Source organism: Daucus carota, chromosome 1 (assembly GCF_001625215.2).
Source record: "Daucus carota subsp. sativus chromosome 1, DH1 v3.0, whole genome shotgun sequence".
In the NCBI taxonomy this organism is placed as follows: domain Eukaryota; kingdom Viridiplantae; phylum Streptophyta; class Magnoliopsida; order Apiales; family Apiaceae; genus Daucus; species Daucus carota.
The window spans coordinates 21,402,158-21,546,336 of record NC_030381.2 but is presented as its reverse complement, the minus strand read 5'-3'; the positions used below and the strand labels follow the sequence as shown (position 1 = coordinate 21,546,336).

General features: G+C 34.5%; 8 protein-coding genes across 12 annotated transcripts; 5 read left to right on the top strand and 3 right to left on the bottom strand.

Moving 5' to 3' along the window:
* Window positions 1–15,587: 15,587 nt before the first annotated feature.
* Window positions 15,588–18,968, top strand: LOC108211581 (putative pentatricopeptide repeat-containing protein At3g15130). Of its 3 annotated transcripts, none has more exons than XM_064093006.1 (2): window positions 15,588–15,786; window positions 16,065–18,968. In XM_064093006.1, exon 2 carries the CDS (start codon window positions 16,513–16,515, stop codon window positions 18,295–18,297), a length of 1,785 nt encoding a protein of 594 aa, XP_063949076.1. In that variant the 5' UTR covers window positions 15,588–15,786; window positions 16,065–16,512; the 3' UTR covers window positions 18,298–18,968. The 3 variants fall into 3 exon arrangements, with proteins under 3 accessions (XP_063949076.1, XP_063949075.1, XP_017238711.1); XM_064093005.1 differs by having other exon boundaries at window positions 15,588–15,848; XM_017383222.2 differs by having other exon boundaries at window positions 15,588–16,526; window positions 16,635–18,968.
* A 19,298-nt stretch (window positions 18,969–38,266) lies between these two features.
* Window positions 38,267–51,729, top strand: LOC108204881 (phosphoglycerate mutase-like protein 1). Of its 2 annotated transcripts, XM_064093002.1 has the most exons (11): window positions 38,294–38,427; window positions 38,978–39,045; window positions 39,183–39,290; window positions 39,395–39,474; window positions 40,029–40,409; window positions 40,538–40,700; window positions 45,422–45,496; window positions 45,618–45,706; window positions 48,227–48,346; window positions 51,247–51,291; window positions 51,401–51,729. In XM_064093002.1, coding segments are annotated over exons 5-11 (570 nt in total). In that variant the 5' UTR covers window positions 38,294–38,427; window positions 38,978–39,045; window positions 39,183–39,290; window positions 39,395–39,474; window positions 40,029–40,407; the 3' UTR covers window positions 51,477–51,729. The 2 variants fall into 2 exon arrangements, with proteins under 2 accessions (XP_017230026.1, XP_063949072.1); XM_017374537.2 differs by lacking the exon at window positions 40,029–40,409 and having other exon boundaries at window positions 38,267–38,427.
* Window positions 51,730–56,736: 5,007 nt separating this feature from the next.
* On the bottom strand, window positions 56,737–57,606 carry LOC108219085 (uncharacterized). Its single transcript, XM_017392350.1, has one exon. The coding sequence runs from the start codon at window positions 57,604–57,606 to the stop codon at window positions 56,737–56,739; it is 870 nt and encodes a 289-aa protein (XP_017247839.1).
* Window positions 57,607–82,197: 24,591 nt separating this feature from the next.
* Window positions 82,198–100,877, top strand: LOC108204910 (phosphatidylserine decarboxylase proenzyme 2). 2 transcript variants are annotated; one of them, XM_017374592.2, is made up of 21 exons: window positions 82,199–82,487; window positions 82,561–82,640; window positions 82,776–82,800; window positions 86,840–86,899; window positions 87,884–87,952; window positions 88,467–88,559; window positions 88,640–88,690; window positions 89,273–89,356; window positions 90,959–91,050; window positions 92,596–92,751; window positions 92,847–92,931; window positions 94,282–94,393; window positions 95,590–95,690; window positions 96,261–96,308; window positions 96,996–97,142; window positions 98,208–98,303; window positions 98,405–98,479; window positions 98,584–98,676; window positions 99,647–99,733; window positions 99,832–99,882; window positions 100,519–100,877. In XM_017374592.2, exons 1-21 carry the CDS (start codon window positions 82,296–82,298, stop codon window positions 100,669–100,671), a joined length of 1,950 nt encoding a protein of 649 aa, XP_017230081.1. In that variant the 5' UTR covers window positions 82,199–82,295; the 3' UTR covers window positions 100,672–100,877. The 2 variants fall into 2 exon arrangements, with proteins under 2 accessions (XP_063949067.1, XP_017230081.1); XM_064092997.1 differs by lacking the exon at window positions 87,884–87,952 and having other exon boundaries at window positions 82,198–82,487.
* Window positions 100,878–110,002: 9,125 nt separating this feature from the next.
* On the top strand, window positions 110,003–112,531 carry LOC108205527 (WD-40 repeat-containing protein MSI1). The gene is made up of 6 exons (XM_017375520.2): window positions 110,003–110,412; window positions 110,583–110,909; window positions 111,142–111,294; window positions 111,576–111,700; window positions 111,821–111,916; window positions 112,073–112,531. Exons 1-6 carry the CDS (start codon window positions 110,056–110,058, stop codon window positions 112,305–112,307), a joined length of 1,293 nt encoding a protein of 430 aa, XP_017231009.1. The 5' UTR covers window positions 110,003–110,055; the 3' UTR covers window positions 112,308–112,531.
* A 682-nt stretch (window positions 112,532–113,213) lies between these two features.
* LOC108193944 (uncharacterized) lies at window positions 113,214–116,049 on the bottom strand. Its single transcript, XM_017360804.2, has 3 exons — window positions 115,898–116,049; window positions 115,713–115,832; window positions 113,214–113,500 (listed from the first exon to the last, which is right to left on the bottom strand). Exons 1-3 carry the CDS (start codon window positions 115,931–115,933, stop codon window positions 113,321–113,323), a joined length of 336 nt encoding a protein of 111 aa, XP_017216293.1. The 5' UTR covers window positions 115,934–116,049; the 3' UTR covers window positions 113,214–113,320.
* A 1,184-nt stretch (window positions 116,050–117,233) lies between these two features.
* LOC108204254 (nuclear pore complex protein GP210) lies at window positions 117,234–125,602 on the bottom strand. The gene is made up of 3 exons (XM_017373605.2): window positions 125,215–125,602; window positions 124,657–124,922; window positions 117,234–122,816 (listed from the first exon to the last, which is right to left on the bottom strand). Exons 1-3 carry the CDS (start codon window positions 125,415–125,417, stop codon window positions 117,406–117,408), a joined length of 5,880 nt encoding a protein of 1,959 aa, XP_017229094.1. The 5' UTR covers window positions 125,418–125,602; the 3' UTR covers window positions 117,234–117,405.
* Window positions 125,603–129,455: 3,853 nt separating this feature from the next.
* LOC108195928 (uncharacterized) lies at window positions 129,456–133,147 on the top strand. The gene is made up of 16 exons (XM_017362949.2): window positions 129,456–129,566; window positions 129,648–129,760; window positions 129,833–129,941; window positions 130,031–130,095; window positions 130,390–130,428; window positions 130,510–130,606; window positions 130,725–130,812; window positions 130,964–131,027; window positions 131,106–131,182; window positions 131,291–131,372; window positions 131,827–131,906; window positions 132,026–132,110; window positions 132,190–132,258; window positions 132,338–132,405; window positions 132,513–132,561; window positions 132,712–133,147. Exons 1-16 carry the CDS (start codon window positions 129,500–129,502, stop codon window positions 133,081–133,083), a joined length of 1,524 nt encoding a protein of 507 aa, XP_017218438.1. The 5' UTR covers window positions 129,456–129,499; the 3' UTR covers window positions 133,084–133,147.
* The last annotated feature ends 11,032 nt before the right edge of the window (window positions 133,148–144,179 follow it).

The window sequence follows — 144,179 nt, the reverse complement described above, 5'->3', positions numbered from 1 at the left end:
TCAGAGTTGTTGTCAGTGTTTGCCATCAGAGCATAATTGACTTCTTCTTCTGAATCAGATGTATCTGTCCAGTTTCCCTTCTTGGTGATAAAGGCTTTTTCCTTTTCTTTCTTGGCTTTCTTGCATTCAGATGCAAAGTGACCCTTTTCACCACAGTTGAAACAGGTATACTTGTCAGCTTTTCCAGCTTTCCCTTCCTTGCTCTCATTCTTCCTAAAGTTCTTCTTATCATAAACTCTGTCAGAGTTTCTGTCTTTCCTTGAAAAACTTTTGCCTTTGTTGAACTTTTTGTAGGCCAACTTCTTGAAGCTTTTCACCATCAATGCTGCTAACTGCATCATCTCATCATCACTTTCTTCAGAGTCTGAGGGAACATCAGAGTTTGAGTCATCAGAGTTTGATGACTCAATGTCAGACTTTGTGACATGAGCTTTTCCTTTGCTCTTAGCAGCTTCCTCTTGAACTTTCAGAGCCACAGACTTTGATTTTCCTCCATTACGTTTGCTCCTCTGCTCCATCTCAAGTTCATGAGTCTTCAGTCTTCCATAAACATCATCAAGAGACATTTCTCCAAGATCAAGATTGTCTCTTATTGTAGTGACTTTCAAATCCCATTTTTCAGGAAGAGCCAGAAGGAATTTGAGGTTTGAGTCTTCAAGATCATATTCCTTGTTCACCAGAGATAAGTCATTCAACAGTTTGACAAATCTGTCATACAGATCTGTCAAGGACTCACCAGATTTTGAGTCAAAGTGCTCATACTCCTGTGTAAGGATTGTTTTTCTGTTTTTCTTTATGGCCTGAGTTCCCTGACATCTGGTTTCCAGAGCATCCCAGATTTGTTTAGCAGTTTTGCACCCAATCACCCTATTAGACATTGCATTATCAAGGGCACTGTGCAGAAGGTGTTTCACCTTAGAGTCTTTACCAATTGACAAGATGTCCTCAGGGGTATAATCTTTCTTTTCTTTTGGAACCATCTTCTGAGGTTCATCTGCAAGCCCAACAGAGAGCTTGGTGGGCATATGTGGTCCATCATAGATCCTGTCAAGGTATTCTGGATCAACAGAGTCTAGGAATATGATCATTCTCTCTTTCCAGACTGGATATTCAGATGCCTTAAGGATTGGAACTCTAAAAGATGAAGCTTGTGATTTTTCAGACATGATTGTGATTAAGATCTCACTGTAGTTATCTTAACAGAGCTGGCTCTGATACCACTTGTTAGGTCCTATGAACTCACTATATAAGTTACTATAGTGAACACAATCAATAAAGCAGAATGACAATATAAGAGATTGAAAGCAGTAAACTCTTATTCACAAAGCTTGAATGGTTACAAAAACTCTCTCAGTGATTTATATTTTATCACTAAGAGCTGCTAGGGTTCTTAACAATGTACTCGATAACTCAACTCATATAGAGTAACCCTATTCTGTGTTTATATAGACACAGTTACAAAATCAATCTCTGATTTGATATCCTATAAATCAGCTATGTATTCTATCAATCAAAGATTGCTACCGTTTTCTGTTTAGTTTCCATAGTCAGCAAATCACTCCTCCGCTTCTATCCTTCCTTGAAGTATATCCGCTTCTGAGCTCTTTCCACGTGTAAACTCTGACGAGTCTTGACTATGTAAACTCTGATCAGACTTTATCAAACTCTGGTCAGACTTTATTAAACTCTGATCAGCTTCCAGCTTAAACTCTGATCACTCCTGTTCTAAAACAAACTTTAAGAACATTAGTAATCATCAATTATATCTAACATAAAATATATTAAATTATAATATATTTATAATGAATCAATAAAATAAAGATTATTTTTTAATTTTGATTATATTATAAAGGTTAATTTATTTTTAATAAAATATTTAGTATAATACATATATTTATTATTTATTATTTATATATATATATATATATATATAAATAATCGGGGTCGGGGATCGGGGTGGGGAGACACCAATCCCCGACCCCGCCCCGATCGCCGAGTTTTTTATAAAACTTTCTCCGATCCCCACCCCGCCCCCGAAAAATTTCCCGAATCCCCGACCCGAACGGGGCGGAGATCGGGTCGGGATCGAGTGGGGCGGGGTGAATGCCCATCCCTATCTGGGAACCTGTTTAGGTTTATGTGTGAGGAGATCATCTCAATAGCCCCTGAGATGAATAAAATAGGTTATTTATGGAGCTCCACTCCACATGATCAACTTGGATGTCCACGGCTTTTGCCGGAAGGCATGAGGTTCGCAGCAACATTTTCTTGCGGTAGAAAGAAGCTGTCAGCAAACTTCTGCTAGAAGAAGAAATCAAATTCCTGATCTTTAGGAACACGGTTCTAGAGTTATTCTACCACATATCTATTGTTGATTTGAGGATAAAAATAAAGAATTAATGATATACTTGAAGACTAGAGAGGATGGGTTCATCAAGAGGATTTCGAGGTTCACAGTTCTCCTTTCACAGGGACTCTAGAAGCTCCACAAACACTATGAAATTAGTGTTTGGATGAGAGTTATCTACTGGAGACCTGTTATTTGAATATACAAAATCTTGAGAAAACTATATATAATTGAACGACACATGAGAGTAATAGATATGAATGGTGATGTATAGACGTACATCAAGATATTATAGAATGTTAGGTAGTCCAAACCTTTTTTTAAAGTTATTTTTCCAAATATAGTTCATAATTTATAATTGGTTTCATTTATATTTATAATAAATTAATAAGAATTCTTCCTTACACACAAACCATCTAACTAAAATTAAAATCAGCCATCTATGCATAAAAAAAATTGAACACAGAATTTTATAAAAAAATTAGAATAGAATTATGAGAATCTAGGGTATCTCGTGGACAGGGGCGGACCTCAGTTCAGGCTTAGGGCAGGTTTTAGCCGGATACTTCAACAACTTATCAAAAAATTATTACGGGCCTTTTGGTTTAGACTTGGGAAACTGAATGAAGTCCGGAAAGGAAATGAGAAGAATCAAAAGGAATGATGCTGAATTGTTTTACCTTGTTTGGTTTTGATCCATGAAGGGGATAAAATTCGTATGATTAATCTTATATTCAATTTTTTAATATTATATGATTTCAAAAGATTCAAATATATTTACATTTGTAACAAAATAAATTTATTTACATTCGAATAAATTAATATAATTTATTATTTAATAATAATAGTTTTTTAAAATTAATTGAAAAGTGGAATTGTATCACAATTATATTTAATTAAAATTATTTTTAATTTAAAAAATAATTAATATGATAATCTTTTGTTTTAATTATTTAAGAGATGATTTATAACTGAAAATAAATAAAAAGTGAGGTACGGAAAACCAAATATCAGGATGGGGAATGTTTGTGAGCAATACTGGGTAACTCATTTACTAAGATGGGACAAAGAGAATGATGATTTTTACAAAACAAACACATATAAAGACGACGAATAAGACTGATTCTCATTCTCATTCCAAGTTACCCCTCACCAAACATTCCCTTCCTAATGTTGGATCACATAGGGAGCCCAGCCCTGGTCAAATTCGTTCTTTGATCAGTATTGATCCTAACTTTTTTTTGACTAATAACGGTCTAGATTAGAGAAAACGCGGTTGCCTAGGCTATAAAATCATACGTCAATTTACATATTACTATGTTCCACTTAAATTACTAGTTCTATCCCTCTAACTCTCACCAATTTTAAAATGTAATCCTGTTTAAATTTATAAATGAAAGTTTATTAATATTTTGCAGATTACTTTTACATTAAAAAACAAAGTTTTATAGAATAAATTAAATATTTTATTCATATACTATGATATCATAAATAAATTTTATTTAGTTTCAAGTGTAATTATAAAGCCTTTATATGCTTCAATTTGCTCTTATGCGTATTATTTTATTATGCGTACTGAAGATTCTGTTTACTTACAAGTATTAATTCAGTTTTGAAAGATATGTTTTAACTAAATATTGCTGTAAAGGATAATTTTTTTAATATTATTTTTTTCGGAAATAAATTTCTGAAAGAAAGTACCCGCAAAAATAAGAAACGTGTGATAATTATATACTTATAATTGCAAAAGCTATCCCATTTAATAGCGAGGATGTCATTTTACATACATTAATTAATTAATTTTTTTGAGTTTTTTTCCACCTTTTATAGATCAAATACATGTAAAAAGTTTGACTTTGGGAATTAGCATTTAGCGGTCATATGTTAGCGAATTGAATTAGATGTTAGCAGGAGACAATGGACGATTGTATTCAGTGTACAGTGTACAGGCATTCTGAATATTAAATGGAAAAATAAACTTTGTTATGTGAAACATCACTAATTTCACAAGAATCTCGGATAATAAATCTAATAGACTTTCACTAACAGAACTTCTCTATAGTTTAAATGATCTCTGCAAAAAATTTAATGAACTTACAATCCTTGGCCACTAATTACAATCAAGAACAGGATAGCTATCAAATTACATAGAGTTGCCCACTTCAACAAGAGTTCCCCTCACACCATTAGAAGGTTAATATCCATGCAAAAAAATAAACCAAAAAGGCTACTCATTAAAAGGATTATAGAATCGCATAAACTAGCTTTATTGTTCCTTGTGTATGGACTTATTTTCCACGACAACAACCCTTTTACGTAACCACTCACTAATGTCTCTTTTTATTCATAGCGATTGATGTGAGTCATCCTTTACAAACACTAAACATCCTGGGATGGAGAGATGAGAATGTAAGGCCTCATGATCTTGCTTTATCGGATGTGCACATACGAGTGATGAATGGCTTGGAACTTCTCACCTGCATTCATAAATATTATAATATTCCAATAAATATTATAATATTCCAAATGCCTGTAAGTTTTTCTAAGTCACTTTTTTCTATTTTTTGTTTTTTATTTGAAAAAAGACTTTGATTAACTTACCGACAACAGAAATAATATAATCTTTATTGACGTAGCTAAAGAGTTTCAAGCCATTTATGATTGGGATACGCACATCCGATAAAATCAAATCATAGGATCTTTCGTTCTCATCTTTCTGCCCGAGTATGCTTAGTACCTATAAAGGATGACTCATATCAATCACTATATTTATAGCAAAAACAAACATTAGTGAGTGCTTATGTAAAAAAGTTATTGTTAGGGAAAAAATTTCTATATACACATGTTATAAAGTTACTTTATTGTTCCTTGTGTATAGACTTTTTTCCTTGAAAAAAACTCTTTTACGTAAGCACTCACTATGTTTATTTTTGCTATAAAAATAGTAATTGATATGAGGCATACTTTACACGCGCTAAGCCTACTAGAGCAGAAAGATGAGAACGAAATGCCTCGCGATCTTGTTTTATCGGATGTGCATATCCCAGAGATGGATGGCTTGGAAATCCTCAGTTGCGTTAACAAATATTATAACATTTTAGTTGTCTGTTAGTTTGCGAAGCCTTTTGTTATTAAAAAAATAAATCACGGAGATTTCATAAAACTTACAGACAATGGAGACGTCGACTTGATATTTCTAAGCACTTTCTTCATTATTTCCTGTGAAAATATGACATAAGTTATTCCATTAATATATATATATATAAGAACAAATTGAAATTGTTATGTGAAATTTGTAGTGAATTTTTTTAGGGACAAGTTAACGACCTTATAAATAAAATATGATATTTGCTTTTCGGGATGCAAATTATAACAAATCAGGTAAATTATTTATTGATGCATAATCGAGTTATCAATAATCTTCAAATGGAATTATATTAAATTTAAAACTTGATATAAACAACTATAATTTCTTCGATTGAATTGGATCCCCAAAATTTTGGTTTATACAAAACAAATGATACGAGAAACACCTGAATCAATTAAAAACTTAAAACCAAATCAAGCATTACCACAGAAATGCGTCTCTTTCTCTCTCTCCCTCTGTGTAATCTTCATCTGGATTGCATTCAAATCTCTATCTAATTTGCACCCAGAAAACACACCTGTACAAAAAAAATATTAATTTAGGGAAAACATAAATACATACATGTTTGATCCAATTCGAAAGAAAATTATATTCATCAAATCATCACTACTTAGTGTATATTGAATAAGTTTAGATTACAACAAACGTATTCACGTAAAATAATAATGATGATCATACAAGCGATTAAAGAGTTCAGATCAATAATAAAAGGCAGAAGGGAGAGAAAAGAGAGATAATAAGAACATATGAGGAATGATGTCGGCGGCGTTACAAATAATATATATATATATATATATATATATATATATATATATATATATATATATTAACACACAATATCTCGACATAGGGTTCCATGAGTTTGATTATACACTTAAAATTACTATAGTACCCCTATATTATGTCATTATATTGGTTATTTTATATTAAATTAACATTTACTTTTTGTATTTACCTTATTTTTACATAATTTAAAGTAAATAAAAAGTGTACAATGACATAAGATGGATATTAAGAACCTTGTAGACTCTCAATAAATTATTTTTTAAGAAATTTTAACATTAAAATTTTCAATTTTAATGTATTAAATTAAAAACCCAATTATTTGATATTGAAATACTGAATAAAATGCCCTTTTACTTATTATAAAATAATTATAATTTTTCAATTTTTGTTTTATTATATTATTAAAATTAAAATTATATAGTTTGCTTACATGATAAAAGGTTATACATAAATAGTTTGTATGTGTTTCTCCCCAAATTTACTAAGTAATGGGTTTTGAGTTGGTTATGAAGCTGTTTTGTGTCAATATAATTCTTGTTTGGAGAGTTATTTGGCCTCTCTGGGAAAGCTTTTTCCCCCAAATTTAAAGATTTGTTTTTTTCCCAAAAATGCATATTTTAAAGATTTTTTTAGATATAAATATTAAGGAGATGTTTTATATTAGTTATTTAGAAGAAAAAAATAAGGGCTTATTTCATAAAAAAATAGAGTTGTATGTAGTTTTCTCCAAAACTAAGTCTTTATATCTAAAAAATAAGTGTACCCAAATGACCACATTACAAGTTCAATAAGGAGGTTGTTGATTGACACGGTGAGAGTTATGGTGTGGTGACTATCCAGGAGGCTCCTAATTATATGATTTTGGAAGCTCATTAGTGGAGCTCTATGAAGACAGCTCAGAGGTACGAAACTTTTGGATAATTACACGGAAGTTTCTAATGTTCTGGGAATAGGGATGGGCACGGGGGCACTTCGGGGGCGGGAAGTGCTATCCCCGACCCCGATCCCCGAATTCAATACCTATTCCCAGAATATTAAAAACCTCTGTGTAATTATAATTTATAATTGGTTTCATTTATATTGATAATAAATTAATAAGAATTCTTCTTTACACACAACCATCTAATTAAAATTAAAATCAGTCATCCATGCATAAAAAAAATTGAACACAAAATTTCATAAATAATTTAGAATAGAATTCTGAGAATCTAGGGTATCTCGTGGACAGGGGCGGACCTCATTTCAGGCTAGGGCGGGTTTTAGCCGGATACTTCAACAACTTATCAAAAAATTATTACGCGCCTTTTGGTTCAGACTTGGGAAACTAAATGAACTCCGGAAAGGAAATGAGAGGAAACAAAAGAAATGATGCTGAATTGTTTTACCTGTTTGGTTTTGATCCATAAAAGGAATAAAATTTGTATGATTAATCTTATATTCAATTTTGTAATATTATATAATTTCAAAAGAGTCAAATATATTTACATTTGTAACAAAATGAATTTATTTACATTCTAATAAATGAAAATAATTTATTATTCCACAAAAATACTTTTTTAAAATTAATTGACATGTGAATTGTATCACAATTATATTTAATTAAAAATTATTTTTAATTTAAAAAATAATAAATATGATAATATTTTATTTTAATTATTTAAGAGATGAATTATAACTCAAAATAAATAAAAAATGAGGTACGGAAAATCAACTATCAGGATCAGGAGTGTTTGTGAGCAATACTGGGTAAATCATTTACTAAGATGGGGCAAAGAGAATGATGATTTTTACAAAACAAACACTTTATAAAGAAGAAAATTCATACGCCAATTTACATATTACTATGTTCCACTTAAATTACTAATTCTATCCGTCTAACTTTCACCAATTTTAAAATGTAATCCTGTTTAAATTTATAAATTAAAGTTTATTAATATTTTGCAGATTACTTTTACATTAAAAAACAAAGTTTTGGATAATAGATTAAATATTTTATTCATATACTATGATATCATAAATATATTTTATATAGTTTTGTTGTCGAGTATTTTGAGAGTATCGTTCGCAGGTAAGGACTAATATCAAAACCAATTTCAAGTCTTTCATCTCTTGCAATTCAGAAGTATGGAGAAGAATTTGGTGGGTTTTATCTATCAACTAATTAATATAATAAATCAATAAATTTAATAAATATGAGAGAAAACAACCCAAGAATTAGAGTTCTTCAATGGCTACCATGAATGTCTAATTTATGTCTCTTGATTGCTAAAAACAATCTTTCTAATATTTATAAACTCCTCTCCCAAGGTAAATTATAATGCCTACAATTATCCCCTAAAAGCCACTCCCATGGTCAATCAAAATACAATTATAAACTGTTAAGAACCAAGGATTTTAAGTCTCACAATTCTCATATCAATCTCCCGATCTAATACTCAAATTGTGTCCATCATATCATGTACTAGAATTATAACTCCTCTCCCGATTCGTTATAACTCCTAGAGATTCAATTAAAAGTCAGCTACTCTTTTAATTGTATAAAGCGCTCAATGATAGATTAACAAATCAAGAGAAAACACAATCCAACTAAACAAACATAATAAGTCAAAGAATACTACCTTAAACTAATATCCTAAAACATATAAGAGAACATATAAGAGTTTTCTTAATTTACAATAAAATAAAATAATATCCTAAAACTAGTTGGATTCTGATGCTGAAATTCGTAGGCTGCTGTTCAGGCCTGATTCTGGGCTGATCCAGTTGGATTTTGATAACTAGACAACCTTAAACTTGTAGAAAATTCCAATATCTTCGCGTGGGCTGTTGAATCGCTCAATTCTGACGTCCGGAACTCAAGTTATGCCCAAACAAGATTTGCTTTGCAGTCTATTCATAAAATCCGAATTTTCATCTGATTAAGCCCAAATAAACTTGATTTAATTCAACTTTAGGAATATTTGTTTTCCTGCCGTTAAACACTGAAAATCAATTAGTGATAACCCGATTATTTACAAAATACTAAAATTATGCCAATAAAATCATATAAAAACATATATAAATATATGTTCTGTCAAGTTTCAAGTGTAATTATAAAGCCTTTATATGCTTCAATTTGCTCTTATGCGTATTATTTTATTATGCGTATTGAAGATTCTGTTTACTTACAAGGATTAATTCAGTTTTGAAAGATATGTTTTAACTAAATATTGTTATAAAGATAATTTTTTTAATAATATTTTTTTTTTCGGAAATAAATTTCTGAAAGAAAGTACCCGCAAAAATAATAAACGTGTGATAATTATATACTTATAATTGCAAAAATTATCCCATTTAATAACGAGGATGTCATTTTACATACATTAATTAATTTATTTTTTTGACTTTTTTTCACCTTTTAAAGATCAAATACATGTAAAAAGTGTGACCTTGGGAATTAGCATTTAGCGGTCAGATGTTAGCGAATTGTATTAGATGATTTGATTAGCCGATTGAAATAGATGTTTTGACTAGCGGATTGAATTAGCGGTTTTTTCTAAAACTATTGGTAAATAACCGTTTGATTAGCTTTTTGTGACGCGTACCAAAACCTCTGCCCAAAAAAACTCCTCAAATTAGCTTTTTGAAATTTAGCTTTTTGAGCCAAAATTCTATTTCAATCCTATAACTAGCAAACACTAGCATTAGCGAATTAAAATGGTCGAACCTCTAATTTACCTCAAACTTTTAATTTACCCTAAACTTCTAATTTTACTCCAAACGTCTAACTTCCTAACATGCTCTATATTTTTTATAATATTGATTCGATCAATAGGTTAAATTTCTGAAAATACCACTAAAAAATTATGGTTTTTGTTATGAAATGAAATGATGGATGACTTTTGGCTTTTAGTTTTCTCCCATGACCTTTGGCTTTTAGTTTTCTTCCATTAATACATGAAATTCTTGGCTTTTCATTTGTACTCCAAGACCTATATAAAGGCACTTGTATGTATTGAGAAGGAGCAAGAAATGCATAGATATTATCACATTCTTTCCTCTTTAGCCTTATAAAATACTTCTCTTATATCATATACACCTCTCTTGTATTATATACATAACACGTTATCAGCACGACTCGCTATTCTGTTTTGTTTCTATGTTATGGAGTAATCAACGAGCACTTATTTGATACAAAGAGTGAGTTATACTTTTGGATGTTAAACATTACTTTGTGTAAAGAATTTTCTCGAAGTAAGGAATCTTAAACTTACAAGAATGTAAGATTTTAAGGTACGCCTCCTTTCACCATTCTTTTCATTTCATAGTATTATTCTTAACATCTATATTTGAGTTATGTTAATTTTGCATTTCACCAAAAAAAAATATCCTAAATTTGTTGTGCATCAGAATTAAGAGATTTAAGATATTTGGGATAGTCCATCATCTTACAACTTTAATTGGCTAATATTTTCAATATTATGTATGTAAGTTTGTGAATTCATCCACATGTACATATTCATGGTATGACTTCGAAAATCGGTATTCTAATCTGTTTTCTATCTAGTTCAAGTAACATATATTTGCTTAATCTTGATATGTTTTTGTCTCTCTTTATATTTGTTATTATTGATTGATTGGATATTAACATGTCAAATTGTTCAGTTGGATATGGTTAATATCTTTCTTGTTATATTTTTTTTTTTAGTGATCATGCTATATATTTTTGATTCACATTTTTGGATGATCATACGTGTAATTTTACATAAACCATGGTGAGTCATTTCTTTTACTCTTAAAATATATTCTTAATTATTCATATGATGATTCTCACTTATGTTCTCTTTCTCGTAAAATACATTATATTAATTTTAATAGATAGGATATAAGAAACTTGGATTGTATATTTTTGATCAAAATGAATCCAAAATTATTAGCCGTGAGAGATTCTTCAACCCAAAAGTGGCACCTAGTGATCAATAAATAGTAAGTTGTCATAATTTTTTAAAAGTCATGAGTCATATGTGCTCCTCTCTAATCCAAAAAAAAAAAAAAAATCTCAAGTCATTTTCTACTTTTATATGAGTTTACACTGGTACTAAGTTTAATTAGTGGCATAACTAATGTTTGTATGAGAAAGACGAATGTTATCTATCATTTTTGTCTATGTAATGTATGTGCGATCTTATATGTAGTCCTTGTTAATGTATCCTCGATTAATATATGATACAAAGGATCTTACATGTTCACATTTAGTCATTCATTTATAAGAACACTACATTTTTTTTTTCTTTTTCTTTCTTCCAGACAATGCAAAACATCATGTATTATGATTTTAATTTGATGACTTATGTGTGTGCATACACTATTTTACTTATATCTATTTATCTTGCTCACACATTAGAGTGTATTACATATACATGCTCCTAATAAGTGGTATTGTAATCTTTATATGATATTCTTGGTATATGATAGAGTTTCAATATCACTATGTGCCTTTAAACTTGTAGTTTATTTCAAATTAGCATTGGTAATGTGTTTCTTACCACTTAGGTTAAATGATTTTGTTATAATCGACAATTACAGGTTAATGATGTTTTTTGGAATAATAGTTAATGATCGCAACCAGAAGTTGCACGATATAACAACTAGAAGTTGTCCCTCTATAATGAAATTCTTTTATTTTATTATCACATTGACGCTCTTTAATTTTGTGAAATTTTCAAAGAATATTGATCATATTTTTTCATAAAAATGACATTGAGCGATGTTTATAGAATAAATATTATGTGTTTGAGCACTTGATTACATTCTAGAAGAATGATATAATATTCAAATTATGAGTTTATCCTAAGTGATATAATATCCCTGAAGGATGGTTCTAAATAAAGAATAATATAATATTTAGATATAATAGATTTTAATTGAATAAATAAATATCATATCGTGTCCCACAGATATAGTATTATAAAATTGATGAAATATTTGGGTTTTTAAATTCATGAGTTGATATCGTGACTAAATGTGGTAAACTAAATTTGAGTTATTGATGAAAGGATTATGAATTACAACAAATGATATCGTACCATAATGTTACAGTATTGGAAAATCAGAGGATATCAACCATGATAGTAGTAATGGTCATGACATTACAAATACTTTAAGTCATATTCTTATTATGTGTATAACAAATATTTCTCTCGATTGATATAAAGATGACTAGTATCAATACTTCACATTTAAAATGAGTCATCCTAAGGGGAGAATTATATAGGATGCCTCATTATATTTTTTCAAAATATAAGACTTGGGAAAAGAAAGAATAAAGCTCCGGAAGAGCGACATAAAGGCTCCTGAAGAGCATGTATGAGGCTCTTGAAGAGCATGTATATTTTTATCTACTCTCTCAAGTACATTTTACTCTAGAAGAGCAAGGATGCTCTCCCGAGCGGATTGAAGAATGAAATTTATATAATTTATCGCATGGAGATATCAAGGGCCTTTAACTATTGAATTTCATTCAGTGCACTAAAAGCAACTTGGAGAAAGATTCTCCACTTGTTTATAATGAGCATAATTGAAATTGATTTCGAAGTAAACCAGAAGTTTGCTTATAAGTTTACAGTTTGGCCTGACTAGCTAAGCCATCTTAATTTAATAAAGGTGTGAATAGTAATTGATATTTTATATGGACTTTTGTTGAAGAATCTGTAGATTCTTCTTATCAGTGGTACATATATGTTATTTGCTTATAAGGCAAAATTGATCACCAACAAAGATATAGTTGTGATTTTCATCTTTGAGAATGAATTGATGAAGATATGACATGAGTTATAAATCTCCCTTTATTGAACAGTGAGATATTTTATGAAAAATATGATTGTATACGAAGTTATTACCAACTTGCATCCTGAACTATGCAAGATTCGTTATTTGGAATATGTTTATAATGTTTGTCCAATGAGTATTATCTCGTCCATAAAAATTAATGAGTATTTTGTATCACATATTTATCGATTCGCATCATATAAATCAATTTTCATAATTTCTCCCAATTATAAAAAAATCATTTGGTCATCACAGATTTTCCACCATGTTAGTAAGAGGATTCCTCAATTGGATATATATTACATATGTGTGTATTTGGAATCATCAATATATATTTGTTATGACTTGATTTAATGAGTTTGTTTTCCCAAGATCAGGGGGAGAATATAAATAGCGGGTGAACATAGATATATAAGATTGAATTATCATTGCCTCATCTTGATCCTCGAAATAAAGAATATGAACTAGAAGTTCATAAGAAAAGATGACCATAAATAGTGATTATGTCACAAACACCGGCTACATATGCTCCTATGATATTAACGTCGCAGAAGGACAACCTTAAGATACTACTATGTCTAAAGAACGCCTGAAGCGTGATAGGAAAGTTGGTTCCATATATATCTTATACAAAAAAAAGGGTGAAAACGAGCAATAATTGATGATGGCTAGATTGAGAAATCAATAATTTTTGAAGGATCTCCGGAAGAGATTATAGACATGACATTTAAGGATCTCTGAAAGAGATTACAGACATGACAAATTAGAGAAAATAAAAGTGATGAAAAATATTGAGATCTCGATATATTATGTCTTGTCCAGAATAAAGTGGAACCATAAATCAAATCGACGTCGATGATATGTATAGAACTTGAGGTTATTGATAATAATGAGGATCATGAAGCAGATTGGCCAATAAAGGATATAATTGAGGCAATTATAAGGAAAAATTATTTGGACCAGTAGTCCTCTCACGCCTGAAGTTGTGAAAGTAGTACACCCTACGAATCATTATCTCTTAAAAATAGAGAAATTTTCGAAACTGCAGTTCACACACCCAAAGGTGTCAAGTCAGTGGGATATGAATGATTATTTGTGTGAAAAATGAAATTATAGAAATGTAAAGCTCAAATAATTGTATGATAACCTTGTGTTGGTTATGAAGAGTAATAGTATTTATGGTGGAAATGATTATTTGATTGCGAAATAGTCCCGCAATATGAGAAGGTTCAGTTTAAGTTTTATACGACCCACTTGACATAATCATCCTAGAAGGATCTTAACTGCCAGAAGCAGTATAACAAACTCTCGAGAACTATACCCTCTCAAATAGAAAAGGGATTTGGACCAGCAGTCCAACACAAAAATATTTTGACAAATAAATGTTATCATTATATATCAAATTATAGGTGACAACTCATAAAGTCTCTGGCCAGAGCTGATGGAAACTAGAATTTGTTTCTAGTTTACATTGAATTGAGTTGTACCTCATAATCAAAATACATTTCTTGGTGTACATATTGAAAGAAGGATTACTCCCGGATGAATGATATATTGTTATATGTGGATCCCAGAAGGATTATAAGTACCAATAGTACACTCACTTTTATGAACAGTTAGAAAAATTCTCGGTCCTGACGTAGCGTACTTAAGTAAAGTAAAATATGTTTTATCAATTATATATGTCTTGACATAATTATAAGTATGTCTTATCTAAACATGTGTGAATTATGAAGTTACATAAATATAATTTTATTCGATCTCCACTAACCTATCTCATAAGGGTTTTGAGTTAATTTTGCAGGAGCAAAGTGCTTATTTCAATTGACAACGAGAGATCCGAAATTGAATATTTATATAAAGAATATTGGAGATTTTTGTTATGAAATAAATTGTTGCACGCAAATTTTAATGAGGCAACATCATGTGCAAGGAAGAATACATTAAAGGTGACATGATGAAACATATAAACCTGCCCGGAGAGCAATCAATGATTGTCAAATTCATATACAGTATATGGGAATCCAACAGTTTGTTCACAAAGATATTTCCTACCATTCATTTTGAGAAATTGGTACACCAGATCGAGATGCATAGACTTTAAGAGATTAGCTGATTTTTGTCATATCGTGATGAAGGGGAGACATAAATGATATACTTTTCTTTTGTATAACTCATGTACTCTTTTTCCTTCACTAGGGTTTTTCTCACTGGGTTTTTTCTAGGAAGGTTTTAATGAGGCATGATGTTGATACAAGTCATCCAAAGGGGGAGTGTTATGAAATAAAATGATGGATGACTTTTGACTTTTAGTTTTCTCCCATGACCGTTGGCTTTTAGTTTTCTTCCATTAATACATGAAATTCTTGGCTTTTCATTTGTACCCCAAGACCTATACAGAAGCACTTGTATGTATTGAGAAGGAACAAGAAATGCATAGATATTATCACATTCTCTCCTCTTTAGCTTTATAAAATACTTCTCTAATCCTTGTGTTTAATCCTTGTGTTTTGTTTGGTTTTTGATGTTTTTGGCGATTTTTCGTGTTACATGTGAGACGCTTCGTTCGCTTCGCATACGACGAGGCAACTTGATCGATAGCATAGCGGTGGTGGCCGATGGTGGCGGTGACGACGATTTCAGAACCGGATCCGGTTTCAGAAAGGAAAGCGCGCTAATTATGCCTTAATTGAGGGCGGTAATCGTGCATGGTTAATTGCGCCTCTTTATTGAGGACGTAAATTTTGCCTCAATTATTGAGTGCGTAAATTGTGCCTCTTCATTGAGGGCGTTAATTGGGCCTTATTTAAGGGCGTTAATTGTGTCTTAATTAAGGATATTAATATTTTATTATTATGCCTTAATTAAGAGCTTAATTGTCTCAATCATGAGTTATCATGATTGTGGGAATATTTTGATGTAATTTGTTAAATATATCGACTTATATTTCTTCTTGTTTTCTTGTTTTATTTTCAGGATTATTGGAAGAAGACCGGTTTTCTTTTCGGACATTAAAGTTTTATTGTCTAAATTTCCCCGGTCATCTTGCATGTCCGACGGTTAGATAATAAGCTTTCTTGAATGAAAGAATTATCACGGTGAATTGCCGATTCTCGTTGAGATTTATTCTCATTTTCAAAAAAAAAAAAAAAAAAAAAAAAATACTTCTCTAATATCATATGCAGTACACCTCTCTTGTGTTATATACATAACAGTTTTAGGATTGTTACTGGTCAACAATATAAATTCTAGCCCCGGTGAAGAAAAAGTTCTGGATCCGCCCGTCGTAGACTTTGAGTTTTGACATCGATCATGAAGTGACGAGGCTCGAGGATTTAAGATATATATTGATATATATGGTAGCCCTTTGGACGGTTGAATCGGATAAAATACTGTCAAGTAATTGTGTGTGCGCGATACCCAGATGTGGATACAAAGGTACTTGCATTTTAATCTCTGCAAGTTGCCACACCCAACAAATTTGTCTCATTTCATATATTACGCACACTTGTCCAGTTGCGTTAACAGTAACTTTTATGATTATAGCGGCGGGGATGAAGAATTGAAATACTCTAATTTATTACGAAAATGCACTGCATGTTCGAGCTTAATCCATGGCAGAGCAGTCCATGGGAAGTTCGTTAAACTTGCCATCCACTCATCTTCACTGTATCTCCACAATTTTCTACTCAATATGTATGTCAAATGCGGAGACCTTAAAAACGGGGTTCAGCTGTTTGATGAAATGCCCCACAGAAATGTTGTGTCATGGACGGCTGTTATCGCTGCTTTTGTACAACATGGTAGACCCATCGAAGCTCTTTTCTTCTTTTCTCGGATGCATCACACTGGAACAGCTAGGCCTAATGGCTTCACCTTTGTTAGTGTTCTTCAAGCATGTTCTTTCTCTAATACCTTGATGCCTGCATACCAAGTTTATGGCTTCATCCTCAAGGTTGGTTTGGAGTCGAATATTTACTTGGTCAATGCTTTTTTGACTGCATTATTGCGCCATAATCAGTTTTCTGAAGCTTTGTATGTTTTCGACAATTGTTTAAATAGGGATATAGTATCATGGAACGCCATGATGGCTGGTTATCTGCAGTATTCCTTTGCAGATGTTCCGGGCTTTTGGTGTAAGATGATTCGGGAAGGGGTGATGCCTGATAATTATACATTTGCTAGTCTTCTCACTGCTTTGTCTGCTCTTACTGATCTCACTTTGGGATTGCAAGTTCATGCGCGGCTTGCTAAGTCTGGTCATGGAAATGAGATGTGTGTAGGCAATTCCTTGGTCGATATGTACTTGAAAAACCAAAAATTGGCTGATGGTTGGAAAGCTTTTGAAGAAATGCCTTGTAGAGATGTGCATACTTGGACTCAAGTGGCAGCTGGGTGTTTAAATTGTGGTGAACCTAGAGAAGCACTAGAGGTTGTCAAAGAGATGAGGGAGATGGGAGTGAAACCGAACAAGTTTACTCTTGTTACTGCACTTAATGCATGTGCTAATTTAGCTTCTTTAGATGATGGAAATAGATTTCATGGGTTGAAAATTAAGCTTGGTGATGAAGTTGACGTGTGTGTGGATAATGCTCTGTTGGACATGTATGCAAAATGTGGATTAATGGATAGTGCATTAAGTGTATTTCGATCGATGAAAGACAGGACAGTTGTTTCATGGACGACAATGATAATGGGGTATGCACAAAATGGGCATGCAAGAAAAGCTTTAGATATCTTCAGTGAGATGAGGGTGGAAGGTCCAGAACCTAATTATATTACATTCATATGTGTACTATATGCATGTAGCCTAGGAGGATACATTGATGAAGCTTGGAGGCATATTTCTTCCATGAATGACGACTACGGAATCTCACCTGGAGAAGATCACTATGCATGCATGGTAAATCTCTTAGGCCTGGCTGGGCGTACGAAAGAAGCTGAGGCCTTAATCCTCCAAATGCCATCCAAACCAGGAGTACTAGTTTGGCAGACTTTACTCGGCGCTTGTCGGCTTCATGGGGATATTGACACTGCAACTCGTGCAGCAAAGCATGCTTTAAATCTAGACAGACATGCCCCTTCAACTTATGTATTGTTAAGCAACACGTTCGCTGATACGAGCAATTGGAATGCCGTAGGGACGCTGAGAGAATTGATGGGAAGTAGGGATGTGAAGAAGATGTATGGCTCTAGCTGGATTAGCTAAATGGTGGTAAAAACAAAATGAAAACCACTTGAGTTAAATCCTAGGGATCAAATATCTATTGATCTATGAGTTTGTGTAAAACTACATGGGAAGGTCGCAGTTTCAAAGAGCAATACCAGAAGTCAGTTGTGTAGTCACTTCTTACAGAGTTAAGGGCTCACCCATACTTTATCATCTCGAAAGATTTAAAGTATGAACTGGTTTTCCTTTCTCATCTTGTAGGCATGGCTTCTGATGATTGTAGTGCTATTCCGGTGGGTGCATAAAGTGCTTATGTTAAGGTGATTTGCACGTTCAACAGGAACTTGTTGCAGTAAAGGGGAGATTACACTTTGAGGAGCGGGAACGGGGGGTAATCTTATTTGGGATGGCAAGTATATTTATGTTCTACAAGCTAAATTTTTGATTCACATTGCAATTTTAAACTGTATTTTTGAACTTGCTTGTTACATCTGTTAGGCAGTGAATTTATTTACCTATTAATCTAATTTGGATACAGAGCAGAAATTATCTCAATCAGTATGAGCTCAAAAAAACATATTGCATCTGTCCGTGTCCATGTAGGTGTAACCAGTAGAAGTAGGAAATGTGGACATTATTTTGTGATTTGGACTTTAATAAATGTTCTCAAATTCTTCTTTAAGGTAAATTTTAGTATCTCTTTTTCATAACTTTGTTAATAGTTATATTACACAGCGGTGTTGTAAAAAGCGCGAGTTGGACTTATTCGGAGATTAATCAGATGAGTAATAAAATTACCGGATTTTAATTAATTTAGCAAGCTACGGAATAACATAGTATTTAGTGAATGATTGGGATTAATCACCGACCGGAGTTTATATTACATTGTAATAATAAAATAATGATTACTCAGTGAATAAATAGGATTAATCACTTATTTTTAGAAGTAAAAAAGGATATAGTAAGCAATTACAATAAACGGGTCACTTGAGGATTAATTAGTGATTTTTAGAAGTAAAAAAAAAATATAGTGAGCAATTACAATAATCGGGTTACTTGATTTCTAGTATAGTACCGGTAGATGCTATCACACCATCACCCGTAGAATCATACTTAATTTGTAATATCCGGGATTTCGACATGTATATATTTATGTCAGTATGCGAATATTTTGTGAATATTATGTGAATTAATTGTGGATTATATGTTAAGTGACTTGCTGTATGATTGTCTATGCATGTTATGACTTGTTAAATCATAATTTTTATATGATCAGATTAAAATATGGAGAATTTAGGCACTCATTTGGCAAATTATGGATTACTATATGATTTGATATTTGATTTAAGGATTTAATTAAGTATATTATAAATATTATTATTAAATTGATTTTAAACCCGCTTACTCGATAATTAAACCCCGGGGGGGCTTCCGGGAAAATTTCGCTGGTTTGTTATTTGAGACATTCTGAACCACTTTCGTGTTTTAACTTTTATAATCTGGTGTACGGATTTACGTGAAAGAGTTTCGGAACGATTTTATGAATATTTTATTATTATCGATAAACGTGTACGCCGGATATTTCTAACCCCAAATTATTTTGACTAAAGCATTATATTTCTCGTACTTCGTGCCATACAAAGCTCGGAGCCCCATACGTTTCTCGTAATGCGTGTATTTGATAATTATCTTTAAAAGTTGGTCCCGAACGGATCAGTTTTATTAATACTTAATGATTAAGAAGTGTATTTTATGTCCGGTATGATCCAAATGGGGGCCAGTTATTCGTAATTATAAATAGGATAATTATTAGTTCATTTTTCATAATTATCATTTCAATACACGAGAATCGAGAGAAACTAGTTATTCGTTCTTCGCGTTCTTGAAGTTCAATCGAAGTTTTGAAGGCGTTATCGGACTCAGAATCAAGCATACAAGTAGTCCAGACGAAGGTATCGAGGAGTAGAATCCATATCAAGTCTCAAAAACAGGTAGAGATTCACGGTTAGAAAGTAATTTAAGTTTGAAGATTCGAACTAATTAGGGTTAAATTAGGGCTTTTTGATTTTGATGTGTTTTATGTGATTTGATGCTTCCATGTTGTAGATAATCTTCTCCTGATCATTTTGGTATATCATATGCATGATTTGGAGCTCAATAACATGCTCAAAATTAAGGTTAATCTTCGAATTTCAATTTTAGGGTTCTTGGACGCGATGAATGTTTTCAATTCAAATTGGGCGTTTCTTATTTACTGAATATGAGTTGATTTTGAAGCCATAAGCTTGTTCAGGAGGTCGAGTAGAGTCATATTGTGTGGTTAATTGTCGTGTGGGCTACCGTTTTAAGCCTCACCGGACTCTGGAAGGTAACTCGCCGCCGGCGAGCTTTATCTTCAATTTCCGGCCAGCACAGCCATCTATGGGTGGTTCTGATCATACAAACGGCTTCCTGGTCGCGTGAATCTCTTATCTGCACTTTCTGGTGACCGTTCGAGGCCCAGAACGCCGCCTCCGGCGATTTAAGGGTGGCCGGCGGCATAACTGCAGTTAGGTCACCCATCTTTTGAAGGTGGTGAAGTGGCTGCACTGTAGTTTCGTTTCTAGCACTTCAAACCTTAAAGTTTCAAAACCTTGCAGTTTAAACCCTGAGGTTTCAAAAACTTTTAAAAACAGTTTTATTTAATTTATTTTAATTTCGAAAATCATTTATTTATTTTCAAAAATAGTTTTTAATTATTTCTTTATTCAAAAACAAATCTAATTTAATTTATTAATTAACTTTAATTAGTAATTAATTATTATAATTAGTCAATTAATTTAAATATTAATTGATTAATTGTTTTAATTATTTATTAATTGATTTTAATTGATTTATTAATTAGATTTAATTGTTTGAAATGTTTTAAAAATCCAGAAAAATAGTTTCAAGCTTTAGAAAATTATTCTAAAATATGTTGAAGGTTTGTTAATCGATTTCAAGTGATTTCGAACCTTATTTCGAGTATTTGGACTTGTTTATTCAATTATAACTTGATTCTTTTACCCGTTTTTATTCCGAAAAATGTTTGAAAATTCATAACAAATGCCAGAAAAATCATTTTAACCCCAACCCTTTTCTGAAAAGCTATTTCATTGATTCTCTTATGTGTTAGGTGCTATATGTTACTTGATTGAGATGTGAAATGCTTATGTGAACGTTATATGACTGTTTTAATCGTATCTTTTGAACCATAAGTCGGATTTAAGTGAAACGAAGGGTAGATAGAAGCTTGTTTCGATTATGAAACAAATAGAATGATATAAGATTGAGTATTGATAGATGAATATGGTGATTGTCAGAGAAGGACAGGCTTAGAAAAGGAAAGCAGGTAGTGTTGGAGTGATTCTGTTTAGTGAAAGCTATAGAGAGAAGTAAAGCTTCTGAATAAGGCAAGTGCTCTATTCTCAACTTGTACTTCTGCAAACTTCTTGAGTTACTGTTCTGCATATAATGTCGTTGTTCTGGATAGATTTGAAAGTACATCTGTTGATATATTGTGCTATTGATCCTGATTATTGATAAACCTTATTCAACCCTCTTGACACCTGAATTACAAGCTGAACCTTGACTTTGATTTCAATTGAACTTGTACCTATTTCTTTGAGACTTGGAAACACAGATCATTTGCTTTGATATCCTGCCATCCTTGCATGATCAAACAGTACTCTTTTGGAACAATGTCTATATGTTACAATACTTCACCAAATTATACAATGTCTTACCAAATACCTATATTACTCTTTTGAAGAATGTTCACACATATACACCCTAACACTTGAAATTCCTACAAGTTAAACATATTTGAAACCTCAAGCTATTCTCACTGACATTGCTCTCTATACAAAACCTCAGATTAGCTTCACTGTATACTTGATCTTCCTTTCAACCTCAAGACATTCTTCAAACATATTGTGAGGATACTTGAACCCATTTCTGAATTGTCCTTTGATCCTGATATGTATTGCCCCACTAATTATCATGGTTCTGATTTGTCGATTATGATTCTGTTTTGGTAATATTACTTCTGTTCCAATGGTATTGATTCTGATTTGTTAAGATATTGTTGATTTCATTATATTGTTAAAGAATTGGATGGTTTTATAAATGTGGACCAGATTCGTGGTCAGACCAGATTCGTGGTCATTAGGCCAATGTGTGCCTTGGATCCAGTGATAGAGCTTGGTATGTACCTAGCTCGGGGTTAGTGCGTGACTGATCAGCAGCCTAACCTTGGTTTTTAATAAAAATATGAATATCCAATTCTAATCACTGCTTTAAAAGAGATTTGATATCCTGATTCATTCTTATTGATAATTGTTGAACTTCAGTTTATGGTTTATATTGCTTGCTGAGCTGTAAGCTCACTCTTGCGATTCCTTATGTTCTTTTCCAGTGAAGAAAGAGACTACGGTTAGCGAGGACCCACAGGCTAGCCATCAAGCTAAGGTATCAGGATGAGTGTTGTGAAGCCTTGCTAGGAGTTGCTGATAGTATAAACTTTTGAGTATCGTTGTGTGTAAGCACTACGTTTTACGTTTGTAAGTTGTAAGATGATAATCGGGATTCGAGGTATTGTAATATAACTTAAGTTGTGGCTTGTTTCATACTATAACCTGAAGCGATCCGTGGATGTTTAGGGTCAATGCATATATTATTATTGTTTACAGGTTTATATTGTTGTGTGACCCCCAAGTCTATGACCCGGATTTGGAGGGCGTCACAGGTTGGTATCAGAGCTACAGGTTATGAGTCAATGAAACAAGCCTAGATTGTCGGGTTTGGGTAGAGGGATTAAGATTAGAAATGAGTGATAGGTAGATAGAACGTCGAGAGGTAAGTAATGGTGACTAACAGGTATTCTTATTATCAGAGATTCTTATGTACGTATTATCTCATGACTTTCAGATATTCACGATGTCAGACCCTATCATTCTTCCCAGAGATATACCCTCGACCTCTCATGCCAGGCCTCTCATACGTGGACCCCCACCCAGTACATCTAGTTCCACCCGAGGTTCTTCTATCCATACTTCTTTTCGTGATGCACCTCACCCTGTTCCGTATCATGAGTTTGAGGCGATGAGGATGGATTGTCGGTACTTACTCGGGCAGATCAGAGAGTTAGAGCGTGTTATACAGATGATGGATCCTAGTAGAGCTGAGCGGGAGCTGAGGCAGAAGATTGTTGATGTTAGGATGACGGCGATAGCGAAGTTTACTGCAGTGAGTGAGGGTCAGGGCGACCTAGCAGACTGGGCTATATGGATCATGGGAGAGTTGGACAAGCTCGGAGGTCCTACTTTTCCTTGGAATTAGACGGTAGTAGTTATAGAGTGGAGGTACCATGTATATTAGTGTGTAGTGTGTAGTGTGTGGTGGTAGTGTAGTGTCAGCCGATTTTGACTTGATATAGACTAAGATGGGCTGACCAGTGTGTAGGTTGCTGTTGTGTTTTACTTTTGACAAGCGCTTGCGCTGATGTACCTTCAACTTTTCATATATATATCAGAACTTTTCCTTTTCATACTGTCCCTTACTTTATTGCACCCGTCTTACTTACTTTACATATCACACTTGTTTTACATACTGCCCTTCATATAAACCCTGTGATATCATTATACCCTGTTTCTTTCACTATTGCTCTGTTCTGTGAAGAAGCATGCGATTTATTTAATTCAATGATCAAAAATGTTTTCAAAAAGAAATATTCTGTTTTCTAAAAACAATTGTTAAAAGTTTTGAAGGTTAAATAAATTGCTTGTTTCTTTACAGAGCTATGCCTCCTAGAAGACAAACCCGTGCAACCAACCCTGATGACAACGACAATAACAACAATCCAGAACCTACAATGGCCCAGATTCTTCAGATCTTGGCCCAACAGACTGCCAACCTGACTCAGCAGCAGGAAAGGCAGGCTAATCCCCAGGTTACTTTCAAAAACTTTCAGTCTGTTAATCCCCCAGAGTTAAGGGTTCAGCGGACCCTATTGAGGCTAGGATATGGTTGAAGGAAATTGAGAAGGCATTTATGTTGGTTAAAGTGAAAGATGAGCAGAAGACTGAGTTTGCTAGTTATTATTTGAAAGAGGAGGTCACCTATTGGTGGGAGTCTGTGAGAGCAATGGAAGGGACAAAGGATGTTACTTGGGATAGGTTTAAGGAGTTGTTTTTGGAGAAATACTTTCCTCAATTTCTCCAGGATCGAATGGAGTTACAGTTTTTAGAATTGAAGCAAGGGGATATGTCAGTGGCTGAGTATGAGAAAAAGTTTGCTGAGTTGGCTAGGTTTGTTCCAACCTATGTAGATACTGATAGGAAAAGAGCTAAGAGATTCCAACAGGGGTTAAAAGCATGGATCAGGGGAAAACTAGCCATATTGGAATTAGATACTTATGCAGCTGTAGTTCAGAAAGCAATGATAGCGGAAACGGAAAGCGAAATGTCTCAGAAAGAGAAAGAGGGAAGGAAGCGTAAGCCAGAGCACCACGAGGGACAGTTTCAGCAGGGAAGGTTTCAGAACTTTAATAATCCGAAGAAAGGGAAGTTTCAGCAGGGGAGAAATCCCACTTTTAAGAAGCCAGATGTAGGTGGTAGTGGACAAGGTAACCGTTCAGCTATTGGAAATCAACCAAGGCCTCCACTGCCGGAGTGCCAGATATGTGGAAAGAAACACGGGGGAATCTGTAATAGATTGAATGTAGTGTGTTATAAGTGTAATCAGAAAGGACACTATGCTAGGGAATGTCAGAACCCACCAACACGGACCCCAATGATTCGAGATCAACCAGCAAGGAACCAACCCAATAGGACTCCAGCAGCTGGAATAACATGTTTTAGGTGTGGAAAACCAGGACATATGGTGAAGGATTGCAAGGTACCACCTCCAGTTAACCCTACACTTAGAATTATGGGATCCACTCCAGTAGTCCCAGAAGTTCCCAAAGCCAGAACCTACAACATGACTATGAGGGATGCAGTTCAGGATGCAGATGTGGTGGCAGGTACGCTTACTGTGAATTCTTTATGTGCTAAGGTTTTGATTGATTCTGGAGCTACTAGATCGTTTATTTCTGAAGGTTTTGTGCCTAAGTTGAATTGTCCTATAGAATTGCTTAATGAGGTTATGAATATAGAGTTGGCTAATCAGGAACGTGTCCCTGTTAGCCAAGTTTATAGGAATTGTGAAGTTGAGATCTTAGGAAATAAGTTTTGTGCCGACTTGATACCTTTCAAGTTGGGGGAGTTTGATGTTATTTTAGGGATGGATTGGTTATCGAAGCATAATGCACAGATAGATTGTCGTAGTAAAAAGGTGATGTTAAAAACACCGAATGAGAAGACGATAGTATTTCGAGGGCAGAAACAGGTAAAGAAGTTTTTGACTATGATTCAAACGAAGAGATTGTTGCGTCAAGGTTGTGAAGCTTATATAGCATATGTAACCGATCAGAGTCAAGAACTTGTGAAGCTTGAGGATATTCCTGTAGTAAACAAGTTTCCAGATGTATTTCCAGATGAGTTACCCGGATTACCTCCAGATAGAGAAATTGAATTTGCAATAGATTTAGCACCTGGAACCGAACCAGTATCTAAAGCCCCATATAGGATGGCACCGGTAGAAATGAAGGAATTGGCAACCCAGTTACAAGATTTGTTAGAGAAGGGAGTGATTAGACCCAGTGTATCCCCGTGGGGAGCACCGGTGTGGTTTGTGAAGAAGAAGGATGGTAGTATGCGGTTGTGTATTGATTATCGGGAACTTAATAAGTTAACTATTAAGAATAGATATCCATTACCCCGTATAGATGATTTATTTGATCAATTGAAGGGAGCGAGATGTTTTTCGAAGATTGATTTAAGATCGGGATACCATCAGCTAAAGATTAAACAAGAAGATATACCTAAAACAGCTTTTAGAACCCGATATGGCCACTATGAGTTCTTAGTGATGGCCTTTGGATTAACCAATGCCCCCGCAGCTTTTATGAATTTAATGAATAGAGTCTTTAAACCATCTTTGGATAAATTTGTGATTGTATTCATAGATGATATTTTGATTTATTCCAAAACCACTGAGGATCATGCAACCCACTTAAGGATGGCTTTAGAGACCTTGAGAAGAGAGAAGTTGTATGCTAAGTTTTCAAAGTGTGAATTCTGGTTACAAGAGGTTCAATTTCTAGGTCATATAGTCAGTAAAGAAGGAATAAAAGTAGATCCCTCCAAGATTGAGGCAATTATGAATTGGGAAAGGCCAAGGACACCAACAGAAGTTAGAAGTTTCATGGGTTTGGCAGGTTATTATAGAAGATTTGTTCAAGATTTTTCAAGGATTGCTGTACCAATGACGAGGCTTACCCGGAAAGAAGAAAAGTTTGTGTGGACTGAAAAGTGTGAAGAAAGTTTCCAGGAATTGAAGAAAAGGTTAATATCAGCCCCAGTATTATCACTTCCAGATGAACAGGGAAATTTTGTAATTTATAGTGACGCTTCTCATAAGGGATTGGGTTGTGTGTTGATGCAACATGACAAAGTCATTGCTTATGCATCCAGACAACTCAAACCCCATGAGCAGAAGTATCCTACACATGATTTAGAACTAGCAGCCATAGTGTTTGTATTGAAGATTTGGAGACATTATTTATATGGAGAAAAGTGTGAAATCTACACTGATCATAAGAGTCTGAAGTATATCTTTACACAGAAAGAGCTTAATATGAGGCAGAGAAGGTGGTTAGAATTGATAAAGGATTATGATTGCACCATCAATTATCACCCTGGAAAGGCAAATGTAGTGGCAGATGCTTTGAGCAGGAAAGAAAGACTGAATGTGTTGACGTTACCCAAGGAAATATATAAAGAATTCGAAAAGCTGGAAATAGAAGTTAGAGTGAGTGAACCCTCAGAAGCTGGATTATATACAATGATTTTTCAACCAGAGTTACTAGAAAAGATAAGGAAATGTCAAGAGACTGTATTGGAACAGGATGTTAATAATTTAGTTGGGGAAGAGCTTTGTACCCAGAAAGATGATCAGGGTATTCTAAGATTTTCTTCTAGAATATGGATTCCACCAGTACAGGAGTTGAAAGATGAAGTTTTAAGTGAAGCACATAGTTCCGCTTATTCAATTCACCCCGGGAGCACTAGGATGTATAGAGATTTGAAGGAGAATTATTGGTGGCCCGATATGAAGAAAGAGATTGCAGAGTGGGTAAATAAATGTTATACGTGTCAAAGAGTGAAGGCAGAACACCAGCGACCGAGTGGATTGTTACAACCCCTAGAAATTCCAGAATGGAAATGGGAGCATATTGCGATGGATTTTATAGTTGGATTACCTAGAACGAGGGCAAATCACGATGCCATATGGGTTATTGTAGATAGACTAACTAAGTCAGCTCATTTCCTTCCCATTAACGAAAGATTCTCATTAGACAAGTTAGTCCATATGTATCTAAAGGAGATCGTCGTTCGTCACGGAGTTCCAGTCTCCATTGTATCCGATCGAGATCCACGATTCAATTCGAGATTCTGGAAGAGCTTTCAGGAATGCTTGGGCACCAGATTGAATATGAGCACTGCTTATCATCCACAAACTGATGGTCAGAGCGAAAGAACTATTCAAACGATCGAGGATATGTTACGTGTTTGTGCCATCGATTTTAAAGGCAATTGGGACGGACATCTACCGTTAGTGGAATTCTCATACAACAACAGTTATCATGCAAGTATTGGAATGCCTCCTTATGAAGCTCTTTATGGACGTAAATGTCGCTCACCCGTATGCTGGGATGAAGTAGGAGAACGCAAACTACTTGGGCCAGAACTAGTTCAGCAGACGAAGGAAGTTATTGAAACCATTCAAAAGAGACTGATTGCAGCACAGAATCGTCAGAGAAAGTACGCGGATCAAGCCAGGAAGGATATGGAATTTGAAGAAGGAGAACCTGTATTACTGAAGATTTCGCCATGGAAAGGACTATCCCGAATTGGCCAGAAAGGAAAGCTAAGTCCCAGATACGTCGGACCATTCGAGATCTTGAGGCGCGTTGGTAAAGTGGCTTATGAATTAGCGTTACCCCCCACATATGGAGCATATTCATAACGTCTTTCATGTGTCAATGCTTAAGAAGTACCATCCAGATTCTAGGCATGTGATAGAATACGAGCCAGTAGAACTTCAGGCAGATTTATCTTATGTGGAGAATCCAATAGAGATTCTAGATAGGAAAGAGAAAGTGTTAAGGAATAAAGTGGTGAAAATAGTGAGAGTATTGTGGAGAAACCCAAAAGTTGAAGAGTCAACTTGGGAGTTGGAAAGTGATATGTGTGAGAAATATCCTCACTTGTTTTCTTAGCAGATTCTGAGGACAGAATCCTTTTAAGGGGGGAAGGATGTAATATCCGGGATTTCGACATGTATATATTTATGTCAGTATGCGAATATTTTGTGAATATTATGTGAATTAATTGTGGATTATATGTTAAGTGACTTGCTGTATGATTGTCTATGCATGTTATGACTTGTTAAATCATAATTTTTATATGATCAGATTAAAATATGGAGAATTTAGGCACTCATTTGGCAAATTATGGATTACTATATGATTTGATATTTGATTTAAGGATTTAATTAAGTATATTATAAATATTATTATTAAATTGATTTTAAACCCGCTTACTCGATAATTAAACCCCGGGGGGGCTTCCGGGAAAATTTCGCTGGTTTGTTATTTGAGACATTCTGAACCACTTTCGTGTTTTAACTTTTATAATCTGGTGTACGGATTTACGTGAAAGAGTTTCGGAACGATTTTATGAATATTTTATTATTATCGATAAACGTGTACGCCGGATATTTCTAACCCCAAATTATTTTGACTAAAGCATTATATTTCTCGTACTTCGTGCCATACAAAGCTCGGAGCCCCATACGTTTCTCGTAATGCGTGTATTTGATAATTATCTTTAAAAGTTGGTCCCGAACGGATCAGTTTTATTAATACTTAATGATTAAGAAGTGTATTTTATGTCCGGTATGATCCAAATGGGGGCCAGTTATTCGTAATTATAAATAGGATAATTATTAGTTCATTTTTCATAATTATCATTTCAATACACGAGAATCGAGAGAAACTAGTTATTCGTTCTTCGCGTTCTTGAAGTTCAATCGAAGTTTTGAAGGCGTTATCGGACTCAGAATCAAGCATACAAGTAGTCCAGACGAAGGTATCGAGGAGTAGAATCCATATCAAGTCTCAAAAACAGGTAGAGATTCACGGTTAGAAAGTAATTTAAGTTTGAAGATTCGAACTAATTAGGGTTAAATTAGGGCTTTTTGATTTTGATGTGTTTTATGTGATTTGATGCTTCCATGTTGTAGATAATCTTCTCCTGATCATTTTGGTATATCATATGCATGATTTGGAGCTCAATAACATGCTCAAAATTAAGGTTAATCTTCGAATTTCAATTTTAGGGTTCTTGGACGCGATGAATGTTTTCAATTCAAATTGGGCGTTTCTTATTTACTGAATATGAGTTGATTTTGAAGCCATAAGCTTGTTCAGGAGGTCGAGTAGAGTCATATTGTGTGGTTAATTGTCGTGTGGGCTACCGTTTTAAGCCTCACCGGACTCTGGAAGGTAACTCGCCGCCGGCGAGCTTTATCTTCAATTTCCGGCCAGCACAGCCATCTATGGGTGGTTCTGATCATACAAACGGCTTCCTGGTCGCGTGAATCTCTTATCTGCACTTTCTGGTGACCGTTCGAGGCCCAGAACGCCGCCTCCGGCGATTTAAGGGTGGCCGGCGGCATAACTGCAGTTAGGTCACCCATCTTTTGAAGGTGGTGAAGTGGCTGCACTGTAGTTTCGTTTCTAGCACTTCAAACCTTAAAGTTTCAAAACCTTGCAGTTTAAACCCTGAGGTTTCAAAAACTTTTAAAAACAGTTTTATTTAATTTATTTTAATTTCGAAAATCATTTATTTATTTTCAAAAATAGTTTTTAATTATTTCTTTATTCAAAAACAAATCTAATTTAATTTATTAATTAACTTTAATTAGTAATTAATTATTATAATTAGTCAATTAATTTAAATATTAATTGATTAATTGTTTTAATTATTTATTAATTGATTTTAATTGATTTATTAATTAGATTTAATTGTTTGAAATGTTTTAAAAATCCAGAAAAATAGTTTCAAGCTTTAGAAAATTATTCTAAAATATGTTGAAGGTTTGTTAATCGATTTCAAGTGATTTCGAACCTTATTTCGAGTATTTGGACTTGTTTATTCAATTATAACTTGATTCTTTTACCCGTTTTTATTCCGAAAAATGTTTGAAAATTCATAACAAATGCCAGAAAAATCATTTTAACCCCAACCCTTTTCTGAAAAGCTATTTCATTGATTCTCTTATGTGTTAGGTGCTATATGTTACTTGATTGAGATGTGAAATGCTTATGTGAACGTTATATGACTGTTTTAATCGTATCTTTTGAACCATAAGTCGGATTTAAGTGAAACGAAGGGTAGATAGAAGCTTGTTTCGATTATGAAACAAATAGAATGATATAAGATTGAGTATTGATAGATGAATATGGTGATTGTCAGAGAAGGACAGGCTTAGAAAAGGAAAGCAGGTAGTGTTGGAGTGATTCTGTTTAGTGAAAGCTATAGAGAGAAGTAAAGCTTCTGAATAAGGCAAGTGCTCTATTCTCAACTTGTACTTCTGCAAACTTCTTGAGTTACTGTTCTGCATATAATGTCGTTGTTCTGGATAGATTTGAAAGTACATCTGTTGATATATTGTGCTATTGATCCTGATTATTGATAAACCTTATTCAACCCTCTTGACACCTGAATTACAAGCTGAACCTTGACTTTGATTTCAATTGAACTTGTACCTATTTCTTTGAGACTTGGAAACACAGATCATTTGCTTTGATATCCTGCCATCCTTGCATGATCAAACAGTACTCTTTTGGAACAATGTCTATATGTTACAATACTTCACCAAATTATACAATGTCTTACCAAATACCTATATTACTCTTTTGAAGAATGTTCACACATATACACCCTAACACTTGAAATTCCTACAAGTTAAACATATTTGAAACCTCAAGCTATTCTCACTGACATTGCTCTCTATACAAAACCTCAGATTAGCTTCACTGTATACTTGATCTTCCTTTCAACCTCAAGACATTCTTCAAACATATTGTGAGGATACTTGAACCCATTTCTGAATTGTCCTTTGATCCTGATATGTATTGCCCCACTAATTATCATGGTTCTGATTTGTCGATTATGATTCTGTTTTGGTAATATTACTTCTGTTCCAATGGTATTGATTCTGATTTGTTAAGATATTGTTGATTTCATTATATTGTTAAAGAATTGGATGGTTTTATAAATGTGGACCAGATTCGTGGTCAGACCAGATTCGTGGTCATTAGGCCAATGTGTGCCTTGGATCCAGTGATAGAGCTTGGTATGTACCTAGCTCGGGGTTAGTGCGTGACTGATCAGCAGCCTAACCTTGGTTTTTAATAAAAATATGAATATCCAATTCTAATCACTGCTTTAAAAGAGATTTGATATCCTGATTCATTCTTATTGATAATTGTTGAACTTCAGTTTATGGTTTATATTGCTTGCTGAGCTGTAAGCTCACTCTTGCGATTCCTTATGTTCTTTTCCAGTGAAGAAAGAGACTACGGTTAGCGAGGACCCACAGGCTAGCCATCAAGCTAAGGTATCAGGATGAGTGTTGTGAAGCCTTGCTAGGAGTTGCTGATAGTATAAACTTTTGAGTATCGTTGTGTGTAAGCACTACGTTTTACGTTTGTAAGTTGTAAGATGATAATCGGGATTCGAGGTATTGTAATATAACTTAAGTTGTGGCTTGTTTCATACTATAACCTGAAGCGATCCGTGGATGTTTAGGGTCAATGCATATATTATTATTGTTTACAGGTTTATATTGTTGTGTGACCCCCAAGTCTATGACCCGGATTTGGAGGGCGTCACATAATTTGATGGAATTGTTTGATATGAAAGGAGATCTTCTATGATATGTAAAATAAAGTATGTCAAAACCAATCACTATTGTTTGATAAGTTCAATTTCAATCAAGCACATTAGGGTTCGTTTGGTTAGACTGACAGTACAGGTTAGAATGAAAAATCGGGTCGAGATGTTATAGGGTTGAGGTATCATTTTTAATATCATGTGTTTGATTAAGTGCTGGAATGAGCATATCTAATTTAAATATTTTTAAGTGATTGATTATAATTAATTTAAAAATATTCTTAAAATAAATTTTTTTATATATCTTCGAGTCATCAACTTCATTTGGTACTAATAATTTAAATTTAATGACATAAATAAAAATAAAAAATAAGACAAACAAAGTTGATTCCTCAAATCTATGTTTCATACTCACCTCTTCCCTTCCGTTGGGTATGAAAATCTAATACCTTGTAGGTTTGAGGTATGGGTTTGAAGGAAAAAAAAATCCAACCAAATACCAGGTATGGGTTTTGAATAAATAAAATCATACCTGATACCAGAAAGGCGCGAACCAAATGACCCCTATGAGATTTTTATATTGTTTATATTAAATCAGTTGGGATAAAATTAAGATAAAGATTTATGAATATTGTATAATTTTAGTAATTGTTTGTTTGGATAATGTTATACTCTCCTTTCTTAAATGTTTTATTTTATTTGTCTTTTTTATTGTTTAATTGATCAAATTTTGGCCAAATATTGTACATAAAATATAAATAGAGATCTAGTATAATTTCTGTGACTATAAAGTACATTTTATCTACTTAAAGATGTATTTTTTAAATCTTTTAAATTATAAAAGGTTAAAGAATAAATAGTAGTCCAAATTCGGTCAATTTGACCAAAAAAAATCAAATTGGACAAAAAATTCAGCACAATGTGGCTTACTCTTTTCATCTAACTCATTTCTTTACGGTTTTTTTTAACTGAATGACACATATTTTAAAGTGAATATAAAATATAATTCATAATTTTTAAAAATAATTCCAAATAAAAATTTAAATATCAAATTTTTATTCCGAAAAAAAAATCAAAATAGTTTGTGATACTATACAACGATATTAGAATGCGTTTCAAATCCTTAGTTCCAAGTGTAAACAATCAAATGAATTGAAGCCGTATCAGTTATTAATAATGAATTAAAAAAATAAATCTTTTAGTTTCAAAACAAATAAAAATAAATGTGTTAAATATCATTTGAACGATCAAATAGACCATTATTAAAGAAAATTATGAAAAAATGAATTTTTTATAAAAGTATGTCTTACCACTTTGAATTTTACATCAACGGATATTCCCAATGATACTGGTGTGACTCGATTAAAATCTTTTCATGCGTGTCAAATGTAGTAAAAGTAAGAGTATCGTTCAGCACTAGAGATTAAGGGCTCATTTAACTTATATTTTGTTATAGAAAATAATTGGATTTTGTTTTTAATAGTCTGATGATTAACTAAGAATTAAAACAAGCAAATTTATTTGTAAACAAGTAGAGAAATATGTTGGAAAGTACGAAAGTCCGTCACTTAATCCATTAAACAACTTCTAATTGAGCTGTATCTGAATGAATTGCTAAGTGTAAAGGCCTTGACAAAGGACTAAGAAACTTCCAGAAAGGTTGGAATTTCACTACTCCTATCAAACAAAAATTGCATGGCCACTTGAAAGAATCTTGGATCAGGACTACAATGCTCTCAAGACGGTGTACATGAAGCTGGACAACAGGACCTCATATTCACAAGGAGTCAAAAGTGAAATTCTCAAAAAGATTGAAGATATAAGAAAGAAATGGAATGAACCTTCTGATCTCCCTTTGAGGTTGTCTCTTCCTAATACTGGTAGATGCATTCATAATCATCCCTCAAGATTAATGACTTTCAGAGATGATCAAGGTATCAAGAGATTTTTCAGACTGAAAGATCATGCAAGAAATGTAGATGTGGATATCTTGAGGGCTATGCAGAAAAAGCTTGATACCAAGATCACAGAAAAAGCCAAATTCATTGAAGATCTAGAGAGGGTGATAAACAAGAAACTGGCCAGACAAAAGAAAAACCAACCATGAAAATCTGCTCAGTCTAGAGGAGCAAAAATCCAGTCATTGTAAAACTCTTATCTTTCAGTAATTAAAATTTCCTTCTTAATGCAAAGATATTTGTTTTCTCTTTTATGTGATTTGTAATCATCAAGCACCTCAAATTTATATCTGAAATTTCTACAAATATAAATAGGGGGAGATTGTTAGGAATATGTGATGCTTGATGATACAAAATGTTTTTGTTCATACTTAGAATAAAATTGCATGTAGCTAATCAATTGATAGCATGCTAAGGCAGTATCGATTGATCAGATAAACCCATCAACGGATGATGAGGTGCTGTAACAAAGCTGGAGTATCTTAACAATTGATGTAATGTTATGAATACTTCTAGATTAGCAGTTGATCTATCAATGGATGTGTAGATAGGGTGACATAATTGTAAATATGTGAAGTCATGTAATCTATCCAAGTGAAGTGAAGATCGATCGCTATTTTTGAAGTATCAATGGCTAATTTAAGGGAGCTTATCAATCGCTGCATCAACACCATCAATCTATAATTCAAGGAAGACTGTCAATCGCTCATTCTGAACCACTTATCAATTGATAGTTCAAGAATATTATCAATCGATAATATTAGCAATTGACAATCAGCAATTGACAGCTACAAGTCAAGTAAAGGACAAAGAGCACATGGGTTGATGTGACAGATGCTGCACCAGCTTTGGAAGCTAAACCAAAAGCAGTTTAGTCAAATATTGAGAACCTCGAAGCCTACCATTTCTGGCAAAGCAACAAGAATTTTAAGCTGCCAAATGCTGTATCAAGTCCAAGAAATTCTATATTTGTATTAGCTAGAAATTGAGTTGGAAAATACTTTTACAAACTAGTTTTGTTTGTAGTAGTATATATTCACTTTGCAATTTACATTTCAAAGTATCAAAACACCAAGAACTGAAGAGCAAAGCACTAGAGAAAGTTAGCAAGAAATTGTAAGCTTTTGATCTTCATTCTTCTGTAAGCAGCCAAGTATTTTTACTTGGAAGGTTCTTAATATAAAAATCTCTCAGGTGGATCAAACAATCCACCTGAAATTTTTAAGATCCTTGTTCTTTAAATTTCTGTTTTAGTTTCCATGTTTTCTTGTAGTTTGAATATAATCTGTTGTGCAGGAATTTATTGAAATTTTTGTAGATTGTATTCAACCCCCCCTTCTACAATCTAACTTATTGTTTGCATTGTCTAAATAACAATAACTTTAAATCTCGTTGTTAGGTTTTAATAGATACTCGTAGAGAGCTTGTTACGATCACATAGAGATAAATTCTGTTATTCATATAACTCCATGACCGCGTAGACATGCTAAAACGAATTACACACGAATACTTAATTAGATTTCTGAAAATTAAATTGGTATAGACATATGTTAGTTTATTTATAGGAATTATATCATAGAGATTTCGAGAGAAACTTGTGACCATTGAATTCTAACTAGTAAATTGTAATTTGCTACAACATATCGTGACTCTTTTATCGATATTCTTGTGTTAGGGGAAAGTAATTATCCTGACTTATCTTCTCATATTTGAAACTCGTTAATCTCTTGCTATTATAATTGTAGTTGGTTAATTTAGTCTTTATTATAATACAGTTTAGTATAAAAAACCATCAAACAATTATGTGTTCGATAACCAAAGTGTCGGAATTTTAATTACGATTAATACATATAAATATTCCTTGAGGAATGATATCTAGTATTTATTACTATATTGCTTGTTTGCGATTGTGTACACTTGCACATCTAGATTTTACCGCAACACACACACATATTACAAACTAAGTTTAGATTAATGTGTGTGTAGTAATATGCATGGCACTAAGTCATTCACCACAAGGATGGTGTAAAATTATGAGAACACAAATCACATATTTATAGGCTTTGAACAAAGTCACCATAGTTAAACAATTGATCTCAAGATTCTCCAATATGCTATATGTATAAATGCATTGTGTAATTAGTTTATTTTTTAAGACAAAGCGACTATATAGGCACTTGGCGCCCTAAATTGCTACCAAGGCGTCAATTGCACCTATTCAGGGCGCCAACATCATAGACGCCACTTACCCATATAGGGGGTTTAACAGCTGCATTATGTCCTTTCAGACGCTACCAACTCCCTTACTCTCCACAACAGGCAACATACATAAATAATAGGAGCGCAACAGGGTGGAAGCGCGACTTGCATATATAGTCCTAGGAGCTTAACCAAGATAAGACGCGACTTAGCTAGGCCGTCATTTAGAGCATCAAGTGGCGCTCATACATTAAGCACAAGGAGCGGGAAACACGCGCTAGTTCCCGGCTGTCTTACAATATATTTCAGTGTTAATATATGGATACACAGCGTCACATGCTTTTAGAATATATGGCAAAGTGATATTATAATTGCTTTAACCTTTGCTTCTTTTTACGTGGTTTAAATTAATTATAGTATTTTACATAATCATTGACAAATATATATAACCAGGGACGTATTCAGGAATTCAAAGTCATGGGGGCAAAGATTAAAGCAGGGGAGTTCGTTTCGTTTGTAAAAAGAGATTAAAGCGAAGAGGGCATGAGCAATGTTTGATCTTTCTGATTCGTATGCTGTCTGTTACTATTACTTTTGGTGTATCTCACTGTGGAAGAGCTGGGTTGAGCTTTAGAGCTTTACTTAAAAAAAATGTAGGATCCAGGAGTCGAACTGTGGCTATCTCCAAAATAAATTGCTGTTCCAACCATGGGGGCAAGACAATAACTAGGAAAATATTTATAATACAACGTACTTATACTAGAAATTCTACTGGAGGCAAGTGCCTCAACTGCCCAGTGTAAATACGTCGCTGTATATAACTAATATTTGGCTAAATATATGAATTTATAGATTTATATTGAAATGATGTGTAAGACATTTATATTTCTATAAATTATTAGTTATTCATATCGTTAACATTACAACTTATGTGATATATATATTATGTTTTATTAAATAATATAATAGAATATGGAACTAGAATATGAATCTTGAGTTATAACTGAAATATCGGAAAGTTTATCAAAATAACATTTTTATGAAAGTTAACAAAATTCATAATTACATATAAGAAATAAAATAATTAAAATATTTTGTACAAAAGATAATATACCCAACATTTAAATAAGTATTGAATGATAAAAAATAAAATGACAAACTTATTTATCTAATTTAATAATTTAATGAGCACGGTGGATATCCAAAGAGTTTATATTTTGTGGTCTCGGGTCTCATCTATACTATACTATAATAAGCCAACATGGGTATAATTTGTAGTCGTACAAAATTTTGGTATGGTCATGTCCGTTATAACTAGAAGTCTCTAGAGTCCAACATGTAGAGTTCTCTTGTCTTACATCATTAAACAGTTTTATAAAGTTTAAATTACAAACACATGTGATGTACTACAAGATAAACACTCCATCATTATTTTTTCAAATATAATTTATATTTAGTTAAAAAATAAAAAAGATTTTATTATTTATACTAATAATTACAATACAAAAAAATATTGTTAAAGCTAAATTTATAAGAGTGAATATAATTGAATAAAACTTCAATTCATCAATATTAAAACACTAATAAAATGACATTTCAATTTAAATTATATATAATAAATTCAAAATTATATAGTCGCCCGTGCTTGCACGGGTTTAAGGCTAGTATTTGTTAAAAATGGAAAAATAGTTAAATGGAAAACCGTATAATCGAAGGGAGGAGACTGTGGGGTAGTGTATAATTTAATCGTACATGTATAGAAAAAGGGGGTAATGTAATGACTGGTGTGGCTAGTGCTACTGGTATCACATCAAGCTCAGCTAGTAGAAGAAGCAGCAGCTGCAGCTTCATCCCAAATCAAAACATATTATCCCAACCCCATCCTCCTTCTCTCTTGCCCATTCCATTCCGCCTCTTTCGTCCGCTAGGTTTCTTTTTCAACTCTATTTCTCTTTATTGTATTCATCTTTAATCGTTTTGACCACTTTATTGCTTATGCGAAAGTAATTGTGTTTTGTTAGTTATAATTAAATCTATTATCATAGTTGATGTTAATTGCCTTGGATGTAGAAGATTGTTTGGGGACTACATCTATTTGTAATTTGATTTCATAGCTTTACTAATTTGTAATCACAATCTATTATCGTAGTTGATGTTAGTTGTCTTGTTTTGGGACTTGATTATGTGTAATCCAGTTAGTGAAATGCCAGGAACCCCGAATGCTTAGTTGTCGACAATTGATTAAATATTTCCTACTTTATTTACTCCAGCACAGCTAGTAGTTTACTCTTATTATGTCACGATTACAAATGTGGATATCTATATATTTATAAATCTTGTTTTTCATTTAGATCATGACTTCACCGTATTACTATTACTAAGAACACCTATCACTACATTTTGGCAGCACTGGATGATATAACACAATCTCAAAACAAGTAACCAAGAATGACAAACTTGTAATTTGTTTTACTGCAGTTGCAAGAATGGATGGGTGTGGAGGTTCAACCTTGTTCCCGTTGCACCGCTGTAAAACGATACATCTGGTTCGTGTTTCATTTAATTTCAGTTATTATATTGAGATACCTGTTGTCTTAGGTGCTTGATGGTGACTATCTAAGCTCGACAATGCTCCCTGTTCATGAAAATTGCCAACATTTAATGTGTTGCATCCTGAATTCAGGTCAGGCATGCACAAGGCATTCACAATGTAGAAGGAGATAAGAACTATAAAGCATATATGTCGCCTGAATATTATGATGCGCACCTTACACAACTAGGTTGGCAGCAGGTCAGAAATTACTAATGTATAAGTTTGTATGTGGTTCAATAAAAATTTCAATCATCAAGCAAGTATTGTGTTGCCATGTTCTTGAACGCGTGCCATCGTAGCAGGTAGATAACTTGCGTAAACATGTTCATGCATGTGAGCTGCTCAAGAAGGTTGAATTGGTCATAACTTCTCCGTTGTTAAGGTAATTGTGCTGGTATTCTTTAATTTACTTCTAATTCTTCTTACTGACAGGTTCTCACGTTATACCCACCAATATCATTGCTCCTTTGCTGAATTTTAATTTTCGGACCTTGTTGTGAGGGGACACCTTTTATTAGCTTTACTTGACATATGTCGATTTATATTTATAACTAAGGTCCGTTTCCCGTTTCGGGTTACCATTAATCTGATTAGGCATCTTCCCTTGATCATTTGCTTAACAAAAAGGGGTGGTTGTTTCATCGGATATTTTTGCAGAAAGTATACATCTGTTTCCAAGGTGTCTAATAATATGCCAACTAATCTGTTCTCTGGTTGTATTATAAGCATTCATAGAAAGTTGACCAGATCCATTCATAGCATAATTAAATCATGTATGACCTTTACGTAATGCTAGTCATAAACCATTATTAGATCCAAGTTTAATCCTGCATAATGGTATTGACTTCAGTAATAGGAATACGTATGTTATCTTACTCTCATGTTTTCCCCTTGTCATTAAAGTACTTCTAACCAGCTGGTTGATATATGTTTCAGGGTCGATTGCATAGTTATTATCCATCTCAAAAAATACAGGACTCAATTTGTCCATAATTAGTGGGACATCAAATGATAGGGCACCAAAAGAATTCCGCTGGAATGCACGGGATGTTTAGATGAGATCAATTTGTTGATAAGGCATCCTTTAATTTTTACATTTAACTGTCTGGTTTATCGAGTATAGATTATCAGGTCTCAATTTTGACAGTTACAATTCAACCTTGGAGGCAGCATACATGTTGCACTTAACATCAATTGCACTATGAGAAGAGCTTTAGCATTTGCTATGTGGAATAATTCGTATAGTGAACATTTTAGATGAAGATGATAGTGATGTACGATGTAAAAAATACGAGACCCGGTTTCTTATATATTAATGTACGAATTGTATCTGATCTTCTGATACACATTGTTTGTTTGTTGATGCTGTTATTCATATCATTATGCTGTTTTTTTTTCATTTTAAAATAAACATCTCAGTTTGAGTTGGATTACCAAAATACCAGGACTATGCAAACAGCTGTTGGAGTATTTGGTGGAGAGGGTTACACAGATAGGATGGATGTGATACCTCTTATGGCAGCTAATGCAGGAAATAGTAACCGTCCTGCAATTTCAAGTTTGAACTGTCCACCTATTATTGCAGTAGAACTTTGCCGTGAACATTTGGTAAGTGTAATTTTGCTGTGCATCCATATCTCTAATATGTTGATTCGTGAGTTTGTCTAGTGTATGTAGTATCAGAATTTCTATAATTCCAATGTGCCAGAGTCGAGGAAACCTATAAAGTTGAATTGATAATATGTTCAACTGTGGGCAACATTAAAACCTTACTATCCATAAAATTTTCACAATACCTGAAAAGATGTAGGGAATCAAGTCACTAATTAAAGCTTCTGCAGGAAGCAATGTGCATGAAAGCTAGAAATTTGATAGTATAAAGAGTTGGAAATCTTTGGGCGGTATATAATCTTCCGTGTATTGGTGTTAGGCCTTGTGACAGTCTCTTGAACAGCTCAAAGCATAAAAGTCCAAAATTCATGCAGCTTCAATCCATAAATATGTATATATATATATATAGGCAAGTTCTCAAATACAAACTAAGTTAGTGTACAAACTACAAACCTTAATCTCAGCCATTGGATGAATCTAATCCAATGACCCCCTAGAAGTCATCACGCATCAATTAATATACACCCTCCAACACATGATCCACGGAATCCCCTCCATTTTTAGTTTGAATTTTCCCGTCAATAGGTGAACTTTTTTTTGAAATCCGACTTCACTGTATTTTTCTTCATCTCCCAGCAATCAATTTCCATACATATGTGCTATATTTCGAAGTGATTTAGAATTTTTTTAATTTTAATTTGTAGTTTGTACTCTAAAAAGGTTTGTACTAGAGTAAGACCATATGTATAAAAGTTCAATAGAGACCACTTTTCCATCGGAGATCGTGGAGACCATGCATGTTCAGTGTGGAAAACATTATAAAATATATTATCTTGTAAGACATATGTTAGGAACATCACTATTTCATTAAATATCTTGATAAATATGTAAGTTTTGCAAGCAAATATTGCAAAATATATTGTTCTGCTTTGCAACTTACAAAATATGTTCTACTCATAGAGCATACATGATTTTTAATGAAATAGTGATATTTAGATAATATATTTAGTGAAAGAATACATTTCGCAATATTCTAATAAAAAACTCATATGGTCTCCAATGAAAAACGTTCTCCATAGAACTTTTGTCACATATATATATGTATGTATATAGGGGGCTTCTCAGTGGGTAACCAGTATAATTAGTAACTGAGTAACTTTCAATCTCAGCCTTTAGATTATTATATACACATAACTTATGTGTTACGCGTGGTACAGGATCTCACCAAATGATAGTTATCCTTTGTCATACGTGCACACACAACATTTATAACTGCTTTTTATACGTGCCAGAAGTGTTTTTCCTACTAATTGTGTTCTATTTTAGGTTTCATAATTTTTTCTAGTGTTCTGTAAATTTTATATTATTTAGTTTACAATTTATTTTATATATGTACTATATTTTATGTTATGTATTTTGTGTATTTTTTATTCCAATGTTATTATGTATTTTATAAATAGGTTATACATACAAAAATTGATATTAATTAAAAATTATGTGAATTTTTTTTGTAAATCTAAACTCGAAAATTTGTTTAAAGAATTTCTTTTCAGTGTTACGTATTTTTTATAAAAATATGTGTACTGTATTTTAATGTTATGTATGTTGTATAAAAATATGTGAACTGTATTTTAATGTCACGTATGTTGTATAAAAATATGTTTATTATATTTTAATGTTATGTACCATGTATAAGAATATATGTATTGTATTGTGTATTTTAAATATGTGTACTGTATTTTAATGTTATGTATGTTGTATAAAAATATGTGTACTGTATTTTAATATCACGTATGTTGTATAAAAATATGTTTATTATATTTTAATGTTATGTGCCATGTATAAGAATATATGTATTGTATTGTGTATTTTAAATGTGTACTGTATTTTAAATATGTGTACTGTATTTTAATGTTATGTATGTTGTATAAAAATATGTGTACTGTATTTTAATGGGGTTAATTATCAAGTTGGTCACTGAAGTGGGCTTAATGTATCAAGTTGGTCACTAAACTCAAGACGGTATCAAGATGGTCACTAAAGTCACCATAAATATCAAACAAGTACCTTGAAATATTAGTTCAAGTAGTAAAAATATTATTTATAAAGTTTTACACATTATTTTTAAATGCTACCACAACCAACTAAAATGTTATGACTTCTAGTATTTAAAATAATATATTTATATTTTATCAAGTTTATTTATTATTTATATTTTATTATATAGTTATTTTATTTGTTTTAATTAAAAATAAATAATAAATAAACTTGATAAAATCTAAATATATTATCATAAATATTAGAAGTCATAACTTTTTACTTGGTTTTGATAACATTCAAAAATAATGTGTAAAACTTTGTAAATAATTATTTTTACTACTTGAACTTATATTTCATGATACTTGTTTGATATTTATGCCCACTTTAGTTACCATCTTGATACCGTTTTGAGTTCAGTGACCAATTTGATACATTAAACCCACTTCAGTGACCAACTAGATAATTAACCCTATTTTAATGTTATGTATTTTGTTTATATTTTTCTCACATGTTCAGTATTTTATTTATTTAATAATTAAAAAAAAATACACACAAACTGAATATACTGAATTGAAAGTGCAAATGCAACATAAAGCCATAAAAATAAACTATCAAAAAATTATGAACATCAAAATAAAAAAAATCAGAATATAGAATTTTGTAAAAAAATGCCGCATAAAAATATTTGAATATATTTTTTTGAGTACTTAAATAATAGAGAAGAAAAATAAAAGTAGAATACTTTTAATTCATAAAAAATATTATAAACTGAAACATAAGAATAGAAGTATTTTTTAATAAAATGAATGTGCCTAATGAAGTACATGGATAGATACACAGTATTTGTGAAGTAAAATATAGACGTGGGGAGAATTATGATGGCCCACGTGTTTAACAGTTTTATTGGATACATCTGAGGTACAGTGTAAAAAATTCGATGGTGCGGCTGAACTTGAGTTACCCAGTTACCCAGATTAATAAGTTCCTCATTGAACCATCCCCTATGTATATATGTGCATATGTACATATATATATGTATGCGTATATGTATATGTATGTGTATGTGTGTGTGTGTCTAGCACAAATTACAATAGAGGCAAAATCATGTGCCTCGAGACACGTCTTTCTTCCGAATTAGCTTGTCAGGGTCGAATCTAAGGCACGACAGTGCTGACATCCATCACCGAAACTCACTCGCAGTTATATTCGTGGTATCCTTGGTGCCACTGCATCAGTCCAGACATGTCTCCTCCATTCAAAGGTCAATATTTTCTTGTTTCACCCCGAAACCTTAATTCTTAGCCACACCCCGGTACATATATCGTTGGCCAGACACCCATACATATATTAATGCATTTTTTTCTAGTGCCAAATGAAAAATGATAGTCTATGAAATATATCCCAAAATAGAAATTCCAAAAGCATGTGATACAGTCTAAAATCTAAATTCATAAATACTTGCACAAGTCTATATAAAGAGTTGGTCAGAACCGGAGAGAAAACCAGCCCTGTGTCCGTTAGACATGTGTCAGCCTCTGTTGGCTGGTCAGGTTTCGGACCCGCATGACAGTGCTAACATCCCTCAATGTACCTGAAGCTGGCGCTCCCCAGCAGACGTTGGCATCGGTCCCAGGCGCTATACTGCCGGACCCTTGTGGTTGTGACACATGGTTATTCATGTCCCACCCCAAAATCCTAATCCCCAGCCTATAAATAGACCAGTGAATAGAATATTGTAGGATGCACAATTAATTACACACCTGTACATATATTGATATATTGGATAGTGATCTTTACGCATCATTGATATCATCTACATAAGCCTAAACACTGATTCTCACACTCGAGGTGCTGCAATGCTTTCACCCCTGGAGGCATTCTTTCGTAAGAACCCAACAAGTAACCACACAAGTGTAGTGAGATATGGAGAAGATCGAGAGCCCATCAGATCCAGGCGTTACCATTTGGTGCTAGGTGCAAGGAGATTTGAACCTCGAGCTACCTTCTTGGCACAGGCCATAGGGTTCATCTACACCAGAAAAATCCTTTCTATACCTGGAAAGGGTCCCTTTGCTTAGCCAGCTTACCAAAGCCATATCATATCACTTTCTACTTAGATTCTTGTGCATGTATTCTTGTAGATTCTTACCAACAATTATCAAGTCGCTCTTCTGCCCTCAATATACTACTGTTACTCACAACATATTCTGTACCTCTGTTTTATTCCTTCCTTCCCTTGCATAGCTAGCTCCCTAACAGATTATCATATTTCTGTCTTGCCCTTGCACCTCTTTCTTGAATATATAAATTGTACCAGTGGCTTAGGCTGATTTACTACAGCTATTCGAACTAGTAATTAGTAAATCTAGAAACCCTTGCCTAACATTTGTAAATCCGAAGTGGAACTGCTTGCCTTTAGTTATACAAGAATAATATTGGCCAACTTTGTCACATGTGAGGCGTCCTGGGAGTAACTTTTACGTGTAGATCATCCGTAAATTGCATTTTGCTGGAAAAGTTCTAAGTCTCAGCCTTTCACAAACAATTACAGGGCCCATCTTCTCTCTCTCTCTCTCTCTCTCTCAATTGTATAGCATTAATTAGATTCCTTGTTAGAAAATTTTATGCCATTTACATTTTGAAGCTTGCAATATTTTCTAACACGCAGCTGGTTTTAGGGAGTTCATCCTTGTGACAAAAGACGAAGCGTCAGTGAATATCAATACCTCTTCCCGGCAATTGATTTTTCGTTGGCAAGTATCTAGTTATATCATAATTCAAAGTTGTAGTAAGAACCATTTTCTTCATGGATGAAGGGTTGATGCCAAGTTTATTATGCATGTGACGGTTATTTACTGTTTGGGATAAATTCAGATAGAATCTGATGAGGATTTGTTATGGAAGGCTAATATTAGAGAGACACAACAAGAACTTGCAGAAAGGGGAAGGCAATTTTTTAACTGGTAAGTATACCTTTCTACTTCTTTTTATTTTTTAGAGAATTACTAGTTTATTACGACAGAGATAGAAGCTTCTTTAGGCTCTATTTTGTGTACCCGTGTGTGTTTAATTTTTAAACTTTTTGGTATATTCTATGGGTGTCGTTAGGCTTCAATCTTTTGGGTAGGATTCTTCTCTTCACTTTTGGATAAAGGAAATGGTTTAGTAGGCGGTTTCCAATTTATGGTCCCTCTGTACGAAGGGTTAGGCATGTAGTAATGGACTATATGACTTGTCTATATTGGTTTAAACGCATCTGTCTATCTATCTATCTGTTTGTTTCCGAGTTTATATACTCTATACAAAGTTTTTTATTGGTAACCATAGTTAAACATGCTTGTGCTAGAGCCATAAGTTACCCATGAAACCCATTAAAAATTAATAAAATTTATTAATGTATATATTGTAACTGTTGTAACTATATTTTTCAATCATGTAATAAACTTGTGCTAATACACAAGTAATATTTATTTCTTAATATTTGCGGTTGACCATTCACCCAACCCCTCATTGGCTCATGCATCCGAAAAGGAAGGGTTCCATTCTTATGTTTTAATACCCTTTAACCAAACAAAAGAAGAGTTCAACCTTTTCCGTATCTTTTCCCCAACCCTTCACTGTATAATAGATGAAGGTCGTCATTATCCTTTTCTTTCTTGGCATGAAAACACAAGTAATTAAGATTGTTTCAGACCATGGTAAACTCCGTTGCAAACATTTTCATGAAACTTATTAAATTGTATTTTGCAAACATTTCATAAACATAATTTGTATTTTGCGAAATTTTCAACATCAAACAACGAACAATTTTATGAAAGTTGGCACTTGTGTTCATCATATTTGGAGGTTAGAACTCATTTTACTGAGGAAAAGCAGTTATGAACTTATTATGGTTTTACCTTACTCATTTTAAATGTGTTCAGCTGCCAGCTTAATGAGTGAATTGATATCAATATGACAATCAAAATGTTCTCTCCTATGCCAAAAAGTAGTCTTCCACTGGAAAGCATAAATAACGGAAAACAAAAAATTATTTAATGACTGATAATAACCAATGATTTATGTGTTTATTGTTGCTGGAATTATAGTTAAAAGATAAAATACAAAACGAAGTACGTCATAAGTAAAAACCAAAGTGCGGTTGAAAAAAGGGAAAGGGAAACAATTAGCCTCATACCCTTTGTTGGTGTTTGCTTGATAAAAACTATCATTCTCTTTCCCTCTTTTTGGTTTTAGGTTTACCTAACATCCCTCATAATCCATTCTCCACCACCCACTCGGCACTAGGTATTTCTTTCCCTTTTTTGATTCTTTTATCATTTTCATTTATAATTTATTTTAGAAATCATTAAAAATTAAAAGTAAAAGTAATATGTAAGTATTTTTAAAAATCAAAAATAATTTTAATTTAGTTTTTTTAATTAAATATAATATTGATATAATTTATAAGCCAAGATTTTTAAAAAATTAATGACATTTTTAAATTATAATTTGTATTAAATTATGAAAATATAAATAAACTATATTATCATAAACATAAATATATTTGCTTCTTTTGATATTATTTAAAATCTGAAAAATCAAATATAGAGATAATCATATTATTTTTCTTTCCGTTTCAAGGTCAAAACCAAACAGGTAATACAATTTAGCATCATTCATCTCCTTTCTCTTCGTTTCTCTTTCTGAATTCCATTCCGTTTTCCTGAGTTGAATCAAACGACCCTTTAGTATTGCTCTAGGACAAAAGAGTTGTGTAGCTAACAATACTACACTTGTTATTGTTTTTCATATTTAGTGAAGAAACATAAATACTAATGACATTAAGTTGTGTTCTAAAAATTTTACTCGGTAGACTCAAAATCGGTATGTTCAACTTTGTGTTCATCAAAATTAATGGCCACATTAAATTGTGTTCATCACTGAGCCATCTTTTTCTGGAATATTCTAAAAATTTTATTACAAGTGGTATGTTCTATTCTGTGTTAATTAAAATTTACAGCCATGAAATAGTAGAAAGTCATATCTGGTCAAGATCAAGCCTCTTTTCTCTAACCACAGTAAAAAGTGCTTATAGTTTCCTGCTCAATGCATTTAAGTGGCAGTTTCTGTTTAGGACATTGGGCTAATTAAGAACAAAGCACAAGTGCAGAGCTTAACTGGGGTTTGGAATTAGAATTGGGCTAAAGCTAGCTTTTGATAAATATGCTCGGACTAGTACCAAGCTGTGATAATAAAATCTGTTATAATATGTCCAACCACTCCAGACTCCAGAGCATGCACTTGTGATTTTAACAACATAACATTAATATACGGAATAAACTTAGTGGATTCCTCTTGTCGGCCTATCGAATACAAAGACTACTGTACAAAAAGAGAGATAAATATATAGCTTACATTCTTTTTAAAGTGGATTCCGATGTCTATATTCGTTTAAAAGTTTTACAAGATCAGTTTAACAAATGTTTATCTTATGTACACAGGTTATGGACTCGGAAAGAGAAGGAGATTGCAATTGTTACACACAGCGGATTCTTGTTTCATACACTCAAAGAGTTTGGCAACGACTGTAATCCTTCGATGAGAAAAGAAATATGCAAACAGTAAGGACTTGCTTGGCTTTCCCTAAATTTGTTTACTTGTTAAAGGGTTATTTTTAGTTAAAAATTGTACCTTTTGTGCTTAGAAGTTATTATATGCTTGCATAGTTAAGTTAGTTAAGTTTGATAACATATAAAATTTACGTTATGAACAGTATTAGCAAAAACATTCAAAAAAAGGAGAGTTTAATTTGATGAAAGGAAATGATAAAAAGTGCTGAAGATTGCCTGTTGCCAGCAACTCTGATATTTGTGAAGTCAAAGTGCAAACTTACGGAATAAGTTCCACTACACTATCCAACTTTCTGAAATTAAAATTACAAGTCTCGAAGCTCATTAAGTTTATAACTAACAAACGAATTAGATTGAACTTACTTCCTCCATCCCACCTGTTTGTACATGAATTGAGGGAGGACATGGGCTTCTCAATGGGTCGGGGAAAGTGGGGACCCCAGACGAATGGGGTAAACCCGCCATAATAAAATGGTGAATCATGCGGTGATTGAAAATTAATTCTTTTCCCCGTATATATGTCGGGCGGGTATGGTATTTACGTGACCCCGGGGGAGAGAACCTGTCGTGCCCCGATGTAATCTATACTATATTACTAAAGTTAAACATGCAAAAGTTTGTTTGTTTGAAGTTCGATACACTACATTAGACACGTTTGATCATTTAATTAAATTGATTAGGACCGTTAGATTGAATTTTCTATATTATAAATCACTCGTGTGCGTGTGTATAGGCCACCATTTCATGGAGGTTCTTCTTATATGGATTTTCTTGATACAACATTATAAATTTTATTATGTAATACATATAAAATGTGATTCTAATATAGAATACCACAACTATATATATTATAAATAATTTAAAACTTAAAACTTGAACAAAAATGTTGATTTGTGAAATTGGTTATGGAGTAGAATAATTCTGGATAGTTATTATTCTGTTGTAAAATCATGTTGGAATATTGCATAATTTTTAATGTTTTCTAAATAAAAAAATTGTATAATTTTGATTCACTAATTACAATTTGTAATTATATTTTATAAAAGATATAAAAAGTATATGTATGATGTATATATTTATAGTGGTGTATTACGGAACTTGGGTATGCTATATAGTGCTATCATATATATGTATGTATGTATGTGTATATATATAATATATGTATATGTATATGTAATATCTAAAAAATTTCTACGGAGACCGTGTTTCATCAGAGATTGTGGAGACCATGCAAATTTTTTGACTAAAATATTGAGAAATGTACTCCTTCACCAAATATATATATTTCACCAATTATATTTATATGGAGATCACTATGTCACTGAAAATCATAAAAATCATGTATGTTCAATGACTAAAACATATATTGTAACTTGTAAACCATGTTTTGCAGAACAATATGTTTTGCAATATATTGCTTGTAAGACTTGCATAATTTTCAAGATATCTAATGAAATAGTGATCATTTTAGCATATGTTTTATAAAATAATATATTTTATGATGTTTTCCATGCAGAATATACATGATCACGCAAAATATACATGGTCTCCATAGTCTCCGGTGAATTATGGTCTTCATAAAGCTCAACTCGTATATAAGGAATGCATTTCATATAAAACACTACTGCATAAAAAAAAATAAAGAACGCCGTCATAAAACCTCATTTTTCATCAAATTAATTTGTTAAAACTAGAATCACTAAATTTAAGAACAATCATAACATATCAAAAAATCTAACATTGAATTTCTTTTAGATTTTAAAACTCAAATGTTACTGGATCATGTATAGAATCGGAAATATAATCTTATATACGTTTTTGAGTTGTTAATTCCATCTTTCTATTATTATTATTTGTATTATAAGGTTCATTGTGTTAAAATTAGAATCTAACTCAAATTTTTTGACTAGATTCTATAGTTGATTTTATAGTGTTCTTTTATTGTTTTTTTTTAAGAGTGTTCTTTATAGAGCATAAATGTGTGTGTGTGTGTGTAATATATTCATATTGTGTGTTCATAATATAATATAATTCATGTATCTGTTATACTATATTTTAACAATTATTATTTGAGAAGATCATATGTTATTCATATAGATTGAATCCCGTAACAATATTATATGATTATAAATTTTCAATTATTTAATAGATATTGGGTATGACATTTTTTAATGTTTTTTACTAATACTATATAATATTAGATACTTTCAAATCACATTAGAAATCATAATACGATAATAGTTCCCATTTTCGCAAATATTATGTAGTATATTTAATAATTTATTATTTTATAAAAATAAATGTTTATCATATGTGGCGGGACAGGGAGTTAACAGTCCCAAGGGGGCTAGGGATGGGGATCAGGAATAAATCTCCTTTGGAAATGGGATGGATATGGGGAAAATTTATTATACAATATGGAGCGGCCCGAACCCGCCCCAGTAAAAAGGAAAAGAAGAGTGAAACAGATATGTGCAAGTTGTGAAAATTGACAATGAACATTTTGCTATCTTAGATTTTATAACCACAACCAAGCAGCCAAATAGTTGCGAAACCTTTAGCAAAGCAAACAAAGTTACTTTTGAAATTCATCTCTATCTGCACACATCATTTTATATTGTGCGGTCAACTACATCTTTGAACCGCTTGTTTCAACCATTTCAACCTGTAAAATACAGATTCCACCCAAATTTGAAGTTTGAAACTATTAAAACTCAATATATGTTGGTCAGTTGCTTGCCCTTTTAAGCACTTAATTTTGTGAAGCAATTTCAGTTTAAGTCGTAAAATTATTAACTAGCAATATGCTATCTACTGTCGAGGGAAATGATGCAGTGTTATTGCGAAAAAGTTTTGCACAATATTTTAAACTTCTACAATATTTTGAACAGTTTTGCAAACTGTGAACTTCGTTCTTTGGTGCTGGTGGACAACAGGTGAACTTTTTACGTTTCTGAATCTTTTGACCATATACATTCATTGTCTGGTTGCTTGTAGATTTTTTCTTTTTGCCTAGATGAGTATCCCCTTTTTTATGTTTCACAGCATGATTGGATCAGATTCTTCCACAACTAATTATCCAGGAAAAATTCCTCCTGGGCCAGACGCCAGTGATGTTTGACTGAGTATGTCAAAAAGATGGAACCAACTTCGTGATTTGTATTATGCAATTACGTTGTTTGCACATGGTTACGGTCCCTATTCATGAGTTCATGCTCAGAGAAATCTGAAAGATTACAATCTTTGTTTCTCTGTATTTTTACAACTCAGATCAGTTACCCTGTATGGATTAATATCATAATGTGTGTTGTGAGACATAAGATTTCTAACAGGCATTGATTATTATAAATTTGTCAGCTTCTGTTCCGTGCTCCTATATTTCCTATGAAATCACTGTTCGGATATTGTGGATTAAGATGGTTGGCACAAAGATGGATACATATGCAAGATAATGTTTCGGAACAAATTTTATAATTTACAAAATGGACAAATATTTTTGAAATTCTGTTTATTTGGATAACAACTTTGTAAAAAATATGAAATTGTTATGAATTCTATCATCGGCTATGACTATTAATGTTAATATAACTAGAGTTAAGTTATATGGAGTACATGAAAACATTGGAGTATTGGAGTACAAATCATAATTTTTTAGTTTGATCCTATATAATATCTTTGATTATCCAAATTTTGATATAATCTATCATTTATAAGTTGTGTTGCACATAATTGTCAATTAATCATTAATATCTTTCAACTTTAACAAGTATTAAGATTATTGTTCTGCTTATTAGTTATATTACAGAACATAGAGTCCTATGATTTATAAAAGTAATTATTCTACCATTTGATCACGATGTTTATGTTGTATAACATAATGTGCAGGTTGTCAAATATTTACAAATATTATTGGACAAAAAAATTGAAATTTAGATGACTAGATTACATTTTATCAAACTTTGTACTCCAATACTCCAATTTTTTTTGTACTCCATTGAACTTAACTCAATATAACTAATATGATATAAAGGCTATCGAAGGAAAGTATTATTATTCCTATCTTTCTCCGTACAAGTACCACTCGATGGCTATGCAGTATGTCCAAAGTATGTCTAATTTATAGGACAATTTTACCGCGTTATGTGCGTGAATACATTAACTCTATTCCGTGTTTTTACACCTAGTAACCTGACGAGCGTGTATTGGTAATGCAAGCTTGAGCTGGATGGTTCATGTACCATCTAGATAATATTGACAATTATCCTCATCAATTAATTACTTTCATAACAGAAATATAATTAACATTCCATTAAAATTATATTTGTGAAAACTTTATTAATAATTAAGAACTTTTAATATATATCATGTTCGAAACAGAACTTCGCGAATTAGAAATGAACTGGAGCAAGTTTGTTCAACGATATCATGAATTTTGCCCACATTTGAAAGGTTGCGGAAATGCATCTTCTCGTAATACTTTCTGTTTCTTATAGGTACTTTGTTTAAAATATTTTTCAAGCCTTATTACTGGCTAAAAAAAATCACACCTCAATTATTCATTAATTTCCAGGAATTTTGTTGGATTAATACAAATGTTGATGTAGGTAGTGACTTCGTAAGTATATCCGCCAGATTATCGCATGAACGGACTTGCTGTACATCAATATCACCATTTTCTTCATGAGTGTAGAAAATTTTTGGCAATATGTGTTTTGTCCGATCCCCTTTAATATATCCTTCCTTCAGTTGTTTAATACAAGCTGAATTATCTTCAAATAATACTGTAGGGCTGTTTGAGATTCCTAATAATCTACATGATCCTCGAATATGTTGGATAACAGATCGTAACCAGACACATTCCCTACTTGCTTCATGAATTGCCAATAGCTCTGCATGATATGATGAAGTTGCAGCCATAGTTTTTTTTGTGGACTTCCATGAAATAGCAGTGCCACAATATGTGAATAAATAACCAGTCTGTAATCGTCCAAAGTAAGGATCTGACATGTACCCGACATCTGCATATCCAGTTAGTTGTGATCTAAAACTGCTTGGAAAGAATAACTCAAGATCAATTGTCCCTCTAAGATATCTGAATATATGTTTGATTCCATCCCAATGCCTTTTAGTAGGGTCAGAACTAAATCTTGCCAATAGGTTCACAGCAAACGCTATATCAGGTCGTGTGTTATTTGCGAGATACATGAGGGCGCCAATTGCACTAAGATATGGAACCTCGGGTCCAAGAGCTTCTTCATCCTCCTTTATGGGTTGGAATGGATCCTTTTCAACTTCTAGTGATCGAACAACCATTGGTGTAGTTAGTTGATGAGCTTTGTCCATGTAGAACCGATCAAGAATCTTTTCAGTGTAGTTTGATTGATGAACAAAAATTTCTGAAGATAAGTGTTCCACCTGTATACCTAAACAAAATCTTGTCTTTCCAAGATCTTTCATTTCAAACTCATTTTTCAGTAGTACCGATAATATTCAAATCATCCACATATACAGCAATAATAACAAAACCAGTTAATGATCGTTTAATGAATACGCAAGGACACACTTGATTATTAACATATCCATCATTCAATAAGTATTCACAAAGCCTGTTGTACCACATACGACCAGATTGTTTCAAACCATACAATGATCGTTGTAATTTAACAAAATATAGATGTCGAGGCTTAGTGTCCTCTATATTTAATCCTTCAGGAATTTTCATATAAATATCACTATTAAGTGATCCATATAGGTATGCTGTCACAACGTCCATCAAACGTGTTTCCAGTTTTTCCATACAAGCCATACCCATTAGAAAACGAAACGTAACTCCATCCATCACAGGAGAGTATGTTTCTTGGTAATCAAAACCAGGTCTTTGAGAGAATCCATGGGCTACAAGCCGGGCTTTATACCTCACGATTTTATTTCTCTAATTTCGTTTTCGTACAAATACCCATCTATTCCCAACAGGGACTACACCAGCTGGTGTTTGGACTGCAGGTCCAAATACATTTCTTTTGCGCAATGACTGTAATTCTTCTTGAATTGCAATTTTCCATTTTGGCCAATCATCTCTTTGTCGATATTCTTCCACACTTTGTGGTTCAGGATCAGAGTTCATAACAATATCAAATGCCACGGAAAAAGCATACACATCATCAATTTCAGTACTCTCACGATCCAATAATTTCCCGTTATGTACATAACTCATTGAGATCTCATAATTCTCAAGTACCTTTGTTTCAATGGAAGCATTTGCCACTTCTGGGGCATGTGCCACTTTTGAGGCAATTTCATCTTCAGGAGGTTTTGTTACAACCACTTCAGGAGCTTGAACCTCTTCAGGAGGCAATACCACTTCCAGGGTATTTTCTGAAACTTTTGCCACTTTTGGGGCAATTCCAATCAATTTCCGTTTTCGTGGTACAATATCTTTTGCACCAATAGGTCTACCACGCTTTTGGCGTGGCTTTGAATCACCAATCAATTCCTCTGAAATTGATTTATTGCCAGGGATTTTAATCCTGACCAGAGCATTAACAGCATGTATATATGATTTCACAATTTTTCTAGAATCATTAAATGCATCTGGCATTTGATTAGCAATATTTTGCATATGTATAATTCTTTGAACCTCAGATTCACATTGTTTAGTACGTGGATCAATAGCATTTAATCCCGAGGCATTCCATGATATTTCTGAATTTAATTTATGCAAAATTTTATATCCCCTTAATGTAGGGAACATAGATTCATCAAAATGACAATCAGCATATCGAGTAGTAAAAACATCACTAGTCAACGATTCCAGATACCTTATAATAGATGGAGAATCAAAACCAACATATATACCAATTCTTCTCTGAGGTCCCATTTTAGTTCTTTGTGGTGGTGATATGGGAACATACACAGCACAACCAAATACTTTTAAATGAGAGATATTAGGTACTTGACCAAGAACCAATTCTTGATGGGATTGTTTGTGGTAAGCAAAAGGTATTATTCTAATTATATTTGTAGCATGAAGTATTGCATGACCCCAAACAAATATAGGTAACTTTGCTCTTAGGAGTAAGGGACGGGCAATAAGTTGAAGTCTTTTAATTAAGGATTCTGCTAAGCCATTTTGTGTATGTACGTGAGCTAGCAGGTGTTCGACTGAGATTCCTACTGACATACAATAATCATTAAAAGTTGCAGATGTAAATTCAGCAGCATTATCTAGTCGGATTGATTTAATGGGATGATCATGAAATTGAGCTCGTAGTTTAATGATTTGGGCAAGTAATTTGGCAAAGGCTGTATTTCGGGTTGTAAGTAGACATACATGGGACCATCGAGTTGACGCATCAATTAAAACCATAAAGTACCTAAATGGGCCAGAAGATGGATGAATAGGACCACAAATGTCACCTTGAATTCTTTCTAAGAATTTCGGGGACTAAGTATGAAGCTTAACCGGGGATGGTCGGACAATTAGTTTTTCTAAGGAACATGCTGAATAATGAAGTTCATCTTAGGGTATTATCTTTTGAGTTTTAAGAGGATGTCCTACAGTATTTTCAACGATACGACGCATCATAGATACTCCTAGATGACCGAATCTTTCGTGCCAAAGGGAAAGTAGTTTTGGGTCTATGACTTTGGGGATGTTGACACTATGAGATTCAATGACTCGTATACTCGTAACATATAATCCCGAAGAAACTGAGTGGAATTTTTCTAAGACCTTTTTACCGTCAACATGTGTTTGAGGTGATGAGAAGGTATTCTTTTTCATTTTCATTAGTAGTTTCAACGTGAAACCCATTAAGAGGAATATCTTTAAAACTCAGTAGGTTTCTAGTTGACTTGCTAGAGTATAGAGCCTCTTGTATGTGTATGTGTGTCTTATTTGCTAGAATAAAACTAGCTTTCCCAAAACCTTTTATTATATTTGATGTACCCGATACCGTCCAGACATGTGAGTTGGCTTTAGTCAACTGTGAGAAGTATTTTTGACTCTGTAAAATAGTGTGTGTGGTTGCGCAGTCAACAATGCATATATCTTCCATCTCTATACATATATAAACGAAAAAGAAAATCTTTATTAAAAACACACCGAGTACATAGAAAAACAACATGAAACAAGTACATAACACGAGTACATAATGGAAACACATAAAACACAAAGAAAATAAGTAAAGCAAGAGAATACATTTCTAGTCGTCTAAACCATAACAAAGATTAGCACCAGTGTCTATTTCATTTGAGGCCTTATTGACTGGTTCATTAACTAGATTATAATTAGCAAAGTTTGTTTGCACTCACTTTTCAGTATTCTTTTTGAATGACTCGTAGAGATCAACAAGATGTTTGGGTGTGTGACAAGTACGTTGCTAGAGTTCCTCAGTTCCGCACCTATGACATATGTCTCGTTTCTCTCCTTCTTGGGGTGCCTTTCCTTTTTTTGGCACTTCACGTTGGCACTTGTTGTAACCATCACGTTGACACTTCTGGTGGCCAGAGTTGTAACCATCACGTTGCCACTTCAGGTGGCCAAAATGATATTGATTGCGAGACCGACCACGGAAATTTCGACATCCACGGTTTTGTCCATAACCTCGTCCTCCTCTATGCCCTTTCCCACGTTCATTCTTCAGGAGTGACGTGTTATGTACTTCATGGGCAGAGCCTGTGGGACATATCTGATGGTTTTTGAATAGCAACTTATTATCCTTTTCAGTCATAAGAAGGAGAGATATCAGCTCGCCATATTTCTGAAAATTCAGCTCCCTATATTGCTGAGCCAAGATCATAGTGTTGGAGTGAGAGGTTGAGAGAGTCTTTTCAATCATTTCAGCATCAGTAATATTTTCACCACATAAAATTAATTTTGAGCTTATCTTGAAAAGAGTATAATTATATTGAGCTATAGATTTGAAATCCTGTAGCCTCAAATTAATCCAATCATGTCGGGCAGATGGCAAGTGAACAAGTTTCTGATGATCAAATCTATCCTTGAGATTATTCCAAAGGGTGAGTGGATTTTTGATAGTGAGATATTCAGATTTTAAGTCTGCATGGATGTGATGCCTAAGAAAAATAATTGCTTTTGCATTTTGTTCAACAGTTGGGATTTTTTCTGGGTCAATGGTATCTTTTAGGCCATTAGCACTAAGGTGTAATTCCGCATCAAGGACCCATGACAAATAATTATTTCCTGAAACATCCAAGGCAACGAACTCTAATTTTGCAAGATTCGACATTCTGAATTTAAAAGACGACACAGTAATATAACATGTTGTTAAATAAATAATTAATCATGTGTCACATAATAAAATTTATAATCTAAAACAATAAATATTATAATCATGCAACATGATTTTTTAATTTAAAAAAATATATAAACAAATTCAAAAGCTATAATAACAACGAGGATGTTGATAATAAAATAAAATAAATAAGCTAGTACGTACCTTATTAGTTGAAATAAAATCCGGATAAAATCTTGTACTCCTTTATCGAAATAAAACTCGGGTAGAGACTCGTGCTGATAACGTGTTATAAAAACTATTTCAATCACACCAGCCATGACTATTAATGAAAATATAACTAATATGATATAAAGACTATCAAAGGAAAGTATTATTATTACTATATTTCTCCGTACAAGTACCACTCAATGGCTACGCAGTATGTCCAATTTATAGGACAATTTTACCGCGTTATGTGTGTGAATACATTAACTCTATTCCGTGTTTTTATACCTAGTAACCTGACGAGCGTGTATTGGTAATGCAAGCTTGAGCTGGATGGTTCATGTACCATCTAGATAATATTGACAATCATCCTCATCAATTAATTACTTTCATAACAGAAATATAATTAACATTCCATTAAAATTATATTTTGTGAAAACTTTATTAATAATTAAGAACTTTTAATATATATCATGTTCGAAACAGAACTTCGTGGATCGGAAATGAACTGGAGCAAGTTTGTTCAACGATAACATGAATTTTGCCCACATTTGAAAGGTTGCAGAAATGCATCTTCTCGTAATACTTTCTGTTTCTTATAGGTACTTTGTTTAAAATATTTTTCAAGCCTTATTACTGGCTAAAAAAAATCACACCTCAATTATTCATTAATTTCCAGGAATTTTGTTGGATTAATTCAAATGTTGATGTAGGTAGTGACTTCGTAAGTAGAATATTTTGGAGTTCTTTAGAAGGTGCACGAGAATTCGAAAAGAATCTAGAAGATGTTGGAATGGGTTGGAGCCTCGCGGAATCTTCGAGAACCTTGAAGAGCTTGGAAGCTTTCTAGAGACATCTTTAATATTATACTTGTATATTCTAGAGATGGTAGCTAGGTTCTAGAATTATCTTGTTTAGATTGGTTGTGGAATAATCTAAAAGCATGTGGGATGTACATGTTCTAGAATTCTCTCCAAGTGGTGGAGGAGCCTAGAAAAGGGTGAGACCCCTCGTTTGGAGAGGCATAAGTGGGAAGACAAAGTAAGAGCATTCATAGTAAGAACAAGTGTGCTTGTGTGGATCAGGCCCGGCTCAATAATTTAGGAGGTCCTGTATAAAATTTTATCATCAATTATTTTTTTGAAAAGCAAAAGGAATTCATTGATTAAGAGGAGTAGAGTACATAAGAGTGCCTTACACATCAGCCAAATATCAATAATTATAAGCCCACTAAACAGAACCTACCCAACCAAAAGCTTTTCTTAAAAAGCTCGCTCCTTCCAAAAGCCACCTAGATAGAACCAATATTGCATGCAGCTACGACACTGGGAAGATAACCTAGAAAATGAACGTAAACCTAGCGACTCTTAAACTAGACAAAATGAAAGTGAGACTCTTTAGACTTGAAGCTGCATGAACCCCAGATCAATCTTCAACTTGAATGACTTCCACAATTTCCCCTTCAGCATTCATCATCACTCCTGCGTCTCCTGCTTCATCCTCAACTACTGGAGCCTGCACTTCGTCCCCATTCTCCACTACTGGCGCCAAATCTGCTTCGTGAACCGCCATGAACCTCTCCTCAGCTGGCCCAAGTCCCATATCGAGATTCCACAGCTCATGCACTCTGCCAAAAGGTTCCGCCATAACCACCATGACTTTGAAATGCTCTGCACCATAATCTGCTAGGTAAGTAGCAAGAGCATTAGCTTCCGGGTCACATAGAGTAACTTCCATATGAAAGTTGCGGTCAATCTGACGTTGGTTCAGTTGTTGCACCACATAGGCATGGTCAGGGTGAACACCCTCCAGCGACGAGTTTTTCCACTCCCAGAAAGAGTCCAGGTGATCAGACTCCAGGAAGAAGTGTCCCCAATCTTCAATATATGCTCGTTTACAGCCCTCGAGCATAGCAAAGTACTCATTAACCCTCCGATTTTGGATGCCCAGAGAGCCTGAAAGCATCCTCAATATCTTGCCCCTACTGTTGCGAACCACCACACCAATTCCAGATACATTCCCATTCGGAAAAGCAGCTGCGAAGAAGCTGCCATGCACACTGATATTCAGCATTCCTTTCCTGGGCATCCTCCATCGAGCATTGGCACCAACAGCTTCCACGACCTCCATTTGAGCAGAGTAGGAGAAGAGAGGGTTTAAGAAGAAAAGAAGACTGAAAAAAGATGTGGAAATTGTTCAGATGAGAGTGTATATAAAGCCTGCCTGAGGGACAATTTTGCTTGCACCAATGCCACTAATTACATCTGATTGCAGCAAACCGTTTAGACTTCCAAGTAGTTGTACTAGCTAATCAATATATCTAACACTATAGATATTCCTCCATATACTTATGCCAAAAAATGTGACAATTTTCCTCGACTAATTCCCGTTTTAGCCAACTTATTAGCCTCGATATTAATATCTGCAGAAATAAAATGCAGCTTTAAGTTTGCCAATTTTTCCATATTCGAAAAAATCCCTCCCAATGTATCCTTGCCGCCTAGCTGCCATTCCAAGAACTTATTAACCAAAATTTTGCTATCAGAGTATACGCTCAAAGAGTGATCATGCCACTTGGACGTTTTAAAAATATCTACAAGTCATGCAAAAGCCTTGCCTTCAGCCTCCAGCGAATTTTCAGCTGTTGTTGGCCCTGAAAAAGTGAGTATGTAGTTACCCTTGCAATCCTGAACAAATCCTCCAATACCAGCTACATGCATTCCCTTACGCAGTTTCCATGAACCATCAATAAAGCCAATGAGACTAGATTCTGTTGAGAGAAGATCATTGAGTTGATTGTTAATTGAACTTGTCACAGAGCCTACTGGATTAGAATTCCACCAGATCAAGGAAGACCTGTGCACTAGCGAGAACGCTAAGCACCACTCCTTGGATTGTAATTTGATGACGGCTAGAATATCATCCGAACTGAGGGATGATTCCTTGAAAATGACCCTGTTTCTATTTAACCATAACCCCCACAGTGTTGCAGCGACTACAGTTCTCCAGACTGTTTTGATCTTTTTTGACTTGCTCCCAGAAAATAAACTCCATACTTCATGCAACGTGATACTATATTTAGAAGGCCTAGAGATTACCCACCAACTCATAATCTTATTCCATACCTCAACTGCCATAGGACAATCACAGAATATATGCCAAATAGTTTCTTTACTAGCATTACATTGTGGACACCATACTTCATTGTTTGTCAAAATACCTCTTGTGGCTAATAAAGCTTTAGTCGGAAGAGCGTTGGAATGAACTTTCCACAGGAACATCCTAATCTTTTGAGGGACCTTAAGCTTCCAGATGAAATTCCAATAAACCCTCTCTTCACAGGGGGTGAGGAGCTCAGTAACCTTCTTGACAGTGAGGGGTTTGTTTGAGGGAACCCATATTAATTCATCCTCTCCTAAAGTCAGTTGAATGTTTTGGATGATACCTTCTAGAATTTCCAGCTCCTCAAGTTCCCAGGATCTCAAGGTTCTGGACCATATAGATTCACCAGAGGAATTAGATCTCTTCCAAGCTTGCAGGAAATCTGCCACCGATTGTTGCTTCAATATAGATAACTGGTACAGCCTCTTGAATCGACTCATTAGAACAGAATTTCTCGTCCAAAAGTCTTCCCAGAAATGTATAGATCTTCCGTTTCTGAGTTTCCAGAGAAAACATTCATGCTGCAGGAGTTTTTTAAGAATTTTATTGTCAGAGGCTTCGACAATGTTCTTAAGACAAGTCGATAAACTGCTTATGTTTGATCCATCAATAAGTCCCCTCGACCCTTCAAAATTATACTTCTGTCTGATCCACTGATTCCATTTTCTGCTCCTCTCATTCTCCCATCTGAAAAACCATTTGCTGAGAAGGGCCAAAATTTTCAATTTAATTGAGACAAGTCCAAGTCCGCCCTGATCCTTGGGCCTACAAATCTTTTCCAGGAAATTGAGTGGAGTTTTCTATTCAAACCAACCAGCTTTTGCAAATATCCCCAAAGAAAATTTCTTCTAATTTGTTCCATTTGAGTAGCAACTACTGATGGGACCTTGTACACATTCATCCAATATGTCGGCAGACCATCCAGAACAGCTTTAACAAGAGTCAATCTTCCTGCCATGTTAAGGTTATCCGCTTTCCATTTCGCCAGTTTGTGTGTCATCTTCTGGATTAGAGGAGCCCAGAAAACTCTTTTTCTTGGAGAGGAACCAATAGGAACTCCCAAATATTTCATGGGCCAGAGACCTTGCCTGCATTTCAAGATATTACACAGATCCACCTGCTCTGCATTCGAGTTTCTGGAGAATAGTTCACTTTTGTCAAAGTTAATTTTTAGTCCAGACATGAGTTGGAAACATTGCAAGACTCGTTTAACCCCTTTTGCAGACTGAATCGAGCCATCCAGAAAGATAACCGTATCATTTGCGAATTGGAGATGCGTGATCTGATCCATGTTTTTATTCAGCTTGATTCCTTGAAAGACTCCTTTATCTGCTGCTTGAGTCAACATGGAATGCAATACTTCACCCACTAGATCAAATAGCAGCGGTGAAATGGGGTCACCTTGCCTAAGACCCCTGCCAGGCGAGAATTCCTTGCTAGGAGACCCATTGACAAGCACAGATACCCTCGAGGATTCCAGCATTGATTGAATCCAATGACACCACTTACTGTCAAAATTCATGTGCCTCATGACTTGATACAGGAAACGCCAGTTAACAGTGTCGAAATCCTTTTCAAAATCGATCTTCAAGACACATCCTTTGCACTTGCCCCTCTAGATAGAGTGCACAACCTCTTTGATGATTAGAATGCTTTCAGAGGCTTGTCTACCCTTTATAAACCCAGTCTGAACATCACTAACCAATGTGTTCATGTGAGTGGCTAGTCGAGAAGCTAGCACCTTTAAGAGTATTTTAATGGAGGAGTTGATGAGGCTGATTGGCCTGAAATCCTTAACAAATTGAGGATTAGAGACTTTAGGAACCAGCACTATAAAGGATGAGTTTACTCCAGGGGGTAAAAATGAATGAGTGCAGAAATCTTCTATGAGCTTGTGCACTTTCTCACATATAAAGGGCCAAAGAAATTTCATACTCCTTATGTTGAAACCATCAGGGCCTGGCGCTTTGTCATTGGATAGAGAATCTAAAGCTCTTTCCACTTCAAATCTCTCAAAGTCCCGTGAAAGGGCTCTACTGGACTGTACAGAAAGCTTAGGTAGAGCTAAGGAACCTAATCCAAATAGCCTACAAGCAGTGTCTTGAGAGAAGCTTGAAAAGTGCTGATAGAAAGCATTTTTGATATTTGCTTGTCCAGTGATCCACACATTGTTCCAAAACAATCTAGAGATTTTATTTTTGCAGAGTCTTTTTTGGATTGCTTGATGATAAAACTTGTTGTTGCCATCTCCAAGTGAACCAGGTTATTCTTGATTTCTGTCTGAGCATTGATTCTTTAGCCAAATAAAGTTCCTGCAGCTCGTTCCTAATTCTTTCATGTTCTGGATCAAAATCATCCTTCTCTTCCAGATCTGACAGCTTGCTCTCCATATATTGAATTTTCTCCTCCAAGCTGCCACTTACATTTTTGGTTGACTCCTTGATCAGTACCTTAATTTCTTTCAAGGCTTGGTGAACATTAAGATTTCCCCAAGAACTATTATTTAAAGCCTTACTCTTAAGATTATCAACCAGTGACTCTTTGAGATGAAAATTGAAAAGCTTAAAAGGCCTCTCAATCTTGTTACTTACTCTGGCATATAGTAGAATGGGTTTGTGATCAGATTGTTTTCTGCAAAGTGCCGAGACTTCCCATTGTGCCATTTGGAACCACTCTGCATTCATTAGAGTTCTGTCAAGTTTACTTTTCTTTCCCTCTGCACCAAACCATGTGAATCTGGCATTGACCATTTGGACTTTCAAAAGATTGAGCCCCTTAATTAAACTATTGAATTCCTCAGAGTCCCTTCTACTAATTGCACACCTAAACCATTCTTCCTTGAAACGTACACAATTAAAGTCGCCTATGAAACAAATAGCTTCATTGTCTACACAACTTATGATGCCCTGCATATCCTCCCATAGTAAGCGCTTTGACTCTAACTTCTGTGGACTGTACACATTGACTATGTGAAATCTTGTGTTGTTGCTTGGTAAGTGAAATGTGGTCCAGATCCAAGATGTGGATTGTGCCAAAGCTATTCTATTTAATCTTGCATGATTCTAAAACGTGGTGAGACCACCAGACATTCATCTAGCCGGCTGAAGAACCACTTTAAAATTGACCAGCCTACTAGCAAACCTCTCAAGTTCACCTGACCATTCTTCACTCTTTGTTTCCTGAAGGCAGATAATATCCCCTCTACTTGCTCTAATAAGGTCTATAAGATTCCTTCTAGCTACTTCATTATTAATACCTCTAATATTCCACGACATAATATTCATACTATCCATTTAATAATAATATCTACATACCTTCTTTAAACCACTAAATGACTGTCACAGCCCCCCCTTATCTAACTTCCCTACAATCTCCCCTATTATATTCTCCTTACTTCCGTAAACCTTTAACCCCATGCCTTCAGCTGTGTCTAAAATTTCCATTGCTTCCTGCACCGAACTGCCCACTATATTTGCTGGAATAAGTTGTAGGCAGTTGCTGAGCTGTTGATTCCTCTTCATTTTCTGAGAGCTCTTGCCTCCCACATTTTTATTTTTTCTGACTCTCAACTTAGTACCAATATCAAATGGATTTTTCAGACCACCCTTCACCTTTTTTGGTCGCCCTCTATTACTTTTAACTTTTAGCTTTTTAACTACTCCCACACAAAGTGCTGTTTGAGAACTAGAGTCTTCCTGAGGCGTGCACACTTCTGATTTGTCTGAATATTCTACTTTGCTGTTGTTTACTGAATCTATTCCGGAACTAGAGGGATATTGCCTGAAATTCTTGAACAAAGTCCCTCCCTTATGTTTGATAGGACTTTTAACCACCAAGGCATGATTTTGAGGTGCTCCTACCTCTAAATGGATAGTCTCGCATGTGTTGTTATCACTTTTTTGCTCATCGACATTGTAAACTTGTGACTCCAGACCCTCCCCATTTATTTCCTGCCTATTATCACTGTGCTCCTCATGAATTATTGGAGAGACTTTGCACGCTAGTGAGTCTGACGCCTCCATGGGGAGAACTCTACCTTCCAGGTGGGCGTGATTAGTAACTTCCTCAAAGACAATCTTTATTTAATCTCCCTTGTATAGAATTTTCATTTCCTCCCTGATCTTTTCTAGTGCTATTGTGTCTAGACAAACTAAGGGGTTGAAGAATTCCTGCAAGTCATCACTTTGATAAGACCACGTGATCCAATGACCCAAATGATCCGTGAAAGCCTTAAGATTCTCTTCGTGCCACGCAGGCATTGGCAAGCCCTTACACTCCACCCAAGCAATCCTAGACAGGATGTGATCCTTCTCTTCATAATTTCTGACTTTACAAAACCATACTGACATGTCCGTCTCTTCTAAGTCTTTCCAGCTTTCTTGTTTATCTTTGCAAATTAGAAATTTTTTCTTAGAGAGCGCTATGACTCTATACTTGTTAAGTCCCATATCATTAAACTTTCCTTGTAAGTCCTTAACCTCTTCATCGAACCATGTGTATACTATTTTACTTCCCATTAAAGTCTTTTCTACTTCACAATCCACTTCAACTTCTATAAACTCGAACTGCCTCTTTTCAAAAGCTATCTCTTCCTCCTTGGTTTGCTTTGTTACTGGGCTGCCCCTTCTATCTGTACTCCTTTCGTGTTCCTTCGTAGTCATGCTTCTGAATCCAGCTTTCTCCTTTGCTTTAGATGCATTAATCTGCATACCTATTTTAGCCCCAAATTTCCTATCCATCTTTGCATTGTTTATTATCGCCCCTGCTTCAAGTTCGCTTATTGTCTTGACAAAGCCGAATCGCTTTCCATATTTGTCCCTTCGCTTGGGTAGTACTATGTCTATTATCTGCCCACACGATCTAAATAGCTCCCAAATCTGCCTGCCTGTTGCTTCATATGGTATGTTATGGAGAAAAATGGTGAACTCCGATGACTCTTTACGATTTACTGGCTTTGGGGGTTTCTTCTTGTGTGTTACCTTTTGCCATTCCTGGTGAGGATTGTTTTCAATCTCATTGTCCACTCCTAGAGCTTCCTTATAAGTTTTCGATCCCGCAGTTTCCAGACTTCTCCAGTGTATTTGGGTTAGGGCTTCATTGATCGCTCCATAATCACCGACATTAAGTTTCGCTAGTATTCCTCTATCCACCAAACTGTTATTGGCCTAGATGAATTGAAGAAGATGCTTGTCATCGGACACCCACCGACTGCCCCCGCCTCGCCTTAGATCGCCGTGGAGATTCAAATTTTGAAAGTTGCCGCCTTGTCGCCTTGGAGAGAAAGCCATCTTTCCGATTATTGTATTGTATGTCCTTATCATCAATTTTTTTAATATATAATTATTAATTTTACATATATTAATATTATATAATAGGAAGACAAGTAATAATTATATTATATAATTTGGAGTAAAAATAAAACTTATATACTAATTATCCATTGAGAACACTCAAAAAATTATAAAAAGACTCAAAAAGTAAATTAGTAAATAATAATTAAATTTCAAATAAAACACCAATACAAGAATATATTATCAATTTATAGATAATGATAATATAAATTACAACCGGCCAATTACAAAAAAAATAAATTTAAGTTATGAATTTTATCAGGGAAAATAGATTTTTTTGCCACTCAACTTATTATGTTTTTAGAATCTTACCACTCAACTAAATTTATTTTCCTTTTACTCACTAATGTTTTAAGCCACCAATTTAGATTCGTATTTGATTACTAGTATTATGATAATTTTTTTGTCACTAAATTTATTGCTTCTTTAGAAAATAACCACTTAATTAGATATTTTTTTATTTTACTCACTAATATTAGGTTCAGGTTTTTTTTGTCACTGGAGTTAGGTTCAGATTTGATTATTAGCATTAAATTAATTATGTGGAGCATTATTAAAATATATTGATAGTTTGTCATACTTTGATGATTTAATATATGTCTATACCTTTATAAATAATTTTATATTTTTTCTTCCGAATAAAAATTCAACGTTTGAATTTTAACACACACAAAAAAATCACAAAAAAAAGTTAAGATACTATGTTTCAGGTAGCGTGGTCTTACAAGTTGGGACGTTTTCTTTTCGGACATTAAGGTATTATTGTTTAAACTTCCGGAGACATTTTCATGTCTTTCCGTTAGATGATAAACTTTTTTGAATGAAAGAAACTGAAAGGCATATGTTCAGCCTATTTGTATTTAAAGAGGTACAACTCAATTCAGATAAGAAAGCTCAGTAAATAGCAAGTCAACGGAATCCGTACGAAGAACGTCAAATGATTTATGGGAATTATATGTCAGATAAATTCCAGGATGCTGCTGCACACCACTGATAGAAGTTCATTAATATGTTCAAGCCTCAGTGCACAAATAATCTTTTGTGGCACGTCCAGGAGTTCAGAAGATATAAAGTTTCTATACTTTATTTTATCAGAAGATTCCATTTAATGAAGAAGTACTTACAAGACGAAGACTCGACGAACAAACCAAATTCTTAATGTTTATTTGACAGAGAATATTTGATTTAACTAGATACAGATGAACCAGACAGTACATCTGTGTATCAGTTATTCAAATTAAATATTTGAAGTCAAGCAGAAGTGGTAGTTCGATCGATCGACAATTCAAGAAGAAGTTATTTGGGTTTAAAGAAGACGGGAAGCAATTCTACTGAAGAATAGGTGATTAAATATTTAATAGATTATTATTTCACTTCACAAATAATTATATTAATTATGTAATTTATTTGTTAAATTAATTCACTCATGAATTAATTTAATTTATGAAGTTATATGATTAATTTAATTAAGTGGATAATTTTCTATTTAATATATATTTTAATTTACATCCTTAAATCATCAAAACAAACTCAGTAAGACAATCCAAGATTGTCTTACCGAATCTGTTTCTAGAAAGAATGGAGCAACAGCCAAGACAATCTGTCTTTGTCTTACCGAAGAATTCTAGAAGTCTGCCAGACAAATTGTCTGACCGTGTGTTCTCTGCCAAGACAAAGTGGATTGTCCTACCGAAGATTTGTGATTGCCTGGAAGACAATCTTTGATTGTCTGACCGAGGGAATGCCTGCAGACAATTCCTGAGTCTTTCAAGACAATCTTTGATTGTCTGACCGAAGGTGCTCTGCCAAGACAATTGGATTGTCTGGCCGAGAGAACAACACTGCCAAGACAATTTAATTGTCTGACCGAACTATAAATTGTCTTGCTAGCCTTAAGATTGTCTTTCTGCCATGCTTTTGGCTTGATAGGCAATTGTAATTGTCTTGCCCTTGCTAGATTGTCTTTTCTACTTGCAATTGTCTTGTCTTTCAATTGTCTTACAAGTACAAATGCTTTGCCTATAAATATGGCATTGCATCCTTCATTTTTAGAGTTCATTCACTTTGTAATCAAAGCATTTGTAAAGCTTTCAAGTTGTTCGTAACTTGCTTGATCGTTATATCCACAGTTTTCTGTGCTTTGATAACCCGGTTGTTTTAATCACTAAATCTAGAATATACCCTGTCGAATTTATTCTACGAACTTTAGTGGACATTAAAACTGAACCATTTTAATTATATAACGACTTCAAACATTGTTATATTAATTAATTAAAATCTGATTAACAAATCATATTCAATCAGATTCACTTCCGCGACGATTTGGTACTGATTGTATTCAACCCCCCCTTCTACAATCATATCTGGACCTAACAATGGCATCAGAGCGGTTGATACCATTTTCCGTATCAGATCCTATACACACTTTGTAACGTCCAAATATTTTTTATTCGAATTAATTTTATTCCAAAAATTAATTTTAATTTAAAATATTTTTCTTTCAAAAATCCAAATCTCTTCCAAACACTATTCACTTCAAATCCTTAAACATGAGTACACAAAAGATCAGTAGCATTAAAATCCCACCGTTCAGCAAGGAACACTTTGGTCTATGGAAAAGGCACATGTTCCTATTCCTCCGCACTGCGAACAGAAAATACATCGGGATTTTGGACAAAGGTGTTACTACTCCGATGAATGTCATATTAGCACACGAAGAGGATGGTGTGTTAATACCTCATCAGATCATTCCGAAAGAACTTTCTGAGTACACAGATGAAGAAAGTGAACAGATGAACTTAGATGATGCTCTTCAACTAATTTTGGTTGAATCTCTAGATCCAGTGATGTACAATGCTGTTGTAAATTGTAAGAACGCCAAGCAAATCTGGGATACGTTAGAGATTATCAATGAAGGCTCAGAGGAAGTTAGGGAAAACAAGAAAGAGATACTGATGGCTCAGTATGAACAGTTTGGTTCCCATCCCGGTGAAGGGATTTCAGAAGTATTTATCAGACTTAATAATTTGATAAATAATTTAAATCTGAATGGGAAATTCTACGACAAGAAAGAGGTCAACATGAAGTTTCTCTTAACCCTTCCTGAACATCTGGAACACAGAATCACTGCCATCAGGGAAAGCAGAGATCTGAATGAGATTTCTCTAGAAAGACTCTACGGAGTTTTGAAAACTTATGAACTGGAGCAAGTTCAAAGTAAACAGAGATATGGCTGGGGTAAAACACAGAACCATTCCAGAGCTCTAGTTGTTGAGTCACCTGTACTGGAAGAAAAGAAGAAGGATGTTGTTGTTCCTTCTAAAACCACTCAGGAATTTGTTGTACCTGAGATGGGTCAGACTGCTTCTTCCAGTGGTGACGAAGAGTTCTATACGATGGAAGAGCTTGAACAGTTAGAAGATCAATCTCTATCACTGTTTGCCAAGAAGTTTGGAAACATGAGATTCCGGAAGAACCCTTCCTATAAATACAAACCTACTGTTAGTAAGTTTCAGAAGGGAGGCTATTCATCTTCTACAAGCAAAGGAGGATACAAGACTGGGATGGTGGACAGAAGCAAGTTCAAATGCTTCAATTGTGGTGAACCTGGACACTTTGCAACTGAATGCAAACAGCCCAAGGTTCAAGGAAAAGAAAAGATTCGTATGATGAGCTGAAGCAGAAGTATGATGCACTGGTTAGAAAGCATCATGGTACTTCTGGAAGTCAAAGTTTCAAAAGCAAATCTTATCTGGCAGAAGGCAAAAGCTGGGATGATACAGATAGTGATGAAGAGGAGCAGCTAGGGAATGTTGCTTTCATGGCTAATACTGGATCATCTTCACCTCCTCCTGCTGGAAGCTTTCAGGTAGATCCTACATGCCCTAAACTTTTTATGCAATTAGGACTTGAAAGAGATGATGCTATTAAAAGGATGAAAGCTGCTAATCTTAAAATTGATACTTTAGTCTTAGAAATTCATGCTTATAAGATGAATGAGATGAAAGTATTAAAACCTAAAATAGAACAATTGACTATGGATTTAGGATTACAATGTGCTAAAGTCAAAGTTCTAGAGAAAGGTGAGATTGCCTTAAGACTTCAGCTAGACGAAGAGAAAGTGAAATGTAAAGCCTTTAAGGATGCCTCCTTGATAGTCAAAGAACTTAATGATAAACAAGAGATCAAGAGAACTGTTGGAATAGGCTTTGACTATAACAAATCTGTAGGTAAGGCTAGTAACATTACTCCTTTTAAGAAGAGTGCTGAGGAAAGAGGGATTCCTTTTGTTTTGAAAGATTCCCTTAAACCTTTGTTTAAAACCTCAGAAGCTGAACCTCTTTTAGAGACTCCTGTTGTCATTAGATATGAACTAAAACAGGAAGACCTTAAAATGAAAGAGAGTAATGAGATGAGAGATGAGATTCTGACAAACCTGAAACCAATCAAAGTGAAAGGCAATGTTAGGTTGCCTAAAGCTGGTTTAAGTGTCAACTCTGAAAGAACCAAGTTCAACAAGCCTAATAACTTTGTGAATAGTAAGAACAGAAACAATAGATGCCATTCTACTGAGAATTTTAAAACTGTTAACAATAGTAGAGCAGAATCTGTTGATGTTCCTACTACTATGACTGATACTCCTGTTGTTCCTGCTTTTGATGCATGTCATAAATACTGTGGTGTTGATAATTGTATGACTTGTGCTTTCAATTTGATGTCTGCATACTTTAAAAATTTGCATGCTAAAAATGAAAACACATCACCTAGACAACACACAAACAACAAGCATGCTAGATCAAAGACTGCTAGTCCTTCTCACAAGAGAAAGGAGACTTATGTTCCAAAGCCTAAAACCAAGGTTTATAAGGCTGTTGTTATGGAAGTAAGTTCAGTCAAATCTGAACCAAGTATCAGTCCAAGGGGCTCTGTTGTTACACCTGATAGAAATCAGTTCTTTAAGTTTGCTGGACCCAATCAAGTGTGGGTCCCAAAGAATGTTTAATCAAGTTGTCTTTTGCAGGGTGCCAGTGGAATTGTTCGTGTTACCTGGGTGCTTGACAGTGGAGCGTCAATGCACATGACTGGCAATAAATCCCTGCTGGAAGACATAAGAGAAGGAGCTGGCCCTACAGTCAGTTTTGCTGATAATAGCAAAGGTCGTACTGTATGATATGGCAAGTACAAAATTGGAAGGATCATCATAGAAGATATTGCAATAGTTGAAGGACTTCAACATAATCTCCTGAGTGTCAGTCAATTCTGTGACAAAGGTTATTATGTTCATTTTGAAAAGGAGATATGTATCATTAAACATATCAAGGATAAGCGTCCTTCACTATGTGGCATAAGGAAAGGCAATATATTCGTAGCTGATTTGTCTTCAGGACCAGGAAACGAAGTTCACTGTTTCTACGCCAAAGCGTCTGCTGAAGATAGTTGGTTATGGCATAAGAAGCTCTCACACCTCAACTTCAAAACCATGAACTCTCTAGTTAAGAGAGATCTAGTGAGAGGGTTGCCTTCCCTGGAATTCTCAACTGATGATCTTTGTGAAGCTTGTTAGAAAGGAAAAGCGAAGAGAGCATCTCACAAAGGCAAAACCATCAATACCATTACAGATCCACTTCATTTGTTGCATATGGATTTGTTTGGCCCTGTGAATGTTGCATCTATTGATGGAGGAAGATATGCCTTGGTTATTGTGGATGACTTCTCAAAATTTACTTGGGTTTACTTCCTGGCTTCTAAGGATGAAACTCCCCTGACAGTAATTGATCATATCAAGTTGGTTGAGTTAGAGAAAGGTGTTCCTGTAAAAGCTGTAAGATCAGACAATGGAACTGAGTTCAAAAATCAAACTCTAATCAACTTTTACTCTGAAAAGGGAATTAGAAGGCAGTATTCAGCACCAAGGACTCCTCAGCAGAATGGAGTCGTCGAAAGAAAGAATCGTACACTGATCGAAGCAGCAAGGACTATGATTGCTGAAGCAAAGCTTCCTCTGTACTTTTGGGCTGAAGCTGTGTCTACTGCCTGCTATACCCAGAATAGAACTTTGATCAACAAGGATCATATGAAAACTCCATTTCATCTGTATAACAACAAGAAACCTTATGTCAAACATCTTCATGTGTTTGGAGCCAAGTGTTATGTTCTCAAGGATGGTGAAGAGAACTTGAACAAGTTTGAGCCAAAGGCTTCTGAAGCAATTTTTGTTGGTTATACAAATAATGCTTATAGAGTTTTTATAATTGATACTCTGTCAGTGAAAGTTAGTGTCAATGTTACATTTGATGACACTAAACTTCCAAGTATACAATCTGCTGATCCATCTGAGTCTCTGAAGTTTGACAACTATCCAGACTCTGATTCAGATGATGATATACCACCTGAGGTTGCAACAGGAGGTGACAACAATGATAATGATCCAGGCAATGGTGGAGGAAATGGCAATAATGCTGGAGATTCCACTGATGCCAGTGGTGGATCATCAAGTCAACCTGGCAACAACTCAGGGGGAGCTGATGGATCAACTAGTCACACATTTCAGCATAATGATAATACTGCTGAATCATCAAGGACACATCTTCCAAGGGAAAGGATTTGGAGCAGAGATCATCCCTTTGATTTAATTATTGGTGATCCTGATGTTGGTGTCAGGACTAGAAGTGCTACGACAAATGAATGCCTATTCTCTGGGTTTCTATCTCAGCTAGAACCAAAGAAAATAGAAGAAGCACTTGCTGATCCTGATTGGGTTCTTGCCATGCAAGAAGAACTCAATCAATTTGAGAGACAAGAAGTCTGGGCCCTAGTTCCAAGACCAAAAGGAAAATCTACAATTGGAGCTAGATGGGTCTTCCGTAACAAGTTAGATGGTGATGGCATTGTTGTAAGAAACAAAGCCAGACTGGTGGCAAAAGGTTATTCACAAGAAGAAGGAATTGATTATGATGAAACCTATGCTCCAGTTGCTCGTCTTGAAGCCATCAGAATATTTCTTGCATTTGCTGCACACTCCAACTTCAAGGTATATCAAATGGATGTGAAAAGTGCATTTCTGAATGGAAAGCTAGAAGAAGAAGTATATCTGGAACAGCCCCCTGGCTTTGAAAATCCAGAGTTTGCTGATTTTGTATACTTCCTATTCAAAGCTGTCTATGGACTCAAGCAGTCACCAAGGACATGGTATGACACTCTCTCTGAGTTTTTAATTGAAAACAATTTTACTAGAGGTGTCATAGACAAAACTCTCTTTTACAAATTGCATGATAAGGATATGATATTTGTACAAATATATGTTGATGACATTATATTTGGTTCTACTAACGATAACTTGTGCAAGAGATTTGCTAAGTTGATGCAGAGTAACTATGAGATGAGTATGATGGGTGAACTGTCCTACTTCCTTGGTCTTCAAGTAAGCCAAAAGGATGATGGAATATTTATTTGCCAATCCAAGTATGTCAGATATCTTCTTCGAAAGTTCAATCTAGAAGACTCTTCACCGGCAAAGACACCCATGGCCACTGCCACAAAGCTTGACCAGGATAAATCTGGTAAGAAAGTTGATATCACAAGCTATCGTGGTATGATTGGCTCTCTACTTTATCTTACTGCAAGTAGACCAGATATCATGTTTGCAACATGTTTGTGTGCTAGGTTCCAAGCTGATCCTAAGGAATCACATCTTATAGCCGTCAAAAGAATCTTTAGATATCTTAAGGGTACACCTGGTTTAGGTATTTGGTACCCTAAGAATACTGGTTTTGACTTAACCGGCTATACAGATTCTGATTATGCAGGATGCAGGATTGATAGGAAGAGTACGTCTGGAAGCTGTCAATTTCTAGGACGTCGGTTGGTTTCCTGGTATAGCAAGAAGCAGCACTCCGTGTCTACTTCTACTGCTGAAGCTGAGTATATAGCTGCTGGTAGCTGCTGTGCTCAGATCTTGTGGATCAAGAACCAACTGAATGATTATGGTGTTGTAGTAAACAAAATTCCCATATTTTGTGATAATACAAGTGCCATAGCCATTTCCAACAATCCGGTTCAACATTCAAGAACCAAGCACATTGATATCAGGTATCATTTCATACGAGAACATGTCATGAATGGTACAGTGGTGTTACATTTTGTACCCACGACTGAGCAAATTGCTGACATCTTCACTAAACCACTGGATGAATCCACTTTCTCTAAGCTGGTTTGTGAGTTAGGGATGTTAAATATGACATAGTTCTCTTGTATATATTTTTCATATGCATTATATGTTTTTGTATATTTTTTGTGAATTTTCTGTATAATTATATCTATATTATTAGATTTTATATGATTTTCTGTATATTATCTGATAATATTCTGAGTAATTATGCATGCTTGTATATTAGTCTGCAATTTTCTAAGTGCTCATACACTCCCCTGTAATATTCCCTAGGCATTTAGATAATTATGTGTAGTTATTTGTGTTTTTCAAAATTAATTAAGCATAAATATTTGATTTTAAGTTAATTCATTTTATTGGATTAAAGTTAAAGTCATAAGTATTTATATTTAATTAAAGTTGAAATTTACAAAATATTTGTGTAATATATAGTATTGTTTTTATTATAGATTCTTGATTTTAATTGCAAAATGTTTTATCTTTTAAATTAATCAAAAATCATATTATATTATTTCTAATTTCAGCAAGACATTTCGTTTGTCTTACTGATTTGAATTGGCTGTTCGGTAAGACAATTTAATTGTCTTACGCGTATGGCTGACACGGCAAGACAATCAATTTGTCTTTCTCAGTTTATTTTTCGCCCTGTTCGGTAAGACAATAAATTGTCTTACTGACTACACTCAAAAGCATTGCTTCGCCTCGGCAAGACAATTCAAAATCGTCTTACCGAGACTTCACTCGCTATTGTCTTGCAGTGTCTGTATATATACCTCCGTTAGACAATTGAGCAAGACAATTTATATTGTCTTGCCCAAAGTTCGTCTTCTTCCCTTGCATATACATACATATATACACGCACTTAATCTGGGTTTTCAAGTTTTTGCCGAAAACTTGCTGGATTCTTGTATTTCAAGCTCATAAGCTTGCTTGGTTTGTGTTGTTGCTCTACTTACAGTCGAACCTCTGCCAAAATTTCGAACTGACCTCGTGCGATTTTGATCGGAATTCAAGCCACTTTACTGTGATTACTCGAGTTTTAACGTTTGCGTTTGCTGTGCTTATCCGTGTAATCGATTCCTCTGATTTGTGCTGCGAACTGTTTTGGATCGACTTGCTGTTAGGGTTCTTAAGAATTTTGGGGATTATTTCAATTTAAGGGCGTGTTTGGCTGAGTTGGATTAATTGTTTAGTGCCATTTAAGTTAATTAACTTTTAATTCGATATTATCCAAATAAATCGAATTATTAATTAATTAATCAAGTTTTAATTATTAGTTGAAATTCGCGAGACATTTGAAAATTCACATTTTATTTGAAAAATTCTCGCTTAATTCAATTTTTAATTATTAAAAATGGCCGGAGAGTTCGTGGTTGCTGAGACTAACTACTGTGCCAGCCTCAACCCTGATGATACCCTGATGATTGCTCTGATAGATTCCGGACCTGGGTCAGATTCCTTTCGAGACAGAGTTTAGTCAGTACGGCACTGACTGCTGATATTCAAGTCAAGCTGCAACCTCTGTTTGACTTCTACTCAAATGATGTCAACTCTACAACCCTGGAGAATTACAAGATAATAGGGGATTTACCTAACCGGAAGAGGATTGTTATCACTGTCGATGATGTGAACCGGATCTTAGGACTTCCAAGGGACAATTTTGAGCCAGATCCTTCAGAGGATGAATTGAGACAGTTCTTTCAGGACATTCACTATCAGGGTCAGATCTTTCTCCCGAAGATGTCAAAGGGAAATCTGAAAGCTGAATGGGATGTGTTCTTTGACACCCTTGCCAAGGTGTTTGCTCCCACAAATAGAAAGAATTTTGGCAATATATCTTCAATGCTGCAGATCTTTGGATTCAGCATAGCTTACAACCGTCGAATCAATTTTGGGAAGATATTGCTGAGGGAGATTATCAGAAAGATGGGGTCTGTTTCACAGAGATCAATTCAGAGGAATGACAAAGTTGAATGCTTCTACCCCAGATTCCTGATGTTGTTTATGAATGATAAAATGAATGATGATGATAGGCACATGTACGTCGATTCTCCTGTTGTTCCTATTCAGAGGACTTGTGCCAAGATCCAAACTAGGCTGGTCAACAAGAAAAAGCATGACAATGTACCACTGGTGGTCACTCCATTCATGCTCGAGCAATTCAGTGTTCCTTTTCAGCCTGTACAAGTTCCAGAACCTCTACAACAGCAACAATATCAACCACAACAACAACAACAAGCTCAGCAACAAGCTCAACCACAAGAACAACCGCAACAACAATCACCTCCTCACAACTATCAACCACTTCAACTACTCCAAGACTACCAATCATCCAGCCAATCCTCACATTACTCTCCCTACAACCCTCCTTACAATTCACCACAACAATCACCTCACCAATCATCATACAATTCTCCTCACCAATCTCAACAACAATCCCCTCCACAATACAACTTCTTCCCAGACCAACAAGCCTCCATTCTTCCCTCTCAATCTGAACCAATACCTTCACCTACACATACACATACCATTCCTCCACCACAATCCACTTCTCAGCCTCTGCCTGCTGATTCTGCTATCAATCCAGAGCTACAGGACTTCAGGACAGATTTACAGGTAGCTCAGGTACTTTCTAATCTCACTGATACCTTTAATATTGATATTGCAGATTTTGATTGTGATATTGGATTTGATTTCCAGACTCCCAGCATTGAACCTGTAAACACCCAGGTTCATAACCAAGCTGACGTTTTCGTTTCAACAACTGATTCTTCGTCAAACACATCAACCGACACTACTCATACACCAGTTGTTCGAAAGGTAGCCCGGAAACGGAGTGGGAGTGCTATTCTGAGAGAACCCGCAGCTCTGTCTCATAAGAAGCAAAGGGTGGCAGAACCGGAGACAACTGCAGCCACATCCATTTCCTCCCAAAAGGATTTGGACACTGACATGGTAAATATACAGTCTCTAGATTCATTCTCTCCACAGAATGCATTTATTGAAATTGGCCGTCCGACCGCGGTATCCTGTAAAGAGTCAAGCACACAACTAGCACTCACGCTAGTTGAACCTTTGTCTTTTAATTCTTCACTTAGAGAGAGCACAGATATTCAAAAATTGTCATATGAAAAACTCTCTGATCACTCTTTCTTTTTGGATCAGGCTATACTTGGCAACCTGCAAGTACATCAGCCTTCACAGGCATCTGAAGGACAATTTGTTCCTTCACAACCTACAGTTCCATCTCAGGGAACTATGGTTGTCTATACAGGTACTGGTGACGGTGTGAAAACTACGAGTGAAATCAGGCAAACACCGAGCGAAACACATGCACGAGAGGATAGTGAAAAATCTTTGAGTGTTCGTGAGGTGAGTGCACACACCAACACAGATCTGTTACAGGAACAAATGGCTGCTCTCAGGGCTGAGATAGAAAGGTTGAATGCTGAGAATGCAAGATTCAGAAGTGGAGAGTTGGTGACTCTACAAGAAAAGGTTGTTGATCCTTCATTCTCTTCCCTCAAACAGGAATTAGATGCTCATGTCAAGGGTATTCACTCTAGGATGGACAAGTTTGATAAGTCTCAGGAGCTCTGTCTGACGAAGCTTGACAACTTGGAGCACACTTTGGCTCAAGTTGTTCAACACTTAAAGATCAATCCGTCAACATCTCAGTCTACTCCAGAGGATCCCTCAACTAAGGGGGAGAAGGATAAGGATGACAAAGATAAGGATGACAGCAATGCTGGTGCTGGTGACTGGAGTGATAAGGGTGGTGACAAGGGTGGTGATACTGATAGGAGTGATAAGGGTGGAGAAGGAGCAAGTGGAAAGGATTCTTCTGCAGCTAGCAAATCCAAAGGCAAAATGCCTGAAACTGAGAACATCTTCACTAATCAGGATTATGATAACATTCCTGAAGATGTTGATGATGATGATGCATTTGACTCTGCTTATTTTGAAGCTGAGGAAGAAGGTCGTTTCGAGGAAGGCTTTCTTTTCAATGAAGATCAGTCTGTAGATCCTGAGCACATGGAAAAGGTCAAGATGTTTAAAGCTCAACATGAAGCTAGCAAAGCAAAGCTTCAGGAACTGCAGAAACTGGTGGATGAGAAGAGGACAACTGATGAGTTGGTCAAGCTGGAGAAACAGAAACTGTGGGATGCTAAGTGCAAGGAAAAGAGAGAGGATATCTCCAGGAAAGTTGGTGAAAGCTGGGATATTGCAAGACAAATCCTCTCTGGACCTCAAAGGGAACCTTTCAATGATGGTAAGTTCAAATCCTTCATTTATGACCTGAGAGAGGCTAACCCTAATGAAGATATGTTTATGCGTGCTCTTGCTCTCGAGTTAGAATATATAACTATTGGTGTCAAGAATCTTCTCAATGAATGGGAGATCATTATTTCTACTCAGAGAAACGGAACATTCAGGGTTTCAATTGATTTATTCAAGTTTCTATCTCTAACTGAAATCTGGGTGATTCGTAACAAGATCAGACGCAGCTCGAATCTGAATGAACTCCTACGTGACAGACTTATGGATTGTGCTATTCATAACAGTCCACAAGTTGTCAGAAAGCCTTACTGTGTCAAGTTCATTCACGAGAGAAAATTTGGAACCTTCTACCTGGACCACCAACATCTTCTTAAGTATGATGTTAGTCAGTTGGTTCTTGTATCTACAATTCTACGTACCAAGGGCTTCGCTACTAAGGCCAAAGCTGATGCTGATACTGAGATTGTAAACTACTGCACAAGGAGAAACATTCAACAATACTTCAGAAAGATGAAGTATATCAACCAATCTCAGCCAGCAGATTTCATCGAAGACCCTGTGGATATTGAGGTTCAATATTATCTCTCATTGGCTCGTGAAAGAAAGAAGCGTGGAGAATCCACTGCAGCTGAAGAGCCTACTCAGAATGAGCCTTCTACTCCTATTATTCACTGTTCAGATGCTGAAGAAGGAGAAGTCACTCGTTCTGAGTGAATAGATTGATTAGGATATTTTGTTAGATATGTTCAAAGAACATCCTTTTGTAATCTATTATGAATATGGTTTAATGTTTAATGCAAGCCATAAACTTTTGCTATTTACATTCCTTTGTTTAAATCTTTGTCTTATCTGTTAGTTGAGTTATCCTCTAGGAAATTTGCATGTTATGTTAACAAACAAATAGGGGGAGATTGAAAGGCATATGTTCAGCCTATTTGTATTTAAAGAGGTACAACTCAATTCAGATAAGAAAGCTCAGTAAATAGCAAGTCAACGGAATCCGTACGAAGAACGTCAAATGATTTATGGGAATTATATGTCAGATAAATTCCAGGATGCTGCTGCACACCACTGATAGAAGTTCATTAATATGTTCAAGCCTCAGTGCACAAATAATCTTTTGTGGCACGTCCAGGAGTTCAGAAGATATAAAGTTTCTATACTTTATTTTATCAGAAGATTCCATTTAATGAAGAAGTACTTACAAGACGAAGACTCGACGAACAAACCAAATTCTTAATGTTTATTTGACAGAGAATATTTGATTTAACTAGATACAGATGAACCAGACAGTACATCTGTGTATCAGTTATTCAAATTAAATATTTGAAGTCAAGCAGAAGTGGTAGTTCGATCGATCGACAATTCAAGAAGAAGTTATTTGGGTTTAAAGAAGACGGGAAGCAATTCTACTGAAGAATAGGTGATTAAATATTTAATAGATTATTATTTCACTTCACAAATAATTATATTAATTATGTAATTTATTTGTTAAATTAATTCACTCATGAATTAATTTAATTTATGAAGTTATATGATTAATTTAATTAAGTGGATAATTTTCTATTTAATATATATTTTAATTTACATCCTTAAATCATCAAAACAAACTCAGTAAGACAATCCAAGATTGTCTTACCGAATCTGTTTCTAGAAAGAATGGAGCAACAGCCAAGACAATCTGTCTTTGTCTTACCGAAGAATTCTAGAAGTCTGCCAGACAAATTGTCTGACCGTGTGTTCTCTGCCAAGACAAAGTGGATTGTCCTACCGAAGATTTGTGATTGCCTGGAAGACAATCTTTGATTGTCTGACCGAGGGAATGCCTGCAGACAATTCCTGAGTCTTTCAAGACAATCTTTGATTGTCTGACCGAAGGTGCTCTGCCAAGACAATTGGATTGTCTGGCCGAGAGAACAACACTGCCAAGACAATTTAATTGTCTGACCGAACTATAAATTGTCTTGCTAGCCTTAAGATTGTCTTTCTGCCATGCTTTTGGCTTGATAGGCAATTGTAATTGTCTTGCCCTTGCTAGATTGTCTTTTCTACTTGCAATTGTCTTGTCTTTCAATTGTCTTACAAGTACAAATGCTTTGCCTATAAATATGGCATTGCATCCTTCATTTTTAGAGTTCATTCACTTTGTAATCAAAGCATTTGTAAAGCTTTAAGGTTGTTCGTAACTTGCTTGATCGTTATATCCACAGTTTTCTATGCTTTGATAACCCGGTTGTTTTAATCACTAAATCTAGAATATACCCTGTCGAATTTATTCTACGAACTTTAGTGGACATTAAAACTGAACCATTTTAATTATATAACGACTTCAAACATTGTTATATTAATTAATTAAAATCTGATTAACAAATCATATTCAATCAGATTCACTTCCGCGACGATTTGGTACTGATTGTATTCAACCCCCCCCTTCTACAATCATATCTGGACCTAACAGAAACTCCTCGGAGTATTGGTGTTATATCGATACAAGCATACGAGCAAGTGTATTGCTGTCAAAAAAAAAAAAAAAATCCGAACCTAAGTTGGTGCAAAAAAAAAATCCAAACCTAATATTAGTGAGTAAAAGGAAAAAAAATTAGTTGGGTGGTAAATTTCTAAAAACACAATAAGTTGAGTGGCAAAAAAATCTATTTTCCCATTTTATTAATACAAAATAAGAACACAAAAAAGATATATATATTATGGACTGTAATCTAAAGTACAAATAAAAAGCAAAGCAATTGTATATGTATAAATGCTATGGGCTGGAAATGGGGGCCCTCTAGATTTTGAGGCCATGTGTTGTAGGGCTCTCTGCACATGCTAATCACCGGCCCTAGTGAGGATTGAGTGCTAATATTTGTAACTTGAAAAGGGCTAGTGTGGATAAGGGGATCCAACTCTTGTGATTGGGTTTTACTAATAAAGAAGGGCTTTATTGGCAAGTATTCTTGTTCTTTACTTGTTTATCCCGCTGCACAAGTGTAGGTGACACTTGGGATAGGACTGGTCTAGTAGTGAGCAAGATGAGCAAGGTGAGCGACAAGAACTAGACGCCGACACAGTTGGCTTAGAATAGGGGGCGAAACTCTAAGGTTGTGACACCAAGCTCTTCGCATCAAACTAAGCAACCAATGCTTCAATTTTACCTTTTCAAGAGATTGATCCACACAACAGTACATTTCGTTGGACTTTCCTTTTTTGTCTCAAAAACAGTCTCCGTCTCAAATCCTAAAATATTTTAAATTTTTGTGTATTGTGCCACCAATTCTCCGTGTATTGTGGCCAAAATGTGCATTGAGTGAACTGGGAGGAGTAGACAATGTAGACTGTACAATTTTAAATCCGAAGGATTTATGTGCACATAGGTTAAACTTTGGTGGCAAACAGAGATATTTTGATGTCATCAACCCAAGTTTGACTTGTATTAAAAAAATGTCGGGGTCGGGTGCCTGGTAAAAAGAGATGCACAATTCGTTTTACAATTCACAGCGACTTTTTAAGAATTGATCATGGGCCATGGAAGCTCAAAATCAGAAACTGACGATGAATCTCCGTCTTCGTCTTCATCTCCGTCTCGCATTGCTCGGCTTCGTCAGAAGCTCCACGATCGGCGCCACCGCAAACGAAAAGCCGACATCCCTCACTCCAAACTACTCCATTCCAGCGATTTCGCCGGAATTGCGCTCCTCAATATCATTTCTGTATGTCTCCATTACTACACTATCTTCCTCCTTTCTATTTATCTCTTTTCATTTCTCCTTTTGTTGATTCTAGGCCGAGATGAAGTTAAAAGACAAGTGGCTTGCTTGCGTTTCTTTCGGTGAACAAACGTTCCGCACTTCCATCTCTCATCAGTTAACTATCTCCTCCACTTCATATCTATTTTGCTCTTTAGTTTTTGTTTTTCGGTTGAGAATTATGCTGATTAAGGAGGCCGTGTATTCTTTGATTATCATTTCGTTTGCTAATTGTGCTATTCCTGTTTACAGCACCACCAAACCAACCTGGAACTCTGTGAGTATTTATTCTTTAATTGACTTGTATTGTATAGGCTACTCTCGCTCTTTTTAGTAATTTTTTTGGCATTATATACAATTAGGTTTCACATGTTCTAATCACATTAGAGATCCTCACCCAACTTACCATTTAATCGAATCGCTTCCAACTTTAGGATCTTTGAAGCTTCTACTTCATGATTATAGCAGCGTAATTATATTGATCACAATTGCCCGCAGTAGCTGTTGGCAGATCATATTATAATCTGCGTCTTGTATATAATTATTTGTATACTCTTATTGGTTAGATTGTAATCTTATGCAACTTAATTAGAGATTGATGCAATAAAGATTTGATGGAGGACAAGGGTTGGTAATGGGTAAAAACAAGGGTAAAGGCTTATCAACAAGAAACACACAAAATTCGCAGATTCAATTCATATAATTCAACTCCCTCTAGTAGTGAAGATTACAACTGTTTATATAGAATCCTTAAACTTGGTGAACAAGTAAGATCCTAAATAATAGCAAACTAGCCTTAGTTATAACTACTACCTAATAACTCTTAGTCACTATACACCAATAAGATTGCGTTTGGAACATGTATTTTATTTGAAATATTGGACTTCAAATTACATGATTTGAGTTGTCATTTCAAATTCTCAAGTTTATACTACTATCTGAATGTCTAGGATTTCAAATGAAAGCCAAATCATTTTTTTTGTGTATCCAAACATGTCATTTGATCAAATCCAGAATTTCAAATGAAATTCAAATTCCCAAGCAGGCCATAAAGCTAATCATTATCTATTATAACTAATTTATATTCACAAATAAATATAAAATAATAAGTAACCCCATGTTCCGCATCATTCTCCTCGCCATTAAAAAAATCTCGTCCAAGAGTTCTATAGAAATTGAGAATCAAAAACCTTGAGTGAAAAGAACTATCCATATTGCAATTGTGTAGTCGATTTGTAGAGTGCAGAAGCATTAATTTTGAAAATAGCAATGCCACAATAAAGAACTTTAAAGCCCCGTAGACTCGAAGCTTTCATCCGGAATAACAAAATGGATATGATCTATGCCCTCTATTTTATCTTGAATTTTCTTTTCACAAACAAAATCATTAGTCTCTATCTATAACATAATTTAGAATTCTTCCTATGTCCCACGTTTGTTTGAATAGGTTCAGTTTCATTCTTTACCACTTCAGTAGTTTTCTGCACTACTTCCAATCTAGCAATCATGTCCTTTGATAAGTTCAACATCTGCTGTAGTAATAACGTTTCATGCTCATACTCAAGATCAACAATTAAATCATCATAGTATTGCCATTTTTATATGATAGCCTATATTCATAGCTCGATGGATGAAGCAATGGAAGTCTGTTCAGTATTGCTTCACGATGAATCGTAGCACAAGATATCTCCAAATCAATTGCTTCGGGTGTTTTTTTTAGTGACATTTTTTAGGCACGAAAATAGGGAGTATGGGGCTGTTCTGAATAACTATAGGGTTTTGAAAGCCCTCTAATTATTCTGGACAGAGGCTGTAGTGAGGGAAGATGGCTGCTGGCAGCCGGTGGTGGTTGTTGGCGGTTGTTGTCGGCCACTGACAGCGGTTGCTAATGGCTGTTGTTGGCTACTGGATGTTGGTGGTAGCAGGAGTTTTTGGTGTTTGGGTGGAGGAACAGTAGGATTTTGTGGTGTTTGGGTGGGGAAACCTGGCCCTGATACCACTTGATGCAGGACAGGGGTTGGAAACGGGTATAAACAAGGGTAAAGGCCTATCTCCGTAGAGAATCAGCAAGAAGCACATAAAATCTGCAGATTCAATTCATATAATTCAACTCCCTTCAGTAGTGAAGATTACAACTGTATATATAAGAATCCTTAAACTTGGTGAACAAGTAAGATCCTAAAAATTAACAAACTAATCCTAATTATAACTATTACCTTATAACTCCCAGTCACTATAAGGCTAATCATTATCTGTTCCAAATATATATTTTAGCTAAACTAATTATAACTAATTTAAATTCACAAATCTATACTATACTATTAAAGCCGAAACATTAAAAGTTTGGTCGGTCGGTCGGTACTTGGGCCAAAATACGGGCCTATCTATATAACCAATTATTCTGGGCCTATTTATATAAATAAAGCCGAAACATTAAAAGTTTGGTCGGTCGGTCGGTACTTGGGCCAAAATACGGGCCTATCTATATAACCAATTATTCTGGGCCTATTTATATAAATAATTATTCTTTTTAATTTGGGCCAAAGTACGGGCCTATCTATATAACCAATTAATAACAATCCTTTTAAAACTGAAACATTAAAAGTTTGGTAGGTCAGTACTTGGGTCAAAATACGGGCCTATCTATATAACCAATTATTCTGGGTCTATCTATATAACCAATTATTCTTCTTAATTTGGGCCATAGTACGGGCCTATCTATATAACCAGATAATCCTTTTAATTGAAATATATTACTTTTTTATATTTTTGACTAAAAAACTCAATCTTCTAAAATAACATTGAGAAACATGGTAATTACTTTTTTAACTAAAATATACTCCCTCCGTCCCAGCAGGAAGCTTACGTTCACTGTTTGCACGCATTTTGAGGCTTTTATAAAGTATAGTTCAATAATGTTTTTTTAAGTTATTTTTTTTTTGAATAAAAGTTTAAACGTCAAACTTTTTTTCAAGATTTTTTTTTAAAAAAAACACATTATAGAGCTATATTTTATAAGAGTCTCAAAATGCGTGCCGAAAAGTAACGTAAAGAACCTGGTGGGACGGAGGGAGTATTATCTTTTTATAAATTTTTCAACTAAAAAATTAATCTTTTACAATTAATACAGACATGGGCGACATATTTATACGTAAAGATGTGTGCCAAAAGTCTAAAAGTCAAATAATAAAAAATAGAGGGAGTATTATTATATTGGTCGGGCGGTCGGTACTTGGGCCGAAGTACGGGCCTATCTATATATATAACCAATTATTCTTTTTAACTAAAATAAATTATCTTTTATATATATTTTAGATAAAAAAAACTCAAGCTTCTAAAATAATATCGAGCAACATAGTAATTGTCTTTTTAATCAAAACGCTTTATCTTTTTTAGATTTTCTAACTAAAAAAACCGAGTTTTTACAATTAACACGGGCGCCATATATATAAAAATATAATATCATTAAATATAATTATTAATAAATAACATGTGATATTATTCAACCAAAATACATTAATGACATTATTTTTAAATACTCTAATGATCTCATATTAAAAGAAATATTACAAATCTGTCATATACTATATATTATTACACTATTAAAGCCAAAAATAAAAATTCACTTGGTTGGTCAGTTAGTTGAGTTTGGTGAATCGTTTGGTATTCGACCCACGGAGCTCTTGAATTTATAACATGTTATAGTATATTTTTTATTATCAATTAAACCAAAACATTAAATTTAGGTTAGTATGATGGGGAGGTATTTGGTTTCATGCGTATGTTTTATACCATATTATTAATTATTAATAACGAAATATCAAAGGTTGATTGGTTAGTTTATATCTGAGTTTATAGGCCACCTTAAATTATAACATGTAAAAGAAAATATTTTAACATTCTCATTAAAATATATATGTTCGACCTAATTTTCAATTAGCCATTTGACGGACTTAACTATGAAGAATTTATCCAACTGTTAAGTAAAAAATTTATTGAACCATGTTATTCTATCATAATTTTATTTTTACAATAAAATTAGGTAACTTTAAAATATATATAATAAAATAACAAATATGTTAACCGCCCGTGCATTGCACGGGTTATAAGCTAGTATAAAATAATAGATAACCCCATGTTCCGCATCAGGATCAAATTGTTAGGGAGTAATAATACTTCAAAAGTCAATAAGTTTGATCCTTTTTGCTTAAAAGCAAAAACTGTTTAAATTGCATGTCAGGAAGCTATAAAATTATAAAAATACTAGTCAGGTTAGGCAGAATTATATTGATCATTAAACCTTGTCGTTTCTGCAGGAGAAAAAGTTTCTTTTAGAAAGAAATGGGCCTCGTATCGCCAGAATATCTGTATTTGAGGTATGTAATTAGGTCACTCTGTTCTTTTGTCAAATGCCGTGTTGAAATAAATTTTTATTCCAGTGCAGTATCTATACTTTCTATTACTAGTTTGATGAAAATTGCAGTATTCTGTCACCCTTTAGAAAGAAGAATATATGTTTTGATTAACAACAATGTATTTGCTAAGAACTAGACCTTCTTACAAATATTCATCTAGTGCTGAGAAGATTGGTTTAACAATATAATATATGTACTAAGAGATGCAGGTGCTTGAAACTGGGGGCATGTGATCCCTTTTAAATATATTTATGTTATCTGCAAGACATGTTATATTAAGATCCATTTCAAATGAGACCAGAATTAGGAAGAATAGTCGAGTTTCTGCCACTACCTATACTGCAGCAACTACTTTTGCTGTCTTTAGCTTGCAACTTTTTTCTCCAATTGAATAATCTAGTCAAGGATATATTTACTTTTTCTCATTGGATGTGTTGTGATAAATATTTTGTTTCCAACTAAATAATAAGTCCAGCAAAAGACTTAAACAAGTTCAGCGAATAGGGATGGCATTTGTATCCAACCCGACGAATAACCGATCCATCTGATCCGTTTGGATTTTCCTGAACCCGATTTTTTGGATCTGGATTTGGATTAAGATCCTGTTTTTAGACCTAAAAGATTTTGGATCTGGATTTGGATCTAAGATATCCCGAACCAATACCTGAAACGATACCCGAAACATAATTCAAACCCGATCAAACCCCGATAAACAAACCGTCGGATCGGATTCGGGTCTCAATACTCGGGTGTTTTTCGGGTCCGGATCTTGTAAATAAATTTGGATTTGGATCTATATATTGAAAAACCCGGTCCCCGATCTGACCTGTTGCCATCCCTATCAGCGAGACTTCATACTAATTCTATCATTTACTAGTTCAATGTATAATATCTTACAATCGAATTTCTCTATAACAATGCTTACTGGTTTATGCTTTGATGCAGACTAACAGAGTGTCAAAGAACAATATCGTTGGTTATTGTGAGATTGATTTGTTTGAGTTTCTTGCTCGGGTTAGTTACTCACGCATTTAAGATATTACAAGCTCATTAATTATATTCTTCATATCCAGCAGTGGGGTTTATTAAAGTAACGAGCTAGAGTTTGGTAATGAATCATAGTGGAGTCAGTTAAGCACCAAGATTCTAGTGTATCATTATGACTATCTTCTGTTTGTGATAATGTAACATGGTCTGCGTATCAGTTTGAATGAAACATCAATTGAAAAGATTTAGGCTTAAACGATCCAATGTTTATTACTCACTATCTGTTATATCAGTTAGCCATGGTCAAATTATATGTATGCACCACTTGAATTAAATGGTTTGGATTATAATGGTGCCATATTTTTCTATTACTGTATTAACAATGGTAAATTCTTGTGAATTATGTATATGACTTGTGTATGGAATAAATTTTTTCCAGGCAGGCACTTGATATATCATTATTTTATTTAATATGCACATTGCAGTTTTTTTACATTTTATCCATCTGCTTAATAGCTGCTTAAAGAAAAATTTCTTGCAGGAATCGGATTTAGACACTGAAGTATTTGACTTGTTAGATCCATCATCTCCTGATGTTATTGTCGGCAACATTGCCGTATCATGTTCGGTTGAGGTGTGTGGCTTTTAGTCCTTTATTACTTAGCAGCGTCCCTGTACTTGTAATTTTTTTTTAAATATTCTTATATTTTGCAGGATCCTGTGGAAACTGAAAAAGGGTTTGCAAGACGCATCTTGGCTATTGTGGTAGGTTTAGATCACTATTACCTTGCATCTTTTCTGTGTAATATCTACTCATGCTAATCGAATTGTTGTTCTCAGCAATTACTAACATCTGAAGTTAACAAGATTTATCTCCGTCACAGTAAAGTTATCATATTGACAGAGCATAGAACTCATTGTGTATCTTTATATAGGAAGCAATACAAAATCATTACATTTCGTAATCATCTCTCTGTGTATTGAAATATCCGTATGAATTCTTAAAGACACATGGCACATGTCATCTGAGTGTCAGTTGCATATTTCATTTTGTTTCTCCAGTTTTATTTCATTTTGTTTGTCCAGTTTAATAATTTGCTCTATTTTGTTAATAATAAGCTGTGGATTTGACTAGTGTCATTGTTGTACATGTCATCTGAGTGGGTTGCATATATCATTTATATGTTTGATTTTGTTTCTCTAGTTTGACACTTTGCTCTATTTTGTGTATGATAAGCTGTGGATTTGACTACTGTCATTGTAATTTAGTTTGAAAAGGAAGTTGTTACTTGAGAAGCGTCTTTGAAGTTGTCGTTGGCATTTATTTGATCCTTGTGTTGCATACAGGACTACAATGAGGATGGCATGCTTTCATATTCCGAGTTCTCTGATTTAATTAATGCATTTGGCAATCAATTAGCATCTAACAAGGTTTGTCTTGTCTATTTTCTGCTCCTATTTTAGATCAAAAGTTTTCAACACTGTTACATAGCAATTGTTTCAAGGCATTTAGATTCTATATTGAAGTGGAGGATTTACATATCTAAGTCAAAGATCATATATATTTTATGTATTTACAAGTATGAAATGTGTTTTACGGTTGAGTATGTTCAAACATTTAGACCAGCAGGCATGCAACTTCATCTTTGGTATCCACAGTATGTAATTGTATCTTTAATATACATAGTTCTACTAGATAATTTTCACTCCCTATAGAAGTGCAGTGCGGTGTAGTCAGTACTCCCTCCGTCCCACTCATTTCTTTACAGTTTATTTCACTGCTTGGCACACATTTTAAGGTGTCTGTAAAGTATAGTTTCATCACTTACTTTTAAAATTTTCTTTTTATGAGTAATTTATGAAACTATACCTTATAGGTGCCAAGTCCTCTGTCCCAAATGTAAAGAACCAAGGGGGACAAAGGGAATATTATTTAAGTGAGTTGGACTTGTGGACTAAAATATTGCTGTGAATATAGCAAGTTTCTCTACAAATCTAGTGGTGATGTTTATGTATCTATACTTCTATACTATAGTGTTAAAGCCAAAACATTAATAGTTTGGTCGGTTGGTCAGTTGGTCGGTCGGAGGTATTTGGGCCGATTTATGGTCCTATTTATTTTAGAACCTGTTTTAACGGGACTACTCTTTTTTAATTAGAGCTTATATAAACATTCTAATTGAATTACATATTTTGTGCCTATATATAATAATATTTAAATTAAAAGGTCTATTTATAAAAAATTGTTGAACGGGTCAAATAAAATCATATTAATCCAAACCCGTCTATATTCCTACTTATTTAAGCCTATTTTAGAAGGATAATAATTTAAAACATATTACAATAAAAAGACACATCCTATTCTAATATAAACACATCTCTCAAATAAAACTAAATAATAAAATTAGTGCTATATTTTACAGCCAAAATATTTAAAAATTTGAACAGATATTAAATTACCCGTGCATCGCACGAGATATAAGCTAGTAAAATATTAAACTATTAATAACCAAAAAAAGCATATCGATGTGTGTACATAAATACCCTTGTAGAAGCTCTGATAAAAATATTTATGTGCTATATGGTACACAGTACATCAGACAAACTCTGCATACAGATATTGAAGTTTCATTATAAAATTGGGGGTCAGTCTGTAACAGCATATATACATACAGTGTCTTTTTAATTTTTTTTGCTTTGCTAAAATAGTTTAAGCTAGTATTGATGAAGGAGAGAGGAAGAATCTGAGTGAAGATTAGAGAAGTAACTAGTACGGGTGATTGTGTAGTCATTTGTCCGTGTCCACCGATGTAATTACAGTTCTCTACCTTGTTTACTTTCTTGACTTACTTTACATATTAGACTTCTTTGTGTTTTAAGCTTAATTTTGGGAATCCTTTTGTTTACTTATTTTAATTGAAATATTAACAAATTTTCACGAAGTGAAGGTTCTTTTTATATGTATGTGTAAAATTATCTTAATAATGGTATTCTAATTATGTAATTATCTATCTAATTTTCTCTGTCCACTAGAAAGAAGAGCTTTTTAAGGTGGCTGACGAGAATGGAGATGGAGTTGTGAGCATTGATGAGTTGGCTATGCTTCTCGCCATTCAACAAGAAAAGTAGGGCCCTATTCAATTTCAGAATTTTTTTTAGTGGATGATTAATGTTATATCGTGTGATTGTTAAAGTCTGCTACAACAAAATACACACTTGACTTTTATACTGTGCCTTAGACATTACCTGTGAGATTAATATCAGTTCACCAAGTAAATTTAGACATGTTTTGTGCTTTATAAGTGTTACCGTTCCATCGTTTGTTTAGTCAACTACCATCTTCCATATTGGAGTAGTAATTATAAATCTATACTTCTGGTTTTATATATTTTAGCATGCATATGGATCCTGTATATACATGATTGTATTCTAGTTTTTTAATCATAATCCTGTATGTAAATATCATATCTTTATACACTGCCATTATTAATCAAATATGTATACTTCCATAAATCTTTGCTGAGCATGTTAAAATGTGTTTTCTGTGAATGTTTTTGACGAAGTCGTGTTCTTTTATATACATGAAGTGGTAATTACAAGAAAGCAGTAGAAGATTCCAGTAATATATATCATGAGTTAAACTCTTGTAAAAAGTAAAATGGATATACATTTAGCAGTTAGCTGTAGCTCCTGTTGTATCTCTCATGCCTTATAAGTGGTTGGGGCTGGAATCGACATGTTAATAGAAATATTACATTGTTGTTGTATAAACATGTATGATTAAGGACTTGAGGCAAGGTTGTCTATTCCCCTCACCAACTCTAGTAGTGAATATTTTCTTTTCAATAAAAGTTAATCACAATATTGTCTCCTAGCACCATAATTTTACTGTACATTATGCAGAAGATCTTAGCAGGAGTCATTATTTGTTGGTTGTGTCTTTTTGTCAGTCTATTTAACTTTTTTTTCTTTGGAATTCCAATTACCAGATTTTGGTGTTGGTAAGTTCTTACACTAAAAATAAGTTCTCACAAAACAGATACTGAGATGACACTAAAGAATTATATTTTTTTAGTGAGGAGTCTTAGTTGAAATGTTTTAGAATATTCATAAAACAGGGTTTGGTTCTTGTAGGAGTGCTTTTGTTTAATACATTTTTCCTGTCACAGTTCCAGTTGTCATGCTGCTTTCCAATAAATACCATTGTATCATTCGGTTGTTCTTGTAATCCTCTTTAAATTATTTACTGAGCCTCTCCCCAAATTGCAGTCAATGATGTTCATTGCACATGACTAGCCTTTACTAAAGGTTCTGCCATCCTGTTCTGTCTGAAAGTTTATCAATTCAAACTTCATCTCTACAGCAGCGTCTTCCTAAATCCTAACAGCGTCCGGACTCGTCTAATTTTGTTAATCGGATATTAAACACCGGGCTTAATAGCTTATGTGCTAAGATTTATAAGTTTATTTTCTCCTGATTCTACTGAAAGTCGTTGGAATAAATCGCTCCCTACTTCTCTTATGCTACTTATTAAAATGTAAATTCTGGAAAGTACCAAGAATAAAGGATATCTTGATTGTTCCCATTAGTACTTTATCTATCCACATGTCTGTTGGTATCATATTATGTGATTTTGATTTCTTCTAAATGGTTCTAATCCTTTGATACAGGGAACCACTGATCAATAATTGTCCTGTTTGTGGCGAGAGTCTACAAGTCTCTGACCAGCTAAATAATATGATACATATGACCCTGTGCTTTGATGAAGGTACAGGAAGTCAGACTATGACGGGAGGATTCTTGACTGATAAGCAGGCATCTTATGGGTGTGTAACTTATAATTGCTTAATAATGCAACTGTTTCGTTGTCTTTGATGTTTGGCCACGTGATATTATTTTCTATATCACTTTCATATTCCAGGTGGATGTTTAAACTAAGTGAATGGGCTCATTTTTCATCATATGACGCAGGTTTAAATTCTGGGTCAAGTGCTTCACATATTGTGGTATTCTACTTCCTCAGTTGCTCTCATTATAATTGGATTGAGGATTTTTCCTTACATAACAAATACACATATTGACTTGCTAAGATCGACCAGAGGAATTTCTTAGTCACGCCACTGTTATGTTGCAATTTTAATTTCTTTTTCTTTGTATGATATTTATGTTTTTCATCATGTTTGAGCTAAACGTTATCAGAACAATGAACTTTCTTATAGCGACTAACACTTCTTCTAGGAAATTTAGCTTTACTGGGGAGACTTGATGAGAACTACTACAGTAAAATACATACTTTGATGCAGATAGCATCACACACTAGAGTTTAGCAAGATACTGGTCAACTGCATGAGCTTTAAACAGAATATATCTGTATGGATGTTGTCTTGGTCTGTTTACCATCCCCCATTAATTGCAATTAAAGTAGATCACTCTTAGTCTTTAAATAACTGTATTAAGTGCTCATACCTGTTTTTCTTTATATGGCGCATGCTCCATTACTATTGTGGACAGATGTGTGTTTGTTTGTATAGCATCATGAATCATATATCAGATAGGGTTGAGTGACAGTAGCTAACTCCTGGTTTATAATACGAATGTTTACATGTTTGGCAACTATATGGGATTTGTGGATACTTTATATTTTTTTCTTATATGAAGCGGTAACTTGCATTCGAAGTGGCAGTACTTTTGGAGTGTACAGTCACAACTGCATAAATTCACGTGACAAACATGATTACAGCTTTCAAATTGTCTTAATTGGAAGGATTTTGCAATCCTGTAATTTGTGCTTTACAACTATATCATTAGCATCAAAATTGGCTAGTCTGGAAACCTATTATGCAACCAATATGTAGTTTCAAATGTATCGATTGAATAGTGTGAACATGTTTGAACGAACAGACTAATTATAGGACAACATATCTGTTGTTTCATGTGCATGGAATATTACCTGAGGCTATGCTTACCTCTACTTCTCTGGAAATCTGCAACATGGATATGTGTCTAAGTGTTTGACTTGGAAATATTTTGAAAAACTACGTACTATTGGCTTAAAGTAGTATTAGTATTCGTACCCACGTCCAAGTGTCTAAAGGCAAAATTGTTAGTACTTTGAGCAAAACTTCACTCATTGCCATAGTGAAAGGCATGGCCAAATATTTCCTTGCGCGTACTACACAATCAATAATGCAAGCTGGTGAGATTGCATCATCAAGTCACGTTTTATGTTCTCAATTTCTTTTCCTTTTACACCCCTTGTGATGACCCTCATCCCAAATGCTTGGTCTCTTATCACATAAATAACCAATTCATCTTTCTCTGCGTAAAAGAAGATATGACTATGTTGTTTTGATTAGGTTTTCGACAGGCAAAAGCAAAGGCTAGTAGAGGAAACAATTGATGGGAAAATTGTCTTGTCAATGAGAGCTATTTACCAATCTAAAGTAGGGCTTGGAATAATGGATAAAGGTACTAATGTGCTTATGGATACTGTAAATTTTGTATTAAACATCTTTATACAATCTCTCTCCCTCCCTCTCAGAATATAAATGTATGTGTGTGTCTATGTTTTGGGAGGTTGTCTTATGTAAAACATGTTTTCTTTTTGTATACCTGTGAAGAGAATAGTAATATTTAAAAATATCAAAAGTACACGGGCATACATGAGTCTGTACGGGTTGCCACAGTGAACACTTCCTTAAAATTTATTCTGTTTATCACAGACAACTATCACAAACAGGTTCCAATTCAAATTAATGAAAGTATATAATAACTATTATTAAATAGCTGAGAAAATTTATAAAAGATTTGAAGGAAGGATTTCATCAACACAAAGACTCAATAAGTGCATGGTGCAAAACATTTTATATGTCTAGTAAATGGTAAAAAATAAAATCATTTTGAATAGACATTCCACTCTTCCAAATCAAATATCAATCTTAAAGTCTTATTTTAATTTGTATAATTTTCTTACAGTAATACCATTTTTTAAAGAACTAAGCACTTGGGTTAAGATAGTGATATGCAAGACCATAAATATGTCCCTTGGAATATGTTCATTGGAAGGGATTTATCCTTAGGTAATATGGATAGTAACAATAAAAGTATAGAGAGAATTTATACCGTGTAGTGATGACACTTTTTTCTTTAATTGACCATGTAACTTTAAATACATGGAGAAATAGAAAATATCTGCCTATACTCTGCTATGATGGGAAAACTGAGAACTCCTGAAATAAGGCTATTATATTTAAAGTTACAAGTGAACAAAATGCAAACATGCTAAAGCAAGATGTTTCCCCATCTGTTTATACTAGAAAGAATAAAAATATGAAGGTACTAAGTGTAAATACATTAATGTTTCCTGATTTGCCTCTGCTTTCTTCACTTTTTTGTTCTTTCTTTGTTTCCTTGCAAGAAAAGGAATACTTTCATTTTATTTCACTTGGTCTCTCCCAAATGAATCCAGCAACTCTTGATAATTACTGCACAAGAGTACCACCACCATGCATGGAAATAAGTTACTTCAAAAGGATAATGCACTTACTTTATCCTAAATAAATGTTTTAGTAATATTCCATTAGCTCATGTAGATGTCTTATCATTATGCTTATGTGTATCCGGTATTCTCATGTAGCACATTTTTGTTTTTCAACTGGATACAGGGGCAAAAGAGTTGTTGCAGAGCATCTCGGAAAAACAAGGAAGAAAAATGAATTCAGCTGAATCCGCTAAAGATATACCAAAGTTCATCGATTTTTTCAAGGCATAAGTTTTCTTCATAACACACGTTAATATGTGGTCTTGTTCTTTGATGATTTATTCTTATTATAGTCCGAGTATAATTCTAGTCATAAAGAAATATATTATAGGGCCTTGTTTATAAGACATTAAAAATAATACTTTGTCAATACATTATATTAGCGTTACTTAGTTGTCTATTTAATCCTGACTTTAAAGAAAACTAGTGAAGTGTTGGCCATTGCTGTAGTGTGTTATTATTGTACTCCCTAACACATTGAGTTAGTGAACATGGAGGTAATCATCTGGGTGGGCATTGCGCATAATGTGCTGACATGTCAGCTTGGAATTACTGGTCTACAATTCTTTATAATTTATGCCTTGAATTCCAAGTCCTGAGATTATTAATCTAATAAAACCTTGAAGCAGCTTTGGACCCTGATTCTCATATCTTCCTATTACTCACATATAATGTAAGCCATGAATCCCAAGTCCTGTAATTATTAATCTAATATAACCTTGAAGCAACTTTGGACCCTGGTTGTTTTGTGCTGGAAGCCATTTTACATATATTAATTCATTGTTATCTTTCCAGGATCAAATAAATATGGCTGACGTTAATCACCCCCTCGAACATTTCAAGGTTGGTTTATATTTTAACATGATTGCAAGAATATATGAAGCACATAACTATATACTTTTTCTCTCATTTTTAGTACTCTTAATTAAACATCAGTCCTATATTCACTTTTGACCATTAATAAACATTTTGTACCTTTTTTTTTGTTTCTTTGCAAGGCGTTTGTACTTTAATTGAACATATTTTTAGAAAAAAGAAAAAAAAATGTTATTGCCTGATTTGGTTTCTAGTCTATAAACATGCACTCGCTTTTTACATACTTACTAAAAGAAAGAAATTACATGTTAGAAGTGAGTGAATGTATAGACTAGCTTCTACGCAATGGTACCTCTGTAGTATTGATCAAATCTTTTCGTCTTTAATATGTATCCAAGGCCCATTGCCGTAGAAATCCTCTTATTCAATTACTTTGACCATGGAACCACTTTATAGATTTTCTGGGTGTCCACCAATTCAATAATTCTAGAGTTGATTTCTTGTACACTACCCCTATTAAATGGTTTGGAAGATAAAAGTCCTTATCCTATAAACTATAAAATTACCTAGGCACTTTACAGATTTTCTGGGTGTTCTAAATATTGATTATTCCTTCTTTTGTTGCAAATCATCTGAAACAGCAGACCATTGAATTTTCTCCTTTTATATAACATTAATGTCTGCATTAGATTTATTTATTTATTTATGTTGCAGACATTTAATGAATTTTTCATAAGAGAGTTGAAGCCTGGTGCAAGACCAATTGTTTCTCCAGAATGTGACGATGTTGCTGTCTGTGCTGCCGATAGCCGTCTAATGGCTTTTAAAACTGTTGAAGATAGTATGAGATTTTGGATTAAGGTTCATATTTCTTCCACAGAATATTCTCATACAATCTGCAAACCAATTGTAGTTGCAATTCGTTGCTTTTTACACAGCTGGAAATCACTGATTGCAACTCAAAATCGAAACTGGTTAGGTTAGCATTAGGCTATTTGCAAGTTCCCAAAAATAATTTTAATATTGTTTCATAACGAAGGCTTTTATTTATAGCAGAAATCTTGAAATTTCTTATTTAAGAGAAATAAAATCTCCCACTAGGACTTGTTTAACATCGAAACGTCTCCTGATTGAGTTTACTCCTTTTGATGGCTCTCCGGCCGGGGAGGGGTTTGGGCTGTATAAGAATGTCACTTGATCATTATCAAACTGACTGCAATCTTTTCAAACGGCGAAAGCACTCTGCTGGGTTGACACACGCATCCATTTTTCAAAAAAAAAATCCTAATTGTTTTGACTTGGTGTCCAGGATAACAAATTTGTGAATTCCACGATCCAAGATTTGGTATGGCCCAATTTATATCATTTATAATCCCATGGACATCTGATCATATTTATGGTCTTGCATATCACTATCTTAACCCATTCGGTTCTAAATGTCATAGCTCCAAACCAATGTATGTGCATGGTGTTTCTTTCCTGATCTAATTATGTGAGAAGTCATGACGGGGGCAATAGGAACTAATAAACCCAAGATCTTACAGAGAGTGAAGCATGACAGATCAGTATGTTTGAAGATGTCATTATTGCAATCAGCAAATTTTTATGTGTTTCATATTAGTATATTACTGTGTTTATAACTGCAACTCACATACTTCACATATAACTCAGCTTATATAGTAAGATAATAAAGTAGAAGTGTTTAGTGGCTGTTGAAATAGAAATATCGTACACTTTTTCTGATTTGTTAATTTGGCCCAAGTACGTGACTTTAACCACCAACTTGGAGCTTATCTATCAAGATCTCTTCAGTTCGTGGAATTCTTTCTTCTTCTTTTTTTGATTGGATCTTAATGAGAAAATGGATCTTCATATTATCTTGCCTTTTCCTTTGTATTTATGAAATTATCTGTCATCTGGACATAGGGTCGAAAGTTTTCCATCCAAGGACTTTTAGGGAGTGAGGGAGACCACAGTGCTTTTATTGGTGGAACCTTGGTGATATTTCGGTTGGCCCCACAGGTTATGTTTTGCCAGTATTTCATGATAGATTACATCATAACAGTTAACAAACCTTTTTACAGAATCACCACTAGAATAGTTCTCCCTTTAAATTATTGCAGGATTATCATCGTTTTCACTTCCCAGTTTCTGGAACTATCGAGCAGTTTGCTCAAATACCTGGAGCTCTATATACGGTTTGTGCACTAAATTTGTGATCTTTCTTGTTGATTTGTATGGTTGTATTCACATCTTACTTATATTTAATATTCCTGTTTGTTGCTGCATTATTACCTGGTAGGTTAATCCAATTGCAGTGAATAGCAAATATTGTAATGTCTTCACAGAAAATAAGCGCACGGTATCTATAATTTCAACCGAAGACTTTGGAAAGGTTTGTCTTGTCCTTTTTAAACTACACATTATTAGTGCACTCCGGCATGCTAGTGTTATCTGCTTGAGTTCCCTGCTGGTAATGATCAGCGACGTCAAAATATTTCCAGCACTGCCCTTTATCTAATATAGTTGTCTATGATTTCTATAGGACATATCCTAGCATTTTAACTTGATCTTAATCTTTTCAATGTTAAAGAGTGATGAATTCGATAATGTAGCTATTTGAGTGATAGAATCTTCTTTTAATTTGTGTATTATGGTTTATGCGTCTAATTAGTACTTCTGCCATACTTGTCACGAGGCCAACGTAGATAAAGACCCCCCCCCCCCCCCCGGGGGAGGCACGGGCCTGTTATGTTTATAAATTGAAAACAGGAAATGATATAAATTAATTCTGGAATAATGTGATTGACTGTACTCAATTGGAATAAAAACAAGTAAAACTCCTGGCGTTAGTAAAGTTAACATGAAACTGTTGCAGTAGATCTGTACTATTGAGATGTCCGAGGTGCATAGAGCACATATAAAGAAATCAGATCTTTTTTAAGAGGCACTATTGGCCGCTGAGAGTCTGAGGTCTCTGTCTATCAATAAGTTGTGATGTAGACAGCAGTCAGAGCCAAGGCACTCACATTCTACACTTTCACAGAGTTGTAGTCCCAGCTTACTGCTTTTTGAGTAGTTGATGGCTTGATAAACACATCTGCTGTTACCCTTAGTCATCCAGGATGCTCTTCGTCTCTACTCTATTTTCTCTTAACTTAATAGCTTGAACTATATATATAGTGATAAAGCTTAGCCTGTTTTGTATCTTGCTTATATATGTAGAAGTAGAACATTGCTTTTTAGCCTGTAACACAGCTTCGCATTCAAGTATCAAATATACCTTATGCTTTTAGTTGTTCATTGTGCAATCTATACTGAAAGACATTTTCTTAATGTATCTGTTGTTACTGATATGTATCTAGGTGGCATTTGTTGCAATTGGAGCCACGATGGTTGGCAGCATTACTTTCACCAAGGAGAAGGGTGATCGGATTCGGAAAGGAGATGAGGTTTGGAATGGACTTAATGGGTTATATTTCATTGTTTGAATTACTCTTTACTTTTTTGTTGAGATGTAACTCACATCATAAAGTCCGTTTGGTTTCAGTTTGGATATTTCTCGTTTGGCGGCAGTACTGTCATATGCGTCTTTGAAAAGGTTAGCAATGCAAACATTGTCAAGCTCAAGCACATCAACAACTAATAAAAGTTTTTTTTTTTTATAAATAAAATAGTCGAAGGGCAAGTCCAATTGTGTGCTATATCTATATTATAGAACAAGAACTAAACTTCTCAGTCCAATAGTATTCTGTATCTTATTCTAATATAGCACAATGTTATACTTAGTTCGAAATATATAACAAAAGATGGATGGAGCTATCATTGACACATTATCCCATCTCATCAAAAGGCTAAAATAGCACAATGCTATACTTTGTTCTAAATATAGAACAAAAGATAGATGGAGCTATATTGACAGTTGACACATCATCCCATCTCATCAAAGTGAAATTGTTTGGTAGAAAAAATAATTTTGTATTCAAATTATGGGGTACTTGGAGAGTTGGTGAAATTTGGAAAAAGATATAGAACCAATTACTGAAGAAATGATTCAATTTTAGCAGCAAAAATACTTTTTGGTGCTGAATTATAGCAATAGCCCCGTCTATATTAGCACAACCATTGGACATGCTCTAACTGGGAGTCTTTCTACTTATTTATATTTTATCTCCACAGTAAAGAATTTACAGAATATATGTTAGTGTTCTAGTGTGATCTTAGAAAATTTCTACAGGATGCCATCGAGATTGATGAGGACCTCTTAGCAAAGAGTTCAAGATCAATTGAAACCTTGGTTCGTGTTGGAACGAAATTGGGAGTTTCCATCAAGAAGCAGACTCAAATGCAGATGCCAGACATAAAGAACCTTGTCGTGGGATCTGACTAGTTGCATTGAGAAACATATGTTTATACATAAATATGTACACATCTCATGTTAATACCGTAGCACTTGCTGAATCTCATAGGATATATCATGTCGATTGGATTGGCCAAGTACGTGATAGGGAAGTGTATCATTTGTACTATAAGCCCATATATTGATATATTGTTCAACTTTTGAGTGGCTGGTAAATATATTAATTTTCTGATCAAGATATCAGCGCACCATGATGTTTTATTATCTCTTTGAAACTTGTCCTTGCTTGTAGTTTAATTCGAGCAGACAAATATCTATTCTTGCACGTTTGGTTATTCATAGGGAAAATTTCTAGAGTCTACATTCCTGATGAGTATATTAACCGAGAAAGGAAAATATCACAGAGATAAGTGTCACTGGGTTTTATTTCTACTGCTTACAAGAAGGCAAAAAACCACTAGTTTAGTGGAAACTGAAAGAAAAAATAGTCCGAGTCAAGCCTAGACTGAGCTGTCCTGCCAAAATTTACAATGTCATCTAATTCAAAATTTTATGAGTTTCATTATTTATTTATTTATAGCATATATTTGGACCTGAAATGGGTAGTCAAAAAGTGGTATTCTCTCTTCAAAAGAAAAAAAAAAAAGTGGTATTCAAGTGTCATAACGTATATCTTATTTTCGTCGAGTTATTAGTTTGTTAGTTGTGATTCGAGACATTTTGACAGAGTTGTGCGATGAGCCATTAAAACAAATACTTCCTAAGGATGCACGTGTGATCATACCAGTTTAAGTTGTAATCGTTAACATTATTTTTCTTTTTCGGGTAGTTTCGTTGTTCGTGCATGTATTTTGTTCATATGATAAACCTTCATTTTTGGAATTGAACCTCTTCTACAATTTATTTTGCCATTGAAAACGTTAACATTATTTTTTATTTTTTTTTTGGATGGTTTCGTTGTTCTTGCATGTCTTTTGTTCATATGATAAACTTTCATCCCTGGAATTGAACCCCTTCTACAATTTATTTTGCCGTTCTGCAATTTATTTTGTAACTATCATAAATTTCAAATATATATATTTATCGTTTAAGAATTATTTTACTAAATTGTGCAAAATTTAATTATTTACATATAAATATAAATAATACTTAAAAATAGAATATTATTCTCTTTATCTCATTCAATTCTATACTTATTTCGAACGGTTAAATTGAATTCGCTAAGATGTTAATAAAATTCTAAGATTCGAATCCGTCAACAAAATATTAGAATAATATATTGCTATATTAGCTAATATCTTTTTATTACTTAAACTAGTTACTAATAGTTTATAAATACGTTTGGGTTAGTATAATTTTATTACACATGTTAAATAAGATTTTAGTAATTTATCCCCTCAAAAGATTTTTAAATAATATACTATATAATGAAAGCAAATCATTTAAGCAATGTAAATTGTTAGAATGAATTTTTTAAGATGCTTATAAAATTCTGAAATTTGAATCTTGTAGACAATATGCGAAACTCAATTATTAATTATTAAAATACACTCATGCATTAAATAGGTTATTAGATGGTATGTTCTAATTTATTTTAATTATAATAAAAAATCAAGTAAGACATGTTCTAAAGCAAGAGGCTAATTGATGACCCAAATATTAATCTACAAAAATTTTTAATATTTCATTTCCAAACAGAATTTTTTATCCGTTTGTTTAAGCTTATATACTTTTTTTCTTTAAGGGATCACCTTCTCTATTTGTTTACATTTCCCCAATCTATCACCTTTAAATATATTCCAGTAAGGATGACCTTTTACATTTCATCCAGTGGCGGTGCCATACTGGGGCCTGGGAGGCACGTGCCCCCACAGGTTGCCCTTTGTGGGCCCCACATATTAGTAATACTCGTATGTTTTGTCATTTGTGTCCCGGATAAATTACTAAATCTCTCATGAAATCATCTCAGCTTCAGTCTATTTCAGTTCCAGTAGTAGTTTCAGCATGGTCATACTTCTCTAGGATTTGTATATCTAAATCAGTTGTGGTAGCAAGTTGGTTTTTAAATAAGATTTGAAGGGTAGGATGTTTAGTCAGATCTGTTTGTTCTAGTTTGTAGTAGTTGCGGTTCGAATTTGTAAAACTAATTAAGTAACATATTTTGAGAATAATCGAAAAATTAAAAGTGCCCCCCTTGAATATTTTGTCTGGCTCCGCCACTGATTTCATCAATCATTAATTAAGTATTAACGAGTCTTATACTTGACCAACCTTTCACCTCAAGTTTCGTGTTCAAATCTAATATAAATAATTGGGACGGATGGTTGGAATAATTGTCCAATTTCTGCAACCATGCTTGCAAAGGTTGCAAACATAATTGTCACTTGTAATTAAATAGTTATAGAGGCTTGCATGTTGCTGACACATGTCTTGTTTTCAACTACAGGGGATGGATTATGTTATTCAAGTTAAAGATCACAAAACAGCGAAGCTCAGTACCAACAATAAGTATGAACTTATTAAGGATATATGGAACGCGTTATCATCACAGCAGCTATCTCTTTTTGCTTCCGGCTGCTTTGAAAATTTTACTCGGCTATCATCTTTCAAGATACAATACCAGCTCATCCACAAAATTCTACTTAGGCAAATAAAACAGCCGAACCCTCTCGAGATTTGAATTGGTGTTGGTGGAATGAAGCTGTGTTTCGGCGTGAAAGAATTTGCTCTTGTCACCGGTCTTAGTTGTTTTGGTTCAGTTTACAAGAAGCGATATTCTAGGACTGAGAACAACTTCATGAGCAGATATTTCAGAGACACTAACCATGTACGCAGGAGCAATCTGAAGATTGTTTTTGAATATTGAGGGTGGGACCGACGAGGATGCAGTGAAGTTTGCAAAACTTTATTTCTTGCATACTTTCCTACTTAGCTCGATATATGATTCTCAAGTCCCTACAGCTGACCTAGACTTGATAGATGGTGAAGAATTTGATAGCTTTCCTTGGGGTAAGGAAGTTTTCATGTGCACTTTAGATTCATTGAAATATGCCGTGAGAACCACATCCAAAGACAACTACTATAGACTAGTTGGCTTTCCATATGCGTTCCAACTTTGGTTCCATGAGTGTTGTCCGTACCTGAATGGGAGATATAGTAATATGAAAGATGTTGATTGTATCCCCCGTATGCTAAAATGGTCTAGTGAATATAATTGCAAGTTTGAGGAAACGTATCAGACGTTGTCATTGACTTCTTCAGAGGTATGTTTTCATTACATACCTTATCTATTTATGCTTGCTTTGTATTTATATATCTGTTCAACTGACAATCATGTATTTTCTGTAGTTGCAATTAAGGAATATATCTCCAACTAAAAAGGAGATTGAAGATTTCCAATTAGAAGATACTGTCCATATCGATGCTCATATTTTTAATCATCCTCCCCATCAAATAGGGGTGCTTCTGCGTCTTCTAATCTACCTCATTCCGGTATGTCACAGTTGGAAATGGAAAACAAGCTTGCCATGTTGACTTCCGAGGTAGATGATTTAAACAAGACTATAGGTGATATGCGTTCACACTTTGACTTGGAGTTCTCTAAGTTGCGTGCCATTGTTGAGAAACAAGTAAGTATATTATTAATATAATTTACATCATTATTTGATCATGGATTTTATGTATGTTCGCACATTGACTTTAAATATATTATTTGAACATTAAAGTTAAGTTTAGATTTATTTATTTGTATTACTATGTAGACTCTCCTCTTGTAAGCTTTTTTGCTATGTTTATTTGGTTTTGTGGGGAACTGGCCCCGCAGTGACACCCCTCATATTATTTAACTTCACTTCTGTCAGTTGCAACTTTTGCAACCTTGTTTGCAACCTTTGCAACCATGGTTGCATAAGTTGCAACCCTAACATTATTTATATAATTTACCAGATTTAGACATAAAGTTTAAATAAAATCTAATTATTAGTGATTATCTATGTTTTGTATGAATAATTGTTTATTGTGGAATTGATTTCAGAATGGAATCAGTTTGGACCCTTTGCCGTATATGAATCAATCTGCGGTCAATAATGAGGCTTGGGCTCCTTGGCCACAAAGAAACCAAGATATTTTTTCTAAGGATGTATCTATGACATGATGGGATAATAATGTAGACGATGAGGCTGTTGTTGGTGTCCATGAGATCAGGGATGAGGTTGGAGTTGGAGAGGGCAGGAAGGAGGTTTTGGTGGATGGAACTGGGGGTCCAAATGTTGTTGAGGAGGGTGAGGCTGCAACAATGTCTGAAACAGAACTGATTGATCTTGACAGGACAATAAAGATGGCTGCAACCATAAATCAAGATCATGATGTCAATATGAATGACGATTCGTTTCTTGAATATATTGGAGATGAGGGTTGGAAATCTTTGTCGCAGTGTGGATTTGGGAATTCAACAGTTGCAGACGCTGACACGTAAATTTACATGTTTAACAGCGACATTCGTGTCAACGTCTGCAACTATTAAATTCCCAAATCCATGTTGCGACAAAGATTTCCAACCTTCATCTCCAATATATTCAAGAAACGAATCGTCATTCATATTGATATCATGATCTTGATTTATGATTGCAGCCATATTTATTGTCATGTCAAGATCAATCAATTCTGTTTCAGACATTGTTGAAGCCTCACCCTCCTCAACAACATTTGGACCCCCAGTTCCATCCTCTACAACCTCGTATGCAATGAAAACATACCTCTTAAGAAGTCAATTACAACATACCTCTTAAGAATTCCCAAATCCATGTTGCGACAAAGATTTCCAACCTTCATCTCCAATATATTCAAGAAACGAATCGTCATTCATATTGATATCATGATCTTGATTTATGATTGCAGCCATCTTTATTGTCCTGTCAAGATCAATCACTTCTGTTTCAGACATTATTGAAGCCTCACCCTCCTCAACAACATTTGGACCCCCAGTTCCATCCTCTACAACCTCCTTCCTGCCCTCTCCAACTCCAACTTCATCCCTGATCTCATGGACACCAACAACAGGCTCAACAATGTCGTCTACATTATTATCCCATCCTGTCATAGATACATCGTTAGCAGAAATATCTTGGTTGCTTTGTGGCCAACAAGCCCAAGCCTCATTATTGACCGCAGATTGATTCATATACGACAAAGGGTCCAAACTGATTCCATTCTGAAATCAATTCTACAATAAACAATTATTCATACAAAACATTGATAATCACAAATAATTAGATTTTATTTTAACTTTATGTCTAAATATGGTAAATTATATGAATAATGTTAGAGTTTCAACTTATGCAACCATTGTTGCAAAGGTTGCATACAAGGTTGCAAAAGTTGCAACTGACAGAAGTGTAGTTAAATAATATGATGGGTGTCACTGCGGGGCAAGTTCCCCACAAAACCAAATAAACATAGCAAAAAAGCTTACAAGAGGAGAGTCTACATAGTAATACAAATAAATAAATCTAAACCTAACTTTAATATTCAAATAATATATTTAAAGTCTATGTGCGAACATACATAAAATCCATGATCAAATAATTGTGTAAATTATATAAATAACTTACGTACTTGTTTCTCAACAATGGCACGCAACTTAGAGAACTCCAAGTCAAAGTGTGAACGCATATTACCTATAGTCTTCTCTAAATCATCTACCTCGGAAGTCAACATGGCAACCTTGTTTTCCATTTCCAACTGTGACATACCGGAATGAGGTAGATTAAAAGACGGAGAAGCACCCCTATTTGATGGGGGAGGATGACCAGAAGTATGAGCATCAATATGGACAATATCTTCTAATTGCAATTCTTCAATCTTCTTTTCAGTTGGAGATATATTCCTTAATTGCAAGAACAGAAAATACATGATTTCCAGTTGAATAGATATATAAATACAAAGCAAGCATAAATGGATAAGGTATGCAATGAAAACATACCTCTTAAGAAGTCAATTACAACGTCTGATACGTTTCCTCAAACTTGCAATTATATTCACCAGACCATTTTAGCATACGGGGGATACAATCAACATCTTTCATATTACTATATCTCCCATTCAGGTATGGACAACACTCATAAAACCAAAGTTGGAACGCATATGGAAAGCCAACTAGCCTATAGTAGTTGTCTTTGGATGTGATTCTCACGGCATCTTTCAATGAATCTAAAGTGCACGTGAAAACTTCCTTACCCAAAGGAAAGTTATCAAACTCTTCACCATCTATCAAGTCCACGTCAGCTGTAGGGACTTGAGAATCATATGTCGAGCTAAGTAGGAAAGTATGCAAGAAATAAAGTTTTGCAAACTTCACTGCATCTCTCTTTCCCACCCTCGACATTCAAAAACCTTCTTCAGATTTCTCCTGTGTACACGGTTAGTGTCTCTGAAATATTTGCTCATGAAGTTGTTCTCAGTCCTAGAATAACGTTTCTTGTCAACTGAACCAAAACCACCTAAGACCGTTGACAAGAGCAAATTCTTTCATGCTGAAACACAGCTTCATTCCACCAACACCAATCCAAATCTCGAGAGGGTTCGGTTGTTTTATTTTTCTAAGTAGAAGATTGTGGATGAGCTGGTATTGTGTCTTGAAAGATGATAGCCGGGTAAAATTTCCAAAGCAGCCGGAAGCAAAAAGAGATAGCTGCTGTGATGATAACGCTTTCCATATATCCTTAATAAGTTCATACTTATTGTTGGTACTCAGCTTCGCTGTTTTGTGATCTTTAACTGGAATAACATAATTCAATCCCCTGTATTTGAAAACAAGACATGTGTCAGCAACATGTAAGCCTTTACAAATATTTAATTACAAGCTACAACCATGTTTGCAACCTTTGCAAGCATGGTTGCAGAAGTTGCAAATTTGGTTGCAAAAGTTGCAAACATGGTTACAGATGTTGCAAACATGGTTGCAACCATGGTTGCAACTTCTGCAAACATGGTTGAAAGGTTGCAACTGATACAAAGAGACATATTTTATGAGTGCCCCTGCGAGGCCTACAAAGATAACACAAAAAAGGAAAAATAGGAATAGTAAGTACCTCATTAAAAAAAATAGGATCATTGTGAATGGCTAACTTGGACATCTTATCCTTGACAACAGCTTTAGTTTTTTGAGTTATCTTGCGTTTTGAAGGCGTAGCTATATCGGACGTTGAGCCCGGGGAAGCCTTATCAATGGAAAACTGATCACTTTGGATAACTGGCCTAGCCTTATCAAGGTTGCCTTGGATTTTTTATCTATCTTTTGCTTTGGTGGCAAATCGGATTTGGACTTCGAACTTGGGGATGACGACAACCTTGTGTGAATCATGTTTGCAACTGCCAAAAAATATATTATGAAAAGAGACATAAAGCTCCATCATATAACTATCAGTGATTATCTTTTTATGCAACAAAACAAATTAAATGGTGCAAAATTGATATTAAAGTTGTATATTCGACAACAAAGTAGGATATAAACTATAAAGGACTTTGCATGAACAAGCTAACAAAAAGTTTTGCAATAAATAACCTATCATCTGTTGCAATAGTTGCAACCCTAACTGCTATTGCATGATACAACTATTCATTTACACATTCATTCTAAATAATAAATTTGAGTGTTCAGGCACGGAGGCAGTATGGGAATAATAGGTACTTGACCCTACCGATCTTCATAATATATGCATATATCTCCAATCGGCCTACAAGTTAATGACATGCACATCCTAATTTAATAAACACATTTACTCTGACATTAGCACAAGCTCAAAAACTGCCACCCTAAAACCCACCTCTTACATGGTGCGTTGCAAATGCAATGGACCAAAACAAGTACCATATTATACTTAAGGATGCGACTTGACCAATGAATACCAATTGAACAAACAGCACCTCAGAAAAATCTATTTGTAACAAACTCTATAATAACAGTTAGAATACACTAGTTCATGTTTTTGATATCCATAAACATATTAAAATTGCATTCCCTAATATACTCTTGCAATCTCCAGTCTGCCACTAACTTTCTTCTTTCACTCCATGACTCCATCAAATAATTCATCATAGGTATAATTAACATCACTGCTAATAAAAGCCTAACTTAATTAATCTGATTATAACAATACAATCGTACAAACTGTAACCAAAGAAGTCCATGTACCCGCACAGAAATACATACATATGTGTGTGTGTGTGAGTGAGAGAGAGAGAGAGAGGTATACCTGTTGAGAGAGGTCGACGGCGGTGGAGAGACTTGCGAGAGACGAAGTAAGCAGCGAGGACGACGGAAGCAGCGAGAAACGAAGGAATGCCCGGTGAGAGAGACGAAGGAGAGGTCGTAATTTTGAAAAGAGGAAAGGTGATAGACAAAAGCAACGGTATAACTAAAAAACTGTAGTATATAATAGAAAGTGTAAGTGAGGAGTAGTAAAATTGTAAACAAAAGTTAAAAATATATATATTCTTGTAAATTTCTCAATATATTATAATGAATTTTTTAAAAAAAATTAATAAATCTTAAAAGTCTATAAATATATTTAGTATATAAGTTAGCTTCAGAAGATGGCGTACTATTAAAAATATGATTAATACAATTATTTTGTAAGTAGATGAATTATCAACAAATGAATATTATATTAAACATGTTGTCCAATTTTAATTAATATATTTTTAAGAATTAAGACCCTTTAAACCACTAACTTTAATTGATTTATAATTTAATAAAAATTATGTGTGTGTAATAATTACAAGTAATTTAAAGTTAAGAGACCTTTAAAACTATAAAATTGTAAGATATTCATTTTGAACATATTATTTTTTTTCTATTATTTTATATTACAAAGTTGAAATCATGAATGTGATTTTCCAAATAAGTTACTTTATTTAAACTTTATTATTATTATATTTTAGTAAGTCGTTGACCTCATATAATATAAAATTTGTCAACGAATACATTTTTGAACATATTATTTTTCTCTTCTATTTTATATTACAAAGTTGAAATCATCTTATTTGAATGTGGTTTTCCAAATAAAGCTTTTTTATAAACTTTATTATTGTAATATTTTAATAAGTCATTGATCTCATATAATAAAAAATTTGTCAACCAAATATCAACTCCAAATTTTCAAGTTTGAACATATCACATCACATGAACTCATTTTAGATGAATATTTCGTGTGTTGAATAAAATAATATATATTTATAATTTCTTCAAAAAATATATATATAGTTATTATGAATAATTTGTGAATGGGTTGAAATTGTAAAATTGAGAAGCCCAACCCAAGAAGAGGAAGTGAGAAGACAAAACCCTGACCCGGATGGATAGTTTAATTGTAGTTTGGGGAAAAGGGGAGAGATACAGACATACAGTAGAGGACGATGATGGGGAATGGGAGAGAGTCGTCGGAGAGTGGGGGAGAGATCGAAGAGAGATTGATAAACGAGGAGTACAAGATATGGAAAAAGAATACTCCGTTTCTCTACGATCTCGTCATTACTCATGCTCTCGAATGGCCTTCTCTCACTGTCGAGTGGCTCCCCGATCGACAAGAACAACCCGGAACGGATTACTCCGTTCAGAAGATGATTTTGGGCACTCATACTTCTCAAGACGAACCCAATTATCTCATTGTGGCGCAGCTTCAGCTCCCTCTTGAAGATGCCGAGAATGATGCCCGGCATTATGCTGATGATGACCGCTCCAATCTCGGTGGTTTCGGTGCCGCCAACGCCAAGGTAAGGACTTATTTCAGAAAAAAGTAGAGTTTTGTGTACATTTCTTCCAAAATAAGCGCTTATATATATTATTATTTTCTTTCTCTAGAACCCAGTTCTTTGTTTCTTTGGTTGTTTGTTATTACTGTTATATAATTTAATCCTATTATGCATATATTATGCTTGCCCAGGTCCAAATCATTCAGCAAATACATCACGATGGAGAGGTTAACAGGGCACGCTATATGCCGCAGAATCCCTTTATTATTGCCACCAAGACGGTGAGTGCCGAAGTATACCTCTTTGATTACAGCAAGCATCCTTCCAAGCCTCCTGCGGATGGTGAATGTAATCCAGATTTGAGGTTACGGGGCCACAGCACAGAAGGATACGGCTTGTCCTGGAGTCAATTCAAACAGGGCCACCTTTTAAGTGGTTCCGATGATTCTCAGATATGCCTCTGGGATGTCAATGCTACGCCTAAAAATAAGGCTCTGGATGCCATGCAAATTTTTAAGGTACTTTTTCTTATCGGTTAAATCATGATTATTGACCTCACATTTAGGAAATTATACAAACACCTGATAGGTGCGTCATAGTACATTAGAAACTTAGTTTGTATTAACCACTGGCTGTTAGTTTATCTTTATTTTTTGTTGATTAACATTTAACACTGGTACATCAGTTGTGGTTAATTATTGCTTTTGTGTGAGGTTTGTTTTTAATTTCTTGATATTTTTTCAATAATAGATCCATGAAGGAGTTGTCGAAGATGTAGCATGGCATCTGCGGCATGAATATTTATTCGGGTCTGTTGGGGATGATCAATATCTGCATATATGGGATCTCCGAACTCCTTCAGTGACGAAGCCTATTCAGTCGGTAGTTGCTCATCAAAGTGAGGTTTGTATCAGAGTTTAGAGACTCACAATACTCATCTATTGGACCATGAATTTTGCATATGTTTAAGTGCTCAAGTGGTAATGAAATATGTTGATGTATGCTGTCATGAAAAGAATCACCATATTACATGTGTTTAAGTTGTCATATTACTCTCATTTTGGATTTGTTGCTTCACCTTCAATCTATTTTGAATAACACAGCCTAAGATGATTCAGAAGTAAAATGATATCTTTTCTCGAAGGAAAATATGAAAGTCCGTCGAAATGTTTTTTTTTTTGTAGGTTAATTGTTTATCTTTTAACCCTTTCAATGAATGGGTTCTGGCCACGGGCTCTACTGATAAGACAGTGAAGCTGTTTGATCTTCGCAAGCTCTCCAATGCTCTTCATACCTTTGATTCTCACAAGTAAGATTTCGTCATTGTGTGTGTGATGTTTGCCATTATGTAATATAATCTTTGTTCTTGCCAATTCCTTCAGATTACAATGCATATTCTGAAATAATTTGTTGATAATTTGGACAACAGAGAAGAGGTTTTCCAAGTTGGGTGGAGTCCAAAGAATGAAACAATATTAGCTTCTTGTTGTCTGGGTAGGAGGCTGATGGTGTGGGATCTTAGCAGGTAGTGCGACCATCAAATTTCTTTGTTGACAATTTTGTTTTATTTAGCTTCTAAATTTTTTAACGTAGAACAGGTAATATCATCTAATTGATGCAAGGTTTGGTTCCAGGCAGGACTGATACAATTCATTAATATTTGTTCTATGTTTATCTACAGAATTGATGAAGCACAAACACCAGAGGATGCTGAAGATGGCCCACCAGAGCTTCTGTTTATACACGGTGGTCACACAAGCAAAATTTCAGACTTTTCATGGAACCCGTGTGAACCGTGGGTGATTGCTAGTGTCGCCGAAGACAACATACTTCAAATATGGCAGATGGCAGAGAACATCTACCATGATGAAGATGATCTACCTGGTGAAGATTTGGCAAAAGCTTCTGCTGGCTAAAGTTACCCCCATTTAGATAGCTCTGAAACCTGAGGATATGATATTAGGCCAAAACCATGGTTTTAACTTTCTTAGTAGTGATTTGTATTAATCAAAATTGTGTCATCAAGATATCTGCTAGTTTGCTGTGTTGTACTAGTGCAGTACTTGGTGGTATCTGCTAGTTTGCTGTGTTGTAGTAAGGTTCTGGTATCGAATATTAGTTAAGTAGTGATTTGCATATACATCAAGATGGTTGATGCTTGCTGCAGGTGATACTCACTGATTCACATGCCTGTATATTTCTGTATGGTATATTTTTTTCGGTGGTATATTCTAATATGCGTCAGAAAATCTACCTTCATGTTTTAGAGACGGAGGATGTTATATGTTATCAACTTGTCACACACAAAGCCGGTATTATTTGTACGTGAATTTGATAATGTGTCCGAGAGAAACAAATATTATCCATTATTGATTGTTGTCCATATAACTGAAATTTCTGATGAAGATTCTTTGAAAAGAATGCTGATTGCTGACTGAAGCCTATGTTGGAAAGAAAAAAGAGTATTCTTGGTTAAAAACCTGAATTCTACATCAATTGAAAAAGGTCTATGTATCTTTTATTACGAGGATATTGTTATACTCAAGATTCAAGATTGATGGGATATGTCCGCTTGAACAAGGCAAAATGGTACTCCCTCCGTCCCCCTCTGGGCACGGAGGCTCGGCACACATTTTAATGCTCTCATAAAATGTATTTTGATAATTATTTTTAATTTTTTTTCTTCTGAATAAAAATTTGATGTTTATATTTTTATACAAAAGAGAAAAATTTTAAAAATAAGTTATCAAACTTTGTTTTATATGCGCATTAAAATGCGTGTCGAGCAGTGCAAAAAAAATGTAAAGAAATGAGAGACGGGAGGGAGTAATACTTTTAATGGATTATATATAATTGGAAGTGGGCTTTTATCCCAGACCAATAGGGAGAAAATGCCTCTCTAATACAAGTAATTACAGCCATGACAATCTCAAGATTGTTCTAACAAGTTTTCCAAATATAAATTTAAGATGTATCTTCCTGTGGACAGAACATCAAGCCTCTTCTCGCTAGGTTGGTACTTACCTTTGCGCAGTTGGTAACGATGAGTAACAGCCGAAATAGTGTAAGTTTTGCCTTCAATTGTCACACTTTCTCCACATTGCAAGTTCTGTAGTCATAAGATAGTTTACAAACATAGTCAGACAACATAATAGACAGAACTACAGTGCATATATGATCGAATTATAGAAACATAGGCCATTGTAATACTGTAAGGAACACAATTATTTGAAGATGGTCTTCAGTATTATATTATTTGATTGTCTTGGATTATTGGCTTATTGCCCAGCAGCATCCATACTACCAAATTACAAAGTACCTTGAACATAGTACTTTGGCATGGCACAGCATTTCTTCAAGCATCAATATTTTTGCAATAATTTAACTATTGTTTGTCTATAGGTAACAAAACCAGTCCGTCTACCTAGTTGATAAACTATAGGTAGGGAAATTGGTTCGAAAAAAGCTTCCATTTCCATTCATTATTGCCCAGACTCTTTATTTCAACTTGAATACTCGTGTTGGACTCTTTAATACATTTATATTGTACATGCTCCAGATAGTCCAGGTAACACATTGTCCACGTGTCATGTCTGTGCGGGGATATTGACTTCTCTTGTAAAATGAAAAACATATATAAGCACATATGGGTGGAAGTGGAATACTCCAAGCTAGGAATCAAGTGTTATCTTTAACTTTATGTTGTTCTAAAAGACATGAAATGTGTCAACTGGTAGAGTGAAGTAAAAGGACATGCAAATAATGAGAGGCCTTAAAAGAGTAACATGTACAAGAACTTGTTTGCCCTTAAAAAGCATCCGTCTATAAGTTATTAAAAAAAATCATTTCACATCGAATACATATTATTTGTTAAATTCCAAAATATATTAAATTTAAATATAACTTATATAAATATATAATCCACAGAAAATATACATAAAATAGTTACAGTGGAAGATGCATTTTATTTTCTTGTTGTCGCTACCATATAGTTATTTAATTTTATTCAGATGCCTTTATATTGTTGTGCAGTAAGCGATATTTGTTTAATTTTCTAATTCTTTCTTTTTCATTTAGCTTCTATTTAGTTGTCATCTTAATGTTATTTATACTATTTGTTTTATATCTTTTTTAATATAAGACTGTTATAAGATACATATAATTAAATAAAAGTTGTATACATCAAATATCTAGTTATAAGTATAAGAGCTCACTTGTATTATTATATTGCAATTTTTTATAGAATATTATTTAAGCAACCACCTCGACCTCATCTAGTTATACATGTGAATCTTATCTTAACTCGAACCTCAGGCATACAGACCTCATGGAGCTTCTCCTAGAGGACCATCAATCACCCTGGGACCTCCGTGCATTCTGCAGGGTAAGGTGAAGCTCCCTGCTAGACCTTGAACCTCACACTATTAGCAGACGTAACCGAACTTTATCAAAACATTATGGCCTAGATCATACCCATACCAAAACTGGGGCACAACATACATTTAACAATGTATATGATTACTTAAATCATGGGGACACTCCTCCATTCCGTTTATTAAGGAATCTCTTTCTCTAAGGTCGCCTAACTAATATTTTAGTATAAATATTACGAACACCCTCTTTTAATAATAAAAATATAATATATGGAAGGAGTATAATGATCATTGTTGGAAATGACATTCCCTGTCTATGTCCAAAGTCAATAGAATCTAATTTATTATTTTATATATGGCTAATGAGTTAGAAAACAGTCATAGATGCTCTAAGAGCTCTTCATTAGTGAAAGAAATAAGAGTACGAAAAGGCTGTCAGTGATGATTTGAGGATTCACGAGGAGACTCTTCCGGCAACTTTGTTGTCCATCCTCCTCAAATCTATATGTAAGAGTCAAAATAAAGAAGTTGTTAGAGTTGCTTTAGTGCTCCAACATTCCGGTGCCTTAGTAGATGAGCATTACTCACATGCCTTCTTTTTCAGGGGACTCTATACATGCCTTATTTGAATTTATAATAATAAAAGATTCATATCTCTAATTATACATAATTTGTTTCCTCACAACTTTTCCCTTGCTACATTAAATATATTATTAATAATTTAATAATTAGAAACATCATTAGAAGTGAAATACTAAATAATATTGGAGCTGGTCTTAACAAGCTCCCATAAGCAACCCAAAAGCTTATAACTCATAGGGTTGAGGGCTCTTGTATATTCTTTTTTTTCCATCTTAAATCATATAAGCAAAAAGGAACAATGTTGTGTATATAATTGACAAGAACAGAGCAAAAAGAGAGATTGATGAAAGAGGCAGAAGTAATTACAGGTGAAAGGCAGCGAACCCCAAGACTGGTGGGTGGAGGTGTAATTTCTATAACTTTGTAAGGATGGATCTGATCCCTATCCCGTTCCTTCTTTCTGCACAAAATCTGGTGCACCTGCAACTGTGTACACAAACTCGAATGAAAATGAATTCCTTAGCAATGAAATAATTTAAGTGCAATCTAACCTTTCTATGTGCCGGAATATTCCACAACATTGCCATCTTCTCTGGATTGATTGATCACGATCACACTTCCACCACAACCACACAAACACTAAACAAGACTGTCTTTCCAATACATGTGATATAAGACGCAGACAAATTTATAGCAAGTCCAATCGGTTACCTGTATGATGTCCTAAACTCACATTTGGATAATGTGTTAAAAAAATTGCACTCCAACACAATCCTAGTGCTAGCATAACCTTGATTCTCCTGGCCATTACCTATTTTTAAGTAACCCCTAGCCATTATCTATTTAATATTTATGAATAAAATAATTATCTCTCTCCTTATTTCTTTGTCTATTCTCTCTTTTTCCCCTTCTCTCCCTCAAATTTATTATTAAAATAATCTTAGGAGAATAAATATAGGGATTACTATTGGAGTTAGACACTAAAAATAGATTACCTAAATAACTAAGACATCTCATTATTTTATATTATTTATAAGTAATAGGATAGGTAATCTGCTCTTATATGGGATGGTTTTTTTTTTTCATTTTATATGTGGATAAACTTATATGATGAATGTAAACAGAAATTTTTTATTTTAAGGTTCAGTTTATATAAAACTAATAAAGTGTTATTAATTTGTGCAGAAAATTCAAATAAGACGAAAAATTATCGATGATGTTTGGATGCATTAGAACGGGACGAACATAATGACTTGCCTAAACTCATTTATTTACTCTTTCGGAAATAAATTAGTAATTTCAAAAAGAATATAAAATAAGCTGAACATGCTAGTAGTATTATCTATTTCTATTCTCTTCCTATAATTATATTATAATCTCGGAGTCATGTTAAAGATATTCTCTTCTTGTAATTATATTATAATCTCAGAGTTACGTTAAAGAGGCAACCATTGCATGAAGAGCCCATGGAATGCAATAGAACTTTATAAGCAAAAAATGTCAATATCTATGTATTATATTTTAAAATTACTTTTGAACACATACAACGATGAAAAAACATGAAAAAAAAACATGTATGTAGATTTGGTTTCTAAAAATCTATTTAAAATTTAGGTGTCTGCAGCAGAACCTTAGTGCTTCTCTGGTTCCATTTTAAGAACTTGTTCTCTCTTGATATGCTAGACCATTTCTAAAATATAAGCAAAACGTTCCCTTGTCTATTTTTGTAATTACATTTACATGCATGGTATGGAAAATTTAAATTTGCAGTTGATGCACAATCTTTTCTGTATCTATTACTGCACTATCGTCTAAATCCCATAATTACTTGTGCGTTATAGACAAGGTCACAGATCCAAGATATTGGTTATAATCAAGAACAAGACAGAGCACAAAAGGGTGGGGCTTAAATTTGTAGCCAGAAAAATGGCATTAATACAACAGTTGCCTTACATGACTACAACCCTTTTCTAGTGTGACTATATATTCATCCAAACTGATACAACAACTTAGAAAGGGGAAAGGGGAAAGGAGAGAACTAATAAAGTGCTCATACAATCTAAAAGGTATTTTGTGCATTAAACCTCCTGCGCGGATCTTTCCTGTAGTAAGGAGTCTCATCAACTGTTCTCCTTACATAGTCTATGAAAGCTTGAGGCGTTTGTGGAGAGTGTTCATTCACGACGGATGGACTGCTCCGAGGAGGGGTTGCCGGTGATTGAACTGTGGCAGTTCGGGTGGTAGGTGCCGCATTTGCTTGATATCTATTTGATCTATCCAGGTAACAGAGAAACAGAATTAGTGTTGATATTAGAACAGAGGAACACACAAGTATAACCATCCAGTTGCTGACTTTAGTGGATGAAGGCAGTGCGGGTATCTTCTCAGGTTCATAGTTTACATCAATTTCGACTCTCTGGCCATTTGCTGCGAGTGAAATTATCAATTTATCTTTGAACCTCCAAGAGCTGAGAACTTTGACCTCGTATTCTGCCCGCCCTGCTACTCCATTATTTTCTCTGTGTATAGGTGTGATTAGCAACTGATTCCGACCTTGCGAGTCAACAACAACATCTGTATTACCGACTACAGTTATGACAGACTTGTTAGACTTGGAAGTCAAATTCAAATGTAATGAGTTGTGGTCCATGTCCAGTATAGCAAATCCACCAACAAAAAAAGCAGAAGCAGATCCAGATATATTGTTTGTTCCTCGCACAAAAGCATTGATGGTAACACTTATATCCCGCCTTGTATCCTTCAAATTTCCAACTGAACGAACCAAGTGTCCTGGTGAGTATGGAAAGAAGAGACAATATGACATTCCACTCTCAAAATCCATCCATGGGTCTGCATACCCAACAAAATGTGGCTCCACTTCACACTCATGCAGGAGTGTTTTAACAGCCCCCCCTGGTTCACGGATGGGTTCAAACGCATCACTAAATGTCACAAGGAATTTATAACCTCTCATTGAGAAAGGAGCATTTGTTAGAATCCCTTTTGGAGCATTAACAGTTATCATATGCCCCTTTGAGACTGTAACAAACGTCAGCAACTTGAAATCTGAGCTTTCATAGATGACTTGAGTACTTCCTTCCCCAATGGCTTCAGCTTCTCCAGACACCCTGTCTATTGAAACAGTACTTGTATTAACACTCGTCCACCAGCCAGATACTTGATCAGTGAGGCCTTCAATACTGAAATTAAGACGATTACCCAATTGGAGGAGTGGATTATGAGGGTACAAACGAGCACCAATTGTGATCAACAAGTAGTCCGACTTGGTTGAGTTATTTTTTAAGGATATTCGGACCAGTGCTCTACCAAATTGTAATGCTTTCAGATATATATTACCGTCATGTGTGTCATTGATGGAGACAATGTCGCCATAGTTAGTCTCAACATCATACAAAACAATGTTATAAGCCTCGTAGAAAGGGTATCCAAAAGCATCGTAATATATCAGCGGAATACTGAGTTCAGCTCCAACAGCAAGGTTAACGCTGTAAAATGGAAACGCATGCCTGCTCACTCTGATTTGAGCTACCTCAGCGACTCTAACACAAGATGCAATCTCAAATCTTCCAGTCAATCTATCTTTCGCCTGAATGCACCCAATATTATTACTCTCTCTTGTTTGTATTTTAACACCTTGGATGGATATTGCTTCATTTACCAACTCTATATCTTTCTGACCCCCATATTCTTTTAACAAAGTGTAAGTAATGGTTCCTTTGCTGCTCTGAGCATCTCCCTGACTGTAGGACCCTGAAGATGATGGTAAGAGATTTGATGTTATATAATGAGGAGGAAGTACCCATGTCACTGGTTTTCCAAGAGCAAGAGGGAGATCAGGCACCACAGAGAGCAATATGGATGCAGTATATAACCTGGACTGTGAAAATGAACGGGATACAAAATTACAAGAAAATGAAACGCTGACATGAGTCTGGCCAGAAGACTTTCCATAAAACTCGCGGATAAACCTTAGGTCAAGCTTCTCATTAGATCCACTTGCTTCCAAAACAATGGAAGAGGCACCAAGCTTGTAACCATGCAAGAGATCTACTACTTTGAAAGTCAATACGTCTTCATCTTCAACGCTCCATTCATAATTCTTGCACACCTCATACAAAGAAAACAAATTACCGTTGGTAAACGAAGGATATATTTGTAGTTCGCTACCAATGGCAAGTTGCTCACTCTGCACATTTAACATTGCTGAAGAAGGGATCTCAACTACTACATATCCAAATGCATGACACATCACTTCATCACCTTTGCTATAAATTCTAGCCACGAGAGTTGTATTCCCTGGAGCAATTGCAATCAGCCGCCCAGAAGATTTATGAATTATTGCAGTCTCATCATTCATACTTCCATATTCAACATAACCACCAATAGTTGGGCCTCCTTCCACGGTAAGCACATAAGAAGCACCGGGTACAAGATATATATTAGAAGGACGTATACTAAGTGGGGCATAAACTTCAACCTTAATAAATTGGCTCAATATTTCACGTCCAGATTGTTGCCTAGCACTTACATAAAGAGTCGTAATACCGTGATTTTTGGCCTGAAGGATAAATTTTGGAGCCTTCAGATATCCATCGCTAATACCATCTAACAGACTAACAATATTATGATCTTCAATATGCACACGAATTTTCATATACATGTACTGGGAGAAGTCAAAAGTGCGTCCATTATTTACCCCAGCCAGAAGATCTATAGATTGGGAACTTCCTTCCACGAGGCTTATTAGTTCTCCCGAAGTAATCTTAAGCCAATCTACATCAGCAACTTGAACCACGGAGGTGGCAGCAAGTGGGGGAGAAAGTCCCATATCATAAACCGTAACAAGTGCAGTCCCTAAACTTTTAGGCGCTAGTGATAGTTGAGAGCAATGCAAATCTGGTGTACGATCAATTAATTCTGCAACTTGGGTATCATTAACCACAGTAGTCAGTGCACAACTCCCTCCACTAATTGAGAGATCTAATATAGCCAAGTGACTGAATAATAACAAGCTGAACTCTGGAGTGACTTTTAAAGTAGAGACAAGTTGTAGTTGTACGGCATCGGTAAGAGATTTTGAACTTCCATAGGATTTAATAAAGCGATGATTACTCAAGGTCTCTATGAATCCACCAACTGTGGCACGAACAGTGCAAAGTCCTGTTGAGTTTTGCAAGACCAAAAACCTCTCCCAATTTGATATGGATGTAGCAGCAGCATCCCAGAAGGCCAATCCATCACAATTTCTCGCTTCCCAACTTATACTAAGAGAAGAAGAGTTCCCAAAAGCATTCCCAGAGTCACTAATACCAACAGCAGATACTCTAATAGTTCGCCCATTAGCCACAGTGATTGGAAGGGCCCGAACTTGCTCTGAATTCCGGTCAGCCTGCATAGCTGTGTGTATCACATCAAGGGCATTGACAGAACTATCAACTACTATTGAGATTGAAGATGGTAAGATACATGAGAGCAATAGTTCAGCCTCCGCCACAGCAGGTAGTATATGATCATCGCCAGCCAAGTTTCCACGTTTGAAAAGAACTTTAAATTCTCCCCAATTCTCGCATGATATTCTATATGAGCTACCATAAATGGTAGTTATATTATGGACCAAAACCCCTTTCTGCTTAGTCTGTTCCTGAGGTAAAATTTCCACAGTTTCAGTGAATTCAACACCTCCTCCCCACTGATCTGGTCCCCCGGACAGAGTGACATCCATATGTGTGCCAGGAACAAGATTCAAGATTTTCAAATTCTCTAAATGGTTATTAGCCTCAGCATAAGACAAATTAAACCAATAACCACCATACTGGTTCCCATCACCTGCCTGATGCACGAAGAGTGGTAGATATGCTGAAATGAGAGCTGATGCTTTTAAATCGATAGATCCGGTGAGCGAATGATCAAGAGGATGATAATCCTTTTTAAGTGAAGCATGTAGCATTGTTCGCCCAGTAGCAGAAGCATATATACGGGCCCAGGCACATGGCGGGCTATATAATGATGCAAGCAAATCAGGGACGTCTTGCTCATCAAATAAGAATGATTCTCTCTCTGTATAGACAATCGTAAAAGAATCGCTTCCGGTATTCCACTGTATGGCTGAACTGAAAGCATCACATCTGAAATAATTATCACCATTAGAATCTTTAAGTGTCACGGAAGCTGCAAGATTTGATCCCACAACAGTCTCTACAGGAAATTGTTGCAGCATGATCATAGAGGAAGGAATGGAAACTTCAATTTCCAACTCATCGTAATTGAAAGAATCAAAACTAGATACCACTTTAATAGTAACTTTCCCTGGTCTTTTTGACTGAACAATACCATGTGCTGATACACACACAATGGACATATCTGAAGAAAACCATTTGTAGTCACTGGATGATATGGCACAACCTCCTGTTGCCTTTAGCTCCACCTCCTGGTGGACAGAAGGGGCCCATGGAAGGAGAATACTCCCAGATGCACTTCTTTTGTCCTTACTAAACTTTACTTGCTCACAAACCATGATTTCTTGCACAACCTTGAGAGCCTGATTCACCTCATGAACCCCATTACTGTAGGTTAAAGTTGCAGTTAGTTTACCCAATCCATATGACATTGCTTTCAGAATTTTAGAATTCAAACACACAAGTTTGGAAGTAGTAGTATCTGAAACTGGGAATATATTCCAAAACTCAGAATGGTCATCATACAACTTTATATCATCAGTCTCCGTTATATATATCTCTTGTGACTCAGGTACTCGCGAGAAAACTTTCATTTCAAGAAGATATTGTCTACCAGTAACAACATACCAACGTGAAACAGATGGATTAGGTGCTGCACCTTCGAGAATATCACCAGAATGTGACAAAGGCGATATGTATATATATAAAGAATCTGGAAGCACTACATGTAGTGATGACAGTTGGATGTGACCAGCAACTCTTGTATCTTCAACACTAACAGTTGTGACACCTAAGTTCAGTGCATGAGCTATACCCATCGTTTTGTCTATCCGAGAAACTGAAGAATTCAAAACCGACCATTGATGATACGGAGATGGTAAAGTTACTGCTCGAGGAATATTCCCGCGCACAACTGTTAGTAGATATTGCACAACAGCACCAACAAGAACAAAAACAGGGGATGGTGGATAAAGAGACATAGCTTCTGCAACAGTTAGAACAATACTATCAGCCATCTGATCATACATTGGCTCAAGCAGATCTACTGAAACGCGTTCATGACCGATTTCAGTTCCTTTTACAACATAAAGGTCTGAAAAAACTCCACTATCTTCAAGCTTTATTTGGACGTCGAGATCACCGCACAAGCCACCACAATCACTTAGTGGAGAGAGCTTTAAAGGTACATGAACAAGGTGATGAGCTGATTCATCGGTTTCAGGCTCGAGTTGCCACATGAACCGTATGCCCACTAGGGATGAAAACACATTTTCTGCACAATGAGACAGTAAACAAAGATATATGAGCTTTTTTATAATTTCACATCTTAGTTAAATAAAAAATACATCAGTTCAGAGACACGGCAAGCATAATAGCCCCAAGAACACATGCAACTAAAGTCTAAACAATATAAATAACAATCAAAGATGGAGGCAAGGGGTGGCTGATGGTGCCAGCTGCCGCCCAAAATTCGATAGCCATAAAATTAGTATAAAATTCAGGAGCAATATATATATAGGGTAGCACTCCATAGCATACCCTCTTATATGGAGTTACGTAGCACACCATTATAAATATATACATAATATATATTCTATTATATTTTTTATGAAATATAATTACAACTTTTGATTATTAAACTGACGACGAAGTTATACAATTTTTTTATTCCAAAGATCATCTAAAATTATGCAGTATCTCAACATGATTCCATAACAGAATAATAATCATCCAGAATTATTCTGTTGTAGAATCAGTTTCGAAAAATATACTTTTTTTAATCAAATTTTAAGTGTTAAATTACTTAAAATAGATTTATTTTATAGTATTCTATATTAGAATCACGTTTTATATGTATTCTATAACAGAATTTATAATAAAATTAATGATTTATAGTGGCGCGCTATGTAACTCCATATAAAGAGTCCCTCCCTGGAATGTTGGCCTATATATATATATATATATATATATATATATATATATATATATATATATATATATATATATATTAATGCTAAAATGTTTTAGTATATATTTGTGCCCCCTCAAACATATGTAAATTTTATGAATATAGCGATAGTATTATGGTGTTAATATAAATACAAGGCTACAAGCATATTTGTAAACAATGACATTTGTAATAATTAACATGTTTTTTTAACATTAATAAAATATTACTCCATATTACTTGCTAAAAGGAAAAAAATTCGCCCCCTGCAGTATTTAATTTCTAGCTCAATCCATGTGAAAAATAACAAAAACTGATAAAAATGTCCATAAGAAATTTGATATTCTACTAAATAGACCCAAGAGGCCAAGAGAAATGAGAATTAGTAAACTAATTGCACACTTGACAGCAAAAGTTCAACTGCAGTAGTGTGATGCAAGTCATTAAGCATCCTATACATACAATGATGCAAATGAAAAATAGCAGCACAGAAACAAGAACAATTATTGCAATAATATAGATTTGTTCTGATATATTCATATCCATCAAAGATTTACTAATGCACTGTTTTATTTTATTGAAGATTTAGTGATTAATTCATATAAATGGTTGATTGGATCAGTATATCAATTGACCCCGTTCGTTTTCAATTTTATTTAACAGAAAATACAGCAATCTGCCTCCTGTTATGTTAAATGCTGGTTTAGCTAAGGTTTACCAATTTTACATGTCAAGAATTAATAATAATACACCGCACAGTTTAACACTTCAATTCAAGTAAGCATGTCAATGTTGCATTATGATACAAATTACAAATGAATTATGTCATGCGTTCAGCAGAGGCACAAAACATAGAAAGCATAAGAAGCAAGAAAGCTACATGATTATATATATTAATATAAGAAGTCAGCAATCAGCATGTCAAGTTTAGTATAATGATAGCAGTTAGTGATGTCATGGTTGAAAGTGCGTGATACGAGGAACAAGTTTGAATTGGATGCATCAATCATTACGGAGACCCTAACCATAGTCCATAGGACACTTAAAAAAAATAGTATAGCTTAATCGAGTTTGTAATGTTGTTTGCAATTACATGAATTAATACAATACAATGGAAAGAAAAAAAAAAGTTTCAATGTTTAAGTCATAAACTAGCTTGACATACCTTCGCTGTCAAAGGCACGAACACGTAAAGTGGCAAGCCCGTCTAAATCAAGTTTGACAGAACTATGAAATATTTGAATTCTAGAAACATTATCAATATAAACCTTGCAACGAATGACCCTCCCAGTATCCACATCCGTAGCATACACGGCCGTCTCCTTGCGCCCACTATAGGGTGCTATCGACTTCAAGTGGGCACTCGTGGAGCAGTGATTACTCGAATTGTACTCGGGTAAAACAGACAAGATATCATGATGATCCCATGACCTGATCCATTATATACATATATAAAGTTTAAAATTACTTAAACACTGCAACAGAAACAGACAGTCTGCAGCAATAGTTGAGCAGGTGTTCTAGCTACACTCGAAAGCGGAAAGAGAAGTGAATTAAATAGGAAAGCATGGCACTCCTACGGTCCCGATGTAAAACATAGCTAAACACATATAAGAATTGAGATTGAAGTTGTAGAATGTTGTTGTAAGTTAAGTAAGCAAGTGAGATTAAATATTTAAAAAAAAAAATTGATGAAATAAAGAAAAAATTGGGGGTATCATACCATTTGAAGCAGCCATCACTTGCTTGAAGTCTATAGTGAACAGGATGAGTCATCTTGGGAGGCAACAATATATTCACATCAGCTATGTGGGGTCCTCTACTCCCTGAATTAGAAGATTCGGACTTAGAATACGACGCCGCATTGCTCACCAACAACACCACCACTACTACTACTAGACCTAACCATATGGAGGAGGAGGACATGCTACGATGAGAGAGAGCCAAGATATTTGTGTCCGTGTGCTAGTGATACAGATAGATAGAGACAGAGATATTCTAGGGTTTTGGACAACAAGTAGCTTAGGAAGAGGGGTTTATCAGATTTATTTAAATGTTGCTGCTCTCGGTTTCTGTTTCCTTTCCACTGTTATTACACTACACTCCTTAATCTCATCGCTTCCGCTCACTTTATTTATTATCCGTTGTTTACATTTACTTAAATAAACACCCAATTTATGAGCTGATCGAATTCGTAAAATATATAAATTCATTTAAATGTATAGAATATTTAAGTTTAATTTGATAATGGTTGAGCTATTTAAATAATTTGTTGGTTGTAGTCAAAATTCAATTTCAAATTTAACTCATGAGGATCAAAAAATATTCTAAAAGTATATTTAACAATATATTATATAGACCGAATAAGATTGGAATAAAAATTTATTAGTCAAGAGAAGAACAAATCCTGACTAGTTAATAATATTTTGATATTTAACGGGTTGATCAAAAAATCCATTAAAAAGTCCAAATAATTATCAGAAGTGATTTTCAAGACAACAAAACCAGCTATGAGTGTAATTTCAGTAACTAAACATTGTGGTGGAACCAGAATACATGAGTTGCTTTTTTCCTTAAAAAACCTAAACATGTTCTAATCCAAGACTCTTCACTTATGTATAAACATCTTAAATCACAAATATCATAATTATATTTTGTCTTCATTCTCAAATTCCTTTGAGATATATGGACATTTTCAAAAAACAGTTTGAGCGCTGGAACATAAGATCAACTAAAATTAGAGTGTGCATTGGATTCTTACAAGTAAAAATGCGTCTTAATTTTTTGTTCCACAACATTTTACGTTGTTTGTAAGTAAAAGACAACTATGGAAAATACATGAAGCACAATAGGTAAAATTGGTAAACAAACATGATCTAGAATAAATTGTTAGCTCTAAACGGAGAACCCAACTCGCATGTTAGCCGTCACTACATAACTAACCACTACAGGGGGATTCCTAATTCACTATCACGGAGCTTAATTCTCTAAATATTAGAGTCAGCACTCTATCTACTACTCTCCCGTGTGAAATACTCAAGGCACGAAAACCTAAAATTATAACTAGTTCTTTCGAATTAGAACAAGGGATTGGTTCCCCTCCAAGATGCGAATACATTTTTGATTGTAAATGCATCTGCTGGACATTACTACTCAACCATCGTAGTACCTTATGTTACTTAAAATCAAGTTCAGGTTCATCCTCAAAGGTTGAAATGGCCTCTTGCATCCACTTAATCCTCGAGGAACACGTGATTCCAGATCCCTACATAACAGGCTTAGGACCACTTGATGCAAGAAACTCAAGTATAGGGTCAAATGAAAGAGGGTATTGTGAGTGGTACAATGTCTATGAATAATCTAAATTGGCTGATATAGATCAGTGACTAATATAAGCTAAATGTTTATCCTATATTCTAGGTGGGTCATCAATAAATTAATTTTTTTTTTTGGAAGAAGCCCCTAATTCGAGGGACCAAGGAATGAGAGAAAAAATAGACACACAAAGAACACGTTTGAGCCCACAAAGCTTATAGGCTCATATTACAAAACTAAGAAAAGACATAAAGCGACATGGAAATCGACGTGCATTAAGAAAATATTATTCATCAAGACTATGCCCCATCTGTAATAAATATTGATACTCCTAAACAAAGAAATCCTAAACAATAATTTTGGTGAACTAATATCCTTAGGGGATCCCAATGATCCAACTCCTTTGTTTAACTCCTTTGGTTTCAATAATTTGGAACCATGTAGGATATTTTTTGAATGCACTACTATTGCTATCAGTTACGGATGTCATAAAGTATCGGGCTTTTCCTAAAATATTGGGGGGATGGCACGACATCGATATTGTTAGGTCCGGATATACGGGTCAATTAAGCTATATATAAGAGGGGGTTGAATACCTTAATCACTAATTAAAAACGATTATAACATTTTAACAAGTTTATCTCCATTTTAAAAAAATGTGTGGAGAGTATAAGTTATGATAAGCAAAAATAAAAGAAAATAACACACGAGATATTCTTATCCAAGTCTTTAATGACGCAACCCCTAACCAATCCACTATTTCATTCCAATCTTTTTTTCTTGTTTTGGTAGGTTCCAGCGGCCGAGATTGGAATTTTCGTGTCGCTTTCTATTCTCTCTGTGTGATTATAGTGCATCTTTTTTCTTATGATTTTTGATAAAATGATGATCTTTGTATAAATAGTTTGGTGAATGAACACATTCTATAATTATTTTAATTGAAAATCTTATATGGTCTCCACTTTTCAATAAAACTAAAGCCTCCATGCAACAATGGTACCAATACTATTTGTAAAAGCTATTACTGCGGGATACTATTCATAGTTTAGATCCATATGTTAATGTTTTATCAACAAAATGGTACAAACTATATATGACAACATTTGTAAGTGAAGAATATGTAGTTATTATTCATTAAAATCAATATTAAATCGGTATTATTAATAATTTATCTTTCATTTTAATGTAACATATATTGAAAAATAGTGCAAAATTTTTTGTAAAAAAGTTAATTATAATAAAAATCACAAGATATGTATACTATTAATTTTGGAAAATAGAAAAATGACCCGAGATGTGTGCAAATTTTTGAGTATATTAATGATAAATATTTTTGTGTTATTTTTAATATGTTCACCCAACTTTTTTGTAGCAGTGGATTTATGCTCAACATGTATAAATGTTGCATTCCAATGTATATATCATATATACTCCCTCCATCTCAGTCTTTTTTTTACTGTTAGGTAGTCAATTTGACGAAATTTTGATCTTTAGTTGAAGAAAGTTTATTAATTAGTTTAATTTTGAATGAAATTAAATATATTTTCAAATGAATTTTTTTAGTCATTTTGAGTTGGATAATTTGTGGTCAAAATTTAGTTAATTTGACTGTTAAATAGTCAAAACAAGAAACATAATATTAGATGGGGTAGTATAATATAAAAAATACTGAATATAAGCAGAAAGTTTTAAATTTTCAATAATTTTTCTAATTTTTGAAATTTAAGACATTAAAGTATATATGATTTTTTATAAGTTATTTACGATCATTTCAAAAAAAAGTATTTACAATAAATTATCATTATATATTAATAATTCTTTTTTGAAACAATTATATTATTAATTCTTGTAAGTTTTTTTTTGAAACGATTAATTCTTGTAAGTTGTAACTGATAAATTATAATTATAAATTATTAATGCTGACTGAAATTTATAAGGGGCTGATAAAATAAATGGGTTTTATATCAAACTGGTCACCCGTTACGTCAAAATATCACACTTGACCCACCATTCTCAGCGAGGACTCATTTAAGCCACTATAAACCAAATATATATCATTTTACCCACATCACTATTCATACCTATTTACTTAATCATTTATCAAAAATTAACCATTTAACTTTTTACTGCAAAACCACTTCGAGTACTTTCATATTTGTCTCTAGTATTTATCAAAATAATTTGGAAATTTTCAAAATAACATAGCTATGTAGTTAAAAATATATATAACTATGAATATATATATTTATGTGACCACTCTAGCTATGTTGCTTTATAAATTTCCAAATTATTTTGATAAATACTAGAGACAATTATGAAAGTGCTGGAAGTGGTTTTGCAGTAGAAAGTTAAACGGTTAATTTTTGATAAATGATTAGGTAAAGAGGTATAAATAGTGATATGGATAAAATGATATAGATTTATAATGGCTAAAATGGGTACCCGATGAAATGGGTGGGTCAAGTGAGATATTTTGACGCAAGGAGTGGAGTGAGCAGATATAAAACCCATAAATTAAGCAACCAAAACCCAGTCTATCATTAATTAAGTTTTAAAAGAGTTTCCCGCTTGGTTGAAACAGTAATCCCCGCGCCAACCCTCGGAAACACCCTCTCCCTCCCTCTCCCCCCCCCCCCCCCCCCCCCCTCTCTCCCTCTCCCCCTCTCCCTTCCTCCATCCATTTACTACTGAAAATGGAGACATCAAAATCCAAATCGTTCTTTGAGGACATCAAATCGAGAGAGCTCAATGGATTCCGAGGTACCCCTTTTATCAATTTTTATTTGTATTCAATCACTAACCATGCTCTTCGTATCCTAATATATTTATAAATTGATACAGTAAAAAAGCGAGCATATACAGAAAATGATACATTGAATTACAGTCAAGTCGGAGCTGTAGCCATTCAACATGACGGAGAAGCTTCACCTCCAATGGCTCTCTCTTTCTGCAAGGTACAATCACCACAAACATTTGTGTATAAAGATCTTTATTTTTAATTGATTTGGTGAAATTTTAATTTACAGACTAGTAAAAATGCCCATATAATTGCTGTGACTGATGAGCGGGGCTATGTTAGCTTATACAACACCAGATCTAAATTTTCGTCTTGTTCGAGTTTCGGGCAGAATGCAGGTTGTGTAATCTATGCTTTGCCAATTGCTACATTTTTAGCTACCCAACTTTTCGATTTCTCATTTCAGCCTACTCTTCTTGCTTTGCAGAGAAAGCTAAACTATGGGAATGGGTAGCTCATGATAATGCTATTTTTGATGCTTGTTGGATCAAGGTACCATTTTGTTTTTTTACTAATTTATCCATGTCACTTGTTTCTTTTAGTGATTCCGTTGTTTGTTATATATCTCGTCTCCTACTTTTATTGGGAGTATATGAATTAATGGCACTCTAGTTACTGTTGGGGTCAACGACGTTGGTAAATGTACTTGTGCTGCCAAGAAACATATATAATTTAAATTATATATACAGTAGTAATTAGTTTGTTTCAGTTGGAGTTTTTTTGCTTAGAAAATTCGAGGATATACTGATATATGAACAAGCATCATGACTATATTTTCCTGTGTAGGACGATACAGCCATCTTGACAGCTTCTGGTGATCAAAGTGTAGGTTACTTTGCTTTAAACATAAAATTTCATCATAATTAGAATCAAAGTGTATCTGATAACATGTGTATTTTTGTAAAGATAAAATGGTGGGATGCACAGGAAAAGAAATGTCTTGGTGTGCTTCTAGGTCACACAGGAAGTATAAAATCTATTTGTCCCCATCCAACCAATCATGGTATGTGCATCTTTTTCCATCCACTTTACTTTTCTGATATCTTTTTAAAAACTAACTAAAAAGAAAATGAAATGTGTATATACATTCTAAATTAATGGTTTATGTTACATTCTCTTAGATATCATTGTCTCTGGTTCAAGAGATGGGTCGTTTGCTCTATGGGACTTGAGATGCCCCGACACTAGGCAGGGAGCATTATGTAGAATGTGAGTTGTGTCGTTTCTATTTTAGTGTTGCTGAGTTTATCGAAGTTATAAATTTCTTAGTAGCAAACAGATAGTTGGCGGGGACATTGTCCTACTCTTTGAAGAGCCTATACATATCTGTTATTGTAGTATTGATTTAACCTTTCCACAGACCAATTATGACCGTTTCCGGGGCTCACAGTTCAAGTTATGGGAGGCGAGCAAGGCGCGGCAAGGTTTCTGCTTAAAAATATCTCCCAGTCTGCAATTCATTTCTTTGTGCACTTCATTAAAGAAAGTATTCCTGTATACAGACTAATTCTAGGAGTGTCACTTCAGTTCTTTATTTAAGGGATGAGATGTCTATTGCTACTGCTGGAGCATTGGACAGGTTTGTAAGAAAATTAAGTATGATTCCTAATAATGGACAATTAACTGTGGTTCAAATATTTTTGTTGGTTTGTCCAAATATATATTTTACAATTTGCCTTCATTTCAGTGTTGTAAAGTTCTGGGACAGCAGAAGCCTTAAATCTCCAGTTACCCAGGCATGCTCGGATACTCGACTGTCTAATCCAAAGGTAAGTGAGAAAGTTACCATTATTACCACACTAGTCTAGATAGATTTTTTTTCCTGTCACAACAGAATATAGGACTTGAAGATCCTTATAGTCTCTGCTGGTATCTGAGAACCTTGAAGAGTCCATAATTGATGTTACATTGACAATAATGCAGGGTCATCATAGGTATTGAAGGGATTTTAATGTGCTAAACTTGATATAGACTGGAATAAATTATTTGAATATAATTAAACAGCGCAGTTTTAAGTTAATGCTATGTAATTTGTCTGTTATATTGATTTAGGGATTGTTGGGCAGAGCCCAACCTAGTTACCTAAGGTTATAAAAATTAACATTGAACTGTGATTATACAAGAATGCCCCTACAATTTTTGTATTAGAAACAGGTCATCGTCAGGACCATTATTCCCTTCAATATACGAGTGAAAGTTAGTTGATCTTTTGTCTTTCTTCAGGAAAGACGTTTATATGGTATAACTAGTTTGTCACAAGATTTGAACGGAGTGTTTCTGTCAGCTTCATGCATGGATAAAAGGTATGTGTGTACTTTGATCAGCAGTAGATTATGTTTGATATTTTCAACCATGGCTAGAATAGAAGTTCTTCCCTCCTAACGGCCAATCTTATCTTACATTCATATCACATAAACCGCAGAATATACCTCTATAATATCCTCCAGCTTGAAAAGGGGCCTGTCAAATCATTTTCTGGATGCCAAATTGGATCATTTTTTGTTAAGGTATGTTCTACCATGCTTACAAATAATTTTCAGTTGAATGGTCCCTTCATTTTATAATATTGTTGTCAACGAATTGCAGTCAGCAATAAGCCCTGATGCAGCCCATATACTCAGTGGTTCCAGTGATGGAAATGCCTACGTATGGCAGGTTTGTTTTTCTCCTCAAGGTTGGTTTGCTATTTTTCTAGTTCACCTATGTCCAACTTTTTTTTGGTGTACAAATAAAGGTGAACAAACCCGAAGCAAAACCCACTATACTGAAAGGCCATTGTGGAGAAGCTACAGCAGTAGACTGGTACACTTGAAACCATCTAGATCATATATTTCTTCTGACCAATGTACTCAAAGAAATTCTAATCTTTCTGACAAAAAAGAAAAAAAACTAATAATCTTTTCTTGCAGGAGTTCATCTGAGCCTGGAAAAGTAGCTACATCCTCAGATGATTTGACGGTGAGCCACACCATTTATTCAAGCACTTCAACAAATATATATTAGCCATTGTAACTCGTCAAAATTTTCAGGAACCTTGGTTTTCTGTTCTTGTGTTGGCAATTACTATGCTTCACTTTTTTATATGCACTATGTTTACTTTCCTGTTAGATTCGGTTTTGGGATATTCGAAGCAGTTGCTACTCAAGGACAAGATCCCCTTCTTCAACCAGAAAGAGAGTCATGGCACTTCCAAGTATGCAATGCAGAAAGCTTTTTGTGGATGAAGAACCAAAAACTTATAAACTAAAACTCGACACATTCCCTGAAGATGAAGCTATGGACCAAACCAACTTAGATGCTGCTGTTGCAATTGCAGAAGTCAGTACTCCTAAACAGCTAAAAAGATCAGTTTCCTCTTCAAAAGTGACTAAAAGCTTCGACAATACTCCTGAAGTTTTTCTTGAAAGCCCTTCTTCTGTTTTGAGCCCTCCTTCCTCCTTGAAAAGGAAAACAATACGAGATTACTTTTTGGCTACTTAATAGCACTTGACCAGTATTTGAACTTTATACTTCAAGATTTTTCTATATTCTACTGCAACCTCAAGCCATGTGGTACCATTGGAGTCGGATAAGCACTTATCTGGACAATGTAAAGCATAAATGCCAGTCCAGCTTTCAGCTCTTTGATCTTTAGTTGATGTATAGTATTCATAGTTATGTTAAGGTAAACCAAATTTTTAACCTTTTAAATCTATCCTTTTACTTTAAAGCCATTTAAACTTGCAAACTACCAGAGTAAAGTGAAACAAGTTGTGGTTGATTATACATTATAAGATTTTGCACCTACTAAGTATGAATTTAATAATTTTGCTAAAAACAGAAGAAAATAAAAATTAGGTCCAGGTCCTTAGCATACGATTGCTTGGGACCAATTATACACAGAACACAGTTTTTCAACCGTCGGATGGCGGAGTGGACGGTAGGGGTGTTCGTGGTCCAGGCGGTGCGGTTTTCCTAAAACTGCACGGTTTGGTTAAATTTTCAAACCGTGACCGCACCGCGTAAATTGAAAACCACATAAACCACACCACATCAATGATATTTATGCGGTCTAAAAATTTAACTTTAGAAATTATGAAAAATTCAAAATTCAAAATTACAATAGAATTTACAAGTCACTAAATATTTTGTCTCTTCATTCAATGGTCAAATCAACATTCAAGTGTGAACCACATTACAAATAGAAACTCAAAATCATAGCATATTGGACATGAGCCATTACCGTGCTATATTAAAAACAAGTACAATAGTTCAAATGAATAGAATCGAATAAAAATCAGGGTTAATATTAGGTTACGGTAAGGACTGTGGATTGGGCTGATCTGAAATATGGTACATGCTATATGGATTGCGTCTTAGATACTCTCTTGGGCTCAAATAAATCACGGAGTCAGTATAATCTTTTAATAAAAAAAGATGAAATATATTTAAGAATAATATATGTATATAGTTATATAATATAAATTTATGTATAAATATATAAACACACACACACACACATACACACATATATATATATATTATGCGGTGCGGTTTGAACCGCGGAACCTAAATATAAAACCACAACCCGCACCGTGCGGTTTGTAAAAAATTGACCCCGCGACCACACCACGAAAATTTAAAACCGCGTTTTATGGTGCGGTTTAGTGCGGTGTGGGAGGTTTGTGCGGTGTGGGCTGTCCGATGAACACCGCTAATGGACGGTCTAGATTTAAAAAACGTCCAGCGTTTTTTTAGCGATGTACGTCTGTCGTCCAGCACTAAAAAAGCGCTGGACGTGTAGCATTTTTTTACTCGTCCAGCGCTAAAAAAGCGTTGGAAACACATGAGTAATATAAACTCTGGAGTTAGAATTCAAAACTCATTCCACAGCCTCAAACACTCATATCAGCATACGATTCTCATCAGTGATACACACTACAGCTATACGAACGGCGATTTGTTTGCGATATTGTGATTATAACACTTTGAAACTCCTCCAAAGTCTTGAAGCCTGAGTGTAGAGGTAGTTATATACGAAATTAGGAGTTTTGAAACCCATTTCAAGGAGGATCACATATAAAATCAAGGTAAACGAACATACCACATATTGCAAGCTTATTGTTGTTTGTAAAATCGTGTTTAAATCATTTTATCAGTGATTATAGTTGTGTGGGAGGGATGTTATGTAAATTGTTGTGTATAAATATCATGTTTAAAGCATGAGTGCAAAGTGTTTGATGAAATGCCACAGTGAGCAAATTGTTTGTAGTTTAAGAATTAGGTTGATTTATTGAATGCTCTGTGTGTATGAGTTGAATATGCTTGTTGTTGTTTAGGTGTATGAATTGTTTTGATTTTGCTTGAAATTCTATCGTTGAATCATATTTCCTATAATATTGTAGAGATGTTTATGTGATTAAGCATTTGTGTACAAGTCTTTCGTTGATTAAGCCTTGTATGTGTGTTATGTTGTTACATTTTTAATCGTACTTTTCTTATTTGGGAATTGCAGAGATGGAGGACATATTGCCAGGACTTAGTAACCGGGTAATTATCGTTGACAATGCTTATCATGTCAGTGATAATGTATGGAAGGATTTAGATAGGGGGCCTCTAGAGTGTTCAGGTGCTAGCCGTCTACTTCACATTTGGGTTCTAGTAAATCGGTTTCCATTATTCTAAAATCTTGTAGTACCACTCGTTTAAACTAGATTCGGGTAAATCTCTCTCTCTCTCTGATTTTTTTTAAAAATGAATTTCATACTGCTAGTCTACGAAGTCATACATAAGGTGTTCGATGAAATATCTTAAAGAATTTTTACCCTTACCTTCGAGTTATATTAATCTGTTATTGATTCCTTGAATGCTCATTTAAAGATTACATGAAAAGTGGAAATGAAATCAACATAATAATACTGGATCAGACCACCAAACCTAGACTGACTATGATGTTGTAGAGGTGGAATGATCCGTTTCTAAAAAAGAGAAGAGGCGCCTCAATGCAGATGTATGAGAAGAATTTAAAATGCTACCTCTAGGGCCTCATTGTAAAAGATGCGGAGCTACGTACACTTGTCCAAGCACATACGAGACATGTAATTTACATAAACACTTGAAAAATTATAAACGGAGAGATGTACGAGATATCGGTTAGCTACTTATAAGTCATGAACGTGGGTCTTTGGGTTTAGGCACTAGAATGTTTGATCAAGATACATTTAGAGAACTGTTAGTTGCTATTTTAGTCATGCATTGCCAGCCATATTAATTTGTTAAGTATGAGGGTTTTCGGGTGTTCCTACACTGTGGGAATGAAAATGTGCAAACAATTTCACGAAACACTTGCAAATCTGATGTACATAAGTTACATAATACAGAGAAAGAAAAGCTAAAATATACGTTATAGTCATCACTTGGTAGAATTTCTTTGACATTTGATTTATGGAGTTCTATTATATCTGATGGTTATTTATCTTTGACTGCCCATTGAAAGGCATATGTTTAGCCTATTTGTAATTAAAGAGGTTCCAACTCAACTCTGATAAGAAGGCAAGGTAAATAGCAAGTACTGTTGAAGGAATCCGTACGAAGAACGTCAAGTGATTTATTGAGATTATATGTCTGAAGAATTTCAGGATGATGCTGCACATCACTGGAAGAAGTTCATTAATATGTTCAAGCCTCAGTGTACAAATAATCTTTTGTAGCACGTCCAGAAGTCCAGAAGGTATAAAGTTTTAATACTTTATTTATTCAGAAGATTCCATACTATTGTTACTAATGAAGAAGAACTACGAAGACAAAGAATCGACGAACAAGCCACATCTCAAGTGTTTATTTGATAAAGAATATTTAATTCAGCTAGATACAGATGAACCAGACAGTACATTTGTGTGTCAGCTACTCTAATTAAGTATTCTGCATCAACTACAAGTGGCCGTTCGATCAAGACAGGAATCTACAAAGTTTAATCAAGCCTGCAGTCACTGCTAATGGAGCAATATAATTTATAAGTATTTATTTAATTATCTCACTAATCAAAATAATTAAATTGGTTGTATAATTTATTTATTAAATTGATTCACCTTCGAATTAATTTAATTTATGAATTTATATAATTAATATAATTAAGTGAGTAATTATCTAATATTTATACATTTATTAAAACTGATTTAATGCTTCATTTAGCTCGGTATGACATTATTAAATAATGTCATACCGTGCCCTTGTGTACGACATTTCCTGGAATGACTTGAAAAAGCCATTCTGATGATGTTTTGAGGGTTATTTCTTTCGGTATGACATTTCCTTAACAAGTCATACCGTTTGTATGCATCAGGCTTTGTCTGGTATGACTTGGGAATGTCATACCGTGTCTATTGTTTAGGCATTCCCTTGTGTGTGTATGACATATGTTTATATGACTTTAAAATGTCATATAAAGTGCAACCGAATGACTTTATTTAACAAAGTCATACCGAATGACTTAGTGGCCAAGTATAGAATGTCATACCGTGCCTATGCAGTATGACATTACTTGTTTATGTCATTCCTTTCTTGTTTTAGGGCATGGCTTTGTGTAACAATGTCATATCTTCCTTTGTAATGTCATTCCTAAGCTTAAAAGTCATTCCTTTCTATGTCATACCTAGATCCAAGTGATTTGCCTATAAATATGGCTTCACTTCTTCATTCTCAAGTGTTCATTGCATTGTAAAAGCTTTCAAGTTGTTTGTAACTTGCAATTGTTATATCCACAGTTTTCTGTGCTTTGATCACTCGATTGTTTTAATCACTAAGTTAGAATACATCCTGTCGAATTTATTCTACGAACTTTAGTGGACATTAAAACGAACCTTATTAATTATATAACGACTTAAAACATTGTTATATTAATTAATTAAAATCTGATTAACTAGTTTAATTCAAATCAGATTATTCCGCCGCGATTATTTTGTGACGATTGTATTCAACCCCCCCCTTCTACAATCGTTTCAGGACCTAACAATTGGCATCAGAGCGGTTGATACCATTTTTCCGTATCAGATCCTATACACACTCTGTAACGTCCAAATATTTTTTATTCGAATTAATTTTATTCCAAAAATTAATTCTGATTTAAAATATTTTTCTTTCAAAAATCCAAATCTCATCCAAACACTATTCACTTCAAATCCTTAAATATGAGTACACAAAAGATCAGTAGCATTAAAATCCCACCGTTCAGCAAGGAACACTTTGGCCTATGGAAGAGGCACATGTTCCTATTCCTCCGCACCGCAAACCGAAAATACATCGGGATTTTGGACAAAGGTGTTACTACTCCGATGAATGTCATATTAGCACACGAAGAGGATGGTGTGTTAATACCTCATCAGATCATTCCGAAAGAACTTTCTGAGTACACAGATGAAGAGAGTGAACAGATGAACTTAGATGACGCTCTTCAACTAATATTGGTGGAATCTCTAGATCCAGTAATGTACAATGCTGTTGTTAATTGTACGAACGCCAAGCAAATCTGGGATACGTTAGAGATTATCAATGAAGGCTCAGAGGAAGTTAGGGAAAACAAGAAAGAGATACTGATGGCTCAGTATGAACAGTTTGGTTCTCATCCCGGTGAAGGGATTTCAGAAGTATTTATCAGACTTAATAATTTGATAAATAATTTAAATCTGAATGGGAAATTCTACGACAAGAAAGAGGTCAACATGAAGTTTCTCTTAACCCTTCCCGAACATCTGGAACACAGAATCACTGCCATCAGGGAAAGCAGAGATCTGAATGAGATTTCTCTGGAAAGACTCTACGGAGTTTTGAAAACTTATGAACTAGAGCAAGTTCAGAGTAAACAGAGATATGGCTGGGGTAAAACACAGAACCATTCAAGAGCTCTAGTTGTTGAGTCACCTGTACCGGAAGAAAAGAAGGATGTTGTTGTTCCTTCTAAAACCACTCAGGAGTTTGTTGTACCTGAGATGGGTCAGACTGCTTCTTCCAGTGGTGACGAAGAGTTCTATACAATGGAAGAGCTTGAACAGTTAGAAGATCAATCTCTATCACTGTTTGCCAAGAAGTTTGGAAACATGAGATTTCGGAAGAACCCTTCCTATAAATACAAACCTACTGTTAGTAAGTTTCAGAAGGGAGGCTATTCATCTTCTACAAGCAAAGGAGGATACAAGACTGGGATGGTGGATAGAAGCAAGTTCAAATGCTTCAATTGTGGTGAACCTGGACACTTTGCAACTGAATGCAAACAGCCCAAGGTTCAAGGAAAAAAAAAAGATTCGTATGATGAGCTGAAGCAGAAGTATGATGCACTGGTTAGAAAGCATCATGGTACTTCTGGAAGTCAAAGCTTCAAGAGCAAATCATATCTAGCAGAAGGGAAAAGCTGGGATGATACAGATAGTGATGAAGAAGAGCAGATTGGGAATGTTGCTCTCATGGCTAATGCTGGATCATCTTCACCTCCTCCTGCTGGAAGCTTTCAGGTAGATCCTACATGCCCTAAACTTTTTATGCAATTAGGACTCGAAAGAGATGATGCTATTAAAAGGTTGAAAGCTGCCAATCTTAAAATTGATACTTTAGTCTTAGATATTCATGCTTATAAAATGAATGAGATGAAAGTATTAAAACCTAAAATAGAACAATTGACTATGGATTTAGGATTTCAATGTGCTAAAGTCAAAGTTCTAGAGAAAGGTGAGATTGCTTTAAGACTTCAGCTAGACGAAGAGAAAATGAAATGTAAAGCCTTTAAGGATGCCTCCATGATAGTCAAAGAACTTAATGATAAGCAAGAGATCAAGAGAACTGTTGGAATAGGCTTTGACTATAACAAATCTGTAGGTAAGGCTAGTAACATTACTCCCTTTAAGAAGAGTGCAAAGGAGAGAGGAATTCCTTTTGTTTTGAAAGATTCCCCTCTACCTTTGTTTAAGGCCTCAGAAGCTGAACCTCTGTTAGAAACTCCTGTTGTCATTAAATATGAACTCAAACAGGAAGACCTTAAAATGAAAGAGAGTAATGAGAAGAAAGATGAGATCCCGACATCACTGAAACCAATCAAAGTGAAAGGCAATGTTAGGTTGCCTAAAGCTGGTTTAGGTGTCAACTCTGAGAGAACTAAATTCAACAAGCCTAATAGTTTCGTGAATAGTAAGAACAAGAACAATAGATGTCATTCTACTGAGAACTTTAAATCTGATAACAAGGTTAGAGTAGAATCTATTGATGTTCCTACTACTATGACTGATACTCCTGTTGTTCCTACTTTTGATGCATGTCATAAATCTTGTAGTGTTGATAATTGTATGACTTGTGCTTTTAATCTGATGTCTGCTTATTTTAAAAATTTGCATGCTAAAAATGAAAACACATCACCTAGACAACACACAAACTACAAGCATGCTAGATCAAAGACTGCTAGTCCTACTCGTGTTAGGAAGGAGACTTATGTTCCAAAGCCTAAAACTAAGGTTTATAAGGCTGTTGTTAAGGAAGTAAGTTCAGTCAAGTCTGAACCAAGTATCAGTCCAAGAGGCTCTGTTGTATTACCTGATAGAAATCAATTCTTTAAGTTTGCTGGACCCAATCAAGTGTGGGTCCCAAAGAATGTTTAATCAAGTTGTCTTTTGCAGGGTGCCAGTGGAATTGTTCGTGTTACCTGGGTGCTTGACAGTGGAGCGTCAATGCACATGACTGGCAATAAATCCCTGCTGGAGACATAAGAGAAGGAGCTGGCCCTACAGTCAGTTTTGCTGATAATAGCAAAGGTCGTACTGTGGGATATGGCAAGTACAAAATTGGAAGGATCATCATAGAAGATATTGCAATAGTTGAAGGACTTCAACATAATCTCCTGAGTGTCAGTCAATTCTGTGACAAAGGATATTATGTTCATTTTGAAAAGGAGATATGTATCATTAAACATATCAAGGATAAGCGTCCTTCACTATGTGGCATAAGGAAAGACAATATATTCGTAGCTGATTTGTCTTCAGGACCAGGAAACGAAGTTCACTGTTTCTACGCCAAAGCGTCTGCTGAAGATAGTTGGTTATGGCATAAGAAGCTCTCACACCTCAACTTCAAAACCATGAACTCTCTAGTCAAGAGAGATCTAGTGAGAGGTCTGCCTTCCCTGGAATTCTCAACTGATGATCTCTGTGAAGCTTGTCAGAAAGGAAAAGCGAAGAGAGCATCTCACAAAGGCAAAACCATCAATACCATTACAGATCCACTTCATTTGTTGCATATGGATTTGTTTGGCCCCGTGAATGTTGCATCTATTGATGGAGGAAGATATGCCTTAGTCATTGTGGATGACTTCTCGAAATTTACTTGGGTTTACTTCCTGGCTTCTAAGGATGAAACCCCGTTGACAGTGATTGATCATATAAAGTTAGTTGAATTGGATAAAGGTGTGCCAGTCAAAGCTGTAAGGTCAGACAATGGCACAGAGTTCAAGAATCAAACTCTAATTAACTTTTACTCTGAAAAGGGAATTAGAAGGCAGTATTCAGCACCAAGGACTCCTCAGCAGAATGGAGTCGTCGAAAGAAAGAATCGTACACTGATCGAAGCTGCAAGGACTATGATTGCTGAAGCAAAGCTTCCACTGTACTTTTGGGCTGAAGCTGTGTCTACTGCCTGCTATACCCAGAATAGAACTTTGATCAACAAGGATCATATGAAAACTCCATTTCATCTGTATAACAACAAGAAACCATATGTCAAACATCTTCATGTCTTTGGAGCCAAGTGTTATGTTCTCAAGGATGGTGAAGAGAACTTGAACAAGTTTGAACCAAAGGCATCTGAAGCAATTTTTGTTGGTTATACAAACAATGCTTATAGAGTTTTTGTAATTGATACTCTGTCAGTGAGAGTTAGTGTCAATGTAACATTTGATGACACTAAACTACCAAGTTTACAATCTGCTGATCCATCTGAATCTCTGAGGTTTGACAACTATCCAGATTCTGATTCAGATGATGATGTGCCACCTGAGGTTGCAACAGGTGATGACAACAATGATAATGATCCAGGCAATGGTGGTGGAAATAGCAATAATGCTGGAGATTCCACTAATGCTAGTGGTGGATCATCAAGTCAACCTGGCAACAGCTCAGGGGGAGCTGGTGGATCAACTAGTCATACACATCAGCCTAATGATGATACTGCTGAATCATCAAGGACACAACTTCCAAGGGAAAGGATTTGGAGCAGAGATCATCCCTTTGATCTGATTATTGGTGATCCTGATGTTGGTGTAAGGACTAGAAGTGCTACGACAAATGAATGTCTATTCTCTGGATTTCTTTCACAATTAGAACCAAAGAAAATAGACGAAGCACTTGCTGATCCTGATTGGGTTCTTGCCATGCAAGAGGAACTCAATCAATTTGAGAGACAAGAAGTCTGGGCCCTAGTTCCAAGACCAAAAGGAAAGTCTACGATTGGATCTAGATGGGTCTTCCGTAACAAGTTAGATGGTGATGGCATTGTTGTAAGAAACAAAGCCAGACTGGTTGCAAAAGGTTATTCTCAAGAAGAAGGAATTGATTATGATGAAACCTATGCTCCAGTTGCTCGTCTTGAAGCCATCAGAATATTTCTTGCATTTGCTGCACACTCCAACTTCAGAGTTTATCAAATGGATGTGAAAAGTGCATTTCTGAATGGAAAGCTAGAAGAAGAAGTATATCTGGAACAGCCCCCTGGCTTTGAAAATCCAGAATTTGCTGATTTTGTGTACTTCCTATTCAAAGCTGTCTATGGGCTTAAGCAATCACCAAGGACATGGTATGACACCCTCTCTGAATTTTTAATTGAAAATAAATTTACTAGAGGTGTCATAGACAAAACTCTCTTTTACAAATTGCATGATAATGATATGATATTTGTTCAAATATATGTTGATGATATTATATTTGGTTCTACTAACGATAACTTGTGCAAGAGATTTGCTAAGTTAATGCAGAGTAATTATGAGATGAGTATGATGGGTGAGCTGTCCTACTTCCTTGGTCTTCAAGTAAGCCAAAAGGAAGATGGAATATTCATTTGCCAATCCAAGTATGTCAGAGATCTTCTTCGAAAGTACAATTTAGAAGACTCTTCCCCGGCAAAGACACCCATGGCCACTGCCACAAAGCTTGACCAGGATAAATCTGGTAAGAAAGTTGATATCACAAGCTATCGAGGTATGATTGGCTCATTACTTTATCTTACTGCAAGTAGACCAGATATCATGTTTGCAACATGTTTATGTGCTAGGTTTCAGGCTGATCCTAAGGAATCACATCTTATAGCCGTCAAAAGAATCTTTAGATATCTTAAGGGTACACCTGGTTTAGGTATTTGGTACCCTAAGAATACTGGTTTTGACTTAACCGGCTATACAGATTCTGATTATGCAGGTTGCAGGATTGACAGAAAGAGTACGTCTGGAAGTTGTCAATTTCTAGGACGTCGATTGGTTTCCTGGTGCAGCAAGAAGCAACACTCAGTGTCCACTTCTACTGCTGAAGCTGAGTACATAGCTGCTGGAAGTTGCTGTGCTCAGATTCTCTGGATCAGGAATCAATTAAATGATTATGGTATTTCTGTCGACAAAATTCCAATATTTTGTGACAACACCAGTGCCATAGCCATTTCAAACAATCCAGTGCAACACTCCCGAACCAAGCACATAGATATCAGGTATCATTTCATTCGAGAACATGTCATGAATGGTACTGTGGTGTTACATTTCGTACCCACGGCTGATCAGATTGCAGACATCTTCACGAAACCACTTGATGAATCCACTTTCTCTAAGTTGGTTTGTGAGCTAGGGATGTTAAATATGCCATGATTCTTTTTGTATATATTTTATATGTCTTTTACATATTATTATATATTTTTTGTGAATTTTCTGTGTAATTATATCTATTTTATTAGATTTTATATAATTGTTTGTAAATTATCTGATAATTTTATGTGTAGTTATGCATGTTCATATCTGTCTCTATAATTTTCTAAGTGCTGCATACTCCCCTGTAATATTCTCCATGCATTTAGATAATTATATGTATTTAGTTTGTATTTTTCAAAATTAATTAAGCATAAATATTTGAGTTTAAGTTAATTCATTTTAATGAATTAAAGTTAAATTCATAAGTATTTATATTTAATTAAAGTCGAATTTTACAAAATATATGTGTAAGATATTATATGTTATGTGTATTAGATTTTTGATTATATTTACAAAAGGTTTTATTGTTTTTAAATAATCAAAAATCATAATATATTTATTTTGGTTTATTAAGTCTGTCTTAAGGCTCGGTATGTCTTTTTCTTAAAAAGACATACCGCCTTTACCTTCTTCTGCACACTTCCTAGTGCGGTATGACTTTCCTTAAGAAAGTCATACCGAACTCTTCACCCTCCACATGCCATATATATGATATTTCGGTATGACATTAACCCTCAATGTCATACCGCACTACTCAACTAGTCTTATTCACAATCTCGGTATGACATTACTTTGAAAAGTCATACCGACCAACGCAGTTTGGTATGACTTAACTAAGTAA

Coding starts and splice junctions, on each gene's coding strand:
- LOC108211581 (XM_064093006.1), top strand. CDS start 16,513: ATGTGGATACAAAGGTACTTGCATTTTAATCTCTGCAAGTTGCCACAC.
- LOC108204881 (XM_017374537.2), top strand. CDS start 38,277: ATGACTGGTGTGGCTAGTGCTACTGGTATCACATCAAGCTCAGCTAGT. Junction 39,475..40,537: donor ATAACTTCTCCGTTGTTAAG/GTAATTGTGCTG, acceptor CCAAAATACCAG/GACTATGCAAACAGCTGTTG. Junction 40,701..45,421: donor AACTTTGCCGTGAACATTTG/GTAAGTGTAATT, acceptor AGCTGGTTTTAG/GGAGTTCATCCTTGTGACAA.
- LOC108219085 (XM_017392350.1), bottom strand. CDS start 57,606: ATGTCGAATCTTGCAAAATTAGAGTTCGTTGCCTTGGATGTTTCAGGA.
- LOC108204910 (XM_017374592.2), top strand. CDS start 82,296: ATGGGCCATGGAAGCTCAAAATCAGAAACTGACGATGAATCTCCGTCT. Junction 91,051..92,595: donor CTCGCCATTCAACAAGAAAA/GTAGGGCCCTAT, acceptor CCTTTGATACAG/GGAACCACTGATCAATAATT. Junction 98,304..98,404: donor TATTTCGGTTGGCCCCACAG/GTTATGTTTTGC, acceptor AAATTATTGCAG/GATTATCATCGTTTTCACTT.
- LOC108205527 (XM_017375520.2), top strand. CDS start 110,056: ATGATGGGGAATGGGAGAGAGTCGTCGGAGAGTGGGGGAGAGATCGAA. Junction 110,413..110,582: donor TCGGTGCCGCCAACGCCAAG/GTAAGGACTTAT, acceptor ATGCTTGCCCAG/GTCCAAATCATTCAGCAAAT. Junction 111,701..111,820: donor CATACCTTTGATTCTCACAA/GTAAGATTTCGT, acceptor TTTGGACAACAG/AGAAGAGGTTTTCCAAGTTG.
- LOC108193944 (XM_017360804.2), bottom strand. CDS start 115,933: ATGGCAATGTTGTGGAATATTCCGGCACATAGAAAG. Junction 115,833..115,897: donor ATATTCCGGCACATAGAAAG/GTTAGATTGCAC, acceptor TTGTGTACACAG/TTGCAGGTGCACCAGATTTT. Junction 113,501..115,712: donor GGGTTCGCTGCCTTTCACCT/GTAATTACTTCT, acceptor TTATGACTACAG/AACTTGCAATGTGGAGAAAG.
- LOC108204254 (XM_017373605.2), bottom strand. CDS start 125,417: ATGTCCTCCTCCTCCATATGGTTAGGTCTAGTAGTAGTAGTGGTGGTG. Junction 124,923..125,214: donor AGTGATGGCTGCTTCAAATG/GTATGATACCCC, acceptor ATAATGGATCAG/GTCATGGGATCATCATGATA. Junction 122,817..124,656: donor TCGTGCCTTTGACAGCGAAG/GTATGTCAAGCT, acceptor CTCATTGTGCAG/AAAATGTGTTTTCATCCCTA.
- LOC108195928 (XM_017362949.2), top strand. CDS start 129,500: ATGGAGACATCAAAATCCAAATCGTTCTTTGAGGACATCAAATCGAGA. Junction 129,567..129,647: donor AGAGCTCAATGGATTCCGAG/GTACCCCTTTTA, acceptor AAATTGATACAG/TAAAAAAGCGAGCATATACA. Junction 131,028..131,105: donor GGCGAGCAAGGCGCGGCAAG/GTTTCTGCTTAA, acceptor TCCTGTATACAG/ACTAATTCTAGGAGTGTCAC.